Source organism: Corylus avellana, chromosome ca9 (assembly GCF_901000735.1).
Source record: "Corylus avellana chromosome ca9, CavTom2PMs-1.0".
NCBI lineage: Eukaryota > Viridiplantae > Streptophyta > Magnoliopsida > Fagales > Betulaceae > Corylus > Corylus avellana.
The window spans coordinates 22655299-22797012 of NC_081549.1; the positions used below are offsets into that span (position 1 = coordinate 22655299).

Consider the following 141714-nt stretch of genomic DNA (forward strand, 5'->3'; position numbering starts at 1 on the left):
GGTTATCTCCCATTTCATGATTCAAATCTGATGGAGATGTATAGGAAGATTGGTAAGGGTGAATTTAAATTCCCTAACTGGTTTGGCCCGGAAGTTCGAAGGTTGTTGTCGAAGATCTTGGATTCAAACCCAAGTTCCAGGATATCCATGGCCAAGATAATGGATAATTCTTGGTTCCGGAAGGGTTTAGATCCCAAACCCCGAATGACTCGATCAGAAGAGAAAGAACCTGCCCCTCTGGATGTCGATGCAGTTTTTGGACCTAATGAGAATAACAGTTCCATCACAGAATCAAAGCGGGAGGAGTTGGCAAAGCCTTGTAACTTGAATGCATTTGATATCATATCCTTTTCTGCAGGTTTTGATTTGTCTGGTCTGTTTGAGGAGACTGACCAGAAGAAAGAGGTGCGATTTACGGCCAATAAACCTGCCTCAACCATAATCTCTAAGCTGGAAGACATTGCCAAGCGACTGAGACTGAAAGTGAAAAAGAAAGATGGGGGTTTGTTGAAAATGGAGGGGTCCAAGGTAGGCAGGAAAGGGCTCTTGGGCATCGACACCGAGATCTTTGAGATCACCCCACTTTTCCATTTGGTGGAGATGAAAAAGACAAGCGGAGACACACTGGAGTATCAAAAGCTGTTGAAACAGGACATTCGACCAGCTCTCAAGGACATTGTTTGGACATGGCAAGGGGAGCAGCAGCAAGAAGTAGGGCAAGAAGAGCAACAGGTTGCATCACCTTCAGATCCATAGAAGTTCATGGATTGCATGTAATTTGTGTCTGTACTAGTCATGTTCTTAATCTTTTTTTTTTTAAAGTTTGTGATTCTGACTAAAGAAAACAATTACAGCAAACGAAAAGAAAGTACTTCTAGAACAAGGCATCAAATTATCTGTAAATGTATGGCCGCTTGCAACTTGATGCACCCCTCCCTATATATATCGTTTACTTAATTTCATATAGCAGCTTAGTCCATATAGATATGTTGCCTACTGCTATTGTAGCAGAAGGAACATTAGCAGCACAAGCAGACTGTATGTGGAAGCAACTTGCAGGAAGTATGATTATTCACCTTTTTTGATAAATTTTTGGTTCAACATGGAGAAATCGAAACTAATTATGTATAAATTATAATTCAATGATTCCAAAGTATCCTCAAACATCAACTTATTTCATAATTAAAATTTAATATTGTTTCATCTAACGATGCAAATGATATCATAGAATTTAAATTTTTTGAATAGCATGTCAACGTATTTATCACGTGACATCATTTACACCATTAGATATAATAATATTAAATTATGACTATAAAATGGAAAGGATCCTATTCTCCTTTACCATCGGACCAAATTCGAGTTGAAATGGCCGATCGATTTCCTTGTTTTGCTTTTGAAAGCTAGAAAATGCGAAACCCCTTGCATTCAGTTTGTATTGATCCAAAACTTTTTTGGATAATCGTTGCATGCCCATCTCTTACGACCTCACGGTGACCAAATTCGAGTTGAAAGAACCAATCGATTTTCTTGTTTTGCTTTTGGAAGCTGAAAAATGCGAAACTCCTTGCATTCAGTTTGTGTTAATCCAAAATTTTCTTGGATAATCGTTGCATGCCCATCTCTTACGACCTCACGGATGTCTCCATTTGCCGGTTGCAATTGAAAAACCATAGAAAATTAGAAAGTATGAACTATTTGGGTAAGTGAATTCTATATAAACTATCTTATAATTGTTGTCCAAATTATTATAAATTCTATGGAGCTTTGGCCCATTTTCCAGATTTTTATTTTTTATTTGTTTCTTTAGCTTTTGTTCTGGTTTGGTTCGAGTCGTTCGACTGTATGCAGAAGGTCCCTTTTGTACTTCAAGTACTTTTAACTTTGGTGGTAAAGTCTTAGAACCTTATCTTTCTATCTAGAAAATGAGATATTATCATGCCTTAGAAAAAAATTACCAACCATTATTCCTCTACAGCCACCAGTCCTGGGGTTGTTAATAAAAATTGTTTTGGTGCAACTGTTGAAGGAAGGTGACTTTTGGGGTATTTTAATTGACTGGAGTATTTCCGCGTGTACCCACTCTCACGAGACGGAAAAGCCAGAATGAGCCGACGCCCTTAGTGGTTGTGGTTGGTATAAATTAACTATAAATTTATTAAAGTCAGAAAAGGCGCCTGAAAGATACATTTTTTTATAATAATATTTGCTACTGCTTCCAAGTCCGACCTTAGCTCAGTTGGTAGAGCGGAGGACTGTAGTTGAGATTAATAGACATCCTTAGGTCGCTGGTTCGAATCCGGCAGGTCGGATTTTTTTTTTTTTGCGAGAATTAATTATTCATTTTATAAATTGGGAAAAAATTAAATTAGTGGGACCGTGGGAGGGAGCATTTTGGATAAATATTAAGATGAGAGCAAAAAGGCTCAATTTGGATAAATATTTTGTGAACTCGCCAAATTATCTTTTTAATTTCTAATATTCTCTCTTATTTTAATAAAAAAAATAAAGAAATCAATGAGAAATAATATTTAAATAGAATAGTAAAAGTAAATAACTAAAATAGATAGCTAAGTGAATATAAGAGAATTTTCAATAGAAGAGACAAATATTACTCTTATCCAAAATGGTTTTTCAAATGTTTAAAAAAAAACACCTACATTGGATTAGCAAAAAAAAAAAAAATGTAAAATAGATATTTGATTGGAAGAGCTAAAAAAAAATAAAAATAAAAGTTAAATGTAGTAACACTTTTCAAGGGAGTTATTTTATTTTTTATTGTTTATCTCACCTGTTTTCTCTTTTTCCCAAATTTTTTCCTACTTTTCCTCTCGTATGTTCTCTTTTTCCTAAAACTTTTTCCATTTTTCCTCACATGTTTTATTTTCCCCAAAACTTTTCACACTTTTAATAATATTTAAATGATATAGATAAAAATATAGCTAATGGGATGTAAGAGTATCTCCAACAGTATATCTAAAAAAGAGATATTAGCTACATTTAGCTATTTTTGTTCTTTTTTTTGCTCCAGCAGAATAGCTTCATATTAGCTATTATACCTTAACTGCTACAGTGAATAGCTTCATATTGCTATTTACTGTAGCACACTAGATTGTTGAACATAATATTATTTCTACATTATTTTCTCTCTCTTCTCTCTTCTCTCTCTTCCTCAACGTTTCTCTATCTTCTCTCTTCTCTGTTCATGAATTTATGATACAGATTCAAGTCTTTAGAATCACTAAAAACTCCCCCAAAAAAATTGAATAGTATGCATATAATTGACAAACTAAAAATGGAAAAATAAAAATAACACACAGGTATGTTGCGTGAATCAATTCTATTGCAATTTACAAGATGATGCAAAAGTGGTCGCATATCAAAAAAAAAAAAAAGATTAAAAAAATAATATTTAATAAAATAAAGAATGAAATAAATAATCTGTTGGAGTTGGTATTAAAAAATAAGTAGCTAAAATAGAAAATTATGTTTTTTGACTAGGTAGAATACTACTTATTGCTGGAAATGCTCTAAGAGACCTTTACAAATTCATTAGCTAAACTAGATAAAGTGCGTTTTGAGAAGCCATTTTGCATAAAAATTTGGCTCCTCCATTGGGAATGCTCCAAGTACTTTGGAAAACTTAGTAGCTAAAATTAAATTTTGCTTTTAAAAAGTAGTTTTTTTTAGTTAAAAGGAAAGACAAATTTGCTAATCCGAATGTGAATGTTCTAAGATGCAAATACAAATTTGCTAATCCGAACGTAGAAATTAGCTAAAATCAGTTTGTAGTTAATTTATACAAACCAATCTAATAAAGCGTCAAGTGTCTCTTAGCATGTGAAAAACAGATTTTTTTTAATAATATGTGTTTTTCTCATTTTTTTTAATAGCATTAGTAAGAAAGCATGTGATGATTATCACATGCATTTGGAACACATGTCACTTTATTAGACTGATTTGTAATGGCTACTTTTTTGTAGCTAATTTTTGTCCATTCTATTCTTATCCTTTCGAGGCTTCGGTGTATATTTTTATGAGTTTTCTCTTAAAGTTTTAACTTAATAATGCACGTTTTATTTCTGAGTATTACAAAAACGAGCTAGGAGTTGTACTAAACAATGTATTACACGCATAAAATCTTACCACGCATCCTAGTATTTGAGCCAATGAGCAAAAATAACACAACCCTTCAAAATACTAAGGATACATTTGATATGCAGATTAGAGGCCGAAATGGACTAACTATTCCATGCGTTTGGTTAACATATTATTCTTACAATAGCTACTTCATGGGAATAACTACTCCTCAAAATGAGAATAGTCATTTCTCCCAAAAATGTGAGGAATAGTTATTCATTTCCTCTCTAATACCACACATGGACAGCAATGCCCTCGCCATTTTCAGGCTCTTCCTTCTCCCTATGACACCTCCTCATGCCTTTCCGAAATCGAAGTTAGCATTAAAATCTGCTCCAAAAAGCTCGTTTTCTCTGTTTCCAAAAACGCCATTCTCCGAACAAGATCAACGAGTTCACCATCCTTCACTTCTAGCTCCCTTTCATGGTCGAAAACTATTGGATTTCTCTTACATTTTGAAATGGACAATTTTCCTTCAAACTGGGTTGAAAATTTTTTCTCAAATTTAATCTATAAAAATGACATATGTCTCTTAAACATATGAGATCCACATGTTTTTTTAATAGTAGAAATAAAGTTGAAATAAATTTTATTAAGAAAACATATGCATCTCACATGTTATTAAAAAAAAAAAAAAAAAGACACGTCACTTTTATAGACTAGGTTGAAGAAAATTCATCCAACCTAATTTAGAGAAAACTGTCCTTTTTGAAATTCCTGCTTGTAGATTGAATTCTCTTTCCTTTAAATATTATTATATTTTTTCTATGTATTTTGAGTATTTTGGTAATTTGAATACAATTCCAATGAGAGCCCGATGTCTTTTACTAAACTAAAAAAATTAAAAAAAAAAAAAAAAAAGGCTATTTCATTCTATTATCTCTCATTCCAAAAATAGCTTCCTTTTCCTAATAGAAAAGCGTCATTCCACGTACCAAATGGGCTTTAATTGTAACTAACATTTGCGCATGAGCTACTGAATTCTTTAGAACACTTTCCCAATTAGGGAGGGGGTGGGGGGTCTCTAGAACATAAGTAGCCAGTATTAGCATATATTATCATTTGACATCCAACCAAGAAATTACTCATTAACGGGAGACCCCCTCTGGGCCCTCTCACCCCAGCAGCATGGAAAGGAAATAAAAATCAGAAATTAGAAATATATTAAGCCTAGCTCTTACCTGCCGCATAAATGCATGCATGCATGCCACGTGTATTCCTATCCATGCTAAATGTAAGTAAACATCAATCTCCCTTATAAAGATGAGCAGGAAGATACAATGCATCCAGTATTCTAGACTCTCCTCCAAAAGAGGCTATTTGCCTCTAGAGAACAAGTGTATTTAAGTCCCTCATCACTCTGTCACTGTTTTCAATCGAATCACCAAGGTGACTGTACATCCTGATTGGGAAATAGACCCCCAATATGGGGCCTTGCCACATATGACTTTCCAACACCTTCCCCTGAAGTCGGCACAGCCCATTCCTTTCTGCTACAAGAAATAGAACCAAAACATGAATCAGACTACCATTAATGAATTTAAAACAAAGGTGCAACAAAGGTACACAAAAAGTATACAAGAGTAACACTCAAGTAAAAAGAGCAAAAAGAACAAGAAAATCATGAAAACTAGGCAAACAAGGAAAGACCGATGCAGCTCTTCGAAGATAAAGAGTAATAAGGAAAAAATACTTAAGTTCCACCACTGCTCTCTCACAGTTCTCAAAAGTTCTATTATTTCTTTCCCTCCAAGACACCAAAAAGTCCTACCATTTATTAAGAACATATATCAAACCAAAGGACCAAAACAAACTAAACCAAGTACAACGGCCCATCCAACAACTAGGTTCATGTACTATCAATCATAAGCACTCGAACCATTCAAAGAAGGGAAAACACCAAGCTATAATAACCAACTCCCTGAAAAATTTGACGAGTCAGAAAACATTCTACCACCATTCAACATCAACTAAAACACAGCTAAAGATCGCCAAGGCTTTATAGCCAGCTCAAATAATTTCAAGAGATGCCTCTCATTACATGTCAAAGTTCTTAGCTGCATTCCATGAGCACATCCATCCTACTTCATGAGAAAAACCGTGCCGCACATATTTAAGTGACATTCACGCATTAATGTTATTACACATCCCAACTCATTTCATGCATTTATGTTGTTACAATGCAGTCCTACATGAAATATATAAAGCAAAACTTATATAAGACAAAATACGGGGACAATCATTAGTTTAGATTTTTATTTAAATAAACAATTATTGGAAAAAAAAAAAGAAGACACAATTTACGTTCAGAAGAACCTAATAACTCCACTGAGGAACCACTCAGCTAGAGCTCTGAAAAGCAGAAATAGTATTCATGTCATGTTCCCAGTGTCGGTGCATGCTGGAAAATTTATAGGCTCTGTCCATAAAAGACTAAGAAAATGCCCTTAATGGACTCCTCAGTCATATGATGGAGACCCTAATTTGCAACAGGATGCTGTCTCGAATTCATCGTCCTCTCTCATATATCAAGCCTCATAATGATATAAAATCTACATGACAGGTTCAATACTTTGATGTAGTAGACACATGAGAATCAATAACGGAACACTCAGCAGATAATAGCTGCTTGCTTTAAAATCATTAAAATAAAAAAATGAAGTCCTCAGATGGATACACTAACCGATGACAAACTTGTTTACTAATATTTTGACATTACTAAAATGCACAAAGGCTCAAAAATGTAAGAAATTTATCATTTAAAAAGTACAATTAGGTACTAGAAATAACTAAATCAAAGAAGTCTGAAAATGACCCTAGCAAATTTGCATAACGGCTGTGCACATATCATCTAGAGCAATGGCAAAACTGTGAGAGCCTAGGCATCTAGCCTCAATATCAAAAACCATATTGGGTTGCCAGTAGTTACCATAGCATTGATATATATCCTCAATGCATTGCTCTCTTAATATATATAAGTTACCATAGCATTAAATCAGGCACCATATTACTTGACAAGTGACCTGCAAGGCTTGACACTTATATTATAATCAAACCCTTCTCTTATTAAATGATAAGGAACGAAGGTAAATATTATAAAATGACCAAGGTTGATGGATTTCAAAATCAAGATTCCAAGTCAAGTATCATGCTGGCGTCAAACATTGCATCTTCCAAATGACTCTGTACGGCGGTCAATGCTCCCCAAAACATGCACACGCTTGCATAAAGTCCATCACAGCAAAAGCTATAGTAGGGCTATCGAATTTTAGGTTAAAACATTTATAGAAAGTGTCTGAACAAGTGGGAAAGATGCTTTAGGTCAGGTGGGTGTCCACAAATGCATACATTGATGGAGGACTTTTTTGGGGAGGGAGGCCAGTTTGTGAATCAAGTGAAGATGCAAGCACACGGAAGGATGGGTAAGGTTAAGAGGTTAAGAGTGATCTCACATGTGCTTCATGAACAACTTCCCTGACTTGAACGAACACACGTAAGGACTATATATGGAACTAAGAAAGTGGCATGAAAATAGTCTACACTATGCCCAACTAAACCGCTTATGCTCCATCTTCAAAAAGATTGTCACTTCACTCACGCACAACATCACCTATAGAATAACATGCGGGAGAAAAATGTAAATGATATTTTCTTCTATCTCCCACTATTCTGGGAAATATAGTTACAGTAAAATGTGTCGTGTCAGTATAAACATATAGACACTGGATTGGCACAGACATTCCCAACCTTTACAGCTTAATCATCAAAGAGGGAACATAAAAATGTGTTACTATAATCAATCTTAATGTTAAAACAAGTGTATTTGCCACAGATACACAGCCAGCTTGCAGGTTAATATAAAATAAGGGTAAAAGCGTAGAGCACTTACTTGGACCAACGATTAGCAGGAGAAAGCTCAAATGGATGTTTACTTCCAGAGCTGGGACTGCCATAAATCATTTCATTCTGCATGGTTTCTTCTTGAGGCTTGAGAGGAAAATTGTTTTCTCCCGACAATGGTGGAAATAAAGCTTTCTGTAGCCAGGGTTCATTATCACTTGAACCAGGGACAGGGCCGAATGGCCCACCATTCTGCCCATTACCAAGAAAAACATTCTGCGGAGAATGAGTGCCAGACAGGACATGGTCCTCATTTATAAACAGTGAAGCAGTAGTTTTCTGAGAAGGATGCACAAAATCTTCCTTATTTGATCTGTTCCGATCTGAGGGTAAAAGCCAGCTTGCAGGCCCTCCTACTAAACCTAGACCATCCTGACCAAGAGGAGAAGTATTCCACATCTGCCACGTTCCCATCTCATTTGTATTAGCATCATTCACAGGTAAAGTATGCACATCTTGGGCCCCAGAGGTACCTGGATACCAATTAGGATTATACTTTTCTCGTGACAACGGACACTCAATTGGAGATGGCTTGTTAACTTCGGATGAAGTAGATACTTTCTTTAAAGAACGGGGCGTTTCCAATCCTGTGTCGGTTGCAAAGCCAGTGCCCAGGTCCAACTGAAAATTATCAAGTGACTCCGAAACAGGTCCAAGCAGGGATACTGGATCAGGAACATAACACGGGTCTTCAAAAAGCTCTAGCTCTTCATGTATAAATTCATTAGGCACTTCTCCAATGCGAGGGAAGATTGGCTCAATTGCAGGTGAAAAACCTAAACTATTGCTTGTAGATCTGTTGGGATAGGTAGACAGTGTAAATGGTGATGGCAGCCCAAAGCTTATTGGATTATCATATGATTGTGTCGATGATGTTTGACTGCAAAACTGTGGGCTTCGAACTTCTGCTTGAAACTTTGTATTTGGTCTGCTTATGACATTTGGATTTGATGGAGGAACAGATGATCGAGTAAATAATTGTTGCCATGTTTTTTTAGGTGTTGTCCTAGGTTGTGGTTCTGAGAGGACCTGCAGGTCAGCAGCTCAACATTGTTATAGTATTTCTTCTACCAAATACATTGATAAAATACACCTAAGATTATCATGCTTGATAAGCCAGCGGAACTCAAACACTGCCACTCAAATGCAGACAGAATAACTCTCTTTTTTTTTTTTTTATCTTTTGAGATTGGGGGGGGGGGCGCGCGGGGGCGGTGATGAAGAAAGAAGATGTAGCCAATAGGAAAGAGATATAAAATCCAAAGCTAGAGCTGGCAGTAGAAGTTGAGGTCCAAGTTTGGAGAGTTAAGCTTAAATGTTGATCAACAAGGATGAGCAAACTAACAGTTTTGAAAACACACAAGTAAGATGCTTACATTTACATTTTTCTTTGATGGAATTTTTTACTTACCAAAAGGAGAAACTTACACATACATAATTAATATGATATACTACACAGAAGGATAACTACAAAGAGTATGACAAATACTTACATCCTCTATGAATTTCCAATCTAAGTCAGGCACTAAGAGATCATGTTAGGACTGTGACAGGTTAAAGTAAAATACACAGAAAGGACAACTTACAGGGCGATTGATGTTCTTGTCATCTCCATTTACAATTGGTTTGGCAGCTACGTGCTCATGTGGAAATAAATCTCTTTTATGAGCAAAAGTATGGACATGATCTACAGAACTGTTAGGCTTGTATTCCTTTGTAATTGTGGCAGGAGTATTAGCACCCTTCCCAAAGAGACCACCACCACCAAATGCTCTAGAAGAGGAAAAAATCGTACCCCTCATACGATCCAGATACCTAGTTCCAGAATTTCCCCGGCTAAAACTGTTTGCAGATATACTTCTCATCACATGTCCAGTCTCGGTGCTCTGGCCTTTGACACTTTCTGTCCCAGATTTCTGATGTTCCCGACGATCAATCTCGCTCTTCCTGTCCGATTCTCGCTTTCGCTCATTCTCCTTACCTACTCTTTTTTCTAGCTCTTCTACATCAGAATTGCTCTTACTTGACCCTTTGTCTTTCTCTTTTCTTCTTTCATGACGCCTCTTTTCTGCTTCCTTCTTACCATCTTTCTCCCGGACAGGTGATGATATTTTGCCACGCTCTTTTTCAGCCTCCATTTTCTCATCCCTCAATCTCCTACGTTCCTCCACCAGTCTTGCAACCTCCTCCCTCTGCTTTCGCTCTTCCTCCTCCAAAAGCTCCTTCTCTAACCTAGCCTGTCTCTTCTCCTCTGCTTTCCTGCGTGCTTTCTCTCCTCTACTTTCAGGATAGTTCACCCCATTCTCACCCTTCTTAGCCAATATCCCCCGATGCTCAGCATCAGATGAACTATCATCACTAGATGAACTAATCCTAAAAATCTTTCTCCAAAGCCACCTAATGCCCAAGAAAAAAGACGTCAACAGCTTGTAAGCAAAAATCACAACTCCCGAATAGGACTTCTCAGCCAAACAATGTTCATCCTCTCCAAAAACACCATTCCCGTTCTTCCTCCAATAACTAGACTTCCCTGCAACAGACCCACCAACCCAATTGCCATTCTCCAACCAATCCTGACCGCACATCCATCCATTTTCTGACCACACCTTACCATTCAATATCTTCCCACCTTTCCCAACCAAATCCTTAATAATCCCACTATTTCCCATACCAGGCGGTATGGGTAAGTCCAAAACCGGCCGCTTCGAAACATGCCCACAATACGAACACATAAACCGACCACCACCAGGATTCTGATCCCTATATGGAGTCAAGCAGTTCCTGCACCGCCTTGTTGCGGTTTTCCGAAGCTTCTGCAATTCTATCGCTTCAGACCTCTTCCTCTCCCTGAGCCGGGCATTCCTGCGAACTCGCCAGGTCGATAGCCATGGCATCAAAACCTCATACCAAAAGAGAGTAACCAAAAGCACAAACACGCAGGCCAGCCTAGGCGATGTAATCTCAAACCGAAATTGCCGCGGTAAGAGATGAGAGAGAGCCCAAAGTCCTATGAGTGGAATGACTAACCAAGGTAGCATCGTAGCGACCCGGCGAGACCACTTCTGAATCACACAGAGTATACACATTATCCTCTACCCCACGCCTATCTTCCCCGTCTCGAATCCAACAAAACAAACCCTAAAATCAAGAAAATACCCAATCTCCTTCCCAAACAATGCCTCGGACCAAAAAACCCTAACCCTAATTTCTCGCAGAAACCAGATATCTAAATATATCAATCCGGCGAAACCTCAAGAACCCTAAAAGCATTAGAAAACCATATCCAGCATTAGTGTCTCAATAATCGAAGTCTAATCGGAGCACTAGCTCGAAAAAGATTACCAATTTAGGGTTTCCAAAGAAATGGTGTCGGTCGGAGCTGCTACTGTGGGAGGTTTTATCTCAAACGAATGGCAGAGGAGGGATTAGGAGACTTACAGATTCGGAGTCTATGACGAATACAATGATACCCGATTCGGTGCCGGCGATATTCGGATTCGGCTTTCGCGCGTACCCGTCGTGCAGCACGTTCGTTCTTTACCGGTGAAGAAACTCAGAGAGAGAGAGAGAGAGAGACAGAGAGAGAGAGCCTGAAAAGATAAGAGAGAGTGAGAAGAAATGTAAGAATTGCAAAGAAAATATATTATATAAAGAATCTTCGAACCGGGGCGGTTGGACCGGTTGGTTTTTTTAATACAAGGGTGTTTGCCTGTTTGGATTAGCATGTCCGAATTATATCACAATATATAAATTAAAAAAAAAAAATTGTAATAAATCAAATTGTTATCTTACAACTATTCTTTCATTTCTCATAAGAAAAAAAAAAGTTTTAATAGTTTAAACTAATTCTTTAATTTTATTTTTTTCACCATGACTTATCTCATGGTTAGTTGGCACTACTATGTCAACATTGTAGAATAAAAATGTAATTCACAACATTACTCGAAAATATATATAAATATCAAATTTTGATTTAATGTAGTCACTTTTATGCAAAAAATAATAATATTATTAAGTGAACATTGGTTAATTGGTGCAAAAATATTAATAAGTGGACATTGTTTAATTGATAAACTAATTAATTTTGGCTTTAATATGACCATATATATATAAATCAACTTGAAAACCAAATTTTGCATGCAATTCATGTATCTCAATTCATGGTCAGATCATATGTATCAATGGTCGTGATTTTAGCATTAAAAAGTGGTCAACAAAATAGGTCACCATTTAATTCATAGAGGGATTAAGATTGAATCTTAAAGTTGATTTTATTTTATAAGCGTTTAATAAGATAGAGAAAATGAAGAGATATATTGAGAAATTTAATCTTGACCGTTGATTAAACTATAGCATACATGCTATTATTTTAATAACATCATGTAAGTCGGATCCTCCCCAACATGTAAGCGGGATCCTCCACAGAGATGGGTCTTATTTATATAAAACCCCCATTTATTATGAGAGTTATATTAGCATTAAAGTGCTTTCATTTGATAATTACTAGTTCACTCAACACATGATAGAACTTTATGAACAAAGTGTGAGCGTGAAAAAACAAATCATGGTAAAGTTATTATATATTAATTTCGAACATTTATTTTCTCCTCTGGCCAAAGTAAGTTTCATTCATGCACGTAAAATGGCAAGTGTGCAACGAAACATTAATTACATTTTATTTTAAGTTTCGTAATTAAACAGAAAGATTAGCATAATTAAAGGTGGCGAGCAAGGAGGGGGTGTATGATAAAGACAATTATATAAGATAAGGAGGGAGGTGGTGAAGAAATCAAAGAGATGGAAGGAGCAAATGTAGCATGATGAGAGAGAGAGAGAGAGAGAGAGAGAGAGAGAGATTAACAAGGATAATTAATTTGTCCTTTTTAAATAAAAAAATTATTAGTAGTTAATTTATTTTGGCTTTTTGATTATTTAACCTCAACCATATATATTTGAAATGAAAAATTGCAAATCATATGTCACATGCGGGTTTAAATTCTTTCTCAATAAGTGAGTGTTCATACTTAAATCATTAATTATAAATTAAATTGATAAAAAATGATTAATTTAATAATTTAATTCCCGACGTTGTATACAAGATCATTGGCATTTAAAATATTTTATTCTCATCAACTATATATATATATATATATATATATATATATATATATATATATATTTCTTTATGGACTTCCATTATAAATTGTCTATTTGAAGAGAAAACCCTCCTTGTGGAGGATTAAATTACAATTCATGAAAAATGCCAATTTTAAGAGGTAATAAAATTAAGAAAGATGTGAACTTGAGGGAGTCACGTACATTACTTTAATTTCTTTTAATGTTGACGTACGTGAGTAGATGGGGAGCATTAAATCAAAAGGAAATATAAGGTTATACAAACAACCATCCGTTCAAGTGAGAAAAAAATGTTTGGGATATTATAATTTTTCCTATAAATGTTTAGAGATGGCAATTTTTATTTGCGTGTTAGGTTTGAGTCACATCGATATATGGGTATAAAATTATATAGGTCAACTATAATTCGACTAGTTTAATTAAACATGTCATATCCATCAACTATAACCTACTAATTTTGTATCAGGTTTGCAAGTTGTGTAAAAGATTATCTTTCCTAAATGTCATATGTTAAGTTTAAATCGTGTTGAAATATACATATAATTAAATTATATAAATCAACTATAATCTAGTTTATTTAATTAAATAGACCAAACTCATTACTCATAACCCGATAATTTCATGTTTGATTCATGTTAATTTTGCAGGTCATGTCAAAACATGTCAGCCCTGCAAATTCATGTAAATTACCACGTTAATTTATAATAAAAATTATAACACCTCTAATATCTTTCAAATGAGAGTTGCTGTCGTATTCAAACATGGGACAACATTAAATCAAGATAAGAGTATGATGCATTTGGGTCAAGTATTTGACAAGTTTACCTACGACCCATTAAACAAAATGTTGTCCAAAAATCAAGACCACACTGTTGCTTAGCTGGAAACCAAAACAAAATTACGAAAGGAGGAATAAAGAAATTCAACTTATTGTACACAAGACTTAAATTTACCGCTTATATGTCAGCAATTTTTTTTTTTTATCTCTCTATAAATTTTAGTCTTTTACATTTTTTCTTTTTATTTTTTAATTAAATAAGGAAAAGGGGGTTACATGACTAATTGACCACAAATGGGGTAGGCACCCCAACAATAAGGCTTGAAAGGTAAATGCAGTACAAATTTAAGAATAAATTCTGAATCTGGTCCAAAATAGTCAAACAGTAAGCAATGGCATACAAGTCATGCATTTTTTTTAGGGTCGCACAAGGCGGTGACAAATGCAAAAGAACTCAATGAAGAATTTGTTGCGGTAAAGGCAACAAGTCTTTTACACATTGTTGAATTGTTAGTGTTGGTACAATAAATTTGCCATAAGTCCACATAGATACATTGACTACATATCATTTAATCGTAGAGCTGACAACTTGCCACATGAAACAAAAAAAAATAAAAATAGAGATCATATTCAAGAGTCTCTCTTTAAAAGGGTATGCATCCTCAAAAAGCAAGTAACATATTCTCTCTCTCATTCTCTCAATTCAATTTTCTCTTTCAAAATACCTTGCTGACTTAGGCATCGGAAGCTTCTCCAGTCCTCCGGAACCGACAATTTTAGTCTTTTTCTTGTTTTACAAGAGTCTTGCCTCCCGTTTGACCATTCAAAAAATTGGTTTTAAAAGTTAACATGGCAATTTTTTGGTAACGTTTTCAGGGGAAGAATATCCTTGTAGTTTCCTTTTCCAAGTTGTTATCTATTAAACAAAAAAAAAAAAAACCAAGTCTAAGTTTGCTGCTGGCTAAAGCCTGCAAAACCATTCCATAAGGATAGGCGTGGCCTGAGGCTGACTTTAGCCCAAATTAAACGGGAAAGACCAAATGATATTATTTTATGATATTTTATATTTGGGTAAAGTTCACATACCCTTCTCAAACTACCACCTAATTGATAATGTCCCTCATAAACTTTCAATTGTGACAATATTATCTCAAAACTACCAAAACATTGTCAATTCCCCTCAATATTAGCAATAAGATAAAAATGCCCCTATAGATTTCTCAATAAGACAATAATACCCCTATAAATTTTTTAAAAAAAAAATTGATTTTTTTAAAAAAGAAAAATTTTAATTTAAAAAAGATTAAAATTTTTTATTTTTTTTTAAAAAACTTGTTTTTGTTTAGTTTAAAAAAAAGGAAAAAAATTATTTTACTAAATGAAAATTTTTATTTTTTAAACGCAAATTTTTATTTTAAAAAAATTATAAAAACAAAAATAAAGATAAAAATAAACGAAAATTTAAAAAAAAAAAAAAATCAAAATTTTTATTTTTGAAATTTTTTGAAATTTTTTGGGATAATAACTTTTTTAGTACCTGAGTTTTGAGGTTTTTTAATTTTCCCTACTTGGTTTTAAAACATGACAAAATTAATACCTCAGATTTTGGAAAGTACCGAATCACCACCTTCATTTTGAAAATTCTATGAGGGTGACCGAACCACCCTCAGGGAGTGGCTGGTCACCCCTAATTTGACCTTAGGGGTGGCTGAGCCACCCCCAAGGCCGGTCTAGGGGTGGCTTGGCCACCCCCAAGGGCGACCACCCCCATGGCCCTTGGCCCTTGGGGGTGGCCGAGCCACCCCAGGGGATGGTTCATTTGCCCCCAGACCAGCCTTGGGGGTGGCTAAGGTCAAACTGGGGGTAGCCGGCCACTCCTTGGGGGTGGCTCCACCCCCATAGAATTTTTCAAACTAGAGGTGATGATTCAGTCTTTTTCAAAATTTGAGATACTAGTTTTGTCATGTTTTTAAAACTTAGAGGAAAAATTAAAAAGCCTCAAAACCCAGGTACCAAAAAAGTTATTAACCCTAATTTTTTTCTTATAAAATGGATTTTTTTAAAAAAATTGGCCGATTTTTTTTTGGTTAGTTTTAGTTTTTTTTTAGAAGTTTTAGTATTTTTGTTTTTATTTTACTAAGGGTAATGTCATAATTAGGGGGAGCATTGACATTTTTTGGTAGTTTGAGGAGACATTGTCACAATTAAAAGTTTAAAATGACATTATCAATTGAGTGATAGTTTGAGGGGTACGTAAACTTTTCCCTTTATATATAATGATATTATTTTATTACTTAATTTTTTGGACACGGCATTCCTATTATTATTACATTTTGGGCAAACGACAAGGCAGAACAGAAGGTTCTAAGTTGTGTTACAAAATTAAAGTATTATTTCTGCTAATCAGAGATGCTAAAGCCCATGCTACACAGTCCATTTGTACTAATTTGTGAGGCCCATTTGTACATCTTGACCCATATACACGTGACCCAATATTATGGGTTCCAAACCCCTGGGTTCATCTCTAGACCAATAAAGAAACATTTGGATATATACCCGTTTTTTTTTTTCAAAGATCACTGAGAAATTTGTAGGAATACTTTCAAACGCCAGGTGGGAGGCTGCTTATTTTGCTATTTGGTATACTTTCAATCGGCTAGAGATCACGCCTTACGAAGCTAAGTTCACTAGTTCGAATCTTTCCTTTTGTGTGGACATGTCAAAAAAAATGTGAGAAGATGCCTATTTTGTTGTAAGTAATATTACAATTAAAATGACAAGCGATGGTTCATATTTTATGTTTCGGAGTTTAAAGCCATTGTGTTCCGGAGTGCAGGGAATGAAAAAGAACAGTTCCAACCATGTCTTTTTTGGCTTTAACTCCAGAAAACACCATTAAAATGGCTGGCATCATCACATGCACCTTTCCCTTATTTTTGGTTTATGGTCAAAAGCAATAAAAGTTTAATCCTACATGGAAGACTTATTGGGTACTTGTTCACAGCTATTATCCATTTTTCTTTTGTTTTGGAGTGGGGGGGTTGAGGGGGGTTGAGGAGGGTTGCTGACTTGCTTTATGACACCCATAAGAAACCCAAAAACAAGCTGACAAAATGGCGAACAATAATCAAAACCAAACACTGAAAACGCTAATGGCTTCGATGAATTCAAATGTATGAATATTTGTCTGATTGTATATCAAATCCAGCACCTTGTTGGCCATCTGCTTTATATATGGGGCGAGAATCATATATCATTATCAACCCAAAATACACAGTACCCTTTGGATTTAGTCTAGTTCAAGTTCAACCAAACAACAATGGGATATTCCAAAAAGGTCAACAGTTGACACTTTCTGCCAAACCCACTCAAAAAAAAGAATCACAGTTTTCATTCATTTGGCCTTTAATCTCTTACATATTGAAGTACTTAAAATGTTTATGTTATAAAAGTAAAAATACTATTATAAAAATGAAAATGAAGTTGTATCAACTGAACCAGTTTATGGATTTGACTGGTTTAATAAATAAGCCAAAATTTTTGTTCGAACTTCATTTGTTTATTAAATAGACCGAATTGGAGTCGAGTTTATACAAGTCGAAATCGAATTATTCACAAACAAAATAATTTATTAAGCCATAACCTGACCTAGCCCCATCAGTGAGACTTAATGTGATTTACATTAATCATGCATGAAGATTCTCATTGCGGGAGTCAAATCCATGTCTTGGCGTTTATCTAACCACTTAAAGATTGTCTTGAGACCACTGAACCACCACTTTGACGGTGATTCTTTGATTTCATAAGACTACATTTCATGTGAAGGAAATAAATAGTGCATCACAAGCACTTCATTATTATTCAAATTTGATGCCATCTACCTGGTGGCAAAAGCAGGAAGTGAAAGAGCAGGCTGAGAACCAAGAATAACCCATTAATCTCTCTAAATTAGTGAGAAGAAATGAGAATATATTCCCCCGGATATAACTAACAAAGGTAATGAAAGACTAATAATAGACTTTATTAGTTTACCATGGGTCTGGATTTGCAATAATTTAATGGTTGGATCGCTCAACTAACTAGAGCTCTCTCACATAGTCCAAATTATTAGCAATCTGAACAGTAAAATCATTAATAATTTCTATCTTTTTTGGTACTGCCAATTTCACTGAGGGGGCTTAAAATGCCAATTTCATCTCTGATTTGTCAAGCCAATCCTTTCGCATGCAATGGATCTCTTTTTGATCTCTTCTCTCTCTTTACTTCTTCCACATAAAACCACTAAACGATATACTGCAGGCTTTATCGGTCCACTTATAATTATTGTGGGATCCAATTAGAAATGGCAAAAAGGAGAACTGTACGTTAAAAATAATTTGGCCCTCCATCTACTTTCTGTCATTTCCTCCCTTCCTTTACCTTCACACAACTGTTAAAGAATTTGGCCTCTTTTCCTCCCTAATTAACCATCTCTTCTTTTCTTTAAGAACTTAAATCCATTAAAACAACATGCAAAATGTAATCACAGTTTTCATTGGAAGCATAAGGTGACTCATGAAAAGGGAGATCTTGTGCAAATGATTTGTATCGACCGAAGGAAAACGCTTAGAATTTCTTAGAATTACGTCTCACCGGCTGCTAGCTAGTGAGACTTAGCACTCACGGGAACTTTATAATTTACAATGTGAACAATATATTCATCTTCTTTACGAAATTTCACGAAATAACAGAAGGAAGATCCCTAGAAACTCAAAGTTTCACCTTCACCCACTCATGGTATGTATTCCACCAAGAGAAAGTAATTATGGCATCGAACCCACAACCTAGCTTTTGCACACACAGTAAAGCAATGTAACAATGGAGCCATTACTTCTCAAAGACCTTTCAGAATCCTCACGATATAACAGCGTGGACCCAAATTCCTTAAATTTGTCTCCTATCTTTTACGTGCAGCATTTGCAGTTCGTTTTTATTCTTGAATAGGCAATTCGTTTTTATACTGCAATAATGCCATAAATTCGAACATGCATGCCCTAATGATCATAGTCCTTATTAAAAAAAATTAAAAGATAATTAGCAAAAACTCACCATTGTAGTTATGTTTGTTAATGTGTTTTGACAAATGCTTTTTGTTTTTTATTTGAAAAAAATGTTGTAAGGTAATATAAAGATGAAAACTATTTTTGTTTTTAAAGAATTGTCTACTCAATGCTACTTTGAAAAAACAATGTACATGACGTTACATCATTTAAACATTTTAAAGGCCATGATTATATAAATAACATATAAAATTTAATTCGAACCATGGAATTCATGGAGAGTAACATGTTGGAGGTTCATGAGTGCAAGATGGTAATGAGCAACAAATAATTGCTACTAAGCTCCATATATAGTGAACAAATTAAGGCAACTTCCATCATGTTTACTGTCATTTCCATCAACTTTTTCCTCTATAATTAATACTAAAGCTTCTCATGAGTAGCCCCCAACCCTGGCCCGCCACATTATGATTCGAAAAACATCCTTATAATTCACAGTATCTCATTTTACATTACTTAACGTATATATCTTGTAAATGGCTTATATTAGCAAATATAACATAATGTGAGCCAAATGAAGTCGTTATTTGTTCAAATCATATGTTTTAAAACAGGTAAATCAACAGCCACTTATATAAGACAAGAAAAACTATTATGAAAAGCACCTAAAAATTAGTTTGATGGCCAATATTCTACACTAATCAAATTGGATAAGTAATTCTGACAATAAATATATAAAAAAAAGTTTTACAAAATTAGTGCATGTTGACCAACGAAGACCGTACCAACCGTGATAGTGATGCCATTGACATACTCTATAGCTTATGGGTTGGTGGGTGGAATTGGGACTTTTATTGTGTTACATCTTAGGGATTGGGGAGAGAGGCTTTTGGGAAATTTCGGATTTAAGAGGGGATTAAGGAGGGATGTTTTGGTTAATGATGTGAGAAATGGATTTTTTACAATGGTGTTCAAGGAGATGTCAAAACACTTCAAGTTTAAGGTAATCTATTTTCCCCCCAATTTCATCTTCTTCTTTTTTTCACTGTACAGTAATTCTTTAGGGTTATTGTTTTTGTTTACCTTCCTTGTACTCTTTTAGGTGTTATGGTTAATGAAGAGGGTTAAAGGGATTTCATTGAATTGTCACTCTTTTCTTAGTCACATAATGTCAAAAATGGGAAGCTAAGCTTATTCTAATTTATTTTATTTTTTTCTTAATTATTACCAAGCAAGAAAATTTTGGTAAACGGGCCGTAGGCCAAGATTATGGCCCAGTTTGGAGCAAAGCTCCTGAAGCATGTTCTTTTTTTGAATTGAGAAAATGACCTCATATGAAGGGCGAATATATAATGAGCTAGTGGCCCAATTTGGAGCGAGCTCATGACTGATATTGGGCCTACTTCATCCTTATATGCCGGGACCTCTCAGGAAATTTTATCTATCCAGTGTAAATGGGCTCCTACAGATACACCTTTGTCGGCCCCAAAAGAACATAAATTTTCTCATGTTAGCATGTTCAAAGGACTCGTGGCAAATGTTATAGATCCGGTTGGAGGACAGTTTGGAAGAAATTTCTATTCGTTTGAAAAATTGTAGGCTTACAATTTTTTAAAAACTTATTGACACGTGCTAGCATATGACTAGTGGGTATTAATTTCTTTTTTTTAAGTAGCTAACATTGTTCCAATCACATGCTGACACGTATCAACAAGTTATAAAATAGTTATAAGTTTAGCATTATTCGTAGAGTTTTAATTATATATATATATATATATATATATATATATATTTTATTTTTTTTTCTTTTTCTGGACAAGATGATAATTTTCATTTGAATAAAAGAGGAATACGTAGAAATTTCAAGAAAATATAGAGCATCTCACAATCATCCCATCCTAATCAATGTAGAGCCAGTGATAATTTTTAATCAATAAGTATTTTTTAAAATTTATTTTTCTACTTGTTTGACTAATTCAACTAACAATAAATTAATCGAAGAAAAAGAAGTAAGGATAAATTTGTGGTTGTATGAGTTTGCTTTCTGGTTAAGTAATTGACTCAACCTCGTCTCCATAAAAAATAAAATAATATGGAATTTAAAGAAAATTCTATGTTATATAGTTGCTTGATTTGTTCAAACTTCATTTCTCTAAGCCCAGCTGGTATTTCCGATGTATTAAAATGTATCAAATAAAAATAAAACCCATGCATTCATCTACGGTGCTTTGAAATATAACATGAATTTGGTTTAAAGGACAAGATGGAACTATTTTTTAAGAGTTTGATTTCCTATTTTACATAGAAATCAAAAATACATAATAATAATAATAATAATATTGTGAATGCTCTAATAGGAGACTTACTTCCTTCTACCAAAAGGCATTTTTTCAATTTTTTTTTTTTTTTTAAAAAAAAGAGTAATTAAATTAGAGAATACATCTTGAAAATTTCAGTATAAGCAATGCAAGTGCTCCTTGAGAAAAAGAAAAATGAAAAAATAATTCAAAGGAACATTCTTCAAAGTACCATGTGGTGGAAAAGGACCTTTGCAGCGTTGCTAGAACGTACGCATGTGGTGGTCCTTCAATAGACCATTTCCATGTATGGTTCTCATTGATCCAACGTCTACCAACTAATCTTCACCTTAAAATCATCCTACTACTCCTATGGCACGACAATCTCCAATTCCTAAATCAGAACCGTCCAAAATGTAACACTTCAATCCTATCAATTGAGATTGACACTTCAAGTTTGTAGAATAAAAGCATGGTATATAAAATTATTCCATTTGTTGGGATGGATGGGTTGGGTTGAGACATAATTCCAACCGATTGTCCAATTATTTAAGGATAATGTTCATCCATACTTTTTGAATAAATTGTTAGTAACTTTAATAGCACATGTGAGAGAGCTCACATAGACTTATCAGCTCGAATAAATGGTTGACAGCTCAAAATTTATTTGGACAAATAGATTTTATATAAACTCTTTCACAATATACAGGTTAAATTACAAACAATTTGTTAGTGTTTCCAATCCGGAGAGTGTTAGGGAGCCAAACAAATGATTCCAGACAAATTTTTAAACTGACGTGACAGACTGTGAGTGGCAGATAAGGGAGAAAAATTTTCATTTTTTTAATTTATAAATCATTGCTACATCAATTTAAAAATTTTTTGGGTTCATTTGTTTGGCTTCTTAACACTTCTCTCCCAATCCAATCTGTATAACCAAGTTGAATGAATTAATCATGTATGCTACTTTTGGTGGGACACAATTTTGATTATTGCACCCAATAATGATCAACATTTCTGTGAATTGATAAGGCACCATTATAACAATAATAATGACAAGGCAACATCATTTTTTCTCCTGAGTGAACTAATAAGATAATATATCTCTTTCATTTCATTTAAAATTAAAATTATCTGTTCTATGATTGTAATTTAAAATTGATCTATTTATCAGAATACATAATTTTATATTATCATTGAAATTTTTTAAAAGAAATTGACTTCTTTTTTTTTTTTTTTTTCCTCAAAACAAAAACATTTAAACACAAAGCAAAAACGATTTAAAAATACCCTTCAAGATATATTAACAAACAGAGCCGCTTGCATCTTCCTTGTGACACGTGTCCCTCGCTGTTATTGCTCATATCATATGCCCTCGTTGGTTCGGTATGGCGGTACGGTATCTATATAGATTCCCACTCGGCTTAGAATGTAGTTGTATTTTTTCTTCGGAAAAGTGGGTACGAGTTTTGTTTGATTAGGACCATTCAGTCATTGACCACCACCTTCCCATCAACGACTCCAATCCATTAATGCATTCCTGCATTATTGAACGGAACAAGGACGCCCACGATGCATTCCTATATTATTCAATTGGGTGCAAATGTTGAAGAAAATGATAGCAAGAACTGGGTTTACCTTCGCCGATGGTGAGTCTTCAAGAAGCAGAGAGGAAAAGGGGCTGCTTTGAATCCAATGGGACATAGCCTTGTATAATTTACTTTAAGTGTTTTTTATTTTTTTATTCAAGTCAAAAGCTTTTTTAAATTTTTTATTTAAAAGATTGAGTAATATTATTTAGTAGACTGTTATATAATTGTTATATAAATTAATAATGTGATCGTAAAAATTAGTCATCAAATTTACATTTGTAAAATAAAAAAATTGAAAACTAATTTTTAGTGTACACAATTTTTTTTTTTTTTTGATTGACATATTTACAACCGATTAAACCACCCTAAAGACATCCTTCCATTTATATGACGGTTATATAGCCTTGAAATAGCATTGCTAGTTCTAGAATGGATGCTCATCCATTGTTTAAAGTTTAAAACTAGGATGATGCATGGTGGACCCTCTGGCTGCTCCAAGCCTCCACCAATAAATGATATCCATAATTACAATAAAATAACACAGAACCCTGATTACACTTTATTCACCGGGAACCGGGGTTTGCGGTTGATAGACCAAATCATCGAGCTGTGGCCTTAACTTATGTTTCCAAATTTGTAGGCCAGGTCCAATGTCGCTCTCCCTCTTCCGGATCTCAACGACCACTAGACTACCCGTTAACCGGTAAACCTTTATAACCACCACGAAATTTCCATTCTGCCCCTCCAACTTTACCCCCCAATCCTTCTTCGTCACCACCACATTCTCCGTCTCCGCTACCTCACAGATTCGTTCGATTATCCTCCCCGGTGTCTCCTCCGATAAGAACCGCTCCCCACGGACCGAAATATCAGAGTCGCTGAACAAACTGGTCAGGTCGAAACCGGACGAAAACGAGATCAAATCGAAGGCGTTCATGTGCTTTGCGCACTCCTCGTCCCCGTCGTCCTTCAGATCAAAACCGTCCACGTATTCGTCATGCAACTTGATGTCCTTGTAACCCTGCCTGAACCAAGGGTCCTGGATGATCTCATCGACGGTAATCCTCGTCTCGGGGTTCGTGTCGAGAAGCCGCGAAATGAGTAGCCGCAGAGCCGGTGAAGTCCATTTCGGGAACCGGAACTCGCCCTTGTATATCTTCCGGTACATCACCATGAGATTCGGGTCGTTGAACGGCAAGTAACCGGCGTTCAAAACATACAATATGACACCGCATGACCAGATATCCGCCTTCGCACCATTGTAGCCTTTCTTGGAGAGAATCTCAGGCGCCACGTAGGCGGGTGTCCCGCACAGCGTGTGGAGCAGCCCGTCGGATCGGATCTGTTCCGTGACGGCGCTGAGTCCGAAATCGGAGACCTTCAGGTTCCAGTTCTCGTCGAGGAGGAGATTCTCGGGCTTGAGGTCTCGGTGGAATACCCCTTGCAAGTGGCAGTATCCGACAGCGGAGATCAGCTGCTGGAAGTACTGACGGCTGAGATCCTCGCTGAAGCGTCCCTTGGCTATCTTCCCGAACAGCTCGCCTCCCTTGGCGAACTCCATGACGAAGTAGATCTTGGTCTTGGTGGCGAGGACCTCGTGGAGCTTCATGATGTGCGGATGGTGCATCCGGTGCATGATAGCGATCTCCCGCTTAACATTCGCCGTGAGCCCGCCTTTGAGAACCTTTTGCCTACTCACAGCCTTGACCGCCACATTCTGCCCTGTTCCCACGTTCCGCGCGTGGTACACCTTCGCGAAGGCACCGTAGCCCAGCAGCTTCCCCCGCTCGTATTTCCCAAACAGGTTCACCTCCGACGACGACGCCGCGTCCTCGGACTCGTTCTCGATCTCTGCCATGGTTTAACAATTCCGAAACCTCCACCCTTCGCATCGAAAACACATTCACTTAAAAGAGAAGACAAAAAACAACAAAAACAGATCAACGTAGACGCAAAGGGTTTTGAAATATGATTCTTTGAAGGCTTGTTTATTCACAGCCTTATCTTACAAGGGATTTTCTGAACCACACGAAAGAGAAAGTGCATAAACAGCAATTTATAGTGGTTGTTGAAGCGAGGAGACGATGAGAGGGCAATGGCCAATGGGTTAAATTTCTGCGCTCTCAAACACGCAAGTATATTTTTCTTATTTTCATAATGGCTATTATTTATTTTATTAATGTAGCTGGATTTCTCCACGTGTCCAACTTGAGCTTTGCGGGACATGGACGGTTGTTTTCGCTGGTTAATTTTTTATTTAAACGACTTTCAAGTGTGGATGGCGTTTGTCACGTGTGATGCTTGGAGCACGGAATAAAGCACAGGTTATAATAAGCGACTCGTGAATTTTACGGGCGTTAGTTGGGCATGCATTTTCTTACTCCACATTTACCGCCGTTGAACTCTTCCGCTTTCTTCTTTGACTGTAGATATGCCGTTCCACACGGTTTCAGAAGAAGAAGAAGAGGAAGAGGAAGCGGAAGAGGAAGGTGCAACTTTGTTTTATTTTCTACGAAAGTCTGCGGAAGGGAGGAGGTTAATTATTATGGTTTGATCCGTCCGAATTTATTTATTTTAAAAAATATATAATTAATAAAACAATGCCTTTATAAAAGTACGCTCTTTTCATAGGCGACTATCCAGAAGCAGAAGGACGAAGGTCTTCATCCGTTCGAATTTGTTTATTTTCAAAATATAATTAATAAAACAGGGCCGTTTTATGTTTCATGGTTTTTTATTTAAGGTAAATGGTGTCGTTTTGAACCCATGTATATTCATCACCTTAAACTCAAAAGTCTCTTTAGTCTTTTACTATCCACTTGCTCAGTTCGTTAGAGGTAACCATCTTCTTTTCTTTTGTCTTTCTTTGCACCTACTTTCGATTGTGATGGGCAAACTGTCCGATTGTCGTCTGCTGATCGCCTATGAACGTGTACTTTTAATAAATGTAATAAAACATAGTTTCATATAATTTGAAATCAGTTGTAACCTGTGATCAACTGTTTAGTTGTTTCAACGGAAATGTTAAATTCCATGGATGGTGGTAACATTTTAACTCTACGATTGATTGAAATTGAAGTCTTGTGTTTATTGAAGTGGAAGACATCTTTTCTTTTTTTCATTATCAAAGCAAAACCCGTAAACTAGACACCACCTTTTTTTTTTGTGATTGCTGCATATCGACCCTTACTTGTATTTATTTATGTAGAGATTAATGGCAACCATGTGAAACAATCGGTCAAAGATCCTGGAGATATGATTTTGTGTTTTTCCTTGCAATTTCTGTTTGGTGGATTAATTAGCATATAGCTATTTTCTTTTGTTTGCGGTTATAGTACACTTGTACCTACTTTGAACATGTGAGGAAGTCCCTACTTGCTCTTAAATAAATAAATGTAGCCCTTTATCAACGTTGTGTGTTGGGTTAGGATAGATGGTACGTATTAGACTCATCTACACACAAAACACATTATTGAGTCCGTTTGGCAATGCTTTTTGTTCTTTCTTTATTATTATTTTTTTAATAAAAAAACTAAAGGCAAAAATATTGACAAACTAATTGTGTTTTAACACAAAACACAATTAGCAACATTTTTAGGGTAGTTTTTTTTTTTTTTTTTTTTTTTAGCCGAAAAGCAAAAGCATTAATAATAAATAGCTCAAAACATAATACACTTGACACTAATTTTTACATTTAGGTCACATTACAACCAAAAAGCAAAAAACACTCTTTAAAAAGTTTGATCAAAGAAAGTAAGAAACCCAAAACACTCTAAGACTATTTTCAACTCCATGTAAAATCAAAACATTTTTTCAAATAAAAAAAAAAGCACAATCTAAAAGTTTTGCCAAATGAACTCTTTTTGTGATAATGTTAAAATAGAAGATATTGAAGGAAATGAAAGAGGTAGATTTAAACTAGTAAGCTCCGCTTTATAAGGCATGATCCTTAGCCGATTGAGCTATCCCTTAAAATGGTGTTTTTCATGACTAATTTTCTATTGAATATTGGATTTAGGGCTTGTTTAGGATTGCGTTTAAAGGACTTAAAAGTGCTTTTAACACTCAAAAAACCTGTTTGAAGAAAGAAGTATTGTTTGGTAAAAAAATTAAAAGCGTTTTTAAGAGTAAAAAAAACGTAAATATGACCAAAAAACACTTTTGGCAAAAGCTTAAAAATGAAGTTTTTGTCCAAAAACTCTATTTTTCAAACACAATTTCAAATAGGCTTTTAAGCACCAAAGAAAGTGAAAACAGTAAATGTTTTTTAAGGCAATGAAATTGGTTTTATTTTCAAATCTTTATATTAATACAACCACTAAGAGAAGTATTGGATTTTCCAACTTCTTTTGTGATAATGTTTTACCAAAAGACAAGACCAATGCCATTACAAAACATTCCGTGTTGCCACTTTTAGAATTAATGCTCGTTGCGGGATCCGAACCCATCTCATTATGCTCGAATTTTAAGTACTTATGATAAAAAATAATGGAGAGAATTCCATTCAGTTATTGCCTAGCTACCTAACTACCAGTCTAGCTACCACCATGGCTAGAACGCCAGCACATGCAAGCTTATTTTAAAGACAACATCACACATTTAAGTCGACAAGTTGAGAAGGGAATGAACCGCTGAAAACAAAAAACAAAACGGTGTCATCATGAATGGATGAGGCAACAACGGCGTCTCAAGCATTCTCCAACTGACCCTAGCTACCGATCGAAGACAAAATTATGACATGACCATGTTGTCTGCTACAACGGTGGTGGGAAAAGTTAAGAGCCATGTGAACTGGTTTAACTGAGCCACTTCCTTTTTGGGAAATAAAGAACCGGTCTCCAACCGCCTAACGGTCCTCAATTGGCACTATAATTTGTTGGGATGGACATTCTGCAGTTGGGTCACTCCACATACTTGATTTTAACCACAAAGGTGGCTCGGCCACCTTGAAGGTCAATCACTTTTATGATCAAAAGTAGTGGTTCAGTCATCTTTAAAGTAATTTTGTTAATTTTGTCAAATTTATTTTAATTTTTGGTGTGCCATAGAATAAGATGCAAGAAGTGGGTCTCTTCCGCCCATCTAATTGGCTCAAACAGACCCATCTTCAGTAAGTCTTATAGATTGATCGAACCCAACCATTCCAAGAAGGACGTGCGGACGGAGGATAAAAGGAGGTTGTATGATTGTATCGACCATATGTCCATATCCTAGACACATAATGCTAGTAGCCCTTTATTTTTGGGAACTAAAGACTGCATGAATAATGGAGTGGGACCATAGAATTAAATCGGTTATCTTATGAACCCTCTCCCTAAATGATAAAGCGTGAAAAACACCCTATAAAAGAGAGGATAAGATCGAGAATCATTCGGGAGGTACAATTGATTTTACCGAAATACCCTTCTTATTCAACTTTTCTCGTCCAAATGAACACTGACTAGCTTAAGCTTATAGTGACTCCAAATAGAATACTTTATGCTTAATCTTCTTTCTCTTTACAAATTCTCTCGATTCAAATGAACTAATTCTTCAGTTAATTTGTTTAAACAAACGTTAGTGTTGTTATTAAATTAATCAGTTAACTGTTATTTTATATTTTTATTTTTATAATTAAGTGAGATTTTTTACCCAAAGAGAGAAATTTCATTCGTGCGGTTCACAGCTTCCGAAGCCACAAAAGTAATAATAATAATAAAAAAAAAGCAGATGGTTGAAAGGATACCCTTAATCCAAGAGGCTGCGTATGAAGGGAAAGAGTCGGTGATTGGTCACTAGTTTATTAATACATGACATCAAATAAAATGGAGGATGATTAGGATATATTTTAATGAATTTAATTTTGCACTGGATAGAGTCGAATCTTGGCCTGTATTATTGTGGCATTTAAATTATACTAAAGCCTTAAAAAAATATGATCCTTAAAAAAAATATGATCTAGGTTAATTTCAATCTTCATGGATAATTCACTCTGCTTATCAGCGTGTCTGATTCTGAGATGTCCTTCATCTTCTAATGTCAACCGCCCATTGCGTTGAACCTCGAGTTGAATTACTACACAAGAGATATTCCCAAGTATATATGCACACATGTCCGTGTAAATAAAAGAAAAGATGCCACAAATATATATATATATATATATATATATATATATATATATATATATATATATAGAGAGAGAGAGAGAGAGAGAGAGAGAGAATGGGACCTTAGATTTCCTTCTTAAATTTATGGATTAATATATTTATATTGGATTTTAATTAAGCTTTTGTTGAATTGTTGATCGAAGAAAAGTAAAACTCAAAGAGACGTGGCATTCACGATAGATCGAGATAGTTGACTCCACATATATGCATGCTGCACTTGCCACTTGGTCGCAAAACTCTGGTCGTACAAGAAAAATTTGGAGTTTTTTTTGTTTTTTTATTTATTATTTATTTATATTTGGTTTTGCAATTCGTCATCAGGATAACCAACCATGTGGAGAACATTAAGATGGTTTGGAGTCAGTATCCGGACGATGACAAAATACTTTCTAATAATAATTCAGAGGATATACATGCATTCACAAATCATGGAATTAAAAAACATATTCATAGGAACCGAAAGCAAGCTCTAATAATGTTCATGAAAATATATAATTAATGCTTAACCCATGGTGTGTGCTGGCAGTTTGATTGCAATGTTTATTTTTTATTATTATTATTATTTGTCCTATCATCATATACATGGCTGTTATATATTGTCATTTTCTTAAAATTTTCATCAGATTTCACACAAAATCTTCCAACTTTTTTAAAATTTGAAAGTGACAATGCAATTTTCTTCTTTTGCATTATATATATATATATATAAGATGTATTGTGATAACACTTAAAATTATTTGTGATAACAAGATTTTGTGTAACCCTCAACAAGATTCTACGTGAAAGGGTTCCATGTTATAAAAAGGGACCTGTCCCATGTCATAATGTCCCATAATCTGTTAACTAATTACGAATTCAGAAAGTTGCAATTGCTAAGAAAAAAAAAAAAAAAAAAAAAAAGACATTTGCAATTGCTAAGGCTGTAAGGATATAATTTTGAAACCCCCCTATATATCATTTAGGGTGGATATGATACTCCTTCTGCCGGACGGGGAGGTCACCAGCATGGAGGATTCGGTGCATGGGGTTGCTTGAACATAAATTTCTTGCAAATTAAGTTAGAGTATTTTTATTTATTTTTTAAATGTAGTCTAAACTGTTATGTGTTTCTTAATTTATGAGGAATAGTAAGTTTTTAAATAGATTTTCTCACATGTTTAAAAGATCACGTAACAGTTTTATATGGTGGGATTATAATACTAGGATGCCTTGTGACTTGGGTGCAAATAGGTGAATAGTTTAGAGGATAAAATGTATTTTCTCTAATATTTTATATATTAGACCTCACGTATTAAAAGAGAATTTAAGTGCACACGTAAAATATAAAGTTAAAATATAGATCAAATATTAAATTTACCTTCTAATTCAGCTTTTTTTATTTTATTTTATTTATTTATTTATTTTAAGAGTTCTTCAATTTCAGTATTAAAATTTGCTCCTTCCTCCGTCAGATCGGCCCATCATCTTGATTCTTCTCCGTCTGCATCGACCTTCCGCCCCTCCGCCAGCCAACCTCGCTCCGGTGCGACTTCCCCAAATCCCTTGCTGATGTTTTTGGTTTTTGGGTTTGGATCTATGTTTATGCTTTTTAAATTAGATTACTGCCTTGTACTGCTTTGTTTGAGCTTGTTTGTGGGGATTTTGATTGCCAAATGCTGGTTTGCTTCTCTGACAGACCCATTTCGAATGGTTTCAGTGCCTACCTTCCATTGGCATCCTTTTGGATACCTTGTTCGCTGCTTGCTCGTGAGCTACCTTCGGGTAGCTCCGAGTTTTGCCTTTGAAACTGCTTTTAGCGGCCCTTCTAGAGAGGCCCGAGTCATTTATGATCCATTGCCTACTATTTATGTGTATTTTCTGCACTGTAATTTTCGTTTTGAGTGTATTGTTGGGGTGTCCACCTCTTATTTGGTGTTTTAATCCTTGTACCCGCTCCTTATTTGCTTAGAAAAAAAAATTGCTCCTTCCAAGATTGAGATTGTTTAAAGCTGTCCTGAGACCATATATCATAATTAATTAATTATTGAACATGGCATGTCATTGTGCGAAATGTGTCATGTTAAAGAGGGAACTTGTACGTAACACCAAAATGATATCATGGTTCAGGGCTATCACATCTCTCCTGACTCTTACTCAAAGACATAAATATTTTAATTTATATATACTCTCGATTCAATTAAATATTTCATATATTACACTTAATTTACATATTAAAAGAGAATTTAAGTACACACAAAGGATAAAATTCAAATATAAATTAAATATTAAATTTACCTTCTAATTGAGCTTTTTGGAGAGAAACTAACATTTATTTCTCTCGCCTAATTTTTAGAAAATAATATTTACTTAGAACTAAGAGAATCTCATGATAATATAAGGATAATACCTAACATTTCTCATGTTTAAAGCTATCATGACGCCGATTATAGGACACACCCATTCCTTTGATCCCAGTACAGGAGTAAAAATGTGGGAGGATAATAACCATCCGCATCCGCTATCCGCACATGCGAATGTGGATGTGGATAGTGAATTTAATTAGGATATGTGGATATTATCTGCATCTGCGTTCCATATATATAATCTAAAATTTAAAACATAAAAAGCATACATGTGCCGTAGATCCCATCAACATTTACTTATGAATGTGTTACATTTACATTTAATTTATGTTTTAAATTTCAGATTTTTTTTTTTTTTAAAAAAAAATTTAAATTTTTTATGTTTGCCAAATTTGTAATTTATGTTTCTTATATTTGTTGGATTTGTAATGTTGGATTTCATTGCTAGGGAACTCTTCTGATTTAATTGTCTTATATGTTATTCCTTTATTATTATTATTTTTTCAAATGTTTTTTCCTATCACCACTCACCAACTATAGATTAGATAGAGGATACATGAAGTTAAATAATATATGAGATGAAAATTTATCGACAAAATTATTAGCATGTGTGATATTGTTCAATTATAAATAATGTCTTTTTTTCTATTTATTATAAGCAAAAATAAGTGAATTACAATTTCAAGGTTCAAAACGCTCATTATTTCAAATGCAAATAACAGATAGTATCTGAACTAACCATACAGGTGCAAATAGTAAAAAAGAAAAGAAAAATTGTGAATGTGAATGCGGATATCAAAAATCATTATCCATGTCCACATTTTCACACCCATTGGGCCATAGCCATCATATAACTTAATTTTTTAATATGACATGTCATTAACTAGGCTCCAAATTTGTTCTCGATGAAAACACTCAATAATTGTATGAAGTGTTTCATGTGAAGAGGGAATTTGTACGTAACATCAAAATCATATCCGAGAGACAAGATTTATGACATTTCTTTTAATTTCGTTGTCCCTTGCTTCGTCGTGCTGCGATCCACACCTGCAGGCTACTACCACGTGTATCAATGGCAAAAACAAACAAAACAAGAAGAAGACAAAGCAATGATATATACATTCTAATACAAATCTATATCTCTATTTTTTATGTTTTATTTTTTATTTTTTTAGATTTTAATTTTACACTGCAAAACATACCATAGCTGAGAAAATCATTTGCGGCCACATGAAGATGTATTAACTCATTTTATTAGCTTAACAATTTTTGTTTAAGAATATTGTCACGCAACTACAAAATGAGCATTTGCGGTTAAGAATATTGTCAAAATCAGGTTTCAATGAGTTTTTAACTGATTTTTTTTAATGTTATACATCCGAAAAATATATTTTTCTTTGCATAATTTAATACAAATTCAATTATAGATATTTTTTAGAAAAAAAAAAATGTCAAGTTCTATCTTAATAGGTAATATAATCTTAGATCTAAATATATTTTGTATGCATACTTTGACCCCTGATCTTAATATATTTGTCATTTGTACTTTAGCTCCCATTCCTAATTTTGTCCTTTGAAGTAAACGGTACAAATAAGGAGAGAAGAACTTAGTATAAGAGTTTATCGGAGTAGGCTCGTATCAGATAGCTTTGATTCATAAGATAGCTTTGATGCATAAATATGAATCAAAGCGTAATCTTCGAGAAAAAAAAGGTATGAAGAAAGGAAACGAAAGTCTCTTTTTATCTTAACTCTTTATAATAAATTTTGTTGTAACCATCTACCTCATATTACACCTTTGTACTGCAAATATTTCCTGCTCTCTACAACCCCAATCATGCATATTGCCTCAATGATGCCGACAATTGATTGTTTGTGTAAATCTGTCCAATTCTTCGTGGGTTGGATGGGTGATTAATGATCGATCGGATGCCCAACATCTTCATTATTCGATCTGCTTGTTACTAGCTGACAAAAAGAGCAATAAGCTTTGCGATAAAAAGAGAAAATCATGGCCAACTTTGCTGATTATAAATTATTAATCACCAAACAGTTGTTAAATTATAATAGCTTCCTCAGTAAATATTTTAAAACTCTCTCTCAATAAATAAAATTTAACAGGTAATAGATGATAAATTATAGAGCCAGAATCCAAAAACTTAAATAGATAAGAAATGATTAATTTAATTATTATCCTAATAACAATAATGCTCACTAAAAATTGTTAAATTTTTTTGGAAATGCTGATTATTTGTCGGTGCCATTAATCGTTTGAAGTCCAGGTGACAAGTTGACAAAAACCTGGGCCAGAAATGTTGAGAGAAATGCTTGAGAGTGCATTCTCCCAACCATGCATCTGCCCACCATCTCTGTGCCTTTAGCATCTTGAGTTTTGAAGAGCACGTGGTGATGGACAAACTCTGTAGTGGAGTCTTTTTCAGTCTTTCCAATGCATGTGCAACTATTTAGTATTTGCATACCGTTCGGCTTGTGGGCCGACAATTGGCCCATTAATCAATTGAGCTGACATGTCAGCAGCTACATTGTCCTATATTCATTGTACATCTTATGTTTTAGCACGTCATTAATTGTCTTTGTAATTCTAGTATGAGACGATCGAATATTGCATGTACATGGAAGTCTCCAATGAGAGGCCCACATGTGGCAAATGGTTACCGCGAAATTAGCTAACCGATGCTCTATATGTCATTTTTTTTTTTATTTAGAAAAATTTCAAAAAAATCACAAAAATCTACTCACATCAGATTTCCTACATTCAACTAACCCTCAAGAGTTGTTAAAGTTTTCTCAATATGTACAGAAAAGTGGTTCTCTGTACATTATTTTAGCCTTTTTCATCTTTTTGTCTTTAATTGAAAATTGTGTTGAAATTTTGAAAAAGAAGTGAGGGTAGCTAGGAATTTGCATTTTGTAAAGAAATAATATTTTAATGGTATAGGAAAATATAAGTGAAACTATTGTAAAATATATTTTCATAAGGAAGCAAGAAGTAGATTTGTGCTCTAAGCTTAGGAAAAATCAAAGGAAAGTTGCTGCTAATCCTCTAAGCTATTACCAAAACAACATCGACATAAAAATTTAAGAGCAAAATACAAAACATGGTTTAAATCAATTAGTACTTAAGTTTCTTTTTTTTTTTTTTGAAAGGAATTAGTACTTAAGTTACTATAATTGGAATGGACAGAAATTTTATCCAAACTGGTTTGAAAGAAATTTTTTTCAACTTAGTCTAATAAATGTCAAGTGTCGTTTCTTACATATTTTGTTTAATATTTTAATATTCATTTATTGTCATTGCACTAATCTAGGAACCGAAGACTAGATTGATGTAAATTTCCTAAAATTTGTGTCTGTTAAGTCAGATAATTTTATGAAATATTTTCAATAGAGGTTTTTTTTTTTTTTTTACATGTCCACACAAGAGAAATGAGGGGTGGATTCAAACTAGAGACCTCTGCTTCGTAAGACGAGGTCTCTAGCCGACTGAACTACCTCTTAAAGACTTCAATAGAGTTTTTGGACAGCTTGTATGCAGCTTTTTGGAAGTGATCTTGGTCCGTCGCCATGAAATGGGTAGTTGGGCATTGATGAGTATGTACCTCTTGGGTAGTTGTTTAATGAAGAATGCTATGCTTACAAACAAATTTTACAAAAAAACTTTTTCAAATTAATATGGCACAACATGATTGGATATGTGATAAATTCAAATTTTGAGAAACTCAATTATGTTGTGTCATATCAGTTTGTAAAAGTTTTTTTGTAAAATTTATTTGTAAGCCTATTATTTTCCTTGTTTAATGGCTAGGTGAAAACATCAAAATGTTAGGACCATTTAATTGAGTGGGCTCTTGGTTATTTATTTTCAATGTAATTGGTACATGACTAGGGGTTAAAAAAACTAAAGAATATATGCTTTTTAATTAGAATCAATTTCACCTGGAATATGACTGCCGAGTGATGCTAGTTCTCCAACAGGAGGAGCACCAAAACGGCCTCCTTCGCATTATAACCCAATTCTTTAGATTGGGCTGTGGCAATGACGTTGGGCGTAGCCCAAATTTATACCTCTTTTTATGTGCTAAAATGCCAAACCACACGGAGCTTGTAGTGTTTTGGGCTTGGCTGGCGTACGAACGAGGAAGGCCAAACTAGAACCCTAAACGAATTTGTATTATATTTCCTTTTGGGCCTTAATATGAATACGTTGTTGTTTCTTTATATAATTCACAAACTTAGACACAAAATTAGTGGGTCAAGAGATTAACTCACTTAATTAAATGGATTGAGTTATATAGTCTTATACTCATGCTTCAATACGATTCGAATTTGACCCGCGACATTTAGGGTTAGCAACTTTTGATACGAATCGTTAATCCAACACAAAATTAGCAGATTATAGTTGAGTGGTCTGACCCGTTTAATTGATTGAATTGGGTTAAGATTGACATATAATTTCGTAACATTATTTTATTTGACATAACCCAGACCCAACACACGAACCGAATTGCGAATTGCAATAATGATAGATCTCTTGATGGAATACACTTGCTTGAGACTTGTTTAGGCATATAAATTTCATCAAAAACTTCTCTCAATTGCTTGCCGGATTGCACTAAGAATCCGGTCCTTCGGTGTATTACAAGATTGATTGAATTAGTTGGTCATTTTATGAGTGGTCTCCAAAGCCAACTCACACAAGATCAAAATGAAATATCTTTAAAGTAATGGTTTGTTGGTAAATGGGAATATATTCCATGCTTGCAAGGCCCGGCCTGTCTATCCCTAATTATGGAAGCCTAAAAGTGGTTGCTTATACCAACCAGACAGAAGCTTATGTTTGGTTGTATCATCGAAGCTTATGTTTGGTTGTATCATCATCACTTGTCGGAAAAAAGCATTAATTAATCTCTCTGCATGCATTCATGGAAATAATCTTAGAAAATCGTAATTTTTAAGATACTAAAATGGTAAGTTGTCGCCCGATAGATTCTCTCCATTTCAAATAAAGGCAGGGACAAATATTTTTATTAAAAGTAAAATTACAATTTGACCCTTCAAGTTTCAATCAATTAGTTCATCTGCATTCTAAATGAAACGGAGATAATCCCATTCCGTAGAGATATATTTAGGAGACAACTCTAGATAAAACAGTATTATCCTTAAAAAAAAAAAAAAAAAAAAAACCCTCAAAACCTGTCTCACTGATTTTAGGAGTGGGCTAAACGTGCACGTGAAAAGAAATTCAAGGAACTGATCATATATGAATTGATGGCTGACCAGAGTGTTGACGTGGAAATGTTATCTTATCCAAACAATATTAAAGCCCATATGAGCTTTGTCTACTTATTAGAATAAATAAAAATAAATTAATATTCTGGCATAGAAAATAAAATAAAAAAATTGCGGGAAAGCGATTAAAGAATGCCCAATAGCCACCCCCCGCCCCCCTTTTTCACGGTGCTAATTTGCGCTGCCAGAAAATTAAAAAATGCAATTTCTCTATTGGCTATTGCGAAGTCAGAGGGCACAACGCGTGGTGAAGCTGAGCGGTGTACCAAGCCGTGCCGTCAACCACTTGCTGCTTTTCTCTCTCCCTCTTCTCTTCTCAACAAATTATGAGTTGTAAAAGTAAAGCAAAGTGGAAAGAACAAAGCAAATCTTTAACGCATTCATAAAAGAAAAGAAAAAGCAACTCTTGATTAACAGAACCTTTTTTCTAATCAACTAAATCTTATAAATTTATGAAATAAGTAACATGGTATTAGAACATTAAGTCCTCCCTTCTTGTTTAAGTTATCCTTCCGCTTGTTCTTGGGGAGGAGAGACGAGTTATGCCTTTCGTTTTGTTCCTTAACATGTCATTTGTTTTTTCTTCCAAAATGACCTCCTTTCCTTTTCCGCCATTTCATGATCGTCTCCTCCCTCCCTTTCCCGACCTCCATTCCTCATTGTCGTCCATTTCCCATCGAGAGTTTGCCTCACGCGCCAAAGTAGATTTGAAAAATTTCAACTTATTTGTTTACCCACTTGCTCAAATAGACCACCCCAAGTCACTGCCAACCTCCATTCATGCCTCTCCTCTCGAGTGTGGGCCACACGTGCCTCCACCCCGTTCCTCCTCTCCACCATAGCTATTGTCCTAGGGTTGTTTTGTAGTCACTTTTATGCTGCTTTTGTAACATACTAATTAATCTCATATTAAGAAATTGAATAGTCTACATAGAAAGTGAGTGATTTTATAAGAGATGCTCATAGGTGTTAACTTTTACATTATTTACTTATTAAGTAAAATTAGGCTTTATAAATTATTATAAGAACTTTTCAAATTAACTAGTCATTTTGATTCATGGCTAGTTATGTTTTTCTTTCAATTTTGTGTCTCCTTCTTGTTAGCTAATTAAGAGATTTGATCTTGAAGTCGAGACTTTTTATTTATGACTAATTTATTAACCAACTTCTGAAAAACCGAATTTTTATTTTACTATTATCTCACCCTAATGATATGGCAATGACAATCATTTTTTCGTTGGATATTGTTAAAATAATAATAATAAAAAAAAATTAATTAACTGGAATACCACTGATTTTGGCGGTGGTTTCTTTGAAGCATGCTAGCAATTAAATTAACACACTGGTTTTCCTAAGGACCCGGCAATTCCGTGAAACACTCATTGTAAATTAAGATAAACCATACTTGAAATCCTTATTATGATCATTGATACTGTCAAATTTTCAAAGTACTATCTTTTCATAGTCTTATACAGCCCAAAAGGTATGATTAACAAAAAGAATTAAAAAAAAAAAAAAAAATTAGGAAAAAGACAAAAAACGGCACATAATGCATGAATATTTAATTGGCATGCCGATGACGACCACAAGCCAAGTCCATAACAACCCTCTACCTAATGTGGCAGCACCACGATTCATTTTATTTTTTCTAAGGGTACAAAATGTAATTAAATAGAAGTGCATAACAGTTCATATACATTTTATATATATATATTTTATATGGCCTCTGACCAAATACTGATCTTCGGTCCTGATCCGCCGGCGGTTGACAGTTTATTAGGAGCCGTCTTGGTTTTGTCGACTTGATCTCTTCATTGCTGTTTTCCACCACCCACATTGTAAAACGGCCTGCCGAAACTGCGTCCTTTAAAAAGTCCATTGTTTTACACAAATTCAAAAATCTGTATCCGCACAACGTTGAATCCTTTTTCATTCATGGCGATATCTCCGCATGCTTTCCCGCCAAGAAAGCGGCAACCGTCGGCCGGATCTTTCATGTCTCCCAAGCTCTCCGACCGGAATCTTATCCAATCCCTTCTCCTTTTGACCCAAGAAATTTCAGCTACCAAACCCTTCCGGTTTCTTCTCAAGCGCAATTCGGTCTCGCTAATCCGCAAGGCGAAGCTTCTTTCGGTCCTATTCGAAGAGTTTCTTCATCGCAATCCTCTCCCTGTTCTCTCTCCCTCCGCGATCCTCTGCTTCGAGGAGCTGCACGTTGCTTTGCAGAGAGTCAAGGCTCTCATCGAGGATTGCTCCAACGGAAGCAAGATGTGGCTTCTCTTGCAGAATCAATCGGCGGCCAATAGTTTCCACGAACTCACCTTGGAGCTGGCAACGCTGCTCGATATCTTCCCGTTGAAAGAGGTTGATCTGAACGACGACGTTGAAGAGCTCGTCATTTTGATCAGAAACCAGCTGAGATCTCGAACCAAAGCGAATTGCGTGCTGGATCCGAGAGACGACGACCTTAGACGGGAGGTTCTGGCCATGCTCGACCGGATCAAGAGCGAGATCGTCCCCGATTGCTCCGTGCTCGCTGAGATCTTCGCTAGGCTAGGGCTTCGCGACGCTTCCAGTTGCAGAGAGGAGATCGAGAATCTGGAGGACGAGGTCCAGAGCCAGAGCCACGAGAAATCCAAGACCGAATTGATCGTCGCCTTGATCGGACTCGTTCGCTACGCAAAATGCGTTCTATTCGGAGCTTCGACGCCGGAATCGGACTCCCCGCACCGGGAACCTTCGTTGGAGGCGGTTGTTCCGTCTGATTTCCGGTGCCCCATTAGCCTGGAGTTGATGCGGGACCCGGTGGTCGTGGCGACTGGACAGACGTACGATAGGGAATCGATCAAGATGTGGATCGATTCTGGCCACGCCACGTGTCCTAAGACAGGTCAGACACTGGCCCACACGAGCTTAATCCCAAACCTCGCGTTGAAGAATCTCATCGCCATGTGGTGCCGTGAGGAGAAGATACCCTTTGAAACCAATGGGACTAACCACAGAGTCAACGGCGTTAAATCGAACAAAGCGGCGTTGGAAGCCACGAGAATGACGGTGATGTTTTTGGTTAACAAGTTGTCCGAGTCGCAGTCAATGGAGGCAGCGAATGGCGTCGTTTACGAGCTCCGTGCACTTGCCAAGACAGATTCCGACAGCCGAGCCTGCATTGCCGAAGCCGGTGCTATCCCTTTGCTCGTGAGGTACTTAGGCTCGGAAGTCGGTTCGGAGCACCCGAACCTCCAGGTTAACGCTGTGACGGCAATCCTCAATCTCTCCATCCTCGAAGCGAATAAGACGAGGATAATCGAGACAGACGGAGCCTTAAACGGCGTCGTCGAGTTGCTACGTTCAGGTGCCACGTGGGAGGCGAAAGGGAACGCAGCGGCCACGATATTCAGCCTCACGGGTGTACACTCCCTGAGAAAGAGACTCGGGAGAAAGACACGTATCATCAAGGGATTGATGGAGTTGGTCGAAACCGGACCCACGAGCTCCAAGAAGGACGCATTGGCGGCAATTATGAATTTGGCGGCTGACAGGGAGAGCGTTGGGCGGTGGGTGGAGGGAGGAGTGGTGCAGTTGACCGTTGGGTTGATGGACAGGTTTCCGGAAGAAGCGGTGTTCGTGCTGGAAACGGTGGTGAAGAGGGGTGGCTTAGTTGCTATTGAGGCGGCCTTTGAGGCGATCAGGAAACTGGGTATCGTATTAAGGGACGGTTCGGAGAGAGCCCAAGAAAGCGCGGCAGCTACGCTCGTCACTTTATGCCGGAAGGGGGGCGCGGAATTGGTGGCGGAATTGGCGGCGACTCCGGGGATTGAGAGAGCCACATGGGAGTTAATGCAAACGGGAACCGTGCGGGCTCGAACGAAGGCCTCTATGCTCTTGAGGCTCCTCAGAAGATGGGCTGCCGGTTTGGATGGTCATGGTCATTCAGTAATGGGTGGTAACACCAGTTCCACGACTCTCATCATGAGCTCGTCAACAACAGTACTTCTCGGTTAATTAACATTCTTTTGTTTTACAATAAATGTAAAAAAGAAAAAGAAAAAAGAAAAAGTGAAAAACTCTCATTTTTAATAGTTTGTTTGGTTGTTTGTCTCAATCACCCATTCTTTGGTATGTGTTCATAATACAATCAATGTTTGATTTTCATTATTCCATGTTGTATCTTAAAGCTTTTATTTCTGATCTTTAGCTTTCTTTTCCATACTTTTACGTCGGTTATGTGAACAAGTTGCCTTCACGGAACCTGGCATATATAAACATTGTTCTCTTGGGACAAAAGTCTGGATTTGCGTCTGAATATGGGTTTGGAGGCAACATGTGGGTCTGAAAAAGAACCTTACAGATGTCAAAGACCACCTTCTTTCATATTCTGCTGCTTTTAGTCGGAAGCACCAGCACGAAAGCAAAAGCAAGCGCGTCGTCCCCATCCTTCAACGTACGACTTCTTTGCTTTTATCACCGATTCAAAGGAAGCCACGCTTGTTTTTCTCTTGCAATTTGCATTTGTATTTTAGAAATCAAAGCTGATGAATTATTTTGGTTAAAGATTCTCCACAATTGCTCGGGTTGTCAGTCAAGTTAGCCCCACAACCCTTTTGGTTAAACAGCAATTTAAACATCTATTATATGAAGCCCAATCAAATTCATAATTGCCGCCAGTAGTCCATGCAATTCAAACATCAATTTTTATTTTTTGGTTCTGTGAAAATCATGGATGGTAGCGAAACTCAACTACTCCAAGGATGATAGCGAAAATCATGAAGTAGTTCTTGCAATAACGTCAAGTAAGTGGGGTGTATAGTATCCTAGTGGGTAGTTGTTATCCTTGCTTTTGTTAGTGCTACGTAGGTAGTTAGTATTTGTCACGTTATGTTAGTGGGTAGTTACATAAAATATGGCTCCTCCATTCACTTGTACGTGGAGTGTTGAGTTTTACATTAAAAAAATATATATAAAGAAAAAAATTACTTAATATACTTAAGTGTACTCTCATTAACTTAGACTTTCGGGTTAAAGTGATGTTCAAATTAATATGTATGTTAATGTATTATAAGTAAAAACTCCATAGCTGCTAATTTCTTCAACATTGTGTTACGTCTTATCTTCCCAACATTGTGTCACGTGATGTGTTATATAAGTAGCGTGTCGTAAGTCTAGCATATATAATAAGAGGTTGGTTGGGGTATTGAATATTGTTATATCACCCTCCAACTCTTAAATGGAGTTCATTATCTATCTTTTCATTTTATCGTGGATCCTATCAAAGGACCACTTCCACATCTAGGGGTTGCAGACCAAACATAGAATCCACTTCAATAAGTAGAATGCATTAATTGTCCATGTTAAGGTTGGGCAATAAGGCCGGGTTGGAGAATGACAATCACCCAATCATCATAAAAAGCAACATTATTAAGTCCTTAATTGTCAAGGAAAAAGGAGGGGGATGACATTGTTGAAAGAAATCTGACTTTTCCCAAAATTAAATGAAAATTGGACTTGTATAACAAGAGAAAGATTCCTAAGATGAAAAAATATGTGTTCATGAAATAGGCATTAAATGGAACAGAATTGACATCTTCAATTTTTTTTTTTTAAAAAAAGATATCAAATATCATTAATCAGGAATAGCTTCAGCAATTACAATATTTCGGACATACAAAGGGTAGTCCTCTCTCCACAATCTCTCCTCACAACTAGAAAGTGCCAATTTTGCAAGCCTATGAGTTACCTCATTAGATGTACGTTTCACATGACAAGCTTTCCGGCTATAAACTTGCTGTAACAATATTTTAGCATCATTAATCAGGTTTCCATACCTCCCCCATGTACATTCATCCTTACATAAAGCTTGGACTACTTCCAGTGAGTCACCTTCGAATAAAACTTCAGTAAAGCCCAATTTCACACAAAGCTCAGCCATTTTTCATGCTGCCAAAGCTTCAGCAGTGGTAGGATCAATAATGAATTGCCTTGACGCCACAAAGGCAGCTCGGATATGACCATGGTGATCACAGGCAATAATTCCTACCCCTATCTTTTAGCCCTCCTTATCAACTGCAGCATCCCAATTGAATTTAATTACACCAAAATGAGTTTTGTCCAGCACAGCACTACCATTGGTATTGGTGAATTAACATGACATCTTCTACCCTAGTTCGCTACCGTAAACACTTCCAATTGATCATGAGCCATTTGAAACACCTCTGATGGAGATTGAAATACACCTTCAAACACCCATTTATTCCTTCTTAGCTAGATAAGCCGAGCTATCACAGCAACCAGCTGCATTTGATCATCCTCCAGTCTTCGCCGCAACATGTCCAAAATATTTGCAAAAGATTCATCTAGCAAGGAGCATTTATGAATGGACTTGAAGCACTCAAGCCATACATCACTTGCTGAAGGACAATTCACAAAATATGCCTAGCTGTCTCACTAACCAGACCACAAATAGGACATAAAGGATTGGAGATAATACCTTTCTTGTAGAGATTGTTACAAGTAAGTAAAATATCATTAGAAGCTTGCCATAAGAAAGTCTTCACTACTGGAGGTCCCTTTATATGCCATACATTCTTCCACTGCTGGGTGACAATGCTATTATTCGAAATGCTACCTTTATTAGTTTCACAACCTTCTGTTGCCAAGTGATAAGCACTTTTAACTGAAAAGTCTCCGTTTTTTGTACCCACCCAGGCCAATCTATCACATAACCGCCCCGAACAGATTGGAATACTACAAATCACATCTGCCTCTTCTTTCAAGAAAATATCCTGAATGAGTGAAAAATTCCACCATCTTGTATCCACATCAACGAGAGCACTGACAGGTGCTTCACTATCTAACATTCTCACCGGAGACTGAATTGCAAAGGTTGAAGGAACCGGAATCCAACGGTCTTGCCATATTTTAATAGAAGAACCATCCCCCAGATTCAAGGAAAGATACTGGATGATACTTCTCTTTAAGCACTTTGGGCATGAATGAATTAGGATTTTGGAGAAGCCTCCATCCTTGTTTTGCCAATAATGCCAAATTAAAATTTTCCAAATCCTTATACCCTAATCCACCCTTCTCCTTGGTCCGTCCCAATCTTTCCCAACTCATCCAAGCTATGCGAGCTTCATTTCCTTTATGACCCCACCAAAATCTGGACATCATGGAATTTATATCCTTACACAAAGTTTTTAGAAGTTAGAAAACACTCACTGTGTATGTAGGAATAGCCAGAACGACTGCTTTCAATAATACTTCCTTCGCGGCATGAGATAGAAACTTCTCCTTCCACCCATTAAGATGCTTCCAGATTTTGGCCTTAAGACCCATAAAAGACTCTACACGCGATCTGCCCACTAAAGAAGGGAGACCAAGATAATTCTCATACCTTCTTGTGGAGCTAATTCTAGCTATAGAAAGAATATGGACTTTGGCTTCACTTTGGGTTTTTTTGCTGAAAAATATGGAAGTTTTGTCCTTATTCAATTTTTAACCAGACGCTTGCTCAAAAGTTTCAAGGACCCGTTGTATGTACACCCATTCAAGCATATTTGCCTTGCAGAAGAGTAAACTATCATCTGCAAAAAATAGATGATTTAGTCTTGTCCTCCACAAGTGATAGGAAGACCAGTGATTCTCATGTCTGCTTCAGCCTTTTGTAAGAGTGAACTTAGATCTTCTGCACACAAAATAAAGAAATATGGAGATAAAGGATCCCCTTGCCTTATCCTCCTAGTTGAAATGATTTTTTCATAAGGCTTCCCATGAATCAAGACAGAATAAGACACAGTTTTAATTCACATCATCATCATATAAATCCACCTTTCAGTAAAGCCAAATCTCCTCATTACAGCCTCTAGAAACTCCCACTCAACTCTGTCATATGCTTTGCTCATGTTTAGCTTTAGAGCCATAAAACCCTCTCTACCCTTCATTCTCCCATCCATAGTATGCATGGCCTCAAACGCCACCAAAATATTATCAGTAATTAATCGCCCTGGAATGAAGGCACTTTGGGCAGGGGAGATTATATGGGTGCATCAGCTAGCCTCCCTTGTCCGCCATGCTAGCCACCCTTCTGCCGCCACTAGATGCAGATCTCGCCTCCGAGGGACTGAACCAACCATCAGTGCCTCCTTTGTCATATTTCTCTCTCGTTGGTGCATCAGCTCTAATCCAAGTTCCCCACTGTTTTTCTCCCTCTTCAACATTGGCCCTCTAATTCTGACGAACATGACACCCTTGCCGTTCATGCACAATACATCCACAGTGGAAGCAACATAACGGCAGTTTCTCATACTTCAAAGTAACCCAATGAGATTTTCCTCCAAACTCCAGAGCTCTCCCCCGCTCCAAAGGATTAAATAAATTAATCACAACACGCAACCTCAAACAACTACCCCATCCTGAACCATCGACATCTACAATTTCGCCCAAAGATGCCCCTATCTTCAACCCCACATCTCTATTGATACAAAGAAGCGGCACGTCATGCACCTGAATCCAAATTGGTGAATGCATGAATTGCATTTGGGACACTGCCGTTTTGCCATTAAATGTTTTTAGGACCAAAGCATGACGATCAAAAGACCAAGGTCTTTCTTCTAACACCATTCGTTTGTCATCCTTGTCAGAGAAATCGAACAACTAGCAATTATCCTGCAATTCTTTGAACACTACACGTCCTGCTAAGCACCATATTCGAGATAGCACCGTCTTAAATACTTCCTTGTTGACTGGTTTCTTTGTCCACAATTTCCCCACCAGAAAATTAGTGCTTTTCTCTCTTATCTCTGCAACATCTCCTTCTGTCACCTTTATACCTATCTTCTCCCCATTAGTAAGAGAGATCTTACTGCACATCCTCTCCAAGTCGTCCTAGCTCCATCACAATCCTAACACCAAGCTACAGTTCTGTTTACAATCCTCCTTATCCGGCAACCGGTGGAAGACACTACCTTCACCCAAAGAGTTTCACAAGATGAAACCCTAGAGAGGAGAAGGACTCTTTAACAGAATTGACATCTTAGGGGGCTGCTCTAGGAATGCAATTCAGCATATAATTTTGAGCCCCATATACATTGCAGTTTATGAAGTGGCACATTTAGAGAATGGGCTCCTTTTCCGTGATATTTATTATTTGATGTGGGCACGGTTGCTTAACTTGGGAGTCCTGATGTTGTAGTAGTTTGTATTTTCTCTTTGTAATTGTCAAAAAAAAAAAAAAAAAAAACATGTGAGGCTTGGAAATGTCCGAAAAACCAATTATTGCCTTCTATCAATGTGATAAACAGGCCTGGCCGCCGCCTCAAAAAAGACAAACACTCCTAGGGCCTAGGTAAAACTACAGAGTAGCCCAGGCCAAAACATTTGTTGCTCCAAGATACAAACAAATACCATAAATTACCGTGTTTTAGGCACTACAAATTGTTCCGGCCTCCCTCCCCTCCCCCCTGTAATGTGTAATGGTTGGAGACGTACGTACTTGGGTACCAGACTGCTCTGTTCTTTTTGTAAGAATCCGGACCAGTTGACTATAAAATAGAAGGCCACATACGAGAATGTCTCATGCCTACAAACAGGGATTGAACAATTTGTCTTAAATAAAATTTTGTTATTTTTTTTTTCTAATTAAACTATATATATATAAGGCTAAAAAATTAGGAAAAAAATTCACTTTACCCTTTGAAATTTCAAGAGTTTTTTAATTTGAACTTCAAAATTTAAAAATTGGCAATACACCCTCTTAATGTTTAAAAAAATTTCAATTTAAACCTTAGATTACTAATTTCTGTTAAATTAGACGAAAATTTTAAAAAAAAAAAAGAAGTTTGAGAGTAATTACTTAATTTCATAGATTTTCGTCCAATTTGATGGAAATTAGTAACGGAAAGTTTAAATTGAAAATTTTTAAAACATTAGGGGGTATATTGCTAATTTTTAAACTTTGTAGTTCAAATTGAAAAACCCTTAAAACTTCATGGAGGTAAAGTAAATTTTTTTCAAAAAAAAAATTAAGTTTGTCCCTATTATTATTACGCTTGATCCCTTATTTATACTTTATTTGGATTAATTTTTTTGTGTGATTCTTGGTCCTTGGAACAATTATGTCTACGGGAAGGTTCGCATGAGTGTTCTTAAAGTCTTTGGACGAATTTGTTTGGAAAAGCACAAAGACTATACGGAAATCTGCTGACAAGGAGATGTAAGGAAGTAAAGGAACTGAAAACCACCTTTATGGCTGCATCTCTTGAAGGGTTTTAAGAAAATTTCTATGGTTGAGACTGAGAGTGATTGAGATAACCCATCAGGGCATTAATTATGGGCGTGAAAACCTCCAAACAACATATTTTCACTTCGATATTGTTCGGATCTTCAAGTGTCTTTTTGCAGATTTCTTTTGTGCTTTACTCAGGATTCGTGAATCTTTCTAGTGATATGTTAAAAGGTTGTAGAAAATTCCAACCGCAACATGTGCACATGATTAATCAGATAGAGATGGCTTAAGCATCTAGCATCACACACTAGAATTCGGTGCTTTGATTGATACACACCACAGTGAACATTATCCTCTTAAGAAACCCCTATTGCCCACTCAAAATCACTCTGTTTCAGAAGCCCTTTTGCTAATTAAACAGAGGCTACTCTGAGCTTACAAATGATGATCACCAAATCCAGCCATTGTACATTCAGAAGCTGAACAGGAAAAGCCATTACCACCAAAGCACTCGAGAAAAAAAGTTATACATGTATTATATCTTGAAGGTTTGTATGTAGGACTTGGATATTGCTGAGTCACATTGGCAACGAACTTGCACTCCCAAAAGTATCTTTAGGTTTCTGTCTTTTAATTTATCCAGCGTAAAAAAAAAAAAAAAAGGATTGATGTTATTGTGACATTTAAGTTAATCCCATGTTGAAAAAATAACTTAATTATATTGAATATGTGGATTATAAAGATGAATCAAATCGGTTATTCATATATCCTCCACCTCTAAAACGACCATCACGCGAGAATCACTCCATGAAAGGAAAAGAAAGTCTTCATTCACAAGATACACTAGTGATGGCTCCCTCTAGCCCCCCCACTTTTTTTCTTCTTTTTTTTTTTTTTTTTTTTTTTTTTTGTGTTTTAACTTTTGCTCCTTAACAATTTTTAGAGTTTCATTATCTTTCTTACCAAGTAAACACCGACTTAAGACATTGAAGTGTTTCCCCACCGACTGATCACCTTAATTACTTGTGCTTGTTTTTCTCCTAATTGCAGGTTTCGTTGGCCAACTGAATTCTTCAGAACTGATGCAATTGCATAAACAACATATGCGGCTAACAAGAAATCTGGCAATATGTCAAGAAAGCACCATGGAGGAAGCTGCCCTTTTGGACGTTGTTGATCAAGAAATGCAAAGGCCATGGACCCAGTCGGGCCCCTCGATGATCGATGAGGGCCCAGCAATGCATGTAAGCCACGTAAAGAAACGGTTTGGGACATGGAAAACGCTCTTGCATCAGCCGTCCAATCTAGCTATAGAATTACCAGCAGCTCATGGAAGACAAGTTTGAACAGAAAAAACATATTTTGAATAGGAGGCCCATTAATTTACAACTAACCCTGGATTAAGAGAAGTAAACAAATCTAATCGTTACAAGCTACCAAATTTTGTTGGGGTAGCCCGGTAGGTAATTAAGCGTGGAAAACAAACCCCTCTTACTCCAACCTCTCCCACTTAATAATAACAATAACGTACAAATAAATAAATAAATATAATTTTCTTTCTCCATTCAATTTACTAATCACACATGTGTTTGAAATGTATACCTGCTTAAAGAATGTGATTCGTATATACATTTTTCACATGTATTTTATATATATGGCAGTTTAATTGATTGGGTTAGAGGAAAGAATAATAGTGGAACCATAATTTTATCACACTACTACCTCGTTCGGCTAACATAACAGTGTCAATCTACTATTAGGATTTTTTTTCTAATTTTTTTTTTATTAAGAACTGATAAATAGTTAATTGACATTGTCACATCAACAAAATGTCGTATTGGTGATTTCTAGCATTATTGAAAGAAATTTCCCCAATTTAGTTTGAAATAAAACTTTGGGAGAAACTCAAAATATCATATTTTTGCAATATCTCTCAATGTTTCCTTAATTTACCATATATGGTGGTTGCAATGTCTTATTCCGCAACCCAAAATGATAAAAATATCTAATAGAGGTTTTTTGTCATTTTTCACATCTATTTTATATGCATGTTAGTTTAATTGATTGGATTAGAGGAAAAGAGTAATGCTGGAAACCATACTTTTATCACACTACTATCTAATTTTGCTGACGTGATAGTGTCAATTCATTATATATATATATATATATATATATATATATATAAAATAAACATTTATTTAATGATAGATTAACATTGTCACCTCAACAAAGTAGGATAAAAATATAATATGCAACATTAGTCTAGCAAATATTAAAACATTGAAATAATATTGCAAAACGGATAGTCGTTAGTTTGGAGGGGCTAAACTTAGCTAACCCAAACTTTGTTAAAATAATAATTAAAAAAAGAAAGAAAGAGGAAAGCCATATAGCAGTTGACCCTACGTGGGCCAGTCCATTTCCTTTATGCAAACTTTTTCTTCCATTGTGGACCCCACTTTTACCTCAAATTCCAAAAGCCTCACTCTCTATTTATTTATTATGTGTTCCCTCTCTCCGTCCAAAAGCAGAGACGGTGATAGAGTTCTCTCTTTCCTTCATTCCATTTTCCACACACACGGAGAGACTGTTGGGGTGGTGTTTTGATGGGTAATTACAGGTTCAAGTTATCAGATATGATGCCCAATGCCTGGTTTTACAAGCTCAAGGAGATGGGCAGAGTCAGAAACCACAGCAACAGCAGCAGCAGCCCTCCCAAGAAGAAGAAAAAACAGCCAACATCAGCCTCAACGCAGCCATCCAATTCCAAACCAAAGCAACCCCACCAATGTCATCCAAGAAAATCCTACTACTTCACAAGGGAGATTATCCCTTCCCCAAACCCACATCCCTCAGACAACCTTTCCCCTGACCCACCAAAAAAACCCTCCAAACAGAGACTCAAGAAAAGAACCGCAACCTCCTCTGTTTCTGCCGGTTTTAGCTGCCGACCCACGTTTGACTCTGTCTGGACCAAATCAGATTCCCCACCAGACTACTCACCATCATCATCATCATCTTCTTCTTCTCCTTTGGATACCTCGCCGGAGCCTGAATTCCGGTCCGACCGTATTCTTGCCACTGAATCTTTTGATGGAATGCTTTGTGGCTGCAAAGCCAAGACCATTAATGCTGATGACATTGTTATCAACGTGGATAACAAGTCTTTTCCTTTTAAGGTTGATAAGCTTGATGGGTTTGATTCCTTATCCGAGCTTGAACTTCCTCCTATTATAACCAAGCCCGCCATGGAAAAGAAACAAACAAAAGAACCAACAAAGTATAGGAGAAGCTCCGCTAAATTCGAAGAAACAAATTCTCGTGCGTCTCTATCAGTCAGAATTGCTGGGAGAGAGCAGAAGACTAGTCCTGTAAGGAGATTTTCCGTGAGTTCTCCGGGAGTCCGGCTAAGAATCAATTCCCCGAGAATTGCGAGCAGGAAGGCTCAGGGACATGGTCGGAGAAGTGTGTCGTCAACTTCCCGGAGAAGCATCTCCGATAGCTTTGCGGTGGTGAAGTCGTCGTTTGATCCTCAGAGGGATTTCAGGGAGTCAATGGTGGAGATGATTGTGGAGAACAACATCAGGGCATCAAAAGACCTTGAAGACCTTCTTGCCTGTTACCTCTCTTTGAATTCTGATGAATACCATGACCTCATTATCAAGGTGTTCAAGCAAATCTGGTTTAATCTTACTGACATTAAAGTGAAGTAATCTGTGTGTTTAGTTAGTCATTTTGTTACTTATTTAGTACATATTCAAATAAAACTTTTAGTTCTTAGTTGAGTATTTGATCAAATATTCTTACCAAGTTCTAATTTTCTTTTGCTTAGACCAATGAATTGCACATCAAACTACTAATAATCTTAATTAAAAAAAAAAAAAAAAACTACTAATAATCTTATGGGAGTTGAATTCAATAACGTGAAGGTTATAGTTTAGCTTAAATTGAACTCAAATAATTGGAACTTCTCCAAAACATGGGGATCTCTGTTCATCATAAATTGAGCTTAATTTATGATTGTAAAATTATTGCTATCAAAATAGTTACCAAGGTCTATGCGGGGATCTCCTATAATTATGGTCTGAATTGCTAGCTATTTGAGGGGATCTCCTATAATTACGGTCTGAATTGCTAGTTATTTGAGGGGATCTCCTATAATTACGGTCTGAATTGCTAGCTATTTGAGTAGACAATAATTCATGAGAACCGTCAATGGTCAAGTTTACAAAAAAAATCATAATTTTACCCTTAGTAGCCTCACCCTACCCCTACCCCATTCCATCCCCACCAAATAGTTACCATGCTCTGTGAAAGAGGATGAAAAAGTAAATGGCGGGTCACTTTTGAAGATATGGGGTTCCTTTATTTTACGCATATATTTCAGCAACTAAATTTCGCCCTTTATGGAGGGCTTGCCTTGTTTTTTGCTTTGCTGTTTTAGCTCTCTGCCTTGTTCCTAGAAAAAATACAAAAGAACAAAAGAAGATACTCTTTCAGGACAAGATTCAGTTTTAGTTGCAGAAATATAGAGAGGTCTCCGGGTAGTATGTTCAGCTTTCTGTTCTCTCCATCACTGGCCACAGTCCCACTCTTACACAGAGAGAGAGAGAGAGAGAGGAAAAGCTGTAAATTCAAAATCGTTAAAGGTGAAAATTTTTGAATCTCTCTCTGCAAGTAGTGTGAAACGGCAAAAGCCTTTCACTGTTGAAAGGTGGTTTCAAAATTTATATAATTCTGCCTAAAGTTGAAATTTCATATTAAAGTTACTTCGAACATCTCAAAAGCAGCAATACAAACTTCCAAAGCTCCACAATGTGTACTAAAAGCATGACGACTCCTTTGCTTTGCTCATCTTTACCCCCTATTTCAGTCATTCGAAAAAAACAAACAAACAAAAAGAAAATAATTTAAAACAAGATCTAATCAACCGGTGTGATATGAGTTTGAGAAATTGACGTAAACAATAACACTTTTCTCTTTTATATATATATATATAAGCATTAATAAATGGAGCAATGTGGCCATACTCTACGATGTGGCCTTCAAATGTGGACATACTCTACGAACAATGTGGCCATACTCTACTATGTGGCCTTCAATATCATTTCTACCCTATGTAAGAAAAAGTAAAAGTCATAGTCATTGATTGCCTTAAATTATGTGGAAATAACAGTTTTATCAAATCCTTGACAAGAAAACACTGAGGATAGTGTCGTCGCTTTGCGGGACAAGGAGGTGTGCAAGCTTGGCACACCTACCAAATAAAATGAAAACTTTTGCATTATCTTAACTCAATGAAGCTTATTCTAAATGCTCCCTAACTTTGCGCTTGATTTTCATTGACTTTGTATTACCATATTATAATTACACGTTAAGTTTTTTAGATTTGGCAATAAAGTCTTCAAAATATACGGTTTACTTGCTCTTTTGATCAAATAATTCAATTTAATTGTCGTTAACATCATAGTGTTTGCTCTTAAAACTAAGCTTATTGGAATTGATTAAAAGAACTGATTATTCTGATATTTGTTTGGGAGACCATAAATTATAATATATACTTTGTTTCTTTTGTCTTCCTCCCTCGCAACGACTTCAAACTTACGGTACCCCAATCCCAAGAACAAGGCGTGTTATATGGGTAGTGTATAAAACAAATCTCACGGCCCAATTACAAAGAATTAAGAGGTAATTAATGAGAGACAACTTTGTGACCTAATTAAATTGAGTGTTTGAGATTTTTACCAATTGAGCTCGGAAAGGAATGAGTAAAGGGTTCGGGAATTGAGTAAGCTCGGAATCGGACTTTGCAACGCCAGCTACTAAAATATTTACATTTACTTGTCAGTTGTCGTGTTATGTTGCGCGGGCCTCAGGTAGACTACCATCTTGTATGACCTAGCGTAACCGTTCATGTAACATTTATCATGTCAGTTAATAAAAGTTAACATTTTCCAATTAAATTTCATAATTTTTACAATGAATAGTCTTTCATGAGTTCACAAGTTGACATGTAAGTGGCCACCATGCCTTTGCTTTAGTGCATTTCTATATATAACACGGAGAAGGGGAAGAATTTTGTTGTATCCTCAACTTGACAATAATCAACGGCAAAGCACAATTAAAACAGAAAAAACTTTTGGTCTTCTCAATGTTCTTGCTCCAATCAGGGTCAACCAAAACAAAGAACACACATTCAAACAAGCAAACAAACAAACAATGAAGCTGCTTTCAGGAAGGAACGTGAACAACATACCCGGAGGGAAATGGATTTAAGTATTGCAATAATGGGTTAGCTTTTCGTTTTCTAGTGTGTTATATAGATAGACTTCAAGTCTTTTACCCCAATTATTGTTGGTATGGTCTAGAACAAGAAAATAACAATTTAATATGATTTGTTTTTTGTACGTATTCCAATCTCTGTTTTTCAACCAAAACAATACCACTTTGCTTACCAGGAACCGCTTAACAAATATGCAACAAGTGTTTGTATACGTTTCTTTCTAAATCAGCACCTTCTGTTTTGTTTTGTTTTTAAGAAAAAATGAATATCACTTAATAATTTTATTACACAAGAGTTTTATTACACATTCTTTTTAAATTCACTTAATAATTTTTATAAGTATTTTATGAAAATGAATATCACACCGATTGCCCAACAATTCACATTTTAGTAGATAATATGATAAGTGTTACGTCAACTATCACTTTTTTTTATATTTTAGTGGCTAATGCTTCAAGTGTCACATGAATTACAACGTCAATTTGTAAAAATAAATTTTAAAAAAATAGTGAACATTTTTATCTTTAATAGAGGGACAAAAGACATCACAATTTTTTTCATAATTTGAAAGGGACATTGAGAAACACTACAAATTGCGCCCATAAAAAACTTATAATAAAAAAGATAATACCTTGATAGTTTTTTTATTTATTTTTTTAGAATAATACCTTGATAGTTGATGGCAAGGGATTAAATACATATTCTAAACCACCGATATTCATTACCCACGTCAGAGAGGACCCACCCTTTTGATTGGCAAGAATAGATGCTGGCGTGGCGAAATATGCTTTGTCTGGTTGATATTTCCCACTTGACCCCAACACAGAAGCAACACGTGGCAAAATCGTAACAAGGAATCAAAGGACGTCAAAGAAAAAAAGAAAAGGACAATCCAGGATAAATTTTGCAGGTTTTTGTCGGCGAGCCGCAAGGAGAGACTAACTTACTAAGTCAAGAAACACCGAACACTACCTGAGAAGCGTCCATGACAACAAAACAAAAATCCGAAGACTCTGGTTTTTGCTTCGTCGCCATTGTCATCTGTCACCCCAGAGCTATCTCTGAGCCTGATAATGTTTTATGGTTTTTGGGTAAATAATAATATGATGAGACTGGTGAGCGCCAAGGGGGCATGCATGCATGTGGGCTGTGGCTGTGGCTGTGGCTGGGGTTAGCCGGCTAGGTAAACCATTATACCCCATCAGCTACCTTTCAATTATTGCTCAACATGCGTTTTGCTAGATCTTCCACGTGTTTAACCAGGACCCTATGCTTGTTATAACTGGTTGCACGCCCACAACATTTGACGTGTTGCAATCAAACTATGCTTATTGCATTTTTGTTGAACCAATCTTTGGACGACCGACGACCGATTACTTGCAAAATAAGAAATTATTTTAGTCGGTTTTTGTGGGGATTTTAAATGTTGTGATGTTTAAGTCATTAAGATTTGTGAAATAATAACTAAATAGAGAGATTTTGAACATATACTAAATTGGATTAAGATCTTTGAATGGGAGAGGACTAAGAGGAGCCCGACAAATTCTACTAAATATGGTTCTTTTGATACTCGCCACATGTTGAGTTTAGACTATTCAATTATTTTTCATGTAGCGAATTCATTGAGGTAAATCTATTGATAATTTACTGAACCAACATATTTCATTCTCTCGAGATAGAAAATACAATTATAATATGTAAATATATCGACAATAAGGAGAATACACAGAAAAAATTCAATTTGCTAGTGGGATGTACATGGTATAATTGTAGAGGCGACAACTTGGATTTACGAGTCGGGTTCTTATAAAGAATGTTTGGTTTAATAATTTGTTTAATAAACAAATAGTATTAAGTTAAAATAAATGCGACCAGTTTAAAAGTTCACTTTTAACTTAATTTTACTAGTGGTAATAAATTGAGAACATTAATTAAGAATAATGAAAATCTTTTGGTTGCGTGTTGGCCATCTCAAAATCATAGAAGATCACAAGAAATTTGAGCAAAAAATAACCCATGCCAGGAGGTGAAAGGTTTCTCTTGATGTGGTAAGCTAGTGCACGTGTGGGAGACAAAAATCTAAAGGAAATCTTGATTTTGGACGTGTCATTGTATACGGGCGGAGTGGGGTGGGGTGGGGTGGGGCTAGTTTAGTAATGCGGCGACTCATGGTGCGCTTGTCTTTTTCTCCTTCTTGCTTTCCTCCCCGCTTACCCACAAAAGAAAACAACACGGAAATGAATCTACAAACCAGACAAGCCGATGCGACAATGCGTCGGTGACGGTGGTTGGTTCCTCCAATAACCACTTCAAGATTTCCACTTTGTTTTCTTTCTTCTTCCTCAGCCAAAAGATTTCCACTTAACCTATCAACTGTGTCGTCACATATTTCTCTGTTTCAAATCCTGCCGTGTTCAGAGCATTAATTAGATAGGCCCCAATCAAATTCTGCCACTTAATAATTAATGGTAGACTTTTTTGCAAGATTGTGGTTTTGTAATAGTTGCACAATGGTGGTTCTAGAGTCGGACCGGCGGCCAGCCAATTCTAGTGCGGTCCGTGCCGTTTATCGCGGCTTAGCTCCACCCACTCCTGACAGACCCAAACCAGCTATTTAATTATTATTTTTTTAATTAATAAATCCAATAATTGGTAATAATTAAACACGAGGTAATAATGCAACAGATGTATCTGCCAGGATCCTGATGGGAGAGACCTTTTGTTGTACCCGTGATACAAGGTACTTGATCGATGACAGTGTACATTTGAAATCTCATCCAAGTGTGAAAAATCTATCAAGGGTTTATCATTAGATTCACGTGGGGCCTCATCTACGACATCTCAACCGAAAAAAATCATATCTGTCTTCTAAAACAAGCAGTGAAGAAACTGCCAGGGTTGAAATATCATAAGCAATCAGATTCACTGATCTTCAAACGGATTGAGGTCGATCACCATAATTTTTCTTTTCAGATCCTAAAATATGAATGACTTTTTATAAATTTTGTTTGTCTGAATTAGTTTATTACCCGCAATTTGAATATAGAAAACTGTCGGAAATCTGAATTTCAATCCCAACCTAACCTATAGAAAAAAACTAAAAAAACCACCAACCTACCTAACGATGAATCAAATTTAATTACAACCAACCTGCCTTTTGTTTTTTTTTTCTTGTCGTATGCTCGCCTGATTTCTTCCATCTATGGTTGAAGCAATTTTTTCAGTCTCTTTTACAGGGGTAGAAAATTGTAGGAGAGAATCTAAAATCTTTTGCAACACTCTGGGGAAGTAGCTAGAAACCTAAATTCACCACCTACGATGGGACCCTGTGCATTATCATCTACCCAACCAGAAAGAGAGAGTTAATCACAGATTTGATTCCACCACAAATATAATATTAGCAGGCACACACTTCTTTTTCTCTCTTGTATTGGGAAAAGAAATTTGCATGATTTGGAGGAACAGTTTTCATGAAATAATATTTGCAATTCACCCCACAAGACCACAATAATACAACAGTGAAGACATTTTTTGTTATTCTTTATCAAGCAGCAAGACAAACTTTGTATATAATATAACCAAGAGAATTATCTAAAAGACGAAAAAGAAAACTTCTCGAACACTAATCATATCAAAACATATGTACTTGTGTTTGTGTAAATCATGACAATGCATAGACAAAAACTTTGTATAGAAGTATAATGATGAGTGCAAATAGGATCTGGTCAGCTATGGAAATTGTCTTACAGTTTTTGTCAAAACTGTGATATGTACTTGAAGACGAATACTTGAGCTCTACACAGTAAGGGGCTGGGATTCCTTGGATATCTGGTGCAATGATCATTTCCCCTGAGACACTTTTGAATTCTCCCAGGCTCCATTCCTATTGTCACAAAGTTGAAAGTTTGGTTAAAACTGTTCTCTCACACTGGCCTTTGTGAAGTTTGAAATGGAAAAATTGGGCTTAATTTGGTGCATCTAAAATATGGACTTTTTTTGAGCCTCTAGGTCACACTGAGGAAAGCCCATCCCAGTTGTTGCAAACAATAACTTTTTTGGGCCAACATTTTCATTACATTGACATTTGACACTAATTTAGGCCCGACAATTTTGATAATACCCACAAACACAACACGAAGCGTTCAAGAAATTAGTAGATTAAAATTTAGGCGTTTGATCAATTTAATTAAATGGATTGTGTTAATGTTGCCTTATATAGTCTTATACTTATAATTCGACACAATTTGAACCCGACAAACAACGTTCAAGGTTGACAATTCTTGTCACGACCTGCAAACTCAACATGAATCAAATATTAAATTAACAGGTTAAGAGTAATGGGTTTAATTCGTTTAATTAAATAGGTTGAATTGATATATATAAACTAAACTAATATTTAGACCTAATTCAGCCTGAGACGCGAACATATATAAATTACCTGCCTAAACACTATATATAACAGCCAAAACGGATACAAGTTTTATGAATAACCAATTTAAAAAGACGACCAATATATAAAACAAAGTTACCTCTAGCTGTTTTCCGACAGTCACAACAATTGTGTCTGGGCCTAGTTCAAAAGACAAAGGACCTCGCTTCGATTGAACATGAAATTGAGAATGCTGGGAGGGAAGGTGGAGGGTTAGAGCATCACCATATTCGTTTTTCTCATTTGACAAAACTGAATTTTTCTCCATGAGGAGAGTATTGTGATCGTATCTGTGCAAGGCAAGAACAGTCTCCTTCTCTTGGATTCCATCACAATGTTTCTTACCCGCATTTTCCATGAAAATTTCAATCGACTCTTTCGCTACTGCATCAAGTTTACCTGCTACTTTCTCCATAATTTGCCTGCAAATAATTAGAAATTGACGTGACAGTTCATATATTCATAGTATTAGATTTAGTCAAAGGCCTGGAGCTGTTGGAGATGCATGGTTAGAATTTAATGTTAGTGTATTTAACAAAGTATATAATATCAAATTTTTTTAATAATGTTCTAACATATTTATTACGTCACATTATCTACGTATTTAGATTCCAACAAGTGATCCATCATCCATCCATGTTTATGTGATTTGAAAATTTCAGGCCCAAACTTCAACAAGTTGGGCCTTGGAGTAGTTAGGCCCAACTTAACAAATTATGGTAACCGATATATTACGTGTAATTCAAAAGTTGCGAGTCTACCTGAAGTTCCGATACCTTTCGGTTTCTGACCCGATAAACTTTGGCGCCGATTCTAATCTCTCGTTACGAGAACGAGCCCACACAATCTCCTCCCGATTCCCGTTACGCTTCACCAAATTCAGAGCCTCCGGATTCCGGAAGACCGGCTCGGCTTCTTCCACCAAATACCCTAACTCCTCGCTCGAAATCCCGTGGCCGCTGATCCGAAACACGCCGTACTGCCTGGCCGATTGGAGGAGCCGATCAACAGAGTCGCGGCCTCGGGACGCGAGCGATCGGAGATCGACGTCGGACGGAATCGGGTGACGTGTGGTTGCCGGCAATGCGAGGTTCGGAGGTCGCAGCGAGTGCTCGAGGTACTCGGTGAAGATCTGGTTGGCCGCGGAGCGCGATCCGGTGGCGGTGGGGATCGGAGACGGAGGTGGGTCTAACGTGTCCGTCGTGCGCATAGTAGCCATGGCAGCGCACGTTTATAAGTGTTGGAAACTGAGAAGGAAAAGATTAAGGAAGAGGAGGATAAAGCGAGAAAGAGGTGGTGAGGTTATAAAAGGAACTTTTTATTTTTGGTTCGCTGTCGAAATGAAAATGCAGGGCAGGGAGGGGGACCGAGTGGTGGTAGTCGTAAATCGTAATGCACGTTAGGCGTAGTACGCAGGTCTACGTTGTTAGTGTATGAATGTGGTTGATGATGAAATCTTGTTATATAAGGTTTAATCTATGAGGCCTCTTTCTCTCTACTTGGCTAGCTTCAAGAAGTTTCTCAAATACTGACATATTAGGTTATCTTCGTAGGGGGGGTAGCAATTTGTTTTTGTGTCAGGCTCGAATTATGTCGAGATATGGGTTTGTGTCGGGTTTACGGGTTATATAAAAAAGGGTTAAATACTCCAAATCTCCCTGGGGTTTCTCAACTTTTTTTTTTTTTCTTGGAGTTTCATTTTTATCACAGGAGGCCCATGTAATTTTGATAATATACCAAATTAGTCCTCCATCAGTTGACTTAACGGAATTTCACATGGACCAATCACATGTTGACACGTGGTACTTAAAAAAAAATGTATTTTCTAAAAAAAAAAAGAAAAAAGAAAAAGAAAAAAGATTGGGGGTGGCCGAAAACAAGATCTAATCGGGTATCGCAGCCACCCCTCATTGACTTTGGGGTATCGAAAGCCACCCCTTGAGCCAGCAAGGGCCGTAAACCACCTCTGCTAAGTACCCAAGTGGCTCTGACCATTCATGAGCCTGGCACAAACCACCCCCAACCACCATTGAGGGTGGTTTCGGCCACCCCCAAGGCTCTATGGGGGTGGCCAAGCCACTCCCAGTGGGTACTGGAGGTTGTTCTCGGCCACCCCCTTAGTGCCCAGGGGGTGGCTCGGCCATCCCCATCCGGCCAGATGGCCACCCCCATGGCCAAAGGGGGTGGCTCGGCCACCCCCAATATTTTTTATTTTTTTTAGAAAATACTTTTTCTTCTAATTTTTTTTTAAAAAATTAAATAGGTGCCACGTGTCAACATGTGATTGGTCCACATGGAATTCCGTTAAATCAATTGACGTAGGACTAACTTGGTCTATTATCAAAACCACATGGACCTCCTGTGATAAAAATGAAAGCCCATAGAAGAAAAAATAAAGTTGTGAAACCCAAGGGACTAATTTAGTATTTAACCCTATAAAAAATTATTTGTCATTATGTCGTATGTCGAGTTCAGATCGTATCGAAGCATGTGTATAAGATTTTTTAGGTCAACCATAATCTGACTCATTTAATTAAACGAGTTAGACTCCTCAACCCTAACTCTTTAATTTCGTATTGGGTTCGTATCAAATTCGTCAATCGCGTCAAAAATTGCTAAGCTTATCAAAAACACTCATTTCTATTCCCTTAACAAGTGGGTTTTAAGGGGCCCTAAGGAGATTAGGTTTACAGGTTTATCTACATGGAGATGCTGTTAAATGAACAATTTGATTTGGGCTTCAATCGAAACCTTATTGGGGTTGTGGACCTAAAATCGATCAACATGAAAGCTCACGAGGGTATCTACCAAGAAGTTTAATTTTTTTTTTTTGTTTTTGTTTGGCTAAAAGATGTTTAATTCTTGTTCAAGGACCAAACCAAAGCTTTTTAAACAATTCATATGTCACATTCGTTCCAAAATAAGAAGCACACTGTTGAAGTCCACAATATGTACATACAAAGCATTCATTCATGCTTTAAAAACACACCAAAAGGAAAGCGAGAGTCTGAGACTCAAAAAGTCAAACATGATCATCATCAGCTTAAAGCTGGCCCGGTTCCTGAAACCCAATGTTCTCAATAGCTCCGACAGTCTTGAACAATCGCCTCTTGTTTATCTCCTCCACCAGAGATCGGTGCAACAACTGGCTACGCACGTCCACAAGTGACCGCATCCTTGTCAGCTTAGGCGGGAGATTTGAGCCACACTTTCTTCGGTCTGCAGGGCAGAATCTTGTAGACTTTCGGGCCTTGGCATAATTAATACTACTCAAATCATGATCATCTTCATTGCCCGAGCAGTAACTTAGATTGGAATACTTGAAGGAGTTCAATGAGCTTTGGGAACTTGCATCGTCATTGACAAACGACAAATATTCTGCATTAACATGTGGCCAATCATGGCCACGATTATGACTCTTATAGGAAGAGCTGAAAGCTGGGAGACAAGATACAGAGGAAGAACAGGAAGAGGATGACGAGTAGAAAGGGTAGTGGGTGTCATCATCTTCTTCTTCTTCGTCATAGCTAAAGCTGTGCTGATTATGGCATTGGGATGGGCCCCAATCCTTCCAAGTTGGAACCAGAGAAGATATCTCTTCCTCTATCATTCCAGCTATCTCCAGTGGTTCCCAGTCTCTAATTTCCAATTCCTTAACCATCTCAATCGCTACGTCAATTGCTGTGTCGTTTACAATGTCGAAGGGAAAGTATATGTTCCTTGCATGACCTGCATTATTATATAGAAAATGCTTCCAATTTCAAATGTGAAAACGGTAACAAACATATACCAAAATATTCCTATAGATATAAAAGCGCTAGCCATATTTGTGTTATTATTCCAAAAAGATTAGTCAATTTGAAACTTTCCTAAAATTCATTATAAAGCTCAGTTTCATCTAATAATTAAGCAATGTGTACTTCTTCTCATCTTTCTCATATGAGATCCGGGTGACACAATTGCTTATCAGGATTACAATCAATTCAAACAAGCAATTGAGAGAAACCAATGTCCAAACAGGTCTTGAATTATTCAAGACAGATAAGTCCTATTAGAGCTATCTCTTAGGCTACTGTTCGGACAAGCAATTATAGTGATTCTCGATCCACATTAAACTCTGTGTGCACATATAAGGGGGAAGGCTTTGACATACCGTCCTTGTCAGAAATTTGTACTTTGATGAAAATGGTATCCTCTTCCGGGTCCAAGGTTCCCGTGATTGTCATATCAGTACTCCTTGTTGGATCAGACACCGAAGGTGGCGACTCCACCAGTACTGTTCTATTGGAAATTGGGTTCAGACATGGGATGGGCAGCAATCCACCTTCATCAGACGCTAGAAATGGATCCAACAAAAGCTCCTCGGCCGGCAACCTCTTTGAAGCAGTCTCCAAGCATTTCCCCACAAATCGCCGAGCTTCCTTGTCTTGAATTCGATAGAACGCATTGGGCAACTTTCCCTATAGTAAATCAGAAGAAACATTAAGCTTTTTTCATCATAAAATTCTCGTGCAGTTAATGCAGTGAAGGCCTAAGCTTACCGAAGTAACTTTCTTGTATATTTGGGCCGGGTTGGAGCACTCGCTATATGGATACTCGGCTGTAAGCATCTCTAACACACACATGCCAAAGGAGTATATGTCTACTAGTTCATTGTATTCCTCCTCGTACAATTCTGGTGCCATAAATTCAGGTGTACCTGATATTAAAATGAGAAACACAAATTAGCTAGACCAAGTTGTTGGCCTCTTTAATAACCAGTCCGAATTCTCCGACCATAATTGTAAGATGCTTTTGATGGGATTAAATTGTCCAGACAAGTGTTTGGAGAACCCGAGACCGGCTCGGACAATTGAATCCTATCAATAACTTCTCTCAATTGCTTAATTAGCAAGGGATTTGATTTAGGGATAGGGAGAGAGAGATTGCCTATAACACTGTGGGCATGTTGGGACCCACGAAGGATGGCTGCAAGGCCCATATCACCAATTTTGACTTGTCCAAGATGGCCATTGATGAAGATATTGTCGCATTTGAGGTCCCTGTGTATGACGGGAGGATCATGGCCGTGCATATAAGCAAGACCACGCAGGATTTGGCGGGCCCAGTTCTTGACTGCTCGAATATCTACTCGCTGATATTTCTGCCTGTACCTGTATCACCATCTCATTGTCATTAATAAAGGTTATAAAATTAAAAGCCTATTAAATTATCGATTATTCTTTTGTCTCTAATATTATGTTAAATTATTAATTATCTCAAAAATTTAGACGAATAAAAAAATATAAATTAGTTTAATCAATTAATCATTAGTTTAACACTTGGGCTCAAAAAAGAAAAAGAAAAATGAAAAAGAAGGAATAAGATGATTACTCTCTAAGTGTTCCGGAGGTAAACATTTCGCTGATGAAGTTAAAAGTTCTTCGATTAACATCAACCCAAGAGGCGTAGAATCGCATGATGGAGTCATGCTTGAGGTTCTTGAGAAGATGAACTTCCGAGTAAAGCCGCTGCAATTCCTCCGGCGAATGAAAAACTTCCTTGAGCTGAATTTGGTTCCACGCCACCTCTATTCCAATAACCTCGTCAAATGCCCTATACACCGTCTTCATTGCTCCTTTCCCAAGAATTTCCTTGAACTGCAACCCAAATATTAACAGTTTTATGCCCTATTGATTCACTTATAAATTGCATAATCATGTGCACTTATTTGAGCAATTTCTACAATGAGTCCAAAAAGATCAAATAACTCGTAAAGTCTTTTTTTTTTTTTTTTTTTTGGGTTCATAATGGACAGGGTGATTTTTGTAGACACTTGAGAAAGATCGTACTCTCACTTTCATTATGACAATTAATCTGCGAATTATAGGGTAAAGATACTAAAATTCATCTTTAAACAATGGAGGTAAAGTGTTATCCTCTCACACTTGATCATTTACACATGATATGAAGAAAGAGCCCTCCATTCCTTTTGAATGGGATGGCCTTGTAATCTCCATATATTGGATTAATTCCACGTAAATTCTTGGTGCAATGATTTCTCACTAAATCGCATAGGCTCAACAACCCTAATAGACCTTTTTTTTCTGCTCCTATTTTTTTTTCTCTTTGTTTGCTAAAGAAGCCAATGTCACTCGCCATGAATAATGGTGTGGACTCTTCAGCCCATCGGCAGGACAGGCCAGGTTGGTGTAAAAAAGGTCGCGTGTGTTACGGGGATCATGTCACCCAAATGACCCATGTAATATATAACAAGTGAATTAATCAATCTTGTATAACATAAATATTTAGATATCAATAATCTCCAAGAAATGCTATATACATACCATATATTTTTATCTCATTATGCTAAATTGCTAATGTGTTAAGGTCCAATAATCCTTAGATTAACTATTGTTAAAAAACAAAAAACAAAAAAAAGGGGCTACCATACACCTTGCCATGTTCACATATTAGGAAAAAAAAAAGGTGTGATTTTTAGCATTAATTACTCGTAATATTATGAAGCTTAACTCAACCAATTCGAAGTAAGAGTAATTTTAGAAAACACACTTTTATCCTACTTTAGTTTATTGACATAACAGTATCAATCAACCTTTGAATCAGCTCTCGTTAAAAAAAGAAAAATAATCACTAATTGATACTGTCACATCAACCAAACGTGATAAAAGTATAGTTTTTAACATTATTTTTAGAGATAAACTCGCATTAGAATCAATAAAGTTTTCCTTAATTCGAAAACTAGATTGAAGAAATCTATTAAACGGACACCGTTCTAAAACTTAAACCAATAAAAAAGATAAATTTTATTAATATTTTAACAAAAATGAAATGCAAATATATGTCTTGTAGAGTAGCCGGCGCCGGCACTGCACAAGTTAGTTATCTCATACGTTAATCATTCTTGAATAAAGTAAATTCCCCTGCATGGATATGTTTCCTAGAACAGGCAGAGATGGGAAGATGATAGAAATGGTGAAAAGGCCCAGATTTGTTCTGCCATACAATTTGTATTTTGATTTTTCTATATACAAAAAAGAAATTGAGAATAATATATATATACTTACTCGGCCATAGCGACCAGATGGATCAGTTTCAACGTATCCAAGCTGAGCCTTGGCTCCATCAACGCATCCTCCCAACCGTCCGTTGTACATAGCTGAGAAATCAACCGCTTGCTACCTTTTTTTCTTTTTTGCTTCTTCTACAATACTTGCTTTATATTAATTCTAATTAATTAATATTAATAATAATTTCAGACAATAAAGATGAAAGAAGCTGCTGCAAGTGGCATGCGTGCTAGAAGATCCGAGGCTTCCCCTCATGGTTTTCGTAGGAGAAGACGCCGAACAATAACCAGAAAAGCCTCGAGTAATCAACACTTAGCATAATCCAAGCCATCTCCACAACCCCACGTGAGATTTCGTAGTAATCAGGAACCATTTGTCTGATATATGGAGAATTTAAGACACAGAAACAAAGAGCTTGAAGGAGACAATATATATCCTAGATTTCTGACACAGATTAATTGGGTGTGTTTGTGTGTGTGGTAGAGAAAGAGAGACTATTTTCTCGTCAGCCAAGGAAGAAAAAGAGTGATGAGAAGATGTTTGTGGTGGAGGGAAATTATTTCGTAAAAAGCTTTCAGAAAATGAAATGATCGTCTATGGGACTTTGGGTTATTTGGCTTGAAACTTGGATTATTCTAAATTTGAAGAATCTGTGTGCACGCCTTGACAGAGCCATTTGTGGATGTGAGAGCAATCCTGATAAAGGATTTCAAAGGGGAGAAAGAGACACAATCTCAAGGGAAAGATATTGTTTGAGAGAGAGAGAGAGAGAGAGAGAGAAGTTTGGGAGAGGTTGGGTTGGAATTTGCAAAGACAAAAGAGGGTTAGGAAGAAGAGGTGGTGAGGTGTGGATGGATTAATACCATATGTTGGTCAATAGATAACGGAGCTGACGGGTGAATTGGAGTTAACGGCGTTGGTTATATATATATATACTCCATGTGTGTATGGGGAAGGGAGAGACTGATCAGAGAGCTTGTGGTAGTTGATGATCGATCAGCTCTGCTGGCTGAGCTCAGAAGCCAGGTCTTCAATTCGAAGCACACTTAATTCGCCCATTATTTAATGCATTTACCAGTTTATGACTGCATGCATGTATCGGATAATCTTTAAGTAATTTACTACTTAAATTGCTGGTAATTAAGAAAACAAATTTAAAAGAGTTCTTATAAAATTTATCTATTTAAGCAGCGACGGTTTATCTATTTAAGCAGCGACGGACCGACCGAGATTTGTTGGACTCTATAAGAATTTTTTCACATTTATTGTCTGTAGTATCACATTTTTTTAATTAAGATTCAACACGTAATATATGCAAATGCAAAAATAATTCACATACAATCAAGTCATTAAATTCTACGAGTTTCCCATTTCCCCCTCTCTTTTTTTTTTTTTTTTTTTTGCCAAGTGATTTTTCAAATATTTAACCCAAATATTTATTTTAAAATATATAAATTCATCTTTTATTGCAATTTAACATGACTCTGATTTTTCTTTTGGTTTGTTTTTTGTGATTTGTTTCACCATATAATTGGTTAAGGATATATATATATAAACCAAAGCCATTTCCTAATATTAAACTTAATCAATCAAACTCACACATATACATTTTAACAAAATTTGACTACATGCTATATTTACCAAAACTTGTAAGAGCAGAATTGATGAAAATATGACGAAGATAAGTTTGGCTGATTTTAACACAGACAAAATTCCCAAGTTGGAACCCGCCAACCTCATTGGTGCAAATATAGCAAAGGTGTTTATATCCTCTATACGCCTTTTTATTGTTTACGGTCAGACACACAGTGGTGGGTTTTTCTTGAAGTTGCCATGCTATTTTGCCAAAAAAATGATTTTTATGATCAGGATTTAATATTGTTACATCGAACGGTATAACTAATTTTTTGAATGACATGGTAACATATTTATCATGTGACAAGTTTGGCTGATTTTAACACGGACAAAATTCTCCAAGTTGGAACCCGCCAACCTCATTGGTGTAAATATAGCAAAGGTGTTTATATCCTCTATACGCCTTTTATCGTTTAAGGTCAGACACACAGTGGTGGGTTTCTCTTGAAGTTACGATGCTATTTTGCCAGGAAAATGATTTTTATGATCAGGATTTAATATTGTTACATTGAATGGTATAACTAATTTTTTGAAGGACATGCTAACATATTTATCATGTAACATCATATACACTGTTAAATATATACAATATTAAATTACAATTAATCATGAAATAACTCATCTTCATTTGACTTTAAATTGAGCCAAAATAGAGAGATTTCTATATCTATCTACTGGTGGCGGTTTCGGTTATAGGTACCCTTTTGTTGAACTACAACCACTCATTCATTAATATTTTACTATGATAATACTATAGAAAGATTTTGGTTGCCAAAAATATACACAAAGCTTTACGAAAGTCTCTCACCACCTATTATTCTTATCCTTTTCTCTATATACGTGACGCCCCTATTTAATATTCAACGATCAAAAAAGCAACATCATTGGTCTAAACATGGGGGTTCTATGTTGATGTCATTGACTTTGCTAAATTATTTTTCATTTTTAACACATTTAGTGGGCAATAATTGAGGGAGTGAAGTTGTCAATGAAGTGCACGTGTAAATAGAGACAGACAAGTTCGAGCGCCATGACCCATGATGGATGCTTTGTGTACACATCATCGCATTTGACGCATTCAGTATCTCTCTCTTTTCTATCTTTAATTTTCAGGTTACTATTATGTATTATCCCTTTACATAATTTGAAAATGATAAAAGTTTTTTTTTTTTTTCCCTTTCTTTCTAAATTAGAATTTCAATTCATCAAACTCTATCTATTTAACTGACAAATGCATGAAAAATCTAAGTGCTCTAAATACATATGTCAGATTATAAATTGAGTTAGAGACTTTTTTTTTTTTTATTCCAGTTTAAAGAAAAATTGTCCTCCGAAAAACTTAACCAAGACAAATTAAGAGCTTGTTTAGTTGATGAGAATTTCAAACTTTGAGAGTCAATAACTCTTTTACGTTTAAATCTTTTTTTTTTCCTTTTTTTTTTTAAAAAAAAAATTGTCATGATTGATATTATTTTTATCTAGATATGCTTGTGGTTTGAGTTTATACCAATCGTTTAAAATCACACAATACCCATTTAATAGGAGCAAAGTCAATAATTTGACCAAAATAGATAATTTTTTTTTTTTTTTTAATTACAAAAATACTATTAAACATTGGTAATCATATGTTAGAATATTAATTAAATGATTAAATTTATCATTTTTTATCATTGGATAAGTGGTCAAATAATATGGTATCGGAGCACAAGTGATGAGTTCAAACCCTCCCCCTGATTTCATAATTCACCTCTATTATATTTTACATGTTGAGCCTTACTTATTAAGAAAAAGTTTGAACTTACACATTAACTTCACATCTTGTTTTAAAGTAATTCTATACGGTTTCTTTTAGTGAAAGGTCAACTTTAAGTATTACATTAATAATTCTTATAAAGATAAGACACTAATATTAAAATTTCCTACTTTTTCTATTCAATATAGATTTGCCAAATAAACTAATTGTGGCTGTCATACCTGGACGCAACCATAGTAGCACCTATTGGCTGAAAATCGCACAAAAGGAGCTTAAACAATGGGAGCTGCAGGCGCTCCCTCAAGTCCGACTGAGCCATAGCCTGACTCAACTCCACCAATGCATCATTTTAGGATGTTTTATAGAATCTAATATGTTCAAAAAATTTGTGATTAATTTTTTTTTTAAAAATAAACAATCAAACTTTTGGGTTCTTAAAGAAATAACATCTTAAAGAAAGAAAGATGATAAAATTATTGTTAGCTGGTACGGCTATTTAGGAACAAAATCCTCTCTAGTCCAAAATGGACTGAAAAACATTCAGTTAATAGTCAACATCCTAAGACCATAAATAGGACACGTCCCATTAATAAAAATAATAATAAAATTATAAGCCACCCCACTGTCTGAGAGTGGCCGGACCACTCCCAAAGGCCAAATAAAAAAAAAATAAAAAAAGATTTGGCCCTTGGGGGTGGCCGATCCACCCCCAAGGGCCATGGAGCCACCCTAGACCGCCAACCCCAACTAGGGTGGCTAGACACCCCTTAGTTTTTTTAAAATTTTAATTATTTTATTTTATAATTATTTTTTAAAATATATATTATTATTATTATTTTTTGTCAATAAACATGTGTCTCATTTATAATCTCAGGATCTCTCTAAAGAGATCCTGACCATTAACTGGATATTCTCCAACTATTCAAGGGTAGGGTAAATAATTTTTTTGACAAAATTCACAAATTTGATACGAACCTAACACTAAATTAGCATATTAAGGTTAAAGAGTTTGACTCGTTTAATTAAATGGGTCAAACTATGATTAAGCTATATAATCTTTTATACTCATACCTCGACACAATTCGAACACGAATTGACACGCCTACTCATGAAGAATGTAAGTTTGTTGGGAAAATTTAAACACAGTACCGAGGCAGCTGTAAACTTTAATCTGAATAGCAAGTTTACCTACCAGCAAGAGATTGTACAATGTCAGCTCAAGAAACACTATCTTCCTCACTGGTGCAACTTTAAAGCGGGCCCCTAGTGAAGAATGTTGGGGTCTCCATCACATGTTCCAGCCTGTGACCACAATTCTTTCTTCGTGCCACCATATCACCCCAACAGTTCCCTCCATTACCAAGATGGACAAAAGAGGCATAAGCTTCTCCCAAAAGAAGCTGACCATATTATCCAATACCGGATCCTTCTATTTTCAGTGTCTGCAATTTATAATAACAAAGTCCAACACAGAGGTGCAACAATGAAGCCACAAGCAGAAATATCTTAAATCGCACTTGAAAAAGGCAGACACTAATGCAGAGAGAATGGAGGCATAAAGAACCTTTCGAATAGGTTAATAGCGAAAAAGTTGCATCATTACAGCTGCAGAAAATAATTACTATATGAGTTACATTAGACATCAGCAACAACAATATTTTTGTCTTTGTACTTTTTTACCTACAATGGGTGAAGAAGAAAAACAAATCCTGAGGCGAAACCACATCTCAAACATCCTATATATCAACATCTCTGTAAAACACAGCTATCAAGATTGGAAGTTTAAAAAAAAAAAAAAAAAAAAAAAACAAGTAGAATGTACAAAAATGCCTTTGAACCACAAACAGGAAAAATATGGACTCCATTTCTCGAGTTTCCTAGTAGGTTGAAGCTCGGGCTTAGGCTGCTTTGTTAGTATTAACAGTTCTACTCATTCATACTTTAATCATACAGATAAATCATCATCCCTTCCACCCGCAGTCAGCCAGATAAAGGTGGGAAATCATCTTCATCTTTCAAACGGTATGATTGTACCCCAATCCTACATGTCCAGACAAAGAAACTTAAAAAAGAGTTCCGTATATCTCAACAAGAGCCGGATAAAAATTGACATCAATGATGATATTCCCATACCTATCTTGATTCATACCCAATACAGGCTTTGGGCTTTGCATCCCTGATGGTGGAAGGCTTCCGCTTGAGTTTTGACCAAGTGCGGAGCCAGAGCTTTGTTGCCAGCTCTTTTCTAGCAAAGATCCCTCCACTGGCAGATGCCCAACTGACCCAAATTCAACAACTCTCTCAGACGGATGAGTTGAACCATTGGCATTAGAGTATACCTTCCTTCCAGGGGAACCAGAGGTATGATCTGAAGACTCAGACTTTCCGCTACCATAAACAGGGAATTGTGCTTGTGCCAGCTCGCGGCTGCTTCTCTCAGACCAATTTGACTCATGGGTTGACATGGCATGGCCATTGTTCCTAGGACTTCTCTCAGACCAACTTGACTCGGGGGTTGACATGGCATGGCCATTGTTCCGAGGACTTCTCTCAGACCAACTTGACTCGGGGGTTGACATGGCACGGCCATTGTTACGAGGAGACCTTACTGGTGCTTGATTTCTTCCCCTTGCAGACAAGGGCCTGTCCCGGTAATGGTTCTGCAAAAATTTATGTGTAAAATCACTTTAAGATAATGAGACCGGCCACCTGGACAACTGAAGGAAAAATGAAGCTGCATACAGACACCAAGATCGACCAAGACATGACCCCACAAGCATTTCAAGGTTTCCACATAATATTCAAATACCAAAAACTAAAAAGTCCAGAGGCTCAGAGTGAGTATACCGTATTGGGAAAATATGTCCCTGTTCCTCGTGGCTTTGGCATCTCTTCCATACCAAATACAGCACCACCAGGTAATATTGGTGAGTTGAAGGGGTAGAAGCCTGACCTTGGGACAACACCATTGGTGTTCCCCTGGGAATACACATTCCCGTTCAGCTGCACAGACCGTTGTATTGCATCCCACGGCTTCTTGCCATGGACCTGTGGGAACAATGTTGGAGGCATGGGAGTAACAGGTGTACTCAAGGCATAGTCATAGCACCACCTACCATATTGCAAACTGTTAACGTGACTATCGTAGTCCCCACTGAGATCTGACAAAGATTTCAATGCTTCAGGATTTCCAGAAGTGCCATTTAACATCCCATAACCAGGATAATTAGGATAAAGATCTTCTGAGGGCAAAGCAGCTGAACTCAAACGTGAAGGGTAGTGCTTCAATACAACAGGCGACAAACAGTCATTATCACTAACCGACTGGTTCTCATCCTGGTCACCATGCGCTATAAAGGCCTTCTCCTCAGGAGGTGCTTGCAGAAGCCCAGACAAATCTTTCTTCTCGGTATAATCAGAGTTTTCTGGCTGTTTTTTATCTGAATTTCCATCCCCATTTCCACTGAATGTGTGAGAGAAATAGAGATGAGGTGCATGATGCGCTTTACCCAAAGGGGATATTCTATCCTCACAACTCGAAGGGGGAGATTTAGATGCATCATTTGAGATCGTAAGACCTTGAATTCTGGAGGTCGCAAGGTCTTTCGCATCCCCAGAAAGACGGTATTCTGAAACAGCAATCTTATTTGCAGAATCGTCAGCTTCCACCAATATGGTTGAGGCTGACGCATTCACAGAGCTTCTTTTTGGTTCATCCACAGCTCTGCCAAAGCTCATACTGGTCCCTAATGTCTTAGTATTAGTGAATCCACCATGCGTCAGTCCCTCATAACCCAACCTACATTCCCCAGTCTTGCCATTTAAATAGGCATATTCTGTATCATAAATCATCTGATCTTCTTGTGAATCTGTACCAGAAAATGACAATGCGCTGCCAAATACATCATGTCCAGACATAAAATCTTGAACATCAGGCCTCTGCCCACTTCCATGCCTATCCAATGTGTTTGAGAAAAACTGACGAATTTCATCATCGGTGTTTTCTTCTGGCTGGGAGAGGATACGCCCAAGCTTTCGAGCACCATATGTGAAAGCACTCCTTATTCGGTAAAAGTTTCCTACAGAAGTTAATCCAGGTTATTATAAATCCACAAAGTAACTAAAAACTATTTTAGAGCAGCATTATTTTGAGCTCTATAAATGTCAATTGTTTCATAAAACTTCCAAAAAAACAACCCCCCCCCACCCCCCAAAAAAAAGAAAGAAAAAAAACCCTTCAACATGCTCACACAAACACAAACACAAACTTAAAATTCATATTTATACCAATATTTTAGAGATAGTTAATCTTTCCTTTATCACATGGTATTCTCACAATATATGTGGTTTGGTATACAAATTTTCCAAAGAAAATGTAATTTGAATTTCTTTTGGATAGCTTACCTTAAAGTTATAAGAAAATTTTGAAATTCCAGAAAGATTTTACCTAGTTGTCGTCATCAGTACAACAATGAAAAACCTGAATTTCAGTCACATGGCATGCGAGATAGAAGAAGAGGCCATAGGCCTCCCCACCTCACTAAAGGAAAGGAACTTCTACCTTTGCTCACACTGCGGCCAAGGTTGTTATTTTCTTTCAGTGGATCAACTATATTAAGATGCTTTGGGGGAAATGTCCTTGAATTTGTCTCATAACCCCTTGAGGGAACTGAAAACATTTCCAAACATCCCTTAAGAAAATCATTACTGAGCAATAGATCAACACCATCGTTTTCAGGTATCTCAGCTGCAAAAAGGACCAAACAATGACTAAGAGAGATATAAACCAATAGAGTGTGCCACACATGCTAAAAGATGTTGCTCACCCACGAGTTCTGGCAGTGAGGATAATCGGACGGGACCATTCAAGCTGATGCAGTAGTTGTCCCAGTCAAATTTGCTAAAGTAGTCCAAAAATTTATATAAAACCTAAAAAGAAAATCTGGTTAGGTTAATGTGATACATTTGAGTAGCATACCAATGCTAAGTCCTGCAAGCACTCACCGCTAGAGGACCATTTAAGGATGTATGGAAAAGATGGAAGATATATAGAACCAAAGTCTCCAAAGCATATGTAGAAATCAAGCCGTGATGAGCACCCAGAATACGGCTCTCATAGTAGCACCAAGCCTTAATCAGTATAATACTACGTTTAAATAGATGATCTTTGCCAATCAAACGGTCAGTCTGTACACTCAGCAGAAATAGGGATGTTAAAATCCAAAAGCAGAACCTTATCCCACAAACTCAAGATGACCAAAGGAAAACATAAAAGAGGTCCACATCTGGTTAGTGTAGATAGTTTTTATAACATGAATTGTAAACTATCCAGCAGATGTTAGTAAGTCAGATCAAAATGAGCATGGAAACTGTGAACCATTAGGAAAAAAGATATGAGGGTAATGACCCCAGATCTACCAGTAAAAATATAACTAAAGGAAAAGGAAAACCAAAGAACATTGATAAATAGAACAGTAGAATACATAAAATGTCCATACTCCACTCTGCATTAAAAAAAATAAAAACAATAATATTAGTATTCTATATATTTCTTCACCTGAAATGAAGTGGCTTCATGATCTTAAAGCTATAAATCCTTAAGCTTTTCAGCAGTAAAACAGAGATATATATCTGACAACAGTGGAGCTTCCCATAAATGTATTCATGTATAACTTGTTAACTACATATAGTCAAGCATCCATGCAATATGCAAGACATCAATCTTCATTTACATTAAGGAATTTACAGAGAAAACTACCTTCTCGAGAAAGCATAGCGTACAGAGCCCTCCTAACTGATTGAAGGAAATATCAACCACAATATTCTGTACCAGACATTTTACAAGCTTAACCTGCCAACAGAAAACGCAACACTCAAATTGCCAAACATTAAAACCAGTGGAAGAGTAATCTATGATGTAACCTACTAGAAGAAAAACAATGCGTCATTTAAATCATTTTTTTTTTAATAAGTAAATATATAATAAATAAATCATATATGAAACGCTGCATACATTATAAAAGAAGCAAATAAGGATATTCAAGAATGCATACTACACAAACCAACCATCAAATCATGGATGGATGAGTTGGTAATCAGCTTAAACACAAACCCTTCTACAACTTTACTGGAAAACGCTATCTGCAATAAGAGATTCTAATACACAATAATTCTACAGGCTAAATAACCTAAACTGGGCTGTAACACCTAGATTTATCATTATTTTCCCCTTGAGAGCCAGAGAGAGAAAAAGGGGGGAGAGGACCTTGCAAGAACCACTCTTCTTTTCAATTACCCAAGACCAAATGACAATGATGATGATTATACCACAAAGCCTTCACGCTATAAAATGAAACTAAACATAATATTGCACACATTTTCGCCGCTTTGCAATTAAGAATGTTAACTCCTAGAAACAAACAAGTGAAGCCTTTTCACTATAAAATGAAACTAAACATAATATTGGCATATTGCACACATTTTTGTTGCTAACCACCTGGTACAATTAAGAATGCTAACTCTATATACACAAAAGTGCAAATAGAAATTAAAAACAGAATTATATTAAGAGAAATTTGCACGTCCCATACTTTAAGCAAAATCTATTTGACTCAATCAGAGATCTTAGTGAAACTTCGATTAGCAAAGAGCCTTAGTAAAGATATGGATTATAGGCTAGAAACCTCTGCCCGAATCAATTGGACATCCTTTACTACAAACTTCGAAGCCATGTTGTGAGCTTCTCTTTCAAGGACTGAACAAACATCGCTGGCCAAAGCCTCCTCAACATTGAGACCACCAAAGGCAGACAAATCAATATCTCCATCAGGCAGATAGGTCATTAGTGGTACAGACCCAAATGGAAACACCTGCAACAAACATGAGTTAGAAAGCAATCTAAATTTTATCTATATTAAATAGGTTTCACTCAAATCAAGATTCCTTCCATCAATTTCAGTATTTTTTTAATTGGATCCAAAAAAATGAAAATCTAAAGAAAGGGGAGGGAGCCAGGGGGGAGGGGGGTGAGGAAGGTGAAAGATAAAAAGACAAATGGAGAGATTCAAAGCATACAAGTGGCTTAAATAAATTCCCAAAAACGATGTAAAGTTCATTATCAACTCATTAAGATCAGAATTGGTTCCCCCCACCTTAAAACCCACATCTAGGACAAATGATGATTAATATAAAAAATAAAAAATAAACCCATCCCAATAATTTCTTCTAACTCCCAACAAAGGGGAAAATTATAGCATATGACAGTCACACCATGCGACACTCACAACCACCCATTACACAAATCACATGACAGGTGATTTGTGGAAGCAGCATACCATGACCTTAGCATGGAAATATTACTACAATAAGGGGAATGACCTCTCGTCACTTTGTCCCTATCTTCTTTGAATATCAATAAACAGGAAAGATACCCCAAACCATGACACTTAGACATAGCCCTCTAGCTCACCTTCTCCAACATCTTGAACAGCATCAACACTTTGCTTCAACAAAGGGTAGAGGTCTATAATCAAATGGCAAAGATATTCTTTCAATTGAAAACGTACAACCATGCCGGTCTGGCTAATTTCTGTTAGTACTTTTACATCTTTTGCAATATATAGGAATGCTAGGCTTACAAAATATTTTACAAAAAAAGCTCATACAAAGTGATGAATTCGCGAGCATTTCTCATATATAAATAGACAAGACGGCCACTCTAGGCATCGATTCAATTTGTGAGCTCTTAATCATCTCATACACGCTCCAAGTCCTCAACCCTACAATTCCATGACCACTCGTAGAAAATTCGTTAATCTTGCCATCTAAAACTGCTCACTACTCAAAACTTATTCTTAATTGGTTTCTCTTTTCTGGCTAACTGAACCAAGCACGCATTGAAGGAATCAAAAAATCAATTACAACAAGTGATTGCAGTTACAATATTAATCTAAGTAAATCTTCATAGTCTAATTCAAGTATCAAATTTGAACAATTACCATTACCTGTTATAAATTATTCACTTAAATAGCTAAACTCCAAATTATCCCCAAAATTTCACACCAAAAGAAGAAGTTTTATATAAGATCATACACAAACATATATATGAGTATATATACACGTACGTATATGTGTGTATAGGCTGCTCACCTCACAACCAAGAGAAGTTCTAATAAGTCTCTGAACGTAATCAATAACCGCTTTCCTCCTATTTCCAGATACAACGGTGGGCTGGACCTGGGCTATGATCCCCTGCGTCGCTTCCTCGGCTCGTAGCCAGAACTCGGCACCAATTGCAGTTTGATTTGACGACCGTGACGACGATGATGACGACGACGGCCTCTCTTCCAACAAGGGGCCGTTCGGTTCAGGCCACCAATCCCTAAAATCGCCCATGAAATTTCCCAAATTCCCGCAGTTACACCAAACAATAGCGAAATCCCCTCACAGGCACGACCCCCCACCGACGGCTCCGGAACCCGCCGGTGCACGAATCGACGGTGCAACCATCACGTGTTCGAGTTCACGGCCGAATCGAGATTGTTGATCTGGAGTGAGATTTGATCTTCACGCAATCGGACGGAAGTAGTAAAACGACGGGCGAATAGGAGTTAAACGACGGGCGATAGAGACAGTTTAAAAACCAGGTGCTGATGGTGGTGGTGGGGAAACAAAGAAAGAAGCGAAGTGATTGTAGAAGTTGAAGAGTGGGATTTGTCGATTTTATGTTGTTATGGTTGAGAGAAACTTATGAGCATAAATACGCAAATCTATCCAGGTGTCCCTTTCTCGTTCTCTCTCTCTCTTTTTTTCTTTCTTTTCTTCCTTTCTTTTCGTTCCGTTCCCACCTCTGCAGTCTGATGATGTTCTTTGCTACTATTCGTTTCAGAATTTACCCTTTTCCCTTTTGAGGCACATGTTACACCTACTCCCTCTCAGGCTTCTGGACGACATCCATTGCAATTAGGCTGTTAAATGTTAATCGATCCAATTTGGATACTCCATCAACACTGAAATTTGGGCAACCCATATAGCGGATTTGCGATATCCATTTGCCTTAGATTACTCGAATTTCAATAAAATTCAAGCAGTCTAGCTGTAATATATTTCAATCCCTAGCTCTCACATCTTATAGTTTTTCATTTGTTTTTTTTTTTTTTAGTTAACAATAAGAGTCAATAATCATCATCATATCCTTAAAGCCTTGTATTACATATCGAAAGAAATAAAAACCTCTAGTTATGAGTTACTAGTCTCCTTGTTTTTTGGGTTTCGTGATTAGTAAAAAAAAAATGTTGGGAATTATATAAATTTTATTATAAATTTCTTACAAATTGACGTGATAATTTGATCACATAACCCTGATCATCTCTTATTATATTTTGATGTCTCACCACCTTCAACCACCACACATGAGAGAAGACCCATTGCGCGGGTCTCCATGGCTTTATAGACTAAAACTCACATTCTGGTCGTGGGTCTCAATGGTCAAAGCCAGCTTGGCCGTAAGTGTCGACATACATTTGTTCAATCCATATTTTTCATGTTGAAATCACTGCATAAAAGAGGAGGAGACGAGGTTATTGGTGTCGTTGGTGCGGATGCATAGGCAACGATGAAGGAGGCGGTGACATAGTTGACATCATCAATGCAAGTGTTATGTAAAATGTTTTGTCATTTTAGTGATTGACACGATAAGTATTACATAAAGTGTCATATTCAATTTGTAAGAAATTTGTAGTAAAGTATCTAATAATACTCTTAATAAAATAGTTTGTAGCTTTGAAGCTTATTATGTCTGGACTTTGATATTGTTACTTCATCTCGATCTCTATTTAATTTGATTAATTGGAGGCCACTTCCACGACCAATTCCCCCACCACATGTCACGTATGATCCCCACTTTAAGTTATCTAGCAAATGATGCTTGGAAACACGTAACAAGATCCTTAAATTATTGTTTGGTATGTTAATTAAGTAAAAGGTTTATAATGCCAACTAGGTAAGGATACCGAGACTTCCTTATTTCATTCGGCCCAAATAACTGAAGAAGGAAGAGAGTAAATGGAAATGAGCCCCCTTAGTTCTCCATTAAATGGGTAGGACTTTGGAGCAACTAAAATACTTGCGAGATTAGAGTTCGCTTGGGAGTGCGATTTCAATAAATGCGATTTTAAAAATTGCATTTTTGAAATACACAGGCATTTGTTAAAACATGTTAAAATTGCATAAAATTTTTCCACGATTTTAAATGTCAATTTAATAGATTATATCAATTAAACTACAATTAATTGTAGGAATACGCCCCAACCTATTACAAAGAGAAGTACACTAAACAAGGTTATGAATATGGGGCAAGGCTTCCATGCGGTAAACCAAACTACCGCTGCGGTAGTTTGGTTTAAAGGCTGAGATTGTCTAAATGTTTTTTAACCCCGTGAAATTAAAAAAAAAAAAAAATTGACGGAAATTTATTCTGTTTTAACTCTCATTATTATTTTTTTTCTATCAAAAACTTTCTCTATGTTTTCTCACCATACCCAAAATAGACCGTTTTGTTTGCTTTTTCTACCCAAAACCAGCACTCCATTTTCTTGCATCCCATCCCTAGCAAAACCAGCAAAGTTCTTATTCTTCTTTTTCTTCCAATTTTCCTTTCTTTTTGTTCTGTTTATGATAATCATTTCGTGTAATTTTGATATATGATGAGCAAGATTTGTTTTTTAGGGGGTAGGATTCAGTATAATTGTTGGTTTAGGTCAATCAATCTCAATCTTAATCCATTCTTGATAATCTAAAGGAAATTCTATCTTCGGTGGCTGAGGAGGAGACCAAGTTTTTAACTTTTTTATTTTCTTTTTAGCTTTATTATCATACCCACAGAGTATCATTAGCTTGAGAATTGGTTAAAGGGGATGCTGGTTTTTGGGGGGTGGAAGAGGTAACCTTTTGTTTTGTTCTTATCTTTAATAGTTGCTTAAAGCTATATGGGATTGGGGGAGGAGAGAGCCTTCATTCTCGTTAGCCCTCCCCTCCCACAATTTTCCCACTTGACCTATTGTGAAGAAGAAGAAGAAGAAGAAAGAAGAAGAAGATCTGGTCCATTTTGGGTATGGTTAGAAAACAGAGAAAAGACGTTTTAGGTAGAAAAAAAAAAAGAATAAAAAAGAAAGAAAGAAAGAAAGAGAGTTAAACGGAATAAATTCCAGTCATTTTTTGTCTTTTGTTTTTGTGATTTCACATTAGTCTTTGGGATAAAAAAAAAAACCTCTTAGGCAATCTCAGCCTTTCAACCAAACTACCGTAGATATGCGGTAGTTTGGTTCACCGCATGTAAGCCTCTTCCATGAATATGTTCCATGTGATGGAAAAATGAAAATATTGAGAGACTTTTGCAAACCATTATAATTACACTTTACTACATTTAAATGTAAATGAGCCCCAACCTATTATCAAGAGAAGTATGCTAGACAAGATTATGAGAGGTTCATAGGTTAATGTTAACACATGAAACATGTTTAAAGATTAATAGGGGGTATTCTTTTAGAATTTCTTCAATCTAGTTTGAATGAAAATTTTTGTTCTACTTAAAAAAGTCTTTTTACAATCAAGTGGGAATTCGCCCCCAACCTATTACAAAGAGAAGTAAACAAGATTATGAATATTTTTCATGATGGTGTTAATAAAGGGAAAAATGAAGACTTTTCTTTTTCTTCTTCTTCTTTTTTTTTGCCTTTAACTAGAGTCTAGAAAGACTTAGGGACTTTTATTAACCATTATAATTGCACTTTACTATATTTAAATGTAAATGAGCCCCGACCTATATTATAAAGAGAAATATGATAGACAAGATTAGGAGAGGTTCATTGGCGGAAGTTAACACATGGAAAATGTTTAAATATTTGATTTTTTTTTTTTTTTTTTAAAAAAAAAAACCAAAGTTGGGATGGGTAAATATGGCCATCCGAATAGTGGCGGTAGTAGCGGGTAAGTCTCACAAGAATGTCAAGGGTGAGAAAAGAGAGAATTTTAAATTTTTTATTGGCGTGCAGAAATTTGGCTCGTACATTAAAAAATAATAGGTTAAGATTATAGATATTGCAAATGATGCAATAGGCACGGTATTAAATGAAGGATAATATTGTAAATTTTATCTTTAAACATTAATGTTAAGATAATATTATCTTTCATTTTACACTAAATGGATACTCTTCATTTCAAATGCAATGGAGATGATCCTATTCCGTTTATTGAATTTTAAAAAGTGATTAATCACTCACTGAGATAAGCAAAAAAGAACAAATCAATTACTAGAGTTAGAAAAGGTAATAGAATCCATTAAACCCCAAGATTATTGAGTAGTTTGGCTACCTTCAAAGAGAAAAAAGCCAAAAAAAAAAAAAAAAAACTTGAGGGGTGAATCACCCTCAATGGCCATTGAATGGTTCAGCCACCTCCTCTAATTATCTCGATTCCTGTTGATGTAATACATTAAGGAATTCTATTTGACTTTTCTAAAGACATGAATTATTTTGTTTTTTTTTTGCTTACCCAAAAAATAATTAATCACTTTTTTAAAACTTAGAGAAACTGTTTATCAAAACACCAAACCACATAAATAAATAAAAATGCATTTATCCCTTCTTTTGTTAAAATAAAACGAGAAGTTGTAACTAGGACCGAGATGGGTAGCCCGGCCAGGCCCGGCCCGCAGACACGTGGAGCTGGCTCAAACTGGCAGCCTAGGCTACATTTGCAAAGGCAGTTGGGGAAAAGAGGTATAGGGCGAGAAATTGCAGAGAATGGGCGCAAATGGGCGAGAAGCGATGGTGTCTTCGTTGGTGTTGTTACTCTCACTGTCTCTGTCACTGCCGTCGATCTCTCTAGCTTACAGGCCTGGAGACATCGTCCCAATGAGCAAGATGGGTCAATACCACTCTGTTCGTGTTCATAAACCCCTATCAATCTCCACCCCTCTGCACACACACACGTGTATGATATTAGATTAGTGATATAATTTGTTGATCATTGAATCAATGTATTGTTGATTTCAGTCTAGAACTGTGTGGCAAGATGTGATTGGTCGACATTGTCCCATCTTTGCTGTTAATCGTGAGGTACCTTTTGAGTTTTCATCATTTAGGGTTTTCTTTTTCTTTTCTTTTCTTAAATGTTGATTTTGTTGCTTTGTGTACTGCGTAGGCGTTGATTCCGATTACAAAGCCCGTGGGTTACACGGGTGCTGATCCGTTCAAAATGTGAGGAATTTTTTAGGTTATTTTGGATATTTGTTGGTTGTTGTTGATTCTTAAGCGGTGTGGGAATTCGAATTCGTAAGAACATTGATTCGTTTGCAGATCGTTTCAAGTTGGAAGAGAAAAATTTCTGATTCCATGGCTTCTTGTGATAAATCGTAAGAGTTCTCAGGTTCCGATGATTGATGTGCATTTGGTAAGAACTGCCTTTAGTAAAAATTAGCATTTCTCATAATCATTCATCTTTTGAGCTTCTAATATAGATTTTCTATGATAAATCCTAACTGTTATTTCCAATTAAATGTTTCAGCATACAACATAGTGAGATACAATGAGTTTGGGAAAAATTAAGGATCCTTGAGGTGGTAAGGGTTGTAGAAAATTCTTCGAACCCAATCTATTAAACTGACATAGCCCAAAATGCTTGGATTTTAAAAAATGCACTTGAGAATGACATGGATTTTAGATACATGTAAGATTAATAGATTGGGTTATAAGAAATTCACTCAACTCACTTTGGAGGAAAACTTTGTCAATGTAGAAATGAAAAATTCTGAACCATTTTACTAAAAATAATTTTAAATTTTTTATAAAAGTTACCTAGGAAATCCAGAGGATCCCAATCAATGGAAAATACAAGCACTATTTCTGTCAATTTAATTGACTGTTTACTAATTCCTGCTGCATATTAACTTGAATGCTATGCAGAGGTACTCGGGAAGTGATTTGCATGGTGTCACTGCCAAAGTTCTGGATATGCCTCCCCACTGTACGTATTTCCACATAAGTTACTTATCAAGAAGGTTTCTCAATATATGTCTTCCTCTATATTGGTTTGCTAAACGACGAAGACAATCTCATATGGGAAATAGAAGTATCCCCTCCTATTTTTTTTTTCACTCCAATTCATTTCCTATTTGCGACTCAAAAGGGATGAAATGCCATTGTGGAGCACTGGAGCTTGAGAAACAATGTCCTGGTGCGAAATTCTGGAATAAGTGCTACAACTTAAGATTTTAGATGCTAAGGTGAAAAAGGGACGAACTTGATTTTAAGGCATTTTTGGGGAAAATAGTATCTTTGAGACCCAAAACAAAGCAAATAACATTCTAGGGCTTGAGAAATAATGTCTAGATGATATGCATTAATTAGTTGCTATCTATCGTCTGACTTTCTTAGATATAATCACACATTTATGGCTTCTGAGGATGAGCAAGCATGGTTGGTATTAGCTTATATGTGTGTCATTCTTGTCATTTGGCTTTGAAATTTGTTGAGCATCACATGATGTTTCTGCTTGTTTCTATATAGGGCCTAGAGCATATTTGGGATTGTGTTGGGAAATAGAGCTTTTAAAGCCAAAAATAACTTTTCAGAAAAAGCTTCATTTTAAAGTTTTTTTTCAAAGGTGCGTTTTGACAATTTTTAAAGTAAAAAAGTCATAAAAATACTTTTGGAATTTTTTACCAAACAAGCCAGTTTTTTGTTTGACATAACTTTTTAAGTACTAAAATAATTTTTAAGCTCCATAACGTAATCTCAAATAGGCTCTTAGTTCCTGATACAAGCTTTGCATAAATATTTTGACCTCGGCCATGTGAACACCGGTTTGCTATTCTGCCATGCTTTTATGAGGCTTAAATTCGGTCAAAATTCAAATGTTTTGCCTGGAGAGTGAAAGGCTGGGGGCAGTCTTTGGCTCTTATTTAAATTTCAAAGTACTTTTACATCTCTTGTATCTTACTGTAACTTGTGAAATTTTTTTTGCCTAGGGATTTTGTCCTGTATAATTCTCATTACCTTATCAAGTCTACTAGACAACTGTGTTGGGCGTTGAATAATTTCTTTTTTTGGTAAAGCACGTTGAATAACTTACAGTCAGGAAACTCCTGTATGTTATCCAAGAAACTTTGCTTAGAGCTATTTTAGATTACTGCCCCATTTTGTTGCTTTTTTGTCTTAGTTGTTCTATAGTGGATAAGAGAGCATAACTTAAACTTATGACAGTTAGATCATGTTTTTAGAATTAGTAGAGGATATGCTTGGTATGTGATAGAATAAATATTTCTGACAAGATTGATGTTCGGATACTTAATTGTGTACTGCAGCGTTCTCACTATGAATTAGACAAATATTTTATTGTCTTGACTTTAGAATACCATGATATGAGTTTTAAGTAAATTTTAATTCATTTTGCTGATTTTTGAGGAATTTAATCCTGTGTATTTACATATCTTTGTCTTTAACAGATGTTCAAATCCATCCAGACATTGGTAAGCAGTTCTGGGATCCTGAACATTGGCCAAAGCATGTGCTTGTTCGATACACATGGTCAGTGTGCTGGGAGTTGCATGTTTTAAACATTATATGTATGCGTTACTGGGTTCATGATGTTGCTGTTGTTTTTAGTAGTTACCATTATCTCTGTTTTCCCTAACTGTCTCTGATGGTGCTGTAACAATATAAAAATCCTAGATTGATCTGTTGAGTGTCTGATGAGTAGGCTCTTATACCTGCCCTACCACTAACTGACTAACAGCGGATTCTATGTAGATGTGCTCTGATGACATGGCAATATGGACCTCCTGTTGCTTTGTTCTTATCTGCTGTATTCTTGACTAGCATCAGATTTTTGTAGCTAATGAAATAATAAGTTTTGCTATTCCGTTATTGACGTTCTTATTAGGTGGCATTGTTTGGCTTTGCTCACCTTCTTTTGGTGGATCATTTTATTTTATTTTATTTTGTATTACAGTGAGGTACCCATATCAGCGTGAATGGTGTTTTCAAAACACTCTTGGATATGTTGAAAGGTGCAAAAAGTCTTAGTTGTATCTGCTTTAATGTTGGATTTGTTCGCATGTAGATGTTATATTTAATTTTAAAACATTATATTTGCTATAATCACAAAATTATTGAGACAAGTACAATATGTTTGGATGGTTGAATAAGTTATATTTTTTTCCTTGTTGAAATAAAGGGCGTATACATTGCTTGATCATGCTTTTTACCAGGTGTACCTTGAACATTTTGGAAGTCTGGCTTTTTGTTTCCTGCAAATTATAACAAACTTTTCTTAACGCTGTATTCTGATATATTACAGGAAGGAGCAATCAGAGATAGATGTTACTTCTGGATTCTATGTTTTGTTTGGATCAGGTAAAAACTTATTCTCAATTAGGAATTAGGTCTGGTGTTAGCAAAAAATAAATAAATGCCAGAATAATATGATTTTTAGAGGAGTGAGTAAACTCAATCAAAGGTCCTTTGACTCTCGGGTAATGCAAACTTCATCAGTTTGTGAAGTAATTAGAAATGAGCATGATTTATTCTCACTTTACTATTAAAAATATTTGTGTAAACCAGGGCTTATGCTGTCATTTATTCTCTCAATCTACGTCTTGCAATCATCACGGGAAAAATTAGCAAGGTATTATTTTTGCTCTTATTATGATGAAGCAAATCACTCAACTGTCAATTATTCAACTTGACTTAATTTTAAGGGCTAGCCTTCAAAGATTTGTGGTAGGATAGTTGGATCATTCTTGTGTTTTTTTTTTCTCGTTCGGCAATTTTCCTGAGAATGGGTATTTTCTGTCCTTTCCAGGTTTGTAAGGGAAACTGTTGCAGAAAGCAGCATGCCTGCAGGAGGAGTGGCAAAGGTTGAATAATGTGAACCCTAGGAAGTGTCAATACACCATACATATGTGCAAATATATCTTAAAGAAGTCCTTGAGATTTCTTGGGGAAGGTATCTCCCCACAAACACAAGTCTTTTCCATCCAAAATTTTTCTTTTTGCTCAAGGATCAATATCACTTGGTGTCTAAATATTTGTATGTCAAAGCCAGCAAGTGAAATTGAAATACGCCAAGGGTGTGGACAGTAGACAATTTAGTCAGTGAGAGTTAGGTTTTCTACAACTTATTTTTGCTTGGACTAAATGATTGTATTCAACGTGTAGTCTTTCACAGAAGAAGTACCTCAAGAAAATTTACCCACTCGAGGGGTTTAATAGCATTCAGCAATTTTTTTTTCTTAGCAGATTTCGATCTATGAATATGATATAGTTTGTCTACTGAGGAACAAATTTTTTCATCAAGGCATTATGCTGTGAACATCTTTTTCTAAGTCCTCTATTATGTTAATGTTGTATGATTCTTCTGATGGTTGTTGCACCATCAGCATTCAGCAACATGTATCACAGAATCTGTGGGTGGATTTTTTTGCACTGTGTATGACATCAAATTGAGTAATATGCTGGAATTTATATTTTTAACCTATAATGCAGACATGTCATTAACAGCTAATCCTTCAATTTTTATTTTATTTTATTTTATTTTTTAATAATGATTGATCCTAAGGTTGATTGTGACTGTCACATCAACATTGTATAAAATGGTTGTAAAATAAAAATATGTGCATATCAAATTATATTATTATGTTTTGCATAGAACTTGACCCATGATAGAGTAACCTACGAGATGCTACTTAATATGATTGAATTAATTAACTTGTTCTATAGACAATTTAATAGATGATGTGCTTATAAAAAATATAGTATGTATATTGGTTTATATTGATCCAACTTGTGGTTTCTAATCAAAGACTAGTTTTAGGTCAAGTCATTTATCACACTTATTTCATTTTAGCTGACTTTTTTTCCTTTTTCTTTTTTAAAGTAATTAACATGAAAAATCACTTAAAACACACAAAGTTAATTTTAACATATTCTTCTTTAGCTATTTGAGCCATTTAGAGCATACACGTACTAATTGGAGGGCATTATAAAAGAGTTGTCAACCAATTCTCCATAATAGTGAAGGTGGAGCATTTAAGGTCTACTCTTATTTTTATTTTTATTTTTTGGGTCTAGACTCGTCAGCAGGATTTTTTCTAAAAAAGAGAAGGAAAAAAAAAAGAAAAAAAAAAAAAAGAAAAGAAATTAAGAAAACGAGAAAGAAAAGCAAAGAAGAGTGGGGTTTGATTCTTGCTACGGAAACCTCCCCACTACAAATGAAAGAAATAAGGTAGATGATTAATCTTCAACCAATATGAACAAATTGATAGAAACCAACAATTCTTTGAACTGTGGTCCAATAATTTACATTAGAGTTGAATACCCCAAAACAACTGCATCAGACAAAGAACAAAAAGCTATGATACCCAATGAAATAAAAAAAATCAAAAGGCACAACTTTGGTAATACGCCTTGGCCTCCCTGACTAACAGATTAAAGACCTCAATAATGCACAGAAACATGATTAAGTTCGTAGGGTTGTGACTGGGTCAACAGTTCTTTAAATGATCAGAGGGAGAGATATTTTACCGGAACTTCGTACCTCTTCTCCTCTTTCCCCACATACAACTATGATACCCAATGAAATAAAAGAAATCAAAAGACACAATTTTGGTAGTACGCCTTAGCCTCCCTGAGTAACAAATTGAAGACCTCAATAGTGCACGGAAGCACGATTGGGCCGTCATTCTTAATATCAAGCTCATAGGGTTGTGACTGGGCCAACAATTCTTTAAATGATTGGAGGGAGAGATATTTCACCGGAACTTCATACCTCTTCTCCTCTTTCCCCACATACAATGCCACGTGACCTTTTAGAACTCGAACGGCATTAGCTTTCGCTTTCTTAGCCTTCGTGAGCCGTGCATAACGATTCTTGGGATGGATTCGCTCTAAGAACTCGAACAACCAATTGAAAGAATGCATGATTGTTACAAAGTTTCTAAAAGAACCCTAGAGAGAGAGAGAGAGAGAGAGAGAGAGAGAGAGAGAGAGAGAGATGGAGTGGGATAGAAGGAGAGTTACGAACCTTTCTGTTTCTTAAATAGTTAAGCCGTTCTCCAAACCGAATAGAAGAAGGTTCATTATTTGATTGGATGATAAAGCTTGAGTTCAGTTTCTGTTAAAACTGAACTTGTTCGAAATGTCTCAGTATGACACAAATTTTACGTAAATTAGGTGTCCATAAAATTTCCCGTGTATTCTGTGATTTTCACGTGCTAATAAAATAAATATATGTTTTTCACATGTTCAAAAATATTTCAATTTTATAAATTGGATTGAAAAATATTTAGAACACATGTCTCAATCTCAACGAGTTAAATTTCAGAAATCCTTGATTGGCTACGTTGTTATCATCCCGGGCATTAAATTAAAACGTTGATCTAGTAGAAAACTGTAGAGGGATTTATTTATCATGACGCGCGTGGCATAAACATAGATTAAAGCTGAGCTTTAAGTAGAAAGTTCTGATTCTACACGTAACGTTGTCATTGAAAAACCTAATCTTTTTATGACACGAAAGCCTAATCCTAGTCCTACTCGAACACCGCCTTGTATTCCTCCTTACTCCTTTGTGTGTGTATATATATATATATATACCGATCGATATAAGTACTATTTTAATTACCTTTGCGCTGAGAATTAATAATCTTACGTATGTACAATCTAATTAGCTTGGGAGTTTTTCTTTTGGTCCTTAGTGCGATATTTATATATAGATGGCTAAGATTCGAGAAGGGCTTCGTTGTCTCAAGGCGAAGCTACGGTTGATGTGTTTCAGAGACTCAGACTCCCCCCCCATGATCAAGAAAAAGATCATGGAAGAAAACCTCTTCCCCAGCGGGTTCTTCTTTCAGGTGGATGTGGATGTGGATGTGGATGATGAAAAGCGTAGACGATATTTGGTTCCCATCACATATTTGTCTTCCACAATGTTTCAAGCGTTGCTTAATCAGTTTCAGCCTCAGGAGGAGATTTTGGCGCAGAAGAAAGGTCCGATCACGTTATCTTGCTCCACGCAGATGTTTGAGTGGGTGCGGGATCTTGCTGCTGCCGAGAAGCTAGATTGACATGAAAATTGTTCATCAAGACAGACGTACGGCCAAGTTTATTACAGAAATATATATATAATTGTTTGTGCTATGTGTCTTTTTGATCAATTAATGAATTAATCCTTGGTTTTATTTGTTTGTTTTGTATTTTTCCTTATTCTAATTAGCAAACAAACCCTTGTTATATATATGTGTGTGTGTCGGTTGTTGAATAAATTTCCGTTGCTGTCGATCTCTTCTACTTTTACACACATTCAAATTAGCATGCATAGGGTTTATGACAAAGCATATAATGACACGTACACACCACCACTGATGGTAATTCTCCTTAAAGTTTCTAAAGAAAACCTTCGTGATTGTTCTTAGCAAAAGCATATAATGACACGTCCGATAGACCGCCAACGTTGCTCTTAGCAAAAGCAATATGATTTTGATCATTCATATAATTAGGCATCCAATTTAAATTAACTTTCCAGTAGAAAACTTTCAAATTATTTATTTACGACATGGCAATAACATTGAGATGTAGAAAAGTTATGGTTTTATTTTTATACACGTCAGCATAAAAAAAGAAAAAAAAGAAAAATATAGAGACTCCCATTTTACTTTTACTTTTTATACTTTTTGAAGTGTTAGCCACTTAGCCTTAGCCCCAAAAAAATTGTTGATGTGACACTATCATGTTGACAAAAAAATATTAACCTGGCTCCACGGGCTGCCGACTCTAACGAAATCTTCAAAGGTGATACAACCGTCAAATCATGTGATCCTAACCATCCCTACTGCATAGATCATCGGCTATTAGATTGGTTGCACATTTTTTTGTCTTGCCTACCACTGCCATGTCAAAGAATAACTATTTAAAATATGTCACATTAGCCGATGTACAACGAATGTAGTGAATAGCATTATTCAATCTTATTCTAACTTCTACTCATCCACATGGTTCATAACCTTTAAATTTGCACCCGCAGGATGGAGAATTTTACATATGTACGTACTAGTCTTAGGTTACAAGTTTCTTTTTGTCTTAATTAGCGTGGCACTTTTGATATTGTGTTATATAGATGGCTAAGATTCGAGAAAGACGACACCGTTGGATCAAGGAAAAGCTAAGGTCGAAGTGTATGCGGAGACGCTACGATCAAGAAAAAAGATGGAATGAAAACCTAAAACGCTTGAAACAATGTGGAACCACTCCCTCCTTTATATTGCGGTTGTAGATGGAGCTCCACCTTAAAAGGCTATCTGAGTTACTGTACATGTTCCTGCATCAACTAGGCACATGCATGATTTTGGAATGGGTGCAATTTAAATACTTTTATTTGTTGTTCAGGACAAGCAAACATTGTTTTCATTTTCTTTTTCTTTTTTCGAAGCAAACAAACCCTTGTAATTTTGTCAAGTTGTCGAATAAATTTACTCCGCTAGCTGTTTCTTCTTCTTCTTCTTCTTATATATATATATATATATAGCATGCATAGGGTTTATGAAATATGAGATAATTAAAAGCCTTTCTTATGTAAGTTTCCTGCATATATGCATACATAGAAATAATTAGGAAGATACATTAATTCTCTTTATTTGGACTAAAGAACTTCCAAGACAAACAGAAATTAGAAATTAAACCATCGCTAAAGAATTCTTCTTCTTTCTCTCGATCTTCTTCTTTTTCTTCTAAGAGGCCTTCGATCAGCAAGATCGATCCAAGAAGAATGATTCCTAGAAACACAAGTGTACGTTATTGGAGACGCGATTGCTAGCAACTTGTGTTAGAATATATAGAAAATATATAATATTTTCTGTATATTTGATAATTATCCTGATATCAAATATTCTCTATTTATGAGTTGATTATAATCAAATATTTGGATTGTAGTCAAATCAAGGGGATTTGATTACTTTACTTGTATTTAAATATTGTCCTATATATAAATAAGGACATTTGTATTGTAGACAAATCAAGTTAGTGAGTACAATGTAATTCTTAGGGGTATTTTTAGTGGTGGACGTAAGTGTCTAACACCAAACCACCTGTAAGTTCTTTGTGTTCATTTTCTCTCTTGCTTCCACTATAATTTTCGCATTATCATTATTTTCACATGGTATGAGAGCTATTTAACAACTTGAATGTTAGAAGAGTAATGGTAGAGACCAATTTTTTATCCTTTTAAAGCTGAGATGACTTTCAAAATCACTATTATATCAAAATTCAAGTATGATTCATCTAAAATTAAATGATGCTTTTGAAAACCACATCAGCTTTAAGAGAATAAAAAGAAGATAAAAAAATGGTTCATACCATTACTCATATTAGAATCATGATTTTTAGAAACGTCATGATGAGGCTGTACATGATAAAGTTTCTAAATCAAGAAACCCTCTACCTGATTTTGTTTGCGACAAAGTCTCTAACCCTAACAAGAGAGAGATATGGATCCTACGTACTGCTTTTTTAAATAGTTTCAACCAATTCTAATCCTCCTAGGATTATTATTTGATAGGCCAAAGTTGTTTTTAGTGAATTTTAATTTAGTAGAAAACTGTCAAAAGGATTTATTTATGACGTGGCAATTACATGGATTAAAGCTAAGATTTAACTAGAAAGTTCTCATTAATTCTACACGAAAATCAAATCTTAATTAACACGAAAATCTAATCCCTAGTCCCACTCGAACCCCACCTTGGATTCCTCCTTGGTGTGTATATACGTACTCGCCTCACGTCTTGTTTTAATTACCTTCGCGCTGAGATCAATTAATCTTACGTACAATCTAATTAGCTTGCAAGTTTTTCTTTTCGTCCTTTATATTTAGTGCGATATATATAGATGGCTCAGATTCGCGAAGGGCTTCGTCGTCTCAAGGCGAAGCTACGGTTGAAGTGTTTCATAGACTCAGACCCCCCCATGATCAAGAAAAAGCTCATGGAAGAAAACCTTTTCCCCAGCGGGTTCTTTCCGGTGGAGGTGGATGTGGATGATAAAGAGCGTAGAAGATATTTGGTTCCCATCACATATTTGTCTTCCACAGTGTTTCAAGCGTTGCTTAATCAATTTCAGGAGGAGATTTTGGCGCAGAAGAAAGGTCCGATCACGTTATCTTGCTCCACGCAGAAGTTTGAGAGGGTGATGATGGATCTTGCTGCCGCCAAGAAGCTCGATTGACGTGAAAATTGTTCATCAATCAAGACGTACGGCCAAGTTTATTAAAGAAATATAATTGTTTGTACTATATATGTAGCTTTTTGATCAATTAATGAATTCGTTGGTTTTATTTGTTTCTTCATGACAAGCAATCATTGTTTTGTATTTTTCCTTTTTTTAATTAGCAAACAAACCCTTGCTATATATGTCGGTTGTTGAATAAATTCCCGCTGCTGTCTGTTCTTCTTTTACGCATTTTCAAATTAGCATGCATGGGGTTTATGAAATAGGAAGACCGAATTAATGGAAATCAAGTCCAATCGCAAGCCAAATAAACCAATTGCTCTAACGTAAATAAATTTACATGCGATAATCATATAACATATGAGTAATTCCCTTTAAAACTAATGTGACTTTAAAATCAAAGTAATAATAATATAAGAAAGATTAACATCTTTTTTTAGAAATGTGATGTGGCTTTTAAAATCACCAATACATCAAAATTTAATAATGAATATATCAAATTTAATGGTAATTTTAAAAGTCACATCACATTTAGTAAGACTCAATGAAAACTCTAGTCTTCCTTATTAGGAGTGAAAAGGAATCGCCTACGCTAACCACCTAGGCGGTTAGTGGTTAATAACTCTAATAACCGTTAACCGCTTTTTAAAAGAAATTTTTTTTTTTAAAAAAAATTAATTGGTTTTTAAATAAATCAAAATGATATTGTTTCTATGATAATACGATAATATCAGACTACATACACTGTAATCGTGTAGGCGGTTAGGCAGGTAGCGGCGAGCGGTTATTAACCGCCCCCCCTTTTTACCACTATTCCTTATTGCTTTACTCTTAAAATCACCATTGAATTTGTGAATGATTTTAAAAGCCATACCCTAATGTAATTATGAAAGAAAAATGTTACATAATATACATACATCTCTTGTCCACCATGCATTGAATCTATAGAATTTACACGTGGTTTCACATATTCAATGATAAATTTACTTATCTCTTGTATGAAGATGATAAGAGATGGGTAAAAAATGAAAACTAAACATTTCTCATTTAATCGAAAGTTTTTTTATTTTTTATTTTCTTTTTTCTTGGGGTTCTTTTGTGCAAATATGGGATTGTTGCATCTAGACTAGAATTTGACATACATAGGGTCTCTAATGCAGATCCCAATTTTAATTAAAATATTAATTGAATACTATAAATAATGATATATAGTATAATATCAGAGCAAGAGATCATTTAACAGCATGAAACGTACACCCGCCTAAAGTAATTCTAAAATAGTTACTCTGGTGTGTATATTCCTTTCTCAGAAAATTCTCTGTTTTTTAAAAAAAAATAAAAATTCAAATATAAAAAATGGGATTGTTGCGTTTCACGTAGAATTTGACATACATGAACGGAATAAGCTATAGGGATGTCACCATATATATATATATATAGAGAGAGCATACATAGAAATAAGCCGCAAGATTCTTTATTTGAACTAATTAAAAACGCCGTCAAATCTCCACAAAGAAAGAGAGCAAGGTAGAAAGATAGAAATCAATCTTCGACATGATAGAATGAAATAAATCTTCTATAAAGAATTCTTCTTCTTCTTCTGGAAAGAAATCTTCTTCTTCTTCTTCTTCTTCTTCTTCTTCTTCTTCAAAGAAATATTCCTTCTCTGCTAAAATTTTGATCAGCGCCGCCAGCAAGATTAACGATGAAATAATGAATATGGCTAGAAACGCCATTGATAGAGACATGATTGTTAGAAACTTGAAACTGTACCGTACGTGAGCCTGATTGTTTGTGACAAACTTAACCCTAACATAACAACAAGAGAGAGAGTGAGAGACATAAAAGAGTGTCATGGACCCTACTGGTTTCTTAATTATATAGTTTCAACCAAGTTCGATCCTAGTTAAACTAGGAGTATTATTTGATTGGCCCACGTGTTATTAGCATTGAGAAAATACGATTTTGACCCATCATCTTAGGCATCCAATTAAAACTTTTCTATTTGGCAAAAAAATAATAATAATAATAAATAAACTTTTCTAGTAGAAAACTATCAAATTATTTATTTATGACGTGGCAATAACATGGCCCAATGGACCGTTAATGACAATCAAATTCTAAAAGTGTGGGTTAAGCTCATTAAGCCCATTGATTTGAGCCGAACCGGATTCCAATTGGGCTAGGAACTCTGTAGCTTCAGTTTGGGTTGCACAGTACGGCCCACGAATTGGAACTAATTAAACCAGTGGCTTTAACGTATAGGGGCCTGGCTATCGCAATTCTGAAATATTTAAGGGAAAATATTCTAAAATCCTCTTGTAAATTATTATTTTTCGATTTCTAGTTTTAGACTCAATTTTTTTTTTTTTTTTTTTAATAAAAAATGGTGTAGTTGTAGTTTTATATCATTTTTATTATTTATTTGAGGAAAGAATAGACGAATGTCTGTTTCGTTTGGTAATACTTTTTAAAGGGTTTTTTTATTTTTATTTTTTTAATTTGAAAAAAATGTTATGATATGACGTAAAAGTAAAAGTAGTTTTATGTGTTTTTCTGTTTTGGATTGTTTAAAAATATTTTATTTTGAAAACAGAAAACAAAAGCAAAAATAAAATAGCTTTGACAAACTAAGCCCAGATTTAAAATCTTTATAAACTAATTGGGTTTTAAAATGGCCAAATTAAAAACAGGAATCTAAAAGGGGAAAAAAAAAAAATCTATAATATTTTCTCACTGTTTAATCCGACCAGAAAAGAAAAAGAAATCTGTAATTTTGATGTGCGCACCAATAAATTAAAAAAGAAATATCACGAGCTCATTTTATGTAAATGATAGAAAGGAGTTCTATAGGGTAAATTTGATAAGTTAATTAGAAAATACCACTATTTTAAAACTCCTTGAAATCACTGAAAATATTAATTGTATATAAAAAATTCGTAGGTTTCCCACTTTGTTTCGCAAATGGTCTATTAGGATTTGAAGTTTGGATTATTATTATTATTATAATAATTATAATAAAATTAAATACCTTATATATGTAAGGATTCATCAACTGCAAAGTAGTCACTTTAGTAGAGTTCAAGCATGCATTAGCTAAAGTTCAAAACTTTAGCACGTTTAAAAGAGGTGCATCACATTTCTGATCGTGCATGTGAGGTCCCAAAAACACACTTTTCCGTAGAATTTTATGGGCATTTTAGATGAAGCTGGACTGGTTGAGATTGAAATATATATTTCATATGGGTTTAATTCCAACTAGAACCAAATCCAAATTGGTCCCCGACCACTAGGGAGATTCATGGTACTTTCCCGAATAAAAAAGTTAGCAACTAGAATAATTTATTGCCCTAATGACGTAAAAGAGTAATTAAGGATATGGTATAAAAATAAAAGAAGGTAATTAATATATATTGTTGTTCTGCTGGATCTTGGGGTGAACAATTTGGTAATCAAAAGGTCGGTTGACATCATTACAGAGGCACTAAGCTAAGGCATATCCCTTTTGGAGTTCCAGATTAAACAAGGTCTGGAGTAGTCGGGAAATTATTTTATATATATATATGAGAAATGTATACAACCTTTGGGCCAACGTGAGAAAACATTATTATTATTCCGAGGAAAAAGAAAATTAATTAGAACGTCGTAATTTACGAAAAAACATAATCATGTCAGTTAATACTCTGTAGTAGTTTCTGTAGCCTAATCATGTGAACAACCAAGTGTTTTTTATATTTCATGTGATAATGTATTTTAGTTAATTAGTGGGACATATAAAATTTTCCCTTGTCCCCCGCAATGAACAATGCAAGCAGCCCACAATGCTTTTCTTTGGGGAAAACAATGACGATTTAATAATAATTTGTTTCATCCTTTTTGGAGGGAAACAATGATGGCTCACCTCTCTACTTCATCTTCTCACAAAGGATTCTACAATTTTAAAAAATTATAAAATTTTAAATTATATAAATTAAGATTGTTTCTTGCACTGAGCGTTTATTCTTTAATAAATCATAAGACATTTTTGGCTTAAAACTTTTTTACAACATAAAGCGTAATAACCTAATAATATATACTCGATCAATTCTCATTGATAACATGTTACATTCTTAATATGTAGCATTTTTCGCTACGTACGTTCGATGTAAGAAATGGCCTTCATTTGTAGAAAATCCTTAACGACTTAAGAAAAAACACTAATTATATAAGCGTTATTTATCACTTTAAAAAGACAAATCAATTTAAAAATCTCTAATAAATCCAAATTCTACTTAATAAAGAATTAGCGTGGGACTTAGACCCTATAAATACCTTTATAATCTATCAATTTTATATAAATTATTTATGTTTGCAATGTGGGACTAGATGTGGGAAAAAGAAAGAGGGACAAAACAAATGATATAGCTCCATTATAAAGTGTAGTTCCAATTTAATAAGTTGGGTGTAAAGTTTGGAACAGCAAGAATGCATATGAGTGTGGTTTAGTTAGTTTAAATTTGGCATCTTCGTACTGTCTGATCATGTGGACACAGGATTAAGGTAGCACGCCTATGTACGGCCATCCTGTTCTTTGCTTTTTATCTTTTTTCCTGCCCACTTCTTTGCTTTGTTTCTAAGAGGGAAATGCAAAGATAAAACACATCCATCTAAAAGTGCAGGTCTACCATACTGTGTTCAACACTCGCCTTACCGAATCCCGGCTCCGACACCGCCATTATGGAGATTTATTATTTAGTGAGTATTTTTTTTTAATGACAATATATACCACTCAATCTAAAAGATTAAATTAATGGGTTTGAACCTAATTTCCTCCTCAAGTTATTGCCATGTCAGCTTTACCATAAAGATGTTGGGTTCAATACTCGCCTTGCTGGACCATCGGCTCTAATACTATTGTTGGGAAGATCCGTTCTTAAAGGAAGGTATTTGACTGTGACTAGAATATATAAGACATGTTAGGATATTACTCAATTCAAAAGCTTAAACTAACGAGTTTGGTCCAAATTGGATTTTATTAACTATTTATTTTTATTCTTATGATATGTTTATGATATGAGATTTTTTAAATTATTTTTTACTCACACCTGTATCCGCTTATGATATGTTTATAATATGAAATTTTTTTAATTAGTTTTTACTCACACGTGTATACGCAACAATAAGTACATGCAACAAAAAGATATAACTAGTGCCAATTATTGGAGGAATATTTGTTGCAGAAAGCTGCCACCTCTACCTATGCCTAGTTCTAGGTTTAGTAAGAAGACAATTCACTTGAAAGGGCTAGAGCTCCATGGTTACTTGAGTAGTGTGCTAATCACCACATTTGAAGGATTTCTCCACTCTCTTTTCCCTTCAAATTCACTATAATTGTTCATTAATATCATTTCTAGATTGTTTTGATTTAAAATATTTTCCAAAAAACATTTTCTTTATTTTCTGGTGTTTGGTATGACTGAAAATCATGGTCAAATCAAAAATATTTTCAATTAACTAGGAAAACTTTCTTTAATCCCCGTAAAATGGTTTCTATATTTTAAAACCTGTAAACTATTTTTCGAATTAGACCTTCTCCTTCTCACATGCGCTCTCTTTCATAGTTTATTACAAAGAAATGCGTCATTGAATAAAACAAGTACAACATTGATTGAGATCATGTCTAATACCTTTAATCTTTATCATTATTTTAAATGAACGGTCACATCACATCATCTCAAAAATTTGCATTGCATTTTTAGCACAATTGCCTCATCTCTTTGTCCACCACCACCACCTTTCCACCACAATCGAGCTTTTATTCCGTTACCTTCTTTATTGTCACCCCATCGTGCAAGGTGACGGAACCACCCTAAGTATTGCACAGTATCTCAGTCCGTACAACACATATATAGAAGTAATGGAATATGAAAATGCATTAGTTTGGTTTTAGCTGCCTTGTCATAAAAAATAATAATAATACCACCCAGAAAATATATATATATGGGACCCTGAATAACAGAATAAGTACCATGTGACCCCAATGATCATCAGCCTAGAAAAAGTCCTATGTGCAACTGTTGACAACATAATTAAGCAGCAGCATCAACTTGTTATTAACAACAGTAGACACCATAATTAATTAAGCAGCGGCATGAGCTTCTTATTGGACACTAAGTGAAAGAATATCCATATCGTTGCTTATGATGTAGCAAGAGCAGAGGGACCAAATGACAAAATTTATTGAAATCTGTCGCTTTTGAAGACATTCAATAAACTGAGACTCCTGAACCTAACAATTCTGATGCTTGTGTGGGGGAAAGGGGACATCATGAGCATGAAGACCTATCAATTTGCTTCGCCAACACAAATAATTGAAGCTACAAAAACCATTAAAAAGGATATAAAGGTGATTGAGAGAAACTGCAAAAACTTGATTTGTACTTGGTCCCTTTACTTTGATTTGTTTATAGCTTCATAACAATCGCACGCATCTGTCCTAATTAACCATCACTTTACTCTTATTTCTTGTTCTTTCTAAGTAACAATGTCGCGCACCAATTCTTCTGACATTTGATTTGATAGTCGCGACCATCGTATCTTCTTGATGGAATGGACGTGACCGCTACCTCATGGTGGTTGAAGGTGGCATTAACGAGAAGATAAAGGTCACGTCCGAAAATAAAGAGATAAAGAATAAAATGAAAATATGTATGGTATTACTCTTTACTCACAGGCAACGCAGTCCTTATAAGCATCACTTTTGCTAATGAAAAAGTTATGTCGACATAATGATTCCTATATTTAGAACCCAAAGCTATATATCACTCCATAGTGTTAAAAGTCCAAGAATATCCTTAAAATTACCAAATTAAAGACCAACCACATGGGACTATCACCTGAAGGCTAAAACTTTCAAGTGAGCTCTTCTCTCTCTTCGCTCTCTAGATAACTTTTTTTACCGTTAAGCTTCATTTTGAGCGCCAACTGGAAATGAGGGAAGAGTTCAACCAGATTTGTTGTGCACCCACTCCCTCCGCCACCAACATGCCTCCTTTCCACCTTTTCGTCATCCTTGAATCCACCCTATGATTACTCCCTCCGCCGCGCGTGCACCTCATGCGCCGCCACAGCCCGCATGCCCGGCCTAATCACATGATTTGATGTTAAAAAAGGTTGTGTTCAAAGTGTCAAAAAGAAAATAATTAGAGCTGCTCCACTCACTATTTTTCATTTGTTAGTATTATCATAGGTTTAGATTAATTTAAATCAGAATTTTAGAAAAAGTTAGTTGAAGAGGACAAAGACCGGGGAAAGTAGAAATATTCCTCTTTCCACTTGTGGTCCGGTTAGTCAATCGGGTCCCCCTCCACCCCAACCATTTCTCTCGTACTTGTCTCACTGGCACAACCTTTAGAATGAACCTTCTTTTCTAAGTAACCCACACAATGAACTTTTCCAAAAATAAAAAGAATGAATGTGAAGAACCACTTGACCGCACGCCTAGTCCCAGATCAAATGCTAGCCTGCAAAACAGGAAGAAGATTAAGCACGAAAATTACCTTGCCGGCGTTCCAGTGATACTTAAGCTAGAATTGGACTAAAAACGGTAATGCACTTAATTAAATACTTGCCTTCTCAAAGCTGATGTGCCCGTTTCTCTAAGCTTAGCCGGGCTTAGCCTACCTGTAATACCGGTTTGGGACGAGCCTTCTTGAGCTAATTATGGGTAGAAGAGGTCCATTCCCTAAGAAACTATTTTTTAATACACCAGAATGGATTCTAAACATGCAACATGGTGCAATAGCTACTAAAAAGTTCAAATAAATTTAGTAACAAAATGAGTAGTTAGGCAAGAAACACATTAACAAGGCCTTAATCTAAGGAAGTAATAAAATAGGGTAATATTGCCCTATTGGTGGAGGAAAGTTCCATCATACATCGTTACTTTTCTAAATTGCAATGTAGGCAAACTTTTATCCTTACCTGTAGAGATGAAATCTTGCAAATACACAATTTAATCATGATAGTCTACCTGGAAAAATAATAATGAAATATATATATATATATATATATATATATATATATATATATATACCTTATGTACTGATCTTACGCATTGATACGACAGTGTGATATAGTACTATAGTACTGTCATGTTAACACTTTTTTTTTTTTTTTTGCGCGCACTAGCTTTCTCCCTCTTTGTTGATCATCACCACTCCTAACTACTACGTGGGGTGATCTTGAGCACCAAATTTAATGTCAAACAAACCGACTTAGTGTAGTTCGTTTAGCACTAGATCAAAGAGTAGGGTGATCGGATCTTGCTCGAGAAAGGTGATCACGACTACTATGGTTCAAAGGGGTAGTGTGACGGCCACCTTCAAGAGTTTGGTGAGAGTAAACAACCACTCTCATATTGTTACGAGAATAAAGTTTTATGCGGAACATATTATAATATATTAAAATATGTGATACGGTATGATATTTTATTGTGTTTATTTTTATTTGATATTATCTTTATTTTATTTCAGGTAAGAGTCTTGATGACTCAGCCCTAGAAAATATTGTAATAATTTGCTTATTTAAATGTCATTATGTTATGAATAAAAAAATCAAAAAATTAATCCAAATTTTATGTTTGAAAATATTTTAGGTTCCCTTTAACGAATTTAAAGGGTTTAGGTTTCCTCAAAACCTAATAATCTATCTCATTACGTATATATAAAAACATTCAAGTAACACATAGCTACAAAAAGGATGGTCATCCACCCATGAGGGTGAATGAGGATAATTGTTTGGCTACCCTTCAATAACGACGAAAGAAACTTTGTTTGTGCTAGCTGATTGATGTGGTAGTATCATGTCAAGGCAAGGCACACTAATATTTCTAAATTATATAAAATAAAAAAAATTAAATGAATGAAACTTTGATTTAATGAGATGAGAAAAAATTAATTTAAGGAGAAACTTCACTTTGGCCTCCTGAACTTTTACCCGATTTTACAAACCCCTCATGAACTTTCAAATCTCTCATTTTGGACCGTTGAACTTTCAATTACTCTCAATTAGAACATTTCCGTTAATTTTAGCCGTTAAAAAAAAAAAAAAAAAAAAAAACCAAAATGTCCTTGATTTTCATTTTTTTAAATAAAATAAACGTTTTGTAAGTTGAAATTTTATACAAAAGTTAGGGGTATAAACGTCATGTAACGTTTAAAATCTGACGGAGAGATCCACATTGAGAGTAATTAAAAGTTTAGGGGTCCAAAATTAGAAATTTAGAAGTTCAGAAAAAATTTATAAAATCGAGTGAAAATTTAGAGGGCCAAAATAAAAATTTCCTTTAATTTAATCATTTGATCGATATATGTAATCATATATTATACTTGGCTACTTGCACGATCACTTCCTTACATGCTTTGGACGCTCGTGTAAATATTAATTACCTCAAAATATTATAACACTACTTTTGTCGGGGAAAAAAAAGTTCACATGGTCCGGTGGAAAAGGCCAAAGTAACCACGTATTTAATGCGTGTGTGGGAGAATGATTCCCATGAGTTTAGATTGTACCTTTGATTCCAACCACCTTATATCAAATGATTATGTTCTCTCTTTTAGAATAACAAGTGAAAAAAGCACAAGCTATGATTGTTTAATTAGGGGAATTTTTTCGCGGATGGTGCAACGAAGAAACAGCCTAGCATAAGAACCCTCTAATGGAGCAAATCAACACTATTCCTGTGCGGGGAAAATCATGTGACTTCCCTTCCTTTCTCCCTCAACTTGCACTCCTCTACTTAACATGTAATATCATTCGAAAAATAGACGGTTTGAAAACAATACTCTAGCAATCGACCGAAGTACAACTGCCGAACAACCCCCTTTCATTCATTTCAACTATATTTAAGAACTATATGACCAAGTTCAGTGGCAAATACACATAGAGGCGGGCAGGGGCACCCGCTCCTGGTAAATTTTTTTTAAAAAAATATTTTTACACCCAAATTGTCTACTAGCCCCTATAAAATAAACTCAAATTTCATATCTTTGACACTTTAGCCCCTATAAAACCTAGCCCAATCCAAATTTCGGCCCAAAAACTAGAATAAATTGAAAGAGACGGTGTTTTATACTACTTTTTACGGTTTTACCTATTATGCTACCACAAAATTTTTCTTTTGTGCTTGTTTATCATTGTTGGCTGCTACGACGCCGTGATTCTATTCTATGAAGTCTGTGATGAAAGTTCTCATGTCTGAGATAGCAATGAGTCGTTTTCCGCATGCCGCAATTTCATTATACTTTATTATTTTATTTCTGCCCCTACTAAGATAAATTTCTGGATCTACCACTGACCAAGTTGTCTGTTTACTTTCGAAAGATGTTTGGATGGTACATTAGTTTCTTCCCTTTAAAAAGTCAAGGTTTCTCGTATTATATGACACTAAGAGACTACTGAAATAAGCCGTTGTAAGTGCAATATATATAATATTATACAATATTGTTTGGTAATGGAGTACTGTATTTTACATATAAGTTATATAACTCTAAAATAAATAAACCGCTATGAGTGGTCTAAGTCAAGAGATCGAAATTAGGCAAATTTCGTATTACAAATTGAATTAAATTAAGCTAGAATGTATGTATATTAATTAAGCACCGTAATTTGTCTTTTTTTTTTCAAAGATATCTAAGATAAAACTTTGTATGCGCAACTAACCACATGATTATATTTTATCCTAACACACGAGCAAACCCAAAGCACTTGTCTTTAAGCCCCATCTAACCAACTCCCACTCAAATATATATAAAGCATGATGTGATTTACAATTGAGTAAACAGAGAAGGCATCCATAATTTATTTCATCTTTTATTGGATCCTCCCCAAACCCTCCCAAAAGAAATTAAAAAAAATTAAAAAAATTAAAAATTAAAATTTTCATTAACCATTAATTAACGTATAATGCTATCTCCACTAATTTACTCATTTCCTTTTCGGTGATTGACAAATTGACATTACATAAGACAATAAAGTTAAATTGAAGCAGTAATCCGTTTGCTTAAAATATTACACAAGGATCCGGAACAGCATATATATATAGATATAGATATATAAGTTGATGTTTATCTTTCCGAATTGTTTCCATCTCCAAATGCACCATTTCCCTTCCCGTCCTTCTCCTCTGCAATAAAACTTCCACTGCCATGGCCGAGGAGAGACAGACCAACAACTTCCCCCAACAAGGTTTGTGAGCTTTGTAAAGATTAAGGTTTGGATTATTTTATATTTTTTAGAAACTTTAAGGAACAAAATAAAATAAAAAAATCTCTCGGTATACGTAATCATATACGTACATCATATATATATATAGCTTTATACATAAAGTTAGATGTGTATATATATATATATATATAGAGAAGCTCGGATTTCTTCCTAAAGTTATCGTCTGTGTTTGTTTGTCAAATCAGTTGTTTAATCTCGGAGTCTCGCGCGGCTCCCATTGGGCAACCCATCTCTGGAAGTGGTCCGGTTTTTCGTACTTTTTTAGGTTTGTTTTTCTGGTACAACATGTGCGCCACTACTGAATCTCGAGGAGTTATAAATGACGACACTTTGATTTCCAAGGAGGGAGGCTGCAATGAGGACGCAATGAGAGAGAGAAGCGAAGGCAGATTTGCAAGTGGGTTTCTCCGACGGCAGCTACCGCTTTGTGGGCTTCTCCGAACGCTGCCGCTCAGCGAGGTAACTCTCTCGATCTTCATCTCTCTAACACACACAACACACACACTAGGAAGCCAAAATATCATGCATGGTTTATGAGAGTTTAGAAGAATACTCTTTGAATACGATATTTTCTTCCCTAAGTGAATGCTTTTGACTTTTGCTTTCTGTTTTGAAATGGGAATATATAAAACATAAACTACAAAACCCAAAACAACTTTTTCTTCCACATCCTTCTTATATAATGTGAGTCATGAGCATGTGTATGGATTTGGTTTATCATGATCAATTTGTTATTCGGATTATTAGTAATTCAGTCAGTAAATTTGATGGTTTACTCGAGACCAGTTTATATATATAAATTTATCGAAGACCTTTTTATATTTGCTATTCGAACTGTTTACCATCATAATAATAAAATTAATGAAAATATTTATCCATATGTAGCTCCACTATTGATTGTATTGTTTTTTAGTCTGAATTCTTGTGATTATCTATTTTCGTCCAAATAATAATTACTATAAGTGCTTCTTTTCTTTCTTTATGTTTTTGTAGTTTTGATTATGATTATTGGACACCAAAGTTTTACAATGGACCTCCTTGGCTTTCGGATTCAATCTCGAGCATATTTATTATACAAGAAAAAAAAATAATAAATAAAAGAGTGGCTAGAAATAGATGCTCTATTTCCTTACATATGTAAAACACTTATATATATACGTCGTCTTTTTCTTTTTCTTTCTTCGTTAAATTAAGTGAGAGGAAGGGTGATGGTCCCGCTGGTTGAATACTTACTTTACATTGTCAATCAAAAAAAAAAAAAAATCATTATCAAATTCATCAAAATGTGGTAGGAAAAAGTTTTCCTTTCTTGATTAGAAGAATTTTCTTTAATTCATTCTATTTAATTAATGTGTTCTTAAAGTATGTGATCTTCATATTCTTTTCTAATTTCGTACATACATTTTTTTAAAAAAAAGTGAGAATATGTGCTATATATATATATATATGTGCTAATTTAATACGTGCTCATGTAAGTTTACTTCCTTTTGCTATCCATTAGTTGTTGTTAGAAACTGAAATCAAGAAATCTTGTTTCGAACTCTCCAAGTTATATATATATATATATATATATATATGAATACTGATCACTCTTATTACAAGATATGCTAAAATCTACACTATTTAATTAAAAATAAAAATTTGAGAAAATCCACACAGTACTACGTAGGATACTGTCAGAATTATAAAAAGATCTTAATAGTACGTATCAAGATATTTTAGAATAATATTATATAAATTCAAAACCTTCCAACTTGAGGGAGAGTTAAAATAAGGAAATAATCTTACAACAAAAAAAAGAAAATAATAATAAGGAAATAATAATGATACTGCCGTGATATTCTTCATCTGACATTATTGGTTGTGCTTTGACCTTTTCAGTAAAGACAACTAATGGTTCTTTTTTTTTTTTTTAGAGACAACTAATGGTTAAGTAGCTATCAAAGCCACTAACATCTTCCATAAATATTCAAAAGAATCATACTTCTTTAGTTCCTTAAACCAATTTCAAACAATAAAAATATAAATAAAGAAAATTAAGGGTGGGGCCGCATGGGCATTTCCATTTTTGCTAGAGTATATAATTTTTTATACGATCTGCAAACCTAACATAAATTCAACACGGATTAGAATTAAAGAGTCTGACCCGTTAATAAAATAGGTCAAGTTATGATCATTCTTGATATGACCCGAACTCAACACGCAATATTTAGGGCTGCAATTTTTGACATGATCCCAAATCCAACACGAAATTAGTCGGTTAAGATAAAATGGTTTAATCCGTTAATAAAGTAGGTCTATTTAGGATTGATCAATCTATATAATTGTATATTCATTCATAGAAGACCCGACATTTAAGCCAAACTATTTTTTACACGGACCTAATACGAAACCCAAACCATACAAAATATAATTTGTTATTCCTAATTTTGGCCAAATTTTTGTTGAGAAGCGAATATATATATATGGTACAATGTTGGGTACTTTACCAAGTTGTCACACTTATTTGCGCTTCACTGCTCAGCAACTTGCTTTGTGTAACCTTTTCAGATAAACTCAACTTGCCCTTGTACAGTTGTACTTAATAGGGAAAAGTACAAATTTCTTCTTTTAGAGCAAATCGTGTGGGTGTTGCGACATGGGACCTACATATGTAAGCCACCAAGCTTGTTGGCAGCTTTGGTCTTTCCATGCTCTCACCTCACACGGGGCTTGCTTGTTCTGCCGGCGCTTATTTAAGCGTGCATTCCGGTGTATCGGAAAATGTTTGAATCTTACACTTTTTATTATAAGAAATTTGTAATCACGATGTATTTGGACACGTTTCTAATGAAAGCCACGCATTCTGTATTTGTACTGAACTTGTGCACACCCTTGCTGCTTAGTGAACATATGCACTAGTACTATGTATTTGTACACGTTACTAATTGAGCCACGCGTTATGTATTTTGGGCTGTCAAATTCCTTCGAACCAAACTCAATAAACTGAAAAAAGAAAAACTCTTGTGATTTCTTGTTCCTAGAAAAAAAAGCATTAATCTAATTAAAGTTTCTTAATTATGGAAATATTGTTTGGCCTGTTCTTAATGGTTTGCAATTTTCGTTCAACATTAACAATGTCGATCTATGTATGCAGATGGGAGAAGAAGTACAAGCATTGGGGAAGATTGCAGGGCCCATCGTGATGACAACATTGCTTATATATTCGAGGTCCATTATTTCCATGCTCTTCTTGGGTCGTCTTGGAAAAGCAGAGCTAGCCGGAGGCTCACTGGCGATTGGGTTCGGAAACATTACCGGCAACTCAATTCTCAGGGGACTGTCGACGGGGATGGACCCAATCTGCTGCCAAGCATATGGAGCCAAGAGATGGTCGGTGCTGAGCCAAACCTTTCAGAAAACGCTGTGTCTCCTCCTGCTTGTTTCCATACCAATTTCACTCTTGTGGCTTAACATTGATCCAATCTTTCAATGGTTAGGTCAGGACCCAGACATCACAAAAGTTGCCAAGGTTTACATGGCTTTCTCCATTCCTGAATTGCTAGCTCAAGCTCATCTCTACCCACTAAGGAGCTTCTTAAGAACCCAGGGCTTAACCACCCCACTGACAATGGCTGCCACCGTCGCCGCCATCCTTCACCTTCCGGTTAACTACTTCTTCGTCACCTACTTGAAATTAGGTGTCAAAGGTATTGCACTGGGTTTTGCTTTTAACACTTTAAACTTAAATCTGGGCTTGATAATATATCTGGCTTTATCAAAAAAACCGCTAAAACCTTGGCATGGGGCTACAATCATCTCCCCCTTTCAAGGCTGGGGGCCATTGCTGAGTTTAGCACTGCCCAGTGCCGTTTCTGTGTGCTTGGAGTGGTGGTGGTATGAAATAATGCTGTTTCTCTGCGGATTGTTTAGTAATCCGCAGGCTAGTTTGGCGGCAATGGGCATCCTTATTCAGACAACAGGCTTGCTGTACATCGTTCCAATCTCTTTAAGCGCAGGCTTGACAACCCGCGTCGGCCACGCCTTGGGCGCTGGTCAGCCAACCCGTGCGCAATGGACATCAATCATTGGACTTACCATCGCATTTGCTTTTGGGCTCGCGGCCTTCATCTTCATGACAGCGTTGAGATCAGTGTGGGGGAAGTTGTTCACAGACGAATCACTCATTCTCGATTTGGTTTCTGCTGCTCTTCCTGTACTGGGTTTATGCGAACTCGGCAACTCTCCCCAAACAGCTGCGTGCGGGGTTTTAACCGGCACAGCGCGTCCTAAACTGGGCGCCCGGATAAATTTGTGTGCATTTTACATCGTTGGATTGCCGGTGGTCATTCTCACTGCTTTCGTTTTCAAGATTGGGTTCCTTGGTATATGGTTTGGGCTGCTAGCAGCGCAGTTTGCGTGTTTGTTTATGATGGGTTACACATTGTTTCAAACAGATTGGAAGCACCAAAGTAAAAGGGCTGAGGAGCTGACTCGTGCTGCAGAATTGAAGGCAGAGAAGGATGATTTGGAAAGCGGCCTACTGACTACTGATCTATGAGTCTCAATGATAACATACGATACATAGCTGAGTACAAAATTATATACCTTGGCCAAGAAACTCAGGGTTATATACATTCTTGACATTGAACAGTAACCAACAATTTAAACCCATCTGTTTTTGTATCATCAAAATTCAAATGCATCGTTAATTCCTTGTCTAGGAAACACATTCTTTGATCTCTTCTTCTTTGTATTATTGTATAAGCATCCTTTGATTTCTTTCCCTAATTTCTTCGAGCCTGCAAAGTCACGCTTTAGGACCCGAACTTCGGGCCCAAAAAAAGAAGCCCAAATATCTGTAAGCCCGACACCGACTCGAAACAACACATAGAGCAACTGCGACATTGCCAAACTGAATCCTAAGAGAGAGACAAAGCCGAGAGAAGAAGTTTGTTGAATGCCACAGAAAAGTGGCTTTAATACAATATATAAATTAAATTAAAATTAAAGAGACTATAATAGAAGATTACGGAAGGAAAGATAGAAAATAGATTATGGGTAGTTTGGTTTTAAAGGCCTACATTTACCGCTAAAAAAAAAAGCTTAAATGACTACATTTTACTCTAATTTAACTCGATGATTTACAATACAAATACGAAAATTGGGGTGGGTAGGTATAGACAAAAAAAAAAAAAAAAAAAAAAGTGTTTCAAATCGTAATGCAAAACTACTAAGAAAAATTCACTTAATTTCTCTGAATTTTTATCGCATTTGTAATTATTTTCCTGAACTTTAAAAACTTTATAATTTAGTGTATCCAATCTTAAAAAATTGAGAATATGACTCGTATAGTTAGAATTTTGAATTAAATCTAGGAATTTGGGTATACAAGACACTGAACTTGAAGGGGATTCACTGTTGGTGGTAAGAGCTATAAAAGATTATGATGCCCAATTTAATTCTTATGGACATATTGTGGGAGATGTTAGAGTGGTTCTTTTCTGTGGAGTTGGAGAATTGGACATGTGATGCGGGATGCAAACTCTGCGGCTCATGAATAAGCTAAGGTAGTGGGAATATTTGTTAATGATAAGATATGGATGGAAGAAATCCCTACTTGTATTGTTGATATTGTTAGTCTAAAGCAGTTGGCTCTTTCATTTTAGAGGCATGGGGCTCTAGTTGTCTTATTACTTATTTTAATGAGATCAGAGATGAATTTTTTTCCAAAAAAAAAAAAGAAAAGGAGACAAAAGTCCTTTCCCCTTCACAGTCACTTACAAAGGAAGTGAGAGATGGTCTCACCAAAAAGAGAAAGAGAAAAAGCCCTCTTCTCGCATCGAAGAAGTGGGAGCTTCTCCCAGTGGAAAGCAAGCAAGCTTCTCTCTTCTTTAATGGGATCAGATTGAATAATCCCATTACCCCCGTTCATCTAAAACCAGCACTAACGTATAAAGTACTCCCACCTTATATATAAATATTCTCTGGTGACTTTCTAGTTTCTACCTTAACCACAAACCCCGGCTCTAGCCACTTCGGCTGCAAGCTAGCTTCGCATTCCTTGCTAGGCAGCCAAAAGTGGGAACCAACGTGGGTCCCCACGACCCAGTTTGATTCAGGGACCCAATTACCTTATATATATAAAATAATAATAAAAATATATTTTTTTAATTTTTTAATAAACTTTTGGGCCTGTTTTTTCCTGAAAAAACCATGCAAGTAGACTTAATTTACTAATAAACAAAGGCCCACGTTTGTGTGAATCGAAGATGGTCACATCAGACCAGAAGTAGGTATCTGATCGTTTGCCGACATGTCTTCCACTAGATAGCAGCCCCCCGGGCGAGCGACTCCTTTATAGACCCTCAAAAGTTAGGCGCGGGCTTAGTCGCTTCCGAAGCAACCATAATTTTATTTTTTTTAAAAAAAAAAAGGCAACGACCTTATCCCACCCCAATGGGAGAGCCACATGATTAAAAACTATCCTCAATTATTGCTGCACACGTGGCTTTTACAATTAATAACGGATAATTTGCAGATTTGTCGTGGTTGAATGACTGAATCAGTTGATGGTTAATGGTTTGGACAATTATCATCAATTATTATTGCTGTTTTGCTTGCTTCACGTGAGACTCACGTGATTACTCTTTACGGAGTCCAGACGAGTCCTGTCCAATAGTAGCATGGCTCGGAAGGAGCTTAGCCACATGCAGAGCCCAATAGAGAAAGCAAGGTGTTGGGCTCAGACCAGTTTGGCACTTACGCTACTCCCAAGCCATGAGGCTGCCGACTGCCGACTGCGGAGCATCAAGTACATATCGGCCGGCACGACCACCGAAGCGATAACTGTTCACTCCTCCTTTGCGTGGCTGTATTTGCTAAGAGGTTGGGCCTGACAAAGACCTCAATTCCAAAAAAAAATTTCTTAAAATTAATTTTAATATTTTTATTTTTTTACATTACATCAATCAATTTTTATTATTATTTAAATTAAAAAATTATTACAAAACAAAATTTTTCACTTTTTTATATAAAATATATATTTTTTTTTTTCTCTCATATCAATCAAATCTGCTATAGTAACGTTTCACTCTCTTTTCCCATTCCTTTGCCACAGCTAGCTGTGTTTGGCAAATGGCCAGATCAGACCGGACCTAAAATAAAATAAAAAAATTTCTCAAAATCAACTCCAATATTTTTATTTTTTATATTACATAAATTACTTTTTATTACTATTCAAATAAAAAAAATACTACAAGACAAATTTTTTCACTTTTTTATACAAAATATTTTTACTTTTTTCTTTCATATCAATCAAATCTTCCACTCTCTTTTTCATTCCATTGTCTTTTGTCAAACACAGAAACACTATTTCCTTTCCTTTTTTAAGTCACAACTCAGAATCCCTTCCAACCTTCAGACCAAAGCTAAAGGTAGAAGGGTGAAAATAAATAGCACGTCGGCAATTTTTTTTTTTTTTGCATTAAAATATTAAAATAAAATTTCCTTCCTGGCGTGCTGAGCACGCCGCATGCTCTGAATCACGGCTCAAAGGTAGAAACACCTAGGAAGAAGTGCTTGCTAGTTTTTAAACATTTGAATTGCGGAATATGATATATATTGAATTATCCCAAGTTTTCTTTTTTTTTTTCAACTTCAAAACTTTTGAAATAAATAACAATATCAAACATATTATCATGTAATTATCCACTATAAATATGTTATTACCAAATTATAAGACATTTATGTGCCAATAATATGTTGCTCCCCTAATGGTTAATCTTAAACTAATTATGAAATGTCATGTAATGGTATGCTCACTTATTTTCACTAGCTAATATAAAAGGACAAAACTTTTTAGTATAAACTGTCATTTTCAACTTACACACGATTAAAAGTATAAAACGTTAGTAGAAGAATATGATTCAAAAAAAAAAAAAGGCCCTACGATATAAAAAGACGGCCGTCGGCTCATGGTGGAGGAACATATCAAAAGCTATATACGAATATGATGGATCAATAGAAATTTCAAAGCTAAAAGTTTGGGGACAATTTCGAAAAAAGAAACATAAATAATATTTAATAAAATAAAATAGGTAGCATTCAAAGTTGCACAAACATGAAACATGCCCTAGACTGAGCCAATTATATAAGTTTTCAATTTCCAAAACTAGAAAATCAAAAGTAATTGGGTTTCTTTTGTTTTTGTCATTTGAAGTTTACTTAACAATATGATTATATAGCCCTCCTCCTCTCACCCTTCCCCCTCTCCCCCTCCCCTTGTGCGCGTTTTTTCCTGATTTTCTTTGTTTTGTAGGTATTTTTGGGCCAGAAATCAGAAACTCTGGCCGCTACCGCCCGCCCTCCAAGGTCCTACTCCTCATTTTTCTTCCATCCACTCCACCACGTGCCTCTCCTCCACTTCGGTCGTTACTGATTTGCTGGCTGTGTTGCATGTTTTGTTTGTTTTGAATAATAGTTTTATCTTTAGATATGCTATCGTGAGCAATCTACGAGGAAAATGATGTAGTTTTCCGACCACTTTGGGTCAATGAGGAGTAGATCTAGTATTCTCAGGAGCAAATATGTGTTTTTATGGTTGTTTTTCTGTTGGGACTGAGTTTTCTCTGTTTTTTGTTGTCTGTATTTTTATTTGAATAAGGATTGTCAAAACCTTTGGGTTGTGGATGTGATCCGTTTTCAGAGCGAGGAAGATGAGCTACCTATGCGTTGAGTTGAGCCTGTTTGGAATAGATTTGGTATTACAACTGAAAAGTAGTTATAGGTTAGCAGATATTGATGTCATAGATATGTCTTGAATGTTTGATTTTCATGTAAGTATCTATGATTTGTAACCTCGTAACTTCGGTTATGGTATTTTAGAGCTTTTTGCTCTGTGATGTAAAAGCGTTATGCTCGTAATCCTTCTTCAATAAGACTGTCATTTTTTTCAATATATATATATATATATGTGTGTGTGTGTGTGTGTGTGTGTGTGTAAATGCTAAAAGAAAATTAGTAATTATGAATAAATAATAATTTAAACATATACTTTAGTGGGAATATGTATATATCTCTTTTTTATGAAATCTCTTTAAGTGGGAATAGATAATATACTTGAAGGTCAAAAGAATAAGTGGATAATGTGCCCAGTATTAATTTATAAGAGAAAAATATTAGATATTATAATTTTAAACAAGGCTTACTTGATACTTTCAAGTAATTATTAGATTAATTGTTATTAAAAACAGATTCGATAGTTGATTTAGAGTGCCACATTAACGTTTTTAAACAATTATAAAATAAAAATATAATATTTAACATAAAACTTTATAGAATTATTAGTACAATGTGTTACAATATGAACTATGCCTTCTGACACAACGAGTGGTAACGTAACTTCAATTTCTTACAAACCGAAATGATAACAATTATCACTTTGACACTTTCAACAATTATGTTGATGACATTTGTAAGTACACTTAATACTTATCACATCCTCGTTAAATAATTAGTTTGTACCATATAGACAGTCCATGTCACATTAATTGTAAAACATTGTAGTATTATAAACATTTTTCCTGACACATTTTTGTTATGTTTTAGTTTTAAATTTTATTTTTGAGATATATATAAAGTCTTTGATGGTGAAGATGGTGATGCTGCATTTATGGTGCTCGTCACACGTATCATCTGATTGTCAAAAGATTGACACCCAAGTCTTAATCGGATGGCGATGGAACTTCTAAGGTCACCACAAATGTATGCACTGTAATCTACGGAGACATCAGAAAAATCAGTGGACAGCTTATGAAATTGGAACACGACAATCAGCCCTGGATAGGTGGTCCCAATATTAACCTACTCTCCAACTTTTCCACCTATGCGGTATGGTCACGTGGCAGAAGGCATACTTCTTCCTAAAAGTTGTGATATTTATTTATTTTCTTTCCAAAAAGCAAGAATTACTTTTTTTCTTTCTTTGAGTTTGGCGCCACCGGCTTTACTGTTCTTTTCTTTTACAAATTAATGCGAGTCACCTAACATTTATCATCATGTTAATTATTAAATAATTCTATTTATTTATCAAATTTTATGTCTAATTTTTTTTACCCATAAAGTCACTTTTGCAAATTTTCACGTCAATTTATACAAAAAGTTGCAATATTCTTTCTTGTTTCTTCTTTTTCTTTTTAAAATAAAAACATTAACAAATAATTGAAACAAAAAATACATAAAATTATTTTTACTTTTATATTACTTCAAAACACTTTTTCCCAAAAAAAAATTCTCTTAAACCCATTAAAAAAAAACTAAGCTGAATCCTTTCTCTTAACATTAAAAAATATGTGTATTTGTGTGTATCTCCTTAAGCATTTGGTCTCTAGTTTTTCGGATTTGGCTTGAATGTTGTAAAAACAAGAAATACAAGAGAATTTTTGTAATGGTCTATATTAAATTTTACTCACTCCGAGTTTCTTATAAAAAAGTTAGAATTAAATCAATTTAGTATAATTTTTTTATAGCACCTAAATCAAATCTGTTTTCGCAAAGCTGCAGTGCACTCCGGTGAAAATTAAAGTTGGGGCCCTCTTTTTTGGTTGTCCTTGCTCTCTATTACGTGTGTGTGTGTCTATACATATTACTAAGTTTGTTTTCACCTAATCAGGACATGCAATTTTGATACGACCTACAAATCTGACACAAAAATAATAAGTTTTGGGTTTGACCTAAATGGGTTCGTGTCATAATCTGGTCACTCGTTTATGTCCCAGTCAGTTTTTGTGTCTGATGGGTTAAGCTGGTGATTCACCAGATTTATTAAAAAAAGAAAAAAGAAAAACTAAACTAAAGGCCCTAACCCAGGAAGGCAGGAACCCTAACTAAACTCTTTTCACTCCCTACTATCAAGTATCAGCTGACAGCCCCCTCCCCCAGCCGCGCATCTCTCTCTCTCTCTCTCATCCCACCATTTCTGATCACTGTGTGACTGTGAATCGCTGATCCCGATCTTCTCTTTCTCTCTCCCTCCCTCCCTCTCCCTCTCACTCCTGTTTTGCATTCATTTGTCTTTGACGCACGGCCATCAAAATACAGGGGTAAGCTCAAAACTTAACCCTCATTTATTGTTTTTTTTTTTTTTTTTTCTCGCATTTTTTAAATAATAATCGGGTCGTGTCAATCCGATATAACCCAGTTATTTTAAACGGGTCGTGTCGGGTTACTCGGTTATTTTTCATGTCGCACTCATGTCAACCCTTCTAACTCGTTTAGCTAAACAGGTCGTGTTCGTGTATAGGTTAATTGGGTTGCGGGTCATTACGGGTCGTAATCGTGTTGACTCGCCAACCCATATTGCTACCCCTATTACCAAGTAACTTAGTGGAGTAGATCGTGCCAGAGCTTAGAACTAATGGTATGGTTATTAAAAAAGAACAACCAATTAATTAATTATTATTAATATTTTTTTTTTTTAAAAAAAAAAAATTACTAAAGTTGTTTTCGCCAAGTAACATAGTGGAGTAGATCGTGCCACAGCTTAGAATTAATGGTATGGTTATTAAAAAAGAACAACCAATTGATTAATTATTATTATTATTATTATTATTATTTGTAGCAAACCAATTAAAATTGAAAACCATGGTCAAACCGTGAAAGCAACTCAATGTTGAATATGAGGGGGGAAAACTTGAACTTCAAATCCACCGTACATTCAGTGTTTATTTACCAAACCGGTTTGGTCAAGTTGTTTTCACCCTTGTAAAAAAAACAAATGGGCTGATATTACCATCCAAGACGGTGGGTAAGAGAAGAAAAGAAAAGCCAAAACTATGGTCAAAAGAAGTTCCATGTTGAAAAGTCATCGACGTGGAATATGGACTGAAATTCTATTTAAATTGGGTTTTAAATATATATATATATATTTTTTTTAATTTGGTCTATAAAATTATTTTAATAATTCTATTAAAAATATATATACTTTTCACATGTTACAGACATATAACATTTTTTTTTATAAATTAAATTGTAATAAAAAAAAACTTTATCCTTAAAAAAAAAAAAAGGATAATAATAGTAAAATTTTGGAAAGTTGGCAAGTAGTAAGGTAAAATTTTCAAACGGCCGTAAAAGAAAGAAGTTAATATAAATTTCTGTTATTTAGTGTGTCTTCATCATCAAGAACAAAAGGAAAGAAGACCAAAAAAATAAAATTAAAAAAGAAAAAGAAAAAGAAAAAGAAAGGAAAAGACAGTGATATTTTTTTTATTATAGCACGAGGAAAATAAAAGTGGAGCCGAGCTTAGCCGAGCTGACATGGACCGATGGAGGCTTGTCTCTGTAGGAGCAGCGCCATCCGAGCAACCTCAACCAGGAACGTCCAAATCGCTGATACTGCGACCCGCAGGGCCGTGCTCTCCACGTGTCGACCTCCCATTGGCCAAGCACTTTTTCTACCTTTTCATTTTCTCCCCTCTAGCTTTAAACCCTTCTCGTCGGAACAGATACTCGGAAAAATCATTTCATCGGAGCCTTTCTCTTCTCATTGCTCGGAGAGCGAGCGTGAGAGTCACACTTGTAAGCGTTAGGGTTTGTGAGGCAAACACCAGTCCACGAAGCTTTTGGAGCTTTTGAGAGTTGCTGCTGATGCTTTATATCTTTATTGGAAAAATTTTCTCGGGAAAATTTAGCTAGCGTCGGCTGTAAGTTGCTTTTTGTTTTGGTCTTATCTTTCTTTTGTTTGTTAGGGTTTCTTTTCCTTTCTTAAACTGCGTGGAAGAAGAGGAGGCTTAGAACTCAAGCAAAGTTGTTGGAAGTTTGAAACGGAGCTTACTTTGAAGAAGAACTAATCGGTGAGGAATTTGGTAGAAGTAGTTGTGAATGGTTCATTTGGAACACGGAGCTTCAGAATTAGGAGGAATTGGGCTTTGGTTTTGTGGTGCTTTGAGTATGCTTTGGAAAGTGAAATGAACGGTTACTGAAAGTTGACCTTTTGGGGATTAGGCTAATGTTAATTTCGTGAATATTATGTGATTTTGAGATGAGAAATTCGGGTATAATTTGAGGTTGCAAGTTGCAACGATGAGTTGCAGCGAGAAGAACAGAGGAGGCGAAGAGGGGCAGTATTCAACGAACTCGGTGACGCAGAATGGATCGGTGACGGCGTCGTCGCAGTTGAGTATCGATGAGAATCTGCTGGTGGACCCGAAATTGCTCTTTATCGGCTCGAAAATAGGCGAGGGAGCCCATGGGAAAGTCTATGAAGGAAGGTCAGTGTGAAACTTCTTGCGTAATTCGTGTTTTGTTTGATTTTATTGTTGTTGTTGTTATTATTATTATTATTATTATTATTATTATTTTGTTTTTTGAGTTGTTAGTTTGTGAGACTAGATTGATGTGAATATAGTTTTCGATGTTAAGCCATATGCTTCTTTGGCATGTAAAGCATGGTGATAGTCTAGTTTGTATTTTGCTTCGATTAACTAGTTTTTAATTTAATTTTTAAGAGGCTGGGATGCCCAATTTTTTATTTTTTATTTTTATTTTTTTGAGTATGCTGATGGGTGGATTTGAAAGTATTGAGGTTGCAAGGAAGCTCTTCATGACACAGGTTGTTATAACATCATGGTTCGTATGAAACTACAGGATTCCGAGATAAAGGCTTAGTTGATTATTCTAATCTTTAGTATGGGTAATGGCTTTTGATTGTTTTGTGGATAAAAATGAAATTATGATTCCTGTGAAAAGGAATGTAAGGTTTTACAGCATGTATATGTATATAGGTGTAACTTTTGATTGTTTTATGGATAAACATGACATTGTTCCAATGTCAACAAATATCAATGAGGTGTACCATTGTTCTTGAGCACTGGTGGCTGTTTTAAGAATTGCTTATCTCGCAGTTGGTGTCCTAGTCACATAGGTCTAGCATAATATTTTTCAGGTATGGGGATCGAATTGTGGCGATTAAAGTCCTCAATCGTGGGAGCACTTCGGATGAAAGAGCTGCACTTGAGAGTCGTTTTGCGCGGGAAGTTATAATGATGTCTCGTGTTAAACATGAGAATTTAGTCAAGGTCAGTGTTTTAATTTAAAACATTGCAATTTATTCCTATACTTCTTATAGGAAGGTTATATTAGTATCTGTATCTTAGTTATTTTTCTGTAAGCATTTTCCTTTTATGTGCACCTGACTCATGGTTTTTCTCATGGTTGTATCTGTATCATTTCACTAAGAATGATTCATTTCTGGCTTTTGCAGTTTATTGGAGCTTGCAAGGACCCTTTGATGGTGATAGTCACAGAGCTGTTACCTGGAATGTCACTCCGGAAGTATTTAATTAGTATTCGTCCTAATTTATTAGACCTTCACGTGGCTATAAATTTTGCCCTCGATATTGCTCGAGCCATGGATTGTCTACACGCCAATGGGATTATACATAGAGATCTAAAACCTGGTACTTCTCAAGAATATGGTGCATTAATAAACTAAATTCTTTTGATTGTTTGTTATATTTTGATTGGCTTTATGTTTTGAAATCCAATGGTTGTTTTGGGTTTTATTTGGTGATTTGTCTTTTTATTGCTGATTGTTAAAAGTAGGTACAACAATGTGTTTTAATCTTGTTCATCTTTCTCTTTTTCCCTCCTTTTTTTAAATCCCTATAAGTGTATGGAAACTCATATCAATCATATAATAGCTAATGATAGATACAAAAATAGCCATTCCAGTTTGCCCTTACTGCCATTTGGTTAATCCTCTGTGCTGTGCATTATCCAATTATGCTGCTGACAGGGTTCATAGTTCATTATAGTTTGGTTTTCAATTCAAGCTACAATATCGCAAAATTTATATTGGAAAAATAGATTTGGAGAAAAAAACACCTTCACGTGCAAACCATGCTGTGTGTTAAAATTTTTTAATCACTTTGGAAATTGGAGTTTTTGATGCTTGTCAAGTCGATTTTCAGTTGAAAATAGAAATATGTGGCCTTTATTTATTTTACCAACTTACAGAATTTTGTGTCAAATTGCAGACAATTTGTTGCTTACGGCGAATCAGAAGTCTGTGAAGCTTGCTGATTTTGGTCTTGCAAGGGAAGAAACTGTGACAGAGATGATGACTGCAGAGACTGGGACTTACCGTTGGATGGCTCCTGAGGTTTGTCTTATTCAACATGATTTGTTTGTTCAATGTACAAAATTTCTGTGGTTGATATGCAATTAATTGATCATCGAGATGCAGAGATATTTAGGATCATCAAGGCTAAGTCAGGAAAATGAAAACATGTATGCAGTAGACAAGCACCTAAACAGACACATGTATTACAGAATAGCTGCTGCTCAACTTGGATTTATGATTTTTAGCCAGAGGAGTATTGCATAATTCTCTCAGAGAAACCTGGCATTAGATTGGGGGATGTCATTTGGGTTGGGAATAAATTAGTAAATTGTACTTTGACTGTGATAACCTATATGTTGGTAAATACCTCATTTGTTGGACATTAGTCTCAGTCTGTGGCCCACGTGGTTCCATATGTTGTGGAGTAGTATTTTATAAATCTACTACTTCGCAATCACTTAGGCTAATTATTGTATATTAATGCTGTGGTGCCCTTAGGTACAGCCCTGATTGCTGGCCTCCTTACTATAACTTCCTTAGTTTGGGCTTGCTTGCGAACTAAGAAGGTTATGTAAATCTATGTGAATAATTGTAAATAAATATAGGAATGTATATCAATCTGCAAGTGATCTCCATGTAAATACTTTTACACCATTATTGGAAGCTGTCATGAGCTTGAGAACGCTTTCTTAATGGACCTAAATAAGCTCAGTTTTTGGTTGCTCTGTCTTCATGTTTCAATTCTCGGCTTTGCCCAGTTTAATGTCACTGGTCAACATTATTCTTGAGGTAAGGCCTAGGAAGAGTGGTGATTAGACAGATTTAAGTCATTCTGATAATTTAGTTAAAACTGTGTTAAGCTTTTGTCTCGATTTGATCTTCCCTGTAGCTTAGGAGCTGTCAGTATTAACTGCACCTGCAGAAGAAACTTTGATTTACTTATCAAAAAAAAAAAGAAAAAAAGGAGAAACTTTGATTTAAGGCTGATGTATGTGTATATTATGTTTCCTTTATTTAAATTTTATTATCCTGTTGTTTTTGGATTATTATTTGCACAAGCCTCATAAGCCACAAGCTTTGTTTTCACACAAGGCGGCCTTGCACAAACTTGTTAGACAATCTTCCTTGGGGCTTTGATAATTTTCATTTGGGTTGTTTTGTTGAACGGCTGGGCTGCACTTCTTGGTTTTTTAGTGCTGCTCCGCATCAAGATTTTAAGAGTTTTAAGGATTTACTTGTAATGCATAGAACCTTTCTTACCAGTTGCTAGACTTTTACCTACAATATATTTGTCTTTGCAGTTATACAGCACGGTAACATTGCGTCAGGGAGAGAAGAAACATTACAACAACAAGGTTGACGTCTACAGTTTTGGAATTGTCTTATGGGAATTGTTGACCAACCGCATGCCATTTGAAGGCATGTCCAATTTGCAGGCTGCTTATGCTGCCGCTTTTAAGGTGAAAAAGAATTCTTATTTGATTTTTCTTTTGATGCTGTTAGTGATTATGCTATGTTTTCTGTGCTATTCATTTTGGATGCCTCACTTCAGATGCCAATATAACTTTATCAAATGCAGACTGATAATAAACCATGCCTCTATTGTTCACTTTTGTAACTGCCGGTCTGTGCTTTGAGGGGCATCCTTAAAAGTTCTTGTGCATAATGAGTTCTAAAATCTAAGTATTTTTTGATAATATTATTGTCAATCTGAAATGCAGCAAGAGAGGCCTAGTCTTCCAGAGGATATATCCCCTGATCTGGCCTTCATCATACAGTCGTGTTGGGTTGAGGACTCTAACCTGCGGCCGAGCTTTAACCAGATCATCCGCATGCTTAATGAATTTCTCTTCACTCTCTCACCACCCTCACCATCGCTACCGGAATCGGAATCTGATACCAAGGCGGTGGCAACTAGTAATGGTACCATGACTGAATTTTCCGCCCGTGCGAGGGGGAAGTTTGCTTTTCTACGTCAGCTCTTCACTGCTAAGAGGACCAAGAACTCACAATGACGGTAAAATTTTGAAATTTTCTCTTCTTTTTTCCTGCCTGAGGAAAATTGGCATGCAACAGTAGATATATAATCTTTAGTGAATTCTGGTTGATTACCTAGATATCATGATTACTAAACGATGAAAAATATTGAACAGATTGATGTTCATGGGAAAACTCATTGGGAAATAAAAAGAATTAGAGGACTTGACATCGTCTAGTTGATGCTGATCCTGATACTGATGTAAAGGAGATAAATGGTTTAGACATTTTTCTGTTTACACGGATGCCTCTTTAATTGAAAATGCTTATTGTGAGGCAATCTAGATTTAAAAAAAAAAAAAAATTTCCCCCTTTTTAAGGTGAAGAAATTGCTTACTTCGACCAAATATTTTTGCATAAGCTCTGCGTGGAGATGTTTATTTGTCCTGGGTTGAATCACCATGTTTTATATATAAATAAAGAACGTGTATTGATGTGTTTGTGCTTGTCGCCAAGAGAATTATTAATTTTTCTTCCCCTCTAAAACCAGCCATCCCCCTCCTTTTCCACCATTTCGAAAAATGGGCATTCAAAGAATAACCTAGGCCATGATTTACGATTACAACTCATGTTCACGTGTCCGAGTTTCGATCGTGTTGACGTATGAGTATAAGTTAACTTTGACCTGGCTTATTTAATTAAACGATTAGGCCCTACAATTTTAGTTGGTTAAATTTATGTTGGGTCCGTGTTAGATTTGTAGATCGTATCAAAACTTGCATACCCAAAATATCGTATGTTGGGTTTGGGTTGTGTTGATTCATGGGTATATAAGAAAAGTCGATCATAATTTGACTCAATTAATTAAACAATTTAAACGTTTCAACTTTAATCTAATATGTCAATTTCGTGTTAAGATTATACCGGAAGAAATTCCTACTACCGTGGTCGGAGAAACTATTTGTTGCCATTGGCACGGGCGGGTTCGAAGGTTTCCATGTACTTGTCTTAAAACAAAAATTAAATGAAAAGCGACCGATATATTACTAAACAAAAATTACTCCATAATTCTTAACCAAAAAAAAAAAAAATTTCTCCATAAAATTCAGCCCTAGAAAAAATACGGACCATATATATGGCAACCCTAGCATAAATTGCAAATTTAAATTATGGTTCTAACTTCTAACCAAAAAGCCTTAATGGACTTGTGATCCTTCATCAATTAATGAGATTATAATGATTTTTCCTTCAAAAAAAAAAAAAAAAAAATGACAAATCTCTAGGCAGGAGCAGGAAGCCAATACTATTATCACGCATCCAATCCCACCACTTCGCTATATTTGAAAGAGGAATGTCTGATTTATAGAAGTGATGTTAATGGAGAAAATGTTGCAATTTGAGGATGGCCCAACAAGCTTCTGAATCAATTTCAAGCTGACAGACTACAAGCTATGTCAGCCCAATTATACTAACTTAATAGGCCCCGCCCAATTTCTTGTCCAGCTAAGCCCAATTACTTCTCTTTCTTCCACACGTGCCATACGTGCTAAATTATAATCTCAGCCTGTTCTGATCTTAGCTGCTGAAACACAAGAAATGGAAGATGCTGATGAGAGCCACACTTTCTGACATAATCCCCAAGCTTCGGCGACTTTCTTCTGTAAAAGAAGTAGAACAAACCCAAGCTATTATCATCAAAGCTGGCCTCTACACCCACCCTTACATACTTGCCAATCTCATCCCCTTCTCGGCCCTGTCCCCATTGGGAAGCCTAGCGCATGCGCAGGCCATGTTCCAAGAAACTAAAATGGACGACGCTTTCATTTGTAACACCATGATTAGAGCTTACACTAACAGCGTCTTTCCCATCAAAGCTATTTATATATACAACCATATGCAACATGTGAATGCTGGTTCTGACCATGTCACTTACACTTTTACGCTCAAGGCGTGCGCTAGAGCTTCGAGGTGCGAAGAAGAAGGTGGAGGATGTAATGAGTTTGGTGTTACTCGTAAAGGAGCTGAGATTCATGGCCGGGTTTTAAAGTTGGGGTTTCATCGCGATGCTTATATTCAGAATTCGTTGGTTTATATGTATTCTCGGTGTGGGTTCGTGGGTCTCGCCCGTCAAGTGTTTGATGAAATGACCGAGCGAAGTGTTGCGTCATGGAATATCATGATAATGGCCTATCATCAGATTAATGATTTCAAATCGGCGGATTGCCTTATTGAGTTGATGCCTGAGAAAAATGTGGTTTCATGGAATACCTTGATCGGGCGGCATGTTAGGTCAGGCAATATTGAAGCTGCAAGAAAGGTGTTCCGAGAGATGCCAGAAAGGGATGCGGTTTCTTGGAATTCAATGATTGCTGGTTATGTTCAGGTTAAGAATTATGCTGGAGCATTGGCGCTCTTCGATGAAATGCAAATTGCTGAGGTAGAGGCAACAGAAGTAACGCTTATATCTGTTTTGGGTGCTTGTGCTGAGACGGGTGCATTGGAGATGGGTAGGAAGATCCATGAGTCCTTGAAAGAGAAGAGCTACAAGATTGAAGGGTATTTGGGTAATGCCCTTGTAGATACGTATACTAAATGCGGGAATTTGAGTTTGGCCTGGGAAGTATTTAACGAGCTGAAAATGAAACCGGTAAGTTGCTGGAATGCAATGATTATGGGTTTGGCCGTCCATGGTTACTGTCAGCAAGCTTTGGAATTGTTAGCAGCCATGGAGTTAAGGCTTGACGGGATCAGGCCGAATCGTGTAACTTTCATCGGTGTTCTAATTGCTTGTAGCCATCAGGGTTTAGTGGAAGAAGGACGCCAGCATTTCAATCGCATGATTAAGGTGTACAAGATCATGCCTGATATAAAGCATTACGGTTGCATGGTTGATCTTCTGAGCAGATGGGGATTGTTATATGATGCTTGGCAGATGATTAAAACCATGCCTTTGCCTCCAACCGCTGTGTTGTGGAGAACTTTGTTGGGTGCTTGTAGGGTTCACTCGAATGCTGAATTGGCTGAGGAATCCTTCCGACAGCTTGCCAAGTTGGAAGTTCTTTGTGATGGAGATTATGTTTTGTTATCTAACATTTATGCTGAATCTGAGAGATGGGATGATGTTCAGCGAGTTAGGAATGCAATGATTCATGTTGGAATTCCGAAGAAACTTGGCTCCAGCAATATAGAGATAAGACAATGAAACAAGAGTGCAGTTTCAATTGTAGTTTAACCTTTTTTTTTTTTATTATAAATATACTGCAAATGTGACTAATTTTCCTGTATTCCTTATAATCACTCATAATAAATATCCCTTTATGTTTGCCTAAACCTTGTCCAATTGACTGGTTCTTATAGTAGTATCTTGCTTTATAAAGTCAGCTTCACCTTATCTAAAATCTAAATAGCTGTTTTCATCCAATTTTCTGGTTTCTTTTTATTTTTTATTTTTTATTTTTTATTATTCAAACATCATGCACAGGCGAACATGACGAATTCAAATCTATCAGTTGGTAGAGAAGTAAGACTTCACAGTTATCTCCAATTTTGACGACTGACTTTGACGAGAACCACAGACTGAGAGGCTTGAGAGCACCAACCCATCCCTCTCACCCTGGAATTCCAATTGCATTTTCTCGTATCTCACAGCATTCACACCCAATTAGTCAATGGTTATATAGGGAGTGAGATAGAGATGTTTTTATCAAAATAAGTGACTAAAATATATATATAAAAAAAAAAAAAAAATTTGTTGACCCGATGAAAATAAATACTCTTCCCACTATTGGATCATTTGCAAACTGTTCAACGGTCCGGATCTTGGCCAAGTTGCACACACTTTAAGTTATCAGAAAACAAAGACCCAAGTCAATGCCCCTCTAGACGATCCTTACGAGGGGAAATTACATTAAACTTACCGAGATATTTTATAAGATTATATTTCATTTTTTAAAACTAAATATTAGTTTTTATTAATATTTATTCTTCAACGTTCCAGTTTGGTTATTTGATCACTTTAAATTAAACTCAATTATTTAGAGCGTATTGTTTTCAATGATGACTTCTTGACTATTATTACACATGAAATATTAGAGCATGTTTTTTTTTTAAAAAAAATAAATAAATAAATAAGAGGGGTAAATATGACAAAAGTTATTTTTGTGGATTTGATATGTTATGTATTATTTCCTAATTAAATATATCAACATCTGAATACTCTCAGAAAAATTATAGGAAGGGAGAATTTATAATTAATAAAATGATTAAATATTTTTACTTGTTACTCTTTTTACGTGAGTATAAAAATTTAATTATTTTATTAGTTATGGTCCATGGACCGGCAAGTTTGTAAGGAGAGAGAGAAAATATTTTTCAAATTTTATTAGTTTATTAATGGGAAATTAATATCAAAGTGTCGTTAAAGGGAAATTAATTAATATATAAGAATAACGGATAACCAATTGTTTTGGATTCTTTTTTAGAAAGAATAAATCATATTGGATATAAGTACATAATGTGACGTAATTTTGCAAACACCTCAGACGAAGTCTTTGTGATTTTTTCGAAGTAAAAGTACACAGAGAGAGAGAGAGAGAGAGAAGTTTTATAGAAAGAGAAAGTACACGCAGCTGAAGGAGGAGACGCTGGATAATCTTCCCTGATTCAAGATCTAAAGGAGATCATCGATTATCGCTTCGAATCTTCTTCGAAGATTTCTTAGAGCTAATCTAGAGAGAGAGGGAGGGAGAGAGAGAGAGAGAGTTTAACTACTCATATTACTTGGTTTCATGAATGAAACCCAAAGCACTCCAATTTCTCGTGGGTTCTTAATAATTGAGTTCAATTGCTCAAGTAGGGAATTGGGTTTTTTTTATCTGGGTGAATTTGGTGAACTGGGTCTGCTTCTGATCACAGAAAGACACAGTTTTTTCTGATGAGACAATGGAGGACAATGCAGCAGCATTGCACACTGCTATAAACTCTGTGCAGGCATTAGGGAGAGGTTTTGATGTAAATTTTGATACGAGGTTGCTCTACTGTAAAGGAGTGGCTGGGTCTAAGGTGGTTGAAGTTGATGAAGAACACACTAAGGATCTTTTACTGTATGAGAACATAGTTGTGCCAAATGTTCCCAGGGACATCAATAACTCTCAGGAGACCAGAGGGCGTCAGAGCTCTGGGGTTTGCAGTTACCATGAGGTATGACTATGGTCTCCTTCTCTGACTCTTTGTTCAGTTCATTTGTTTCATGGGTTTGTCAAATCTTGGATAATATGTTTTTGTGCAAAATGGGAAATGTTTTATTTTTCATTTGATCATATTTGTGTTTTTGGGATATGGTGGATGCGTCCATCTAAGATTAGGTTTTAGGATTTGAATTAGGTTACACTAATGGATAGATGATGAGTTGGAGCTGCAAATTAGTTCGTGCTTCCTAAGTAATGATGATAGGGAACATTTTTCACCCTCAACTTTCTCAAGTTTAGTCTAGTGGACTTTCCAAGATTTCTTGCCAATATTTAATCTCAATTGGCAATATGGCACTCTGATCATCCACGAGGGACTTTTCTTACCTGAAGGGAATTTGTTTTACTTCGCACAAAAACTAAAAATAGAAAAAATTTCCTTGGATCGGAGTTGATGGACCTTATAATTATTATCCCATGTTGTAAATTCTTAATTTCTAAATTTTTTATGCTAGCAGAATTAGGATTGTTGTGATTACACGTGCTAGTAAGCAGAAATTGAAGGTGAAAGGTAATTTAGGAAGAGATAAAAATAACGAATAGGGAAGAAAAAACCTTAGCGGCCCCGAAGAAAACAGAGAATAAGTCTGAAAATACTGAAACATAATTATAACTTGAAGTGTAGAACTAAGCCCGCAAGCGGGGCTTATACAGCTGTAGCAAACCAACTTGTTGCCAAAAACAACAAAAGTCTGACTGAGGGTTGCTCGATGGCCAATACGTACTGAAAAAAGCTTTTCGGATTGGGTCTTATGCGCAATTTTGATCGGTAGCCAAAATTATGCCTGATTTACTGCCTATTGTGCCAATTATGCCTGATAATACTTATTCTTGCCATTCTTGTGCTAATCATCTCAATATATTCCAGCGCCATTAATTTAGAATCTGACAACTTAGCATTTGCTGATCCTCTTGCGTCAATTTTCCTCAACTTAGCTATTTCACCAGCCAGAACCTAAAGCTGACCCCTTAAGAAATTTATTGAAAGAAAACACTTGAAAAATAACTTAATATGTATTTATGAAGTAGTACATCTTTATTTTAACAACTAATTGACGAGAAAAAGAAAAAGAAGGGAGCAGTTGAACTCTGTTCATGCTCAAGATTTATTGCATTCAAGCCAAGCTTGATGGCTCCAATCCTTCCCTTTTGGTTTGGAAGGAGTTGTCACCTGAGCTTCAACATCCCAAAAAGTTGGCTTATTTGTTTGCACATGTAGTGTTATCCTTCTACATCATCACTTATGTGGGAACCCAGTTAAGTTTTTAGGAGAAGAATTTTATTTCTCACATTCATCTGAATGTCTTTGATTCATATTGTAAACCTTGCCTAATTATTGATTATAAGTTTGGGGTTGTTTGATCCTTTGTATTTTGCCCAACCACATGAGGCTGGGGATGGGAATTGAACTTCTAGATCATATCTTAGTAGTGTTTGAATTTTTGAATCCAAATGATTCCAAGAATTGTAAATTGAAATTCAAAACATTAACTCGAATGTTTAATTGGTGACAATGATAAAGTCATTGTTTTTTTCAAAATATGAGAGAGAGAGAGAGAGAGAGAGAGAGAGTAGTGGTCAACAATATGTGGTATCATGAAATGCGGAATGAACAGCATAAGTATTTTCTGAAGTTAAGTGCATCTTGTAGCCTATTGTCAATGCTTTGAATGGCAATTGTTATAACATACTTTTATCATGAATGACTGCAGATGGTGGAATATTTTAATCAAAAGGCTAATCTTTCCGGAAGTTTTCCTCTTGGTAGTTTTAATTCTGCATTTAGCTTCACTGGTTCAAAGCATATTGATGTTGTAGCTACAAAGGCCCTTTCTATGGATGGCTTTTATATTCCTCTTGCCAAGGTTCAGCTTATAAAAAGCCCATTGGTGTTGCAAGAAAATGTCAAACGAGTGGTTCCAACTTGTTGGGACCCACCATCCTTAGCAAGGTATGAATGTTCAAATTATTCTAAGGAAAATAATGATAAGGTTGAAATTGCCCCTAATTAGTATTTATGTTTTGACAGCTTTATTGAAAATTTTGGGACGCATGTCATCACATCTGTAACTGTTGGTGGTAAAGATGTGATTTATGTTAAACAACATCAATCTTCACCTTTGTCAACCATGGAAATTAAAAAATATGTTCAGGAAATTGGAAACCAGAGATTTTCCGACACAGAAACCCTTGCCCGTTCAGGTCAAATGAAATTCAAGGATAAGGCTAGTTCTACAAAATATCTTATGCCTTTTCTTTTCTTTGTCTCGTCCTTCATTTCCATTGACTTTTTTGGTTACTAGTGACCTTTTCTGGTAACTGCTTTGTTTATTATTTATTTTTGAACTTTGCAGGGTGTTGATCCTGGTTTGTTCAATAGCCAAGGAATATATCCTCAACCCACTGCTGCACCATATCTTACCGGAAAAGAAGTATTTTAAAACTTAAATTGTTTATTCATACGCTCACTATTGCACTTTATACACCTTTTTTATCTTCTTTTTTTGAGTATTTATATTCTTTTTTATGAGCTTGTCCATATGAGCCTCCATTTTCCTTGCGCATTTACATAATCCCATTTTTGAATCTTGTCTTGTTTGTTTGTTTCTTTTTTGGTCAATAAGATACTCTCTGCTGATGAATGACGTCCCATTTTACATTCACTGGTGTTTTTATTTTTTTATTTTTTTTATTTTAATTTTTATAATATAATTATAGAGATTGGTAAGCATGAGATAGATTGGTGCTGGACATTGGATTGTGAAATTTGGATGGGCAGCAGAGCCAAAGTTTTTATTCACTGCAATGTATACACTTTCTCATTAATGATTGCTATCTGCCAGGCATTGGTCATTGAATCACTAAGTATCCTTGAACTCATAATTTTCTGAAACTCTGACTGATGCAGGATGTGACAGTCATCTTCCGCAGAAGGGGAGGAGATGATCTGGAACAAAACCACACCCAATGGGCAAGAACTGTCCGGTCTTCCCCAGATGTCATTGAGATGGCTTTTGTCCCTATAACAGCGCTTCTTAATGGGGTGGCAGGAAAGGAGTATCTTACCCGTGCTATTTCTCTGTATCTTGAATGTAAGGCACCTTGAGCTTCATGATTGATGGGTTGGAATTGTTTCCTCATTTGCTATAGTATTCCTTGCAACTGTAGTTTTTGAAATTCCTTTTGGATAACTGTGCGCAGACAAGCCTCCTATCGAAGAATTGAGATACTTTTTAGAGTTTCAGATTCCTCGGATATGGGCCCCTGTGCATGATAGGATAACTGGCCACCAAAGGAAGGAACCTGTTTGCCCATCTTTGCAATTCAGCATAATGGGGCAAAAACTTTATGTCAGCCAGGAGCAGGTATTAACTTTTGCAGTTTATGATACTAACCATTAGTCCTTCAAATTATTTTGAAAACATTGGAAATACATATATATATTTTTTTCCCTTTAATTCAAGAACAAATTCATGGTTTTGTCAGTAATCTGTCATTCTGACTCCCCAACTCCTTATTTACTAGATATAAGCAAATTTTTCCATCTTGTAAATGCAGATATCGGTTGGACGTAAGCCGGTAACTGGCTTGCGATTATGTCTAGAAGGAAGCAAGCAGAATCGACTATGTATCCATCTCCAACACTTGGCGTCTCTTCCAAAGATCCTTCAGCCATACTGGGACACCCACGTGGCTATTGGTGCTCCCAAGTGGCAGGGACCTGAGGAGCAAGATAGCCGATGGTTTGAGCCGGTAAAATGGAAAAACTTCTCTCATGTGAGCACTGCACCAGTAGAGAACCCTGAAACGTACATTGGTGACCTCTCTGGCGTCTACATTGTCACCGGAGCTCAGCTTGGAGTGTGGGATTTTGGGTCAAGAAACGTCTTGTACATGAAGCTTCTGTATTCTAGGCTGCCCGGCTGTACAGTCCGAAGATCATTGTGGGATCATACTCCGAATGATAAGTCAAGAAAAGTGGCGTCGACGACGGGTAGTAACTCCAATACAGGTGACTCAAGTTCAGGTTCAAGAGAAAGCTTAGTGGGGAGCAAGTTGGTTAAGTTTGTTGATATGTCCGAGATGTGCAAGGGGCCTCAAGATCCTCCTGGTCATTGGTTGGTTACTGGTGGAAAGCTTGGTGTGGAGAAAGGGAAAATTGTTTTGAGAGTGAAATACTCCCTGCTAAATTACTGAGTTTAATGCATGGCTTTGTATGAATTTTGTGCAGTGGGTGGCTTTTGTTAGGCACAGATGCTGTTTTTGATGCGTATATAAATTTGTGTTCAGCATGCTTCGTCGACTTTTGCAGTGTGATGGGCTTGAGTTTAAACGAAGATCTGAGAGAATGTGTTTTTGGGTGGTTTTGGTGGCTGGTTTCCCTCGAGATGCTGCCAAAATTCTGTAGAATATGTTAATCCCATTTCGGTAGATGACAAAAGGGTTGTAGAAATTTTAGATAGTTCCTCTGTACAAGTATGTTAAAAAACTTAACGAGGGGTATTTCTTTTTTTCTTTTTTTTCAATAAAAAAGTTTTTTCTTCGTTTATTTCCATTCTCTGAAATCTGAATTACTTCCCCTAGGCGGCCCAACTCCAGAAACTCTGCAGAATCCAGTTCAGATTTGAGTTTGAGTAATTTCTAATAATACAGTTTATTAAACTGAGATGTGTTTTAAATGTTTGTGAAAATTACATGTTCTATTAAGATCACATGAATTTTAGAAACATATCAGTTTAATATCACATGTATTTTAGAAACACATCAGTTTAATAGATTGAATTTGAGAAAAAAAAAATTTTCAAATCCAATTTGAAGTAAAGCTTTATACAAGACTAAGGGTCTGTTTGGGATTGCGTTTGAGGGGCCTAAAAGTGTTTTTAACACTCAAAAAGACCGTTTAAAAAAAAAAAAAAGTATTTGTTTGGTAAAAAAATTAAAAACGCTTTTAAAGGTCCAAAAAGCCTAAAATGGCCAAAACGCACTTTTAACAAAATCTTAAAAACAAAATTTTTGCCCAAAAGATCTTTTTAACTTAAAAGCTCTATTTCTCAAACACAATTACAATCCGGCTCCAAAAGCTCTTTCACAACCATTTTACCAAACAATCGTATTTTGGCTTAAACGAGTTTTTGATGCTCCAAACGTGCGTTTTGGGTCTGCAACCGCAATCAAGGTATCTTTGTTTTGTTTTTTTTTTTTTTTTTTTTCAATTTTGTATACCTCCATCCCCTTTGCAAACTGAACTGGTTAGATTGGTTTTTACGTATTTATTTTTTATGTAAAATTAATTGAACAAAATGCAACATGGATTTTGTTGTTATGTTGATGATTTGTTTTTTTCTTTCTTTTTTCCTTTTTTGGATAATGTGAAATGGTTATTGTTTTGGTTTTGTAGAACGGCCTCATTTAATTTAATTAATTAATTTATTTTTTTTTAACCGTTAGAGCCATGTCATTTTGATAGTTTACGTGATACATGTTACGTCAATAACTAAATAATTAAATTATGTCAAATTTTGTTACTTAATTTCGTCATATAAAAATTACCACATGATACTCAAGTAGACGACTACGTAGGTTTGTTTGTAAGAGAGTTATAATAAAAATTGTAGTACTTCAAACATTTTCCTTTTGGAATCAATATCATTCTCAAACCGAAATAACCAATCATGAAAAGAGGAGGGAAAAGAGAAGATGATAACAACCTAATAATTCTTTGTAATTCATGATTCATACACATGAAATGGTCTTATTTAACCCCACACTTGGTTTTCAACCAAATCGGGATGTACATTTGTTGAAAATGATACACTCTAAATATAAAGCAATATGCATAATATAAGAGTAAAGCTAGAAATCACACTTTTTATCTTACATCTCTCACTCTGTTGATATTGTAGTGCCAATCAACGCTTGAATTTTTTTTAAACAAAGACTGATTTAAAAGCCGATGGGCACTGTCACAACAAAATGATGAGATAATGATAGGATAAAAGCTTACATTACTCATAACATAAATAGGTGAACCTTTTACTCCCAAGTTTTAAAGCATATCTACTTTGCCATTATGCATTTACCAGCCACACCTTATTTTCTCTCTCTCCCTAAGCTCTCTGGAATAAATTCTTATAAACACACAACTTGATCTAGAATTGGCCTCCTTCAAAGGTCTGTCCAAATTGCCAACCGGCAGGGACAACATTGTAGTTGGTGACAGTGGTGCCATCACTGGCGGTGACCTTGAAGGAGAGGCTCTGGCCGTTGAGGTTTGAGTTGCTCTGCCAATTTTGGCCCCAATTTCTTGACATTGGTTGCCACCCTGTCCTAGACCCCTTGATTGACACTGACTGGACATCCCCTGCTCCCCCAACATTTGTTACCAAAACCAGGTTGAAGAAAGAATGGCCATTGATGGTGAACCTTATGCCTCCGCTCTTCACACATGGGACCCTGACAAAACCAACATATGAATTGAATGATGAATCCATAAGTTTAAGATTTTAAAACATTTTCAGCCTTTTTAAGTTTTCTGTTTGGATTTCCAGAGGTTAGATGTACTACAAATTAACCCACAATCTCCACCACCCACGCACACCCCTTCCGCCATCACCGGCCACCGCTCAACCTTCCGACATTCTCACGCATGAGGATGGGCTACACGCGCCACCGCCCCCCCTTTTGGTCTCTTGCACCGGCTCTCATTCATCACATCTCACATGACTTTCTTTTGTGGAGTTATTTTAATGCACTAGAAATTCCAGATCCAGATCCGAACCTCAAAAATATTCAATCTTAGTAATTTTCTATCTCGCTACCCTAAATGGTGTACATCTACCTCTTAGATTTCCCAACTTACTTATAAGAAGGGTTTTTTTAATTAATACTCACACCATTTAGTATGAATCGCTACAACCAACTTTGCTAGCAACTTTCCGGATGGATTGCCCTTCACCCTCAAGAATTTCTTTATAGAATGCTGTTTTTTGGTCTTTTATATTTTTTAATATATAATTTTCAATGTTTTGTATATCATTAAAAACAAGAAGAAGAAAAACACGTGGAAATTACATAGAAAAGTTACCTTCTGAAGAGTACGGGTACAATTCCAGCTCGATATTGAGCAACGTGCAAGAAAGCAGGCTCGGCCAAATCAAAGTGTTGAAGAGGGGGGTTGCACCAGCCACCATTGTCGTTAGAGAGAGCAGGATTGGGAGGGCAAAGGTTGGTGGCAGTGACAGTGATGGTGCCAGGGAGGCACCACTGAGGGTCGTCACTGCATCGTAATTGGTAACACGCTCCGCAGCTCAACCCATTGTTGAACAAAGCAGTGCTAAGAGCTGCGGTTTTGGTCCCGTATCCCTGGCTATACAAGTTACCATACCCACATGCTCCCCCTGCAAACCGCCATGCACGTGCAACATTATCAGAAACAATACGACAAGTTTTTTTTATAAAACATGTGTAAATTGGCTGGAAGCTTTAGGTTAATTTGTTTACCCATTGTGCCAGAAGCGTCACTGCCGCCATAAAAGGTGGCGTGGGCAGTCTGCCACCCACCGTCGTAGTGTCCATAAGCGCCATGATCAACACATAGGATCAATAGAAACAACGACAGGAATGGGGAAAGTTTCACTGCTGTAATGGCCATTGCCCCTTTGCTTGTGTGTGTGTGAGCGTGAGAGAGAGAGAGAGACAGAGAGAGAGAGAGAGAGTGAACTGCTTGCTTGATGGATTGAGCCCTGGGGGGATTAGTAGAAGGGGAAGCTATTTATACACATGAGAGAGTTTGTGGTGGCATAGAGAGAGAGTTATAGAGGGTAGGCTAAAATCTATAGTTACGCTAGCTTTGCATTGATTTATAAAGGTAAATGCTTATGATACAGCTTTCGCTCTAACTATTTTACAAATTGACGTGTATAAGTGAAATGTAGAATTACAAATTGACGTAATTTATACTGTCACCATTAAATTGAATTGTTTAGTAGTTGATAAGTGCAATGTCACGTGGACTATAACGTTTGTTTATAAGGGATTTATAGTACCCCTAACCAGAGACTGATTTAGGGGACCGGCAGTGGCCATGTTCTCCTCAAATTACAAGAAAAAAAAAATTTAAGACAAAAAAAAAGAAGGTAAAAAAATAATAATTTAAGGTATTTTTTGTCAATTAATTCCTTCCCAAATTTAAATCTGGCTCCGTCCCTACCCCTAACAGTAGTCTTTACTATAATCAGTACTCTATAAACTCATGTGACATAATTTGATTTGTGAGAAAAATTAAGCAATAAAATTTAATAGATAAGTTAATTGTTTAGTGAATTATGAGGAAAGTGACATGTGGAGGAGACTTAAAATAAAAGCAAGCTTATAGAGCTTCTCGCATCACTTTTTTGTTAATTGCCATATAATTTGGAGAAAGAGCCAACCGTGTGGTCAAACTTTTATGAGGAGTTTGAACTTTGAAGAGTCACGAGAGAGACGGCAACAATATGTTGCACCTGCAGGCACGGGAGTGACTGACGTGTCCATTGACAGTTGGAAAGTTGGTCCAATATAGGAAGAAATTGATTGGGTGGCCGTTGACATGCTGGAAGACCAAATAAGGATGTCCAGTTGTGAAGCTGATGACGTGTCGAAGCTGCAATATCACGGGGTTTTTAGCCTTTTTAGGTGTTGCTTCTTCTTCGTATCTTCAAACTGGTATTTGTCCCACAACCTTTGCCCTTTGGACTGAGAGTTACTATGATGACAACATCCTCATCAGTCTTCCTATGAGCCCTCCCTTAAATTGTGTACTATCTCAACAAACAAAAGTAATGCCCCCGTACTTATTTCATATTTCACTTTCATACTATTAGTATTAGTTTGATTCGACAGCTCATGTGAAAATTCAATGGTTAATGACTGATGAGTACTGTCACATTAGCATAATGATATAAGAGTTTAAATGAAATATAAGTTTTTAGAATTATTCCAACGGACATACACATATACAAACTACATTATCGATGTAAACAAATACCTACGTAAATAAGAGCCTCTAAGGTTTTTTTTTTTTTTTTTTTTTTTTTCCTAATCAAATAAGAAAATGGTTACATGATTAAAACATTGAAAATGGGGTGTGCTCCCAACATCAGATCCAAAATGAAAATTACAGCGCAGCTGCAAGCAATACAAAGAAAAAATAGAAAATGGGTCATAAAATGACCCGGTCCTCTCAATAAGGGCCACAAAAAGCGGTTTCAACACCGAGACGGAATAAACGTACAGAGGTTCAATCCTATCCAAACACCCGCAAGGTAAAGGCAACCACCAAGAGGAGGTTGCGGTAGAAAAGGCACTATAAAGACATAGTATTAGAACAAAAGTTATAATCGAGTTCAGACTTTATTTCTGTTGTTCGCCTCTTATTTTGAACAAGCGGTGATTTAACACTATGCATGTGCTCGGGCTTTGAGAGCGGGATAGTGAAGAATTGAATACAGCAGCTTGGGTTGTAAGGAATATTGTTACAGAAGAGCACGAGTTTGATGTGGGTTTTATGCAGTCACCTAACTTTGTTAGGCATTTTAGGAACAAATTATCAAAGAGTCAGTTGGTTGCTTTCAAGTTACAGCAGCAAATTAAGTCTCCTACCAAACAAGGTTTAAAGCCGCTACTGTCATACTTTGAAGTCGGCAGTAAAACACCGTTGAAGTAGAAGCCAACCGTACAAACTTCTACCCCCACCGCCACCGGCAACAAGTGCATCTTTATGAGGAGATATTGCTTAGGTCGTGGGAGAAACCTCACTTTTCAAAAGATTATATCTTGAGAGAAGTTTGGCATCTCGGGGACATCCTCAAAGGGAGTCAGCTGGGACAATATTGAATGTTTTCCGATGAAAAATGGTGGCATGGAAGTAAATATAGAACGATGAAAAAACTACAGAAAATGTGCTGTAATTTTTTTTTTACAACTGGATGGTACTATTAGAACATGAGGCCATTAAATGCAAGGTTTTTATAGCAACTGAACGCCCATAATTCCATTCGAGGACTAGGTCAAGCTAGGAATGAGACCGTGAAAGAGTGGGGAGAGGGAAGGGTTAGGAGGAAAATTAAATATTTGGGATATTAATTATAGCTTTTGTTATAATTTCTTTGGAAATTCATTGTACAATTTATATTTTGTGGAATTGAGTGTCACATGGACAATCAAGTGGTTGTCTATATTTTAGTCGTTAATACGTAAACTACATCGATTTATAATAGGGATATGATCAAAAGTAACAAAAAAAAAATACATGTATATATTTTTATTGACTCAACTGATAAAGTTGAAGTCTCTCATTGTTGAATAAGGAATTTGATAACAAATCCCATCTATATTAGGGGAGAGAGGAATTTAAAACCATTAGGGATTTTTTTTTTTTTTTTTTTTTTGACATGTTCACACAAAAAGGGGGAGAGGAGATTCGAACTAGTGACCTTCACTTCATAACGCGTGGTCCTCAGCCGATTGAATTACTTATTGGGAATAACATTAGGGTTTATGACTCTTGGTTGAAGCTCCCAACTCCTCCTTGTCATCATCCCGACGTTGCCACCACCACGCGAAGCCAAGCAATTCGTCCCACCATGCTCACCTCCATCACGCATATGCCTCTGTGCTCATGCTGTTTTGCCATTCTACAGTTGCTTTCTAGTCCAATGCCAATGCTCTTAAGGGACAATAGTGAACTCTCTTTTATTATGTAGCCTTGAGACCCAATGGGCCTTCCCCAATGGACCTAGAGAGAAAAGTTTTCAAATAATATGTATATGCGAAGACAAACACCGAAATAGATATTTGAGAACCTCAACGTGTTCCACATCACCCAAAAAACAGAAATCAAGCCATTTTTTTTTTAATTTTTTTTAAATTCAAAGCGGGAGAGGGGGAAAAGGGGAATCAAGCCTTTGTTTTGATATGCAGAGTGCAAGATCAGCTCTATCCCAGGCAGTAATGGGCTTAGCTTGTAATATTACCTTCCCGCCCACATGCAATAAAATATGCCTGGGCCTTATAAAAGAAGAAACTAAAGGGACTGTCCCCAATCATACTTGGGCCGGGACCTGACTTAGCCCAGACAGGCACATAAGAAATCAATGAGATTCTAAACAATTTCCAAACAAAACTTTAACGAGAGTGGAGTGTAGACGATGCACAAAACAAGGCTTTTATGCAATCATTCAGAGGTCACCACGTCAGCTTGGAACAAAATAAATGCATGCTAACAAAACAAAAGATTTAACCCACCATTCTTACTATAAAAAAAAAAATAATAACCTTCAACAACACTACTGCCCGACACCAGCCACGCTAGACGTCGCCGTCTGGTATCTCTCTCAGTCCGCCTATATCTCTCTCTCTCTTTGGTAGTTCTGAAACTGGCAGCCACCCCAAGTGGGCCCATGGGATGACAGTGACAAACTTTAATGCGTTTTGTCTACATTTTGTAGTGTGGTGGTTGTGTTTTGCCTTCTACGAAATGAAAGAGGAAGATGAGAAAAATGATTTGGGTTGAGGTTCAAGGTTGGGGACTAGGCCCAACTAACAAACATCATTCAAACAGAATGCAGAATGGGCCGCAGCCCAGCTCAGCTTATTTACAAATTACATGTGCCGTTTTCTCCTTTACCCGCGTATTAAGCCCTTCTTCACCTTTTAATTTATTTATTTATAAATAGCCCTTCTTCACCTTCTTATTCCCATTTCCCAAAAAAATCACGCCGCCTCCCCAAGTCTAACCTAATTTTTGCGAAGCCCTTCTTCCCCAACACTCTACCCTTCCTTCTTCGGTCATGAGTACTATTCACAAATACTCCAGGGACGAATTCATTCCAAAAAGAAGAAAAACGATTTACTCACGCAGCCGCTCATCCCTAAATATTCGAACAACGACTCCAAGGGTGGACACCTCGGCACGGCCGCTCTGCACGGCGGCTGGACCACCTGCTGGTTGTTTTTCTTACGACATCGTTTTCTGTGTGAGTGGGATTCGTACTGCGACGGATGATGATGGAACTCGGTGGACGCATACAAAGTGGTATACCATTAGTGTTCAGGCTGACGGTCGCGGCAAGGTCTACCCAAAACGGCTCCGTCACTTTTGGAAAGGAATGGTTCCCACGAAGGCTCCCTTAGCAACCCTAGGCCCCCACGTCTACTCCTTTGGGGGAGTGAACATTTCTAATCCGTCGTCACGGGAGATTCGGGAGTCCTACAGATTAAGGTTTACTCCGCAGGTAGGTAAGGAATTTGTCCCTGTTTCTCCGATGCTCTATGGGAGATCTGTTTCGGAAATTTCGGTTCTAGGGAACAAGATTTATCTCCGTAATAGTTTTTCTCAAACACCTCCTCTTCTTCATCCTTGTTGGGGTGAGGTTTTTGACGTCGACAATGGAAAATGGGAAGCTCTCCCTAACCCACCAAATTATCCTTTTCAATATCCGGAATCTATAGTCGTTTCTGCAGTTGTTGAGAATCCGGAAAGGGTTATTGTGGCTTACCGTCCAAATGCTCATTACTCTTTTGCTACCTTCTATGCCTATAATGTGCGTCATAGGTCTTGGGGAAGGCTTGCGCCTGCTAAGCGCTTCCTCCACAAACTTATTTGTGATAGTTGGCCCGGAAGCTCTGTAAGTGCCGGCAACACTCTATACTGGATCAAACGCGAGGAGGCATTGTCAGATGATATGCTATTCATTGCCTACGATTTGGATTTAAATATGTGGCTAGAAGGGTGTCTTAAAGGTCACGGAAGGTTTTTTTACCAAGATTATGGAATCTTGGACGAAGGGGGACGCCCTCCTCGCTTCTTCCATCTCGAGAAGCAAAGGTTCTGCCTTTTACAGTTCTCAGATGAAACTGACTATATTCGTTGTGTTGTAGTTCATGTTTCTCCTATGCCCCGAATGAAGACTTTAGATATAGAGGTTGTCTGTGACCAAAAGTATGCCATGGAACGAACAACCTGCGCAGCCTTGGCATTTTGCAACATAGTGTAAGTTTCTTGTTTTCCTACTTGATTTGAAATATTGAAAATCTATAATACTCTGCTGCCTTTCTTTTCTTTATATATTTGTCAGATTTCAGTGGGTTTACTTTTTTATGTCTTGTGTAAGTGCTAATGTGCTAATGGGATGCCTCTTAAACTTGCAGGCGTAAGAAGATAGATTTGGAGGAGAAATCAACCATAGATTTGGAGGAGAAATCAACCAATAAGGAAGCGCGAGGAGCAAATTATGGTATTAGGTATTCTCTATTTATTCCATGTTCTTATGCAATCATTTTATTGATTGTTGTTATCGATCTCTTTCTAATTAAATAGCATTACTCTAATGTGCTAATGGGGTGCCTCTTACACTTCTTAAACTTGCAGGCGTGAGAAGATAGATTTGGAGGAGAAATCAACCAATAAGGAATTTAAGAAGAGACATTTTGGAGAGCCTAGCACATTGAACCTAGCCTAGCTAGCTCTCATGTAATTAACATGGGCATATATAGCTCCCTGATGTACTGATGAGCTGTTTTACTCTTTCACGTTAAAACACTATTTGTGCTAATTGAATCAGCGTTAAATACAGAATGGGTACTTATGCTTTTGGTGTGTATCAAAATCAGACCTTGACTTCTCAAGATTGATAAAATTAGTCTTTGTATTTTTTTGACGATGTAAATGGAATTATTCTGTCTACTTCCGTTAATGGACTGTTTTTACTGAGGCAATTCCCGGTTATAAGTGAAGAATGGACCGAATGGTGATGTAAGGGCAACGGCGTTAGGTTAGGCATATAAGAAAACATCGATTTGATGATGGAGTGAGTGTGATTTTATTTCTGGTAATGTGGTAGGGCTAAAGTGGAGCAAGGGACCAAATGGAAAACTGATTTAACAAATTGCTAGGCAATGATTATGCGGAAATGGTATACGTGGTGCAACGTGATTGAACCAATTGGCTTTTTTTTTTCTTTTTTCTTTTTCCTAGGTGTGTCAAACGGCCCACTAACGGAAGTAAACAAAATGATTTATTTTATGTCAAAAAGCACAATGATTAATTTTATCACTTTTGAAAACCCAAAGACTAATTTGATAAACACCAAAAACACATGGATCACTTTTGTATTTAACCCTAATTAATATTCCAATACCCTTTCTTACGTGTGATTTCACTGTAGTAGTTTAACAATTATTAAATCACCGTAATGCTCTTTTTTACGTGAGACTTAATAGGTAGAATATTTAATTAAATTTAAATAATAAGTAAATTATGAAAGTAAAGTTTAAATTCAAGACCTCTACTTTAATACTATATTAAAATACCACTTACTTCAAAATATTAAATTCATAATAAAAAATTAAAATTAAATCATTTAATTAATACTCCTCCGACCACAATGCCTTATGGATTGTGAAAGTGACGGATTCGGATCCCCTGAAATTCCTAGGGAAATTCTAGTTTATAAAATTTCAGATCCAAGCCATTTATTTTCATCCAAGAGCCATTATCTTGCCACGTGTCTCATTACTAATAAAATAATGATGATTATTAATATCATTAATATCATTACAAATTTATTATTATTTTATTAATAGTGGGACACATGGCAGGATAATGACTCTTGAATGAAAATAGATGGCCTGAATCTGAAATTTCAGAAACTAGAATTCCCCTAGGAATTCCAGCGGATCCAAATCCAAAAGTGACTGCCACTTTCTTGTCACTTGTAGACCTAATCAATGTTGTGAGTGATGCTCCCAAGTTTTTGTTTTAATCGGTAATTTGTGAGTTTTATGGTGGGTGGCTCGGGGCTCCATAATAATAATGTGGGCGCAGCTTTGAATAGGTAGATAATTAATTTCAATGACTTTTATGGATCCTACTTCTATGTGGTAGTGAAAACTACCGCATAGATGTTATTATCCAAAACCGTACCATTTTGGGTAGTGAAAAAGTAAGTATATAAATAAAGAAATCATTAAATTTCTTTTTTTAAAAAAAATCAATAATTAAAAAAGTAAAAATATTAAAAATTTAAAACTAAAAAACAAAAATATAAAAACTAAAGGGGTGGCTCCAGCCAGCCTCCCCATGTTGGCCAATGGGTGGCAGGAGCCACTTCTCATGGCCAATCTAGAGGTGGACGAACCACCCCCATAGCCATTGGGAGTGGTCTGGCCACCCCCAAAAGGGCAAAAGAAAAATTAAAAAAAATTGTGTTTGGTTTTTTTGGGTGGCCAGACCACCTCCAAGGGCCATCGGGGTGGTTCGGCCACCCCCATACCAGCCATGGGGGGTGGTTCACCGACAGGCCAAACGGGGGTGGCTCATGGCTTTTGGGGCCCCTCACAGCTGGTATGGGGGTGGCCAAACCAACCCCATGGGGTTTGTCCGTCCGGCCACCCCAAAACCAAACCAATTTTTTTTTTTTTTTGCCCTTTTGAGGGTGGCCGAACCACCCGTAGATCGGCCATGCGAGGTGGCTCTAGCCACTCCTTTGGTTTTTATATTTTCTTTTTATATTTTAGGTTTTTTTGTTTAAATTTTTTAATATTTTTAGTTTTTTAATTATTGAATTTTTTTTTATATAATTTTTAATGATTTGTTTATTATTTTTTAAAAGAAACCTACTTTTTAGTGCCCAAAACGTTGCCGTTTTGGGCAACTGCAACTATGTGGTAGTGAGAACTAACGCATAGAAGCTGGATCCCAGTAGTATTTATCGTTCCTACCTAAACATCCTTTTTTTCCATCAACAAAAAGCACTTAAATATTATTGCAACCTTTTTTTTTTTTTTTTTGAGGTGAATATTATTGCAACCTATGAGTATAATACTGAGTCGAATGTATGTACTTTAAAAAATTTGATAGTTAAAATAGAAAAAAATGATATTTTTTACTAAATTTAACTAAGCTTCTGCTAAGGTGATCAATGTGAATGCTCATAGACGGCCACACGAGTTTGTTGGTAATGATCGTAGTACTCCAACATTTTTCTTGCCATTTTATGAAGAGTGTGGGTTTTAACTCGGAATTAAAAAGTGCCAAAATATTTATTTGAGGAAGTTGTAGTGACGACATTTTAGATTGTTCAGACAATAAAATCATTGTGACAAATTCTTTCAGCATCTCTAAATAGGATGGGCCCCTAAAAGAAGCTCAGTTTCTCACGAATCATTGTCTATTCCTCAACTTGGTTGACTTATTGGACAGGTAGTTCTAAAAATGGATGTCCACTATGAACAAGAAAAGTATTTTGTGCTGGTGAGTGACTAAGAACTATAAATTGAACTTGACACTTGCTTTGCTTGTTCCTTCAATTAAAGTGAGATAGGTTTCTTCTTTCTCTAGGTGCTACCTTTGATATTTATCACTTGTACTTAGGTTGAAGGTCAAGCATTTTAAGGTCGAGCATGAACCTTAAAAGTTAAATTTAAGTTGTTGCAATATTAATTAACTGATTAAATTCATCATTTTTTTATTAATTTAAGTGTTTGAGATAATTGATAATTTAACGTAGTTTGAGAGCAAATGTCATGAGATTGTTCACACTCAAACATGAATAAACAGAGTCTTCAACAAATATATGCGGAATGTAAAATCAATCAATCATGAACACATAGATTTTGTTACGAAAAAAAAACCATTTAGACAATTCTCTAAAATGTAAAACCTCTCCAAGGACAGTCAAACCTAAGAAATTACTAAATCAATAGAATAACAAGAAATTACACAACGTCAAAGACTTGAC

The 141714-nt window shown here is 36.0% G+C and overlaps 16 protein-coding genes and 1 non-coding gene across 23 annotated transcripts in view; 10 read left to right on the top strand and 7 right to left on the bottom strand.

Annotated features, from left to right (window-relative positions):
• Positions 1-815, top strand: part of LOC132191415 (CBL-interacting protein kinase 2-like) — a 2657-nt gene extending 1842 nt beyond the window's left edge. For all 3 annotated transcript variants that reach the window (XM_059606413.1, XM_059606414.1, XM_059606412.1), the window contains one exon: positions 1-815. This exon is cut by the window's left edge. In XM_059606413.1, the coding sequence (XP_059462396.1) occupies positions 1-756 (756 nt within the window). In that variant the 3' untranslated portion in view covers positions 757-815.
• Positions 816-2224: 1409 nt separating this feature from the next.
• Positions 2225-2312, top strand: TRNAY-GUA (transfer RNA tyrosine (anticodon GUA)). The gene is given in 2 exon segments: positions 2225-2261; positions 2277-2312. It is a non-coding gene; the product is annotated as a tRNA-Tyr (tRNA).
• Positions 2313-5280: 2968 nt separating this feature from the next.
• Positions 5281-11642, bottom strand: LOC132191413 (uncharacterized). 3 transcript variants are annotated; one of them, XM_059606410.1, is made up of 4 exons: positions 11479-11642; positions 9627-11300; positions 8030-9069; positions 5281-5633 (listed from the first exon to the last, which is right to left on the bottom strand). In XM_059606410.1, exons 2-4 carry the CDS (start codon positions 11124-11126, stop codon positions 5522-5524), a joined length of 2652 nt encoding a protein of 883 aa, XP_059462393.1. In that variant the 5' UTR covers positions 11127-11300; positions 11479-11642; the 3' UTR covers positions 5281-5521. The 3 variants fall into 3 exon arrangements, with proteins under 3 accessions (XP_059462393.1, XP_059462394.1, XP_059462392.1); XM_059606411.1 differs by having other exon boundaries at positions 5281-5630; positions 9627-11642; XM_059606409.1 differs by having other exon boundaries at positions 9627-11642.
• Positions 11643-23237: 11595 nt separating this feature from the next.
• Positions 23238-25005, bottom strand: LOC132161637 (CBL-interacting serine/threonine-protein kinase 14-like). Its single transcript, XM_059571797.1, has one exon. The coding sequence runs from the start codon at positions 24738-24740 to the stop codon at positions 23442-23444; it is 1299 nt and encodes a 432-aa protein (XP_059427780.1). The 5' UTR covers positions 24741-25005; the 3' UTR covers positions 23238-23441.
• A 13283-nt stretch (positions 25006-38288) lies between these two features.
• LOC132162659 (U-box domain-containing protein 16) lies at positions 38289-40744 on the top strand. The gene has a single exon (XM_059572942.1). It carries the CDS (start codon positions 38616-38618, stop codon positions 40680-40682), a length of 2067 nt encoding a protein of 688 aa, XP_059428925.1. The 5' UTR covers positions 38289-38615; the 3' UTR covers positions 40683-40744.
• Positions 40745-49418: 8674 nt separating this feature from the next.
• LOC132192197 (transcription repressor OFP1) lies at positions 49419-50689 on the top strand. Its single transcript, XM_059607459.1, has one exon. The coding sequence runs from the start codon at positions 49506-49508 to the stop codon at positions 50610-50612; it is 1107 nt and encodes a 368-aa protein (XP_059463442.1). The 5' UTR covers positions 49419-49505; the 3' UTR covers positions 50613-50689.
• A 6149-nt stretch (positions 50690-56838) lies between these two features.
• On the bottom strand, positions 56839-59019 carry LOC132162125 (gibberellin 2-beta-dioxygenase 8). The gene is made up of 3 exons (XM_059572380.1): positions 58373-59019; positions 57712-58033; positions 56839-57065 (listed from the first exon to the last, which is right to left on the bottom strand). The coding sequence occupies exons 1-3, from the start codon at positions 58828-58830 to the stop codon at positions 56844-56846; spliced, it is 1002 nt and encodes a 333-aa protein (XP_059428363.1). The 5' UTR covers positions 58831-59019; the 3' UTR covers positions 56839-56843.
• Positions 59020-60561: 1542 nt separating this feature from the next.
• On the bottom strand, positions 60562-65485 carry LOC132161978 (probable serine/threonine-protein kinase WNK5). The gene is made up of 6 exons (XM_059572209.1): positions 64679-65485; positions 62985-63250; positions 62541-62764; positions 62153-62310; positions 61765-62071; positions 60562-61340 (listed from the first exon to the last, which is right to left on the bottom strand). The coding sequence occupies exons 1-6, from the start codon at positions 64766-64768 to the stop codon at positions 60655-60657; spliced, it is 1731 nt and encodes a 576-aa protein (XP_059428192.1). The 5' UTR covers positions 64769-65485; the 3' UTR covers positions 60562-60654.
• Positions 65486-69675: 4190 nt separating this feature from the next.
• On the bottom strand, positions 69676-76930 carry LOC132191531 (uncharacterized). Of its 2 annotated transcripts, XM_059606602.1 has the most exons (9): positions 76218-76930; positions 74753-74938; positions 73828-73920; positions 73074-73256; positions 72896-72998; positions 72631-72816; positions 70917-72148; positions 70203-70729; positions 69676-70110 (listed from the first exon to the last, which is right to left on the bottom strand). In XM_059606602.1, the coding sequence occupies exons 1-9, from the start codon at positions 76461-76463 to the stop codon at positions 70050-70052; spliced, it is 2817 nt and encodes a 938-aa protein (XP_059462585.1). In that variant the 5' UTR covers positions 76464-76930; the 3' UTR covers positions 69676-70049. The 2 variants fall into 2 exon arrangements, with proteins under 2 accessions (XP_059462585.1, XP_059462586.1); XM_059606603.1 differs by lacking the exon at positions 73074-73256 and having other exon boundaries at positions 76218-76929.
• A 3891-nt stretch (positions 76931-80821) lies between these two features.
• LOC132162562 (uncharacterized) lies at positions 80822-85358 on the top strand. Its single transcript, XM_059572809.1, has 9 exons — positions 80822-81007; positions 81122-81184; positions 81270-81325; positions 81425-81518; positions 82031-82091; positions 83572-83653; positions 84426-84481; positions 84689-84752; positions 84930-85358. Exons 1-9 carry the CDS (start codon positions 80870-80872, stop codon positions 84991-84993), a joined length of 678 nt encoding a protein of 225 aa, XP_059428792.1. The 5' UTR covers positions 80822-80869; the 3' UTR covers positions 84994-85358.
• Positions 85359-86629: 1271 nt separating this feature from the next.
• On the bottom strand, positions 86630-87046 carry LOC132162506 (auxin-induced protein X15-like). Its single transcript, XM_059572740.1, has 2 exons — positions 86774-87046; positions 86630-86689 (listed from the first exon to the last, which is right to left on the bottom strand). The coding sequence occupies exons 1-2, from the start codon at positions 87044-87046 to the stop codon at positions 86630-86632; spliced, it is 333 nt and encodes a 110-aa protein (XP_059428723.1).
• A 15849-nt stretch (positions 87047-102895) lies between these two features.
• LOC132162507 (protein DETOXIFICATION 53) lies at positions 102896-107150 on the top strand. The gene is made up of 2 exons (XM_059572741.1): positions 102896-103069; positions 105747-107150. Exons 1-2 carry the CDS (start codon positions 102896-102898, stop codon positions 107148-107150), a joined length of 1578 nt encoding a protein of 525 aa, XP_059428724.1.
• Positions 107151-115028: 7878 nt separating this feature from the next.
• Positions 115029-119928, top strand: LOC132162584 (serine/threonine-protein kinase STY13). Its single transcript, XM_059572839.1, has 6 exons — positions 115029-115860; positions 116535-116667; positions 116853-117048; positions 117628-117752; positions 119015-119173; positions 119435-119928. The coding sequence occupies exons 1-6, from the start codon at positions 115673-115675 to the stop codon at positions 119726-119728; spliced, it is 1095 nt and encodes a 364-aa protein (XP_059428822.1). The 5' UTR covers positions 115029-115672; the 3' UTR covers positions 119729-119928.
• Positions 119929-121082: 1154 nt separating this feature from the next.
• LOC132192288 (pentatricopeptide repeat-containing protein At3g29230-like) lies at positions 121083-123020 on the top strand. Its single transcript, XM_059607573.1, has one exon. The coding sequence runs from the start codon at positions 121294-121296 to the stop codon at positions 122890-122892; it is 1599 nt and encodes a 532-aa protein (XP_059463556.1). The 5' UTR covers positions 121083-121293; the 3' UTR covers positions 122893-123020.
• A 1216-nt stretch (positions 123021-124236) lies between these two features.
• On the top strand, positions 124237-129485 carry LOC132162583 (MACPF domain-containing protein CAD1-like). Its single transcript, XM_059572838.1, has 7 exons — positions 124237-124889; positions 126649-126887; positions 126966-127161; positions 127291-127368; positions 127845-128028; positions 128138-128301; positions 128495-129485. Exons 1-7 carry the CDS (start codon positions 124632-124634, stop codon positions 129131-129133), a joined length of 1758 nt encoding a protein of 585 aa, XP_059428821.1. The 5' UTR covers positions 124237-124631; the 3' UTR covers positions 129134-129485.
• Positions 129486-130632: 1147 nt separating this feature from the next.
• LOC132192084 (expansin-A4-like) lies at positions 130633-132694 on the bottom strand. The gene is made up of 3 exons (XM_059607288.1): positions 132437-132694; positions 132021-132333; positions 130633-131389 (listed from the first exon to the last, which is right to left on the bottom strand). Exons 1-3 carry the CDS (start codon positions 132585-132587, stop codon positions 131086-131088), a joined length of 768 nt encoding a protein of 255 aa, XP_059463271.1. The 5' UTR covers positions 132588-132694; the 3' UTR covers positions 130633-131085.
• A 3983-nt stretch (positions 132695-136677) lies between these two features.
• Positions 136678-138567, top strand: LOC132191915 (uncharacterized). Of its 2 annotated transcripts, XM_059607047.1 has the most exons (3): positions 136678-137966; positions 138125-138217; positions 138345-138567. In XM_059607047.1, the coding sequence occupies exons 1-3, from the start codon at positions 136765-136767 to the stop codon at positions 138433-138435; spliced, it is 1386 nt and encodes a 461-aa protein (XP_059463030.1). In that variant the 5' UTR covers positions 136678-136764; the 3' UTR covers positions 138436-138567. The 2 variants fall into 2 exon arrangements, with proteins under 2 accessions (XP_059463030.1, XP_059463031.1); XM_059607048.1 differs by lacking the exon at positions 138125-138217.
• Positions 138568-141714: the final 3147 nt, after the last annotated feature.

What these genes read in the sequence shown, in the direction of transcription:
- LOC132191413 (XM_059606410.1), bottom strand. Translation starts at nt 11,126, where the DNA reads ATGTGTATACTCTGTGTGATTCAGAAGTGGTCTCGCCGGGTCGCTACG. An exon ending in ACAAGAACATCAATCGCCCT is followed by an intron (nt 9,070 to 9,626) that starts GTAAGTTGTCCT and finishes GCTGACCTGCAG; the next exon opens with GTCCTCTCAGAACCACAACC. An exon ending in CCTGCTAATCGTTGGTCCAA is followed by an intron (nt 5,634 to 8,029) that starts GTAAGTGCTCTA and finishes TATTTCTTGTAG; the next exon opens with CAGAAAGGAATGGGCTGTGC.
- LOC132161637 (XM_059571797.1), bottom strand. Translation starts at nt 24,740, where the DNA reads ATGGCAGAGATCGAGAACGAGTCCGAGGACGCGGCGTCGTCGTCGGAG.
- LOC132162659 (XM_059572942.1), top strand. Translation starts at nt 38,616, where the DNA reads ATGGCGATATCTCCGCATGCTTTCCCGCCAAGAAAGCGGCAACCGTCG.
- LOC132192197 (XM_059607459.1), top strand. Translation starts at nt 49,506, where the DNA reads ATGGGTAATTACAGGTTCAAGTTATCAGATATGATGCCCAATGCCTGG.
- LOC132162125 (XM_059572380.1), bottom strand. Translation starts at nt 58,830, where the DNA reads ATGGCTACTATGCGCACGACGGACACGTTAGACCCACCTCCGTCTCCG. An exon ending in GAAAGGTATCGGAACTTCAG is followed by an intron (nt 58,034 to 58,372) that starts GTAGACTCGCAA and finishes AATTATTTGCAG; the next exon opens with GCAAATTATGGAGAAAGTAG. An exon ending in CTGTCGGAAAACAGCTAGAG is followed by an intron (nt 57,066 to 57,711) that starts GTAACTTTGTTT and finishes TTGTGACAATAG; the next exon opens with GAATGGAGCCTGGGAGAATT.
- LOC132161978 (XM_059572209.1), bottom strand. Translation starts at nt 64,768, where the DNA reads ATGTACAACGGACGGTTGGGAGGATGCGTTGATGGAGCCAAGGCTCAG. An exon ending in ACCTCCGGAACACTTAGAGA is followed by an intron (nt 62,765 to 62,984) that starts GTAATCATCTTA and finishes ATGGTGATACAG; the next exon opens with GTACAGGCAGAAATATCAGC. An exon ending in ACATGCCCACAGTGTTATAG is followed by an intron (nt 62,311 to 62,540) that starts GCAATCTCTCTC and finishes TTTTAATATCAG; the next exon opens with GTACACCTGAATTTATGGCA.
- LOC132191531 (XM_059606602.1), bottom strand. Translation starts at nt 76,463, where the DNA reads ATGGGCGATTTTAGGGATTGGTGGCCTGAACCGAACGGCCCCTTGTTG. An exon ending in CGCTATGCTTTCTCGAGAAG is followed by an intron (nt 73,257 to 73,827) that starts GTAGTTTTCTCT and finishes CTGAGTGTACAG; the next exon opens with ACTGACCGTTTGATTGGCAA. An exon ending in TGGCCGCAGTGTGAGCAAAG is followed by an intron (nt 72,149 to 72,630) that starts GTAGAAGTTCCT and finishes TAACTTCTGTAG; the next exon opens with GAAACTTTTACCGAATAAGG.
- LOC132162562 (XM_059572809.1), top strand. Translation starts at nt 80,870, where the DNA reads ATGGGCGCAAATGGGCGAGAAGCGATGGTGTCTTCGTTGGTGTTGTTA. An exon ending in AGATGGGTCAATACCACTCT is followed by an intron (nt 81,008 to 81,121) that starts GTTCGTGTTCAT and finishes TGTTGATTTCAG; the next exon opens with TCTAGAACTGTGTGGCAAGA. An exon ending in TCTTTGCTGTTAATCGTGAG is followed by an intron (nt 81,185 to 81,269) that starts GTACCTTTTGAG and finishes TGTACTGCGTAG; the next exon opens with GCGTTGATTCCGATTACAAA.
- LOC132162506 (XM_059572740.1), bottom strand. Translation starts at nt 87,046, where the DNA reads ATGCATTCTTTCAATTGGTTGTTCGAGTTCTTAGAGCGAATCCATCCC. An exon ending in TGCTTCCGTGCACTATTGAG is followed by an intron (nt 86,690 to 86,773) that starts GTCTTCAATTTG and finishes TGGGTATCATAG; the next exon opens with TTGTATGTGGGGAAAGAGGA.
- LOC132162507 (XM_059572741.1), top strand. Translation starts at nt 102,896, where the DNA reads ATGTGCGCCACTACTGAATCTCGAGGAGTTATAAATGACGACACTTTG. An exon ending in GAACGCTGCCGCTCAGCGAG is followed by an intron (nt 103,070 to 105,746) that starts GTAACTCTCTCG and finishes CTATGTATGCAG; the next exon opens with ATGGGAGAAGAAGTACAAGC.
- LOC132162584 (XM_059572839.1), top strand. Translation starts at nt 115,673, where the DNA reads ATGAGTTGCAGCGAGAAGAACAGAGGAGGCGAAGAGGGGCAGTATTCA. An exon ending in GGGAAAGTCTATGAAGGAAG is followed by an intron (nt 115,861 to 116,534) that starts GTCAGTGTGAAA and finishes AATATTTTTCAG; the next exon opens with GTATGGGGATCGAATTGTGG. An exon ending in ACCGTTGGATGGCTCCTGAG is followed by an intron (nt 117,753 to 119,014) that starts GTTTGTCTTATT and finishes TTGTCTTTGCAG; the next exon opens with TTATACAGCACGGTAACATT.
- LOC132192288 (XM_059607573.1), top strand. Translation starts at nt 121,294, where the DNA reads ATGCTGATGAGAGCCACACTTTCTGACATAATCCCCAAGCTTCGGCGA.
- LOC132162583 (XM_059572838.1), top strand. Translation starts at nt 124,632, where the DNA reads ATGGAGGACAATGCAGCAGCATTGCACACTGCTATAAACTCTGTGCAG. An exon ending in GACCCACCATCCTTAGCAAG is followed by an intron (nt 126,888 to 126,965) that starts GTATGAATGTTC and finishes ATGTTTTGACAG; the next exon opens with CTTTATTGAAAATTTTGGGA. An exon ending in TTTATGTCAGCCAGGAGCAG is followed by an intron (nt 128,302 to 128,494) that starts GTATTAACTTTT and finishes TTGTAAATGCAG; the next exon opens with ATATCGGTTGGACGTAAGCC.
- LOC132192084 (XM_059607288.1), bottom strand. Translation starts at nt 132,587, where the DNA reads ATGGCCATTACAGCAGTGAAACTTTCCCCATTCCTGTCGTTGTTTCTA. An exon ending in TGACGCTTCTGGCACAATGG is followed by an intron (nt 132,334 to 132,436) that starts GTAAACAAATTA and finishes GGCGGTTTGCAG; the next exon opens with GGGGAGCATGTGGGTATGGT. An exon ending in GTACCCGTACTCTTCAGAAG is followed by an intron (nt 131,390 to 132,020) that starts GTAACTTTTCTA and finishes TGGTTTTGTCAG; the next exon opens with GGTCCCATGTGTGAAGAGCG.
- LOC132191915 (XM_059607047.1), top strand. Translation starts at nt 136,765, where the DNA reads ATGAGTACTATTCACAAATACTCCAGGGACGAATTCATTCCAAAAAGA. An exon ending in TTGGCATTTTGCAACATAGT is followed by an intron (nt 137,967 to 138,124) that starts GTAAGTTTCTTG and finishes TTAAACTTGCAG; the next exon opens with GCGTAAGAAGATAGATTTGG. An exon ending in GGAGCAAATTATGGTATTAG is followed by an intron (nt 138,218 to 138,344) that starts GTATTCTCTATT and finishes TTAAACTTGCAG; the next exon opens with GCGTGAGAAGATAGATTTGG.